The 125,231-nt window shown below is 32.7% G+C and overlaps 16 protein-coding genes across 29 annotated transcripts; 9 read left to right on the top strand and 7 right to left on the bottom strand.

Annotated features, from left to right (window-relative positions):
* Positions 1 to 4,430: 4,430 nt before the first annotated feature.
* LOC112751825 (silicon efflux transporter LSI2) lies at positions 4,431 to 7,869 on the top strand. The gene is made up of 4 exons (XM_025801102.3): positions 4,431 to 4,988; positions 5,287 to 6,529; positions 6,873 to 7,062; positions 7,138 to 7,869. Exons 2-4 carry the CDS (start codon positions 5,366 to 5,368, stop codon positions 7,398 to 7,400), a joined length of 1,617 nt encoding a protein of 538 aa, XP_025656887.1. The 5' UTR covers positions 4,431 to 4,988; positions 5,287 to 5,365; the 3' UTR covers positions 7,401 to 7,869.
* A 4,809-nt stretch (positions 7,870 to 12,678) lies between these two features.
* Positions 12,679 to 18,391, top strand: LOC112751824 (mitogen-activated protein kinase kinase kinase YODA). Of its 2 annotated transcripts, none has more exons than XM_025801098.3 (12): positions 12,679 to 13,024; positions 13,760 to 14,480; positions 14,619 to 15,353; positions 15,464 to 15,551; positions 15,684 to 15,746; positions 15,993 to 16,153; positions 16,263 to 16,338; positions 16,457 to 16,516; positions 16,602 to 16,709; positions 16,815 to 17,054; positions 17,167 to 17,258; positions 17,345 to 18,391. In XM_025801098.3, the coding sequence occupies exons 2-12, from the start codon at positions 13,933 to 13,935 to the stop codon at positions 17,766 to 17,768; spliced, it is 2,595 nt and encodes an 864-aa protein (XP_025656883.1). In that variant the 5' UTR covers positions 12,679 to 13,024; positions 13,760 to 13,932; the 3' UTR covers positions 17,769 to 18,391. The 2 variants fall into 2 exon arrangements, with proteins under 2 accessions (XP_025656883.1, XP_025656886.1); XM_025801101.3 differs by having other exon boundaries at positions 12,698 to 12,943.
* A 1,153-nt stretch (positions 18,392 to 19,544) lies between these two features.
* LOC112749431 (short-chain dehydrogenase TIC 32, chloroplastic-like) lies at positions 19,545 to 21,431 on the top strand. The gene is made up of 7 exons (XM_025797681.2): positions 19,545 to 19,583; positions 19,834 to 19,855; positions 20,041 to 20,197; positions 20,394 to 20,472; positions 20,642 to 20,726; positions 21,054 to 21,100; positions 21,186 to 21,431. The coding sequence occupies exons 1-7, from the start codon at positions 19,545 to 19,547 to the stop codon at positions 21,351 to 21,353; spliced, it is 597 nt and encodes a 198-aa protein (XP_025653466.1). The 3' UTR covers positions 21,354 to 21,431.
* A 2,252-nt stretch (positions 21,432 to 23,683) lies between these two features.
* LOC112749430 (F-box protein SKIP23-like) lies at positions 23,684 to 24,982 on the top strand. The gene has a single exon (XM_025797679.1). It carries the CDS (start codon positions 23,684 to 23,686, stop codon positions 24,980 to 24,982), a length of 1,299 nt encoding a protein of 432 aa, XP_025653464.1.
* A 4,932-nt stretch (positions 24,983 to 29,914) lies between these two features.
* On the bottom strand, positions 29,915 to 35,477 carry LOC112751823 (short-chain dehydrogenase TIC 32, chloroplastic). Its single transcript, XM_025801097.3, has 8 exons — positions 35,254 to 35,477; positions 33,415 to 33,646; positions 32,958 to 33,037; positions 32,558 to 32,711; positions 31,824 to 31,902; positions 31,180 to 31,273; positions 30,983 to 31,029; positions 29,915 to 30,278 (listed from the first exon to the last, which is right to left on the bottom strand). The coding sequence occupies exons 1-8, from the start codon at positions 35,339 to 35,341 to the stop codon at positions 30,117 to 30,119; spliced, it is 936 nt and encodes a 311-aa protein (XP_025656882.1). The 5' UTR covers positions 35,342 to 35,477; the 3' UTR covers positions 29,915 to 30,116.
* Positions 35,478 to 36,766: 1,289 nt separating this feature from the next.
* Positions 36,767 to 40,305, top strand: LOC112751819 (SKP1-like protein 21). 3 transcript variants are annotated; one of them, XM_029292719.2, is made up of 9 exons: positions 36,767 to 36,940; positions 37,296 to 37,563; positions 37,693 to 37,914; positions 38,049 to 38,240; positions 38,312 to 38,422; positions 38,593 to 38,659; positions 38,843 to 38,943; positions 39,122 to 39,303; positions 39,677 to 40,305. In XM_029292719.2, the coding sequence occupies exons 2-9, from the start codon at positions 37,528 to 37,530 to the stop codon at positions 39,816 to 39,818; spliced, it is 1,053 nt and encodes a 350-aa protein (XP_029148552.1). In that variant the 5' UTR covers positions 36,767 to 36,940; positions 37,296 to 37,527; the 3' UTR covers positions 39,819 to 40,305. The 3 variants fall into 3 exon arrangements, with proteins under 3 accessions (XP_029148552.1, XP_025656881.1, XP_072073460.1); XM_025801096.3 differs by having other exon boundaries at positions 38,593 to 38,671; XM_072217359.1 differs by lacking the exon at positions 36,767 to 36,940 and adding an exon at positions 37,028 to 37,080 and having other exon boundaries at positions 38,593 to 38,671.
* A 1,294-nt stretch (positions 40,306 to 41,599) lies between these two features.
* On the bottom strand, positions 41,600 to 47,109 carry LOC112751818 (uncharacterized). Of its 2 annotated transcripts, none has more exons than XM_025801092.3 (10): positions 46,756 to 47,109; positions 46,153 to 46,377; positions 45,448 to 45,584; positions 45,269 to 45,313; positions 45,144 to 45,197; positions 44,394 to 44,498; positions 44,083 to 44,286; positions 43,763 to 43,848; positions 42,191 to 43,179; positions 41,600 to 42,090 (listed from the first exon to the last, which is right to left on the bottom strand). In XM_025801092.3, exons 2-10 carry the CDS (start codon positions 46,367 to 46,369, stop codon positions 41,864 to 41,866), a joined length of 2,064 nt encoding a protein of 687 aa, XP_025656877.1. In that variant the 5' UTR covers positions 46,370 to 46,377; positions 46,756 to 47,109; the 3' UTR covers positions 41,600 to 41,863. The 2 variants fall into 2 exon arrangements, with proteins under 2 accessions (XP_025656877.1, XP_025656878.1); XM_025801093.3 differs by having other exon boundaries at positions 46,153 to 46,373; positions 46,756 to 47,030.
* A 290-nt stretch (positions 47,110 to 47,399) lies between these two features.
* Positions 47,400 to 52,491, bottom strand: LOC112751817 (kinesin-like protein KIN-10C). Its single transcript, XM_029292718.2, is given in 19 exon segments — positions 47,400 to 47,679; positions 47,791 to 47,829; positions 47,921 to 47,989; positions 48,077 to 48,098; positions 48,284 to 48,330; positions 48,416 to 48,702; positions 48,814 to 48,891; positions 48,980 to 49,052; positions 49,301 to 49,357; positions 49,473 to 49,529; positions 49,623 to 49,727; positions 50,178 to 50,223; positions 50,316 to 50,560; positions 50,671 to 50,705; positions 50,708 to 50,875; positions 50,997 to 51,186; positions 51,291 to 51,491; positions 51,622 to 51,778; positions 52,156 to 52,491. Coding segments are annotated over 19 exon segments (2,112 nt in total). The 5' UTR covers positions 52,347 to 52,491; the 3' UTR covers positions 47,400 to 47,634.
* Positions 52,492 to 53,157: 666 nt separating this feature from the next.
* Positions 53,158 to 55,806, bottom strand: LOC140179341 (probable prolyl 4-hydroxylase 12). Of its 4 annotated transcripts, none has more exons than XM_072218102.1 (7): positions 55,512 to 55,806; positions 55,258 to 55,409; positions 54,880 to 54,937; positions 54,691 to 54,765; positions 54,203 to 54,260; positions 53,931 to 54,103; positions 53,158 to 53,679 (listed from the first exon to the last, which is right to left on the bottom strand). In XM_072218102.1, the coding sequence occupies exons 2-7, from the start codon at positions 55,272 to 55,274 to the stop codon at positions 53,326 to 53,328; spliced, it is 735 nt and encodes a 244-aa protein (XP_072074203.1). In that variant the 5' UTR covers positions 55,275 to 55,409; positions 55,512 to 55,806; the 3' UTR covers positions 53,158 to 53,325. The 4 variants fall into 4 exon arrangements, with proteins under 4 accessions (XP_072074203.1, XP_072074201.1, XP_072074200.1 ...); XM_072218100.1 differs by having other exon boundaries at positions 55,263 to 55,406; positions 55,512 to 55,787; XM_072218099.1 differs by having other exon boundaries at positions 55,263 to 55,409; positions 55,512 to 55,761.
* Positions 55,807 to 56,481: 675 nt separating this feature from the next.
* On the top strand, positions 56,482 to 60,439 carry LOC112751814 (serine/threonine-protein phosphatase 7 long form homolog). Its single transcript, XM_025801085.2, has 4 exons — positions 56,482 to 56,944; positions 58,391 to 59,103; positions 59,192 to 59,282; positions 59,468 to 60,439. The coding sequence occupies exons 1-4, from the start codon at positions 56,720 to 56,722 to the stop codon at positions 60,104 to 60,106; spliced, it is 1,668 nt and encodes a 555-aa protein (XP_025656870.1). The 5' UTR covers positions 56,482 to 56,719; the 3' UTR covers positions 60,107 to 60,439.
* A 76-nt stretch (positions 60,440 to 60,515) lies between these two features.
* On the bottom strand, positions 60,516 to 63,632 carry LOC112751815 (uncharacterized). 2 transcript variants are annotated; one of them, XM_025801088.3, is made up of 6 exons: positions 63,353 to 63,576; positions 62,131 to 62,991; positions 61,813 to 61,871; positions 61,480 to 61,608; positions 61,218 to 61,353; positions 60,516 to 60,991 (listed from the first exon to the last, which is right to left on the bottom strand). In XM_025801088.3, exons 2-6 carry the CDS (start codon positions 62,833 to 62,835, stop codon positions 60,644 to 60,646), a joined length of 1,377 nt encoding a protein of 458 aa, XP_025656873.1. In that variant the 5' UTR covers positions 62,836 to 62,991; positions 63,353 to 63,576; the 3' UTR covers positions 60,516 to 60,643. The 2 variants fall into 2 exon arrangements, with proteins under 2 accessions (XP_025656873.1, XP_025656871.1); XM_025801086.3 differs by having other exon boundaries at positions 62,131 to 63,632.
* Positions 63,633 to 64,171: 539 nt separating this feature from the next.
* LOC112751813 (large ribosomal subunit protein eL36x) lies at positions 64,172 to 65,877 on the top strand. The gene is made up of 4 exons (XM_025801084.3): positions 64,172 to 64,442; positions 64,601 to 64,706; positions 65,347 to 65,546; positions 65,652 to 65,877. The coding sequence occupies exons 2-4, from the start codon at positions 64,605 to 64,607 to the stop codon at positions 65,680 to 65,682; spliced, it is 333 nt and encodes a 110-aa protein (XP_025656869.1). The 5' UTR covers positions 64,172 to 64,442; positions 64,601 to 64,604; the 3' UTR covers positions 65,683 to 65,877.
* A 667-nt stretch (positions 65,878 to 66,544) lies between these two features.
* LOC112751810 (uncharacterized) lies at positions 66,545 to 71,767 on the bottom strand. 6 transcript variants are annotated; one of them, XM_072218098.1, is made up of 12 exons: positions 71,406 to 71,767; positions 70,867 to 70,953; positions 70,614 to 70,745; positions 70,167 to 70,526; positions 69,763 to 70,076; positions 69,069 to 69,157; positions 68,814 to 68,917; positions 68,628 to 68,727; positions 68,351 to 68,426; positions 68,135 to 68,249; positions 67,461 to 67,992; positions 66,545 to 67,350 (listed from the first exon to the last, which is right to left on the bottom strand). In XM_072218098.1, the coding sequence occupies exons 1-12, from the start codon at positions 71,674 to 71,676 to the stop codon at positions 66,855 to 66,857; spliced, it is 2,676 nt and encodes an 891-aa protein (XP_072074199.1). In that variant the 5' UTR covers positions 71,677 to 71,767; the 3' UTR covers positions 66,545 to 66,854. The 6 variants fall into 6 exon arrangements, with proteins under 6 accessions (XP_072074199.1, XP_025656866.1, XP_025656863.1 ...); XM_025801081.3 differs by having other exon boundaries at positions 70,167 to 70,250; XM_025801078.3 differs by having other exon boundaries at positions 70,167 to 70,745.
* Positions 71,768 to 72,131: 364 nt separating this feature from the next.
* On the top strand, positions 72,132 to 78,294 carry LOC112751811 (cleavage and polyadenylation specificity factor subunit 2). The gene is made up of 18 exons (XM_025801083.2): positions 72,132 to 72,361; positions 72,648 to 72,816; positions 72,994 to 73,090; positions 73,305 to 73,431; positions 73,520 to 73,635; positions 73,757 to 73,851; positions 73,949 to 74,100; positions 74,216 to 74,273; positions 74,340 to 74,447; positions 74,938 to 75,190; positions 75,819 to 76,003; positions 76,152 to 76,244; positions 76,580 to 76,678; positions 76,884 to 77,015; positions 77,105 to 77,149; positions 77,254 to 77,421; positions 77,564 to 77,638; positions 77,782 to 78,294. Exons 1-18 carry the CDS (start codon positions 72,213 to 72,215, stop codon positions 77,881 to 77,883), a joined length of 2,223 nt encoding a protein of 740 aa, XP_025656868.1. The 5' UTR covers positions 72,132 to 72,212; the 3' UTR covers positions 77,884 to 78,294.
* Positions 78,295 to 78,494: 200 nt separating this feature from the next.
* LOC112751809 (protein NLP6) lies at positions 78,495 to 83,048 on the bottom strand. The gene is made up of 5 exons (XM_025801074.3): positions 82,508 to 83,048; positions 81,252 to 81,835; positions 80,903 to 80,950; positions 79,840 to 80,782; positions 78,495 to 79,748 (listed from the first exon to the last, which is right to left on the bottom strand). Exons 1-5 carry the CDS (start codon positions 82,749 to 82,751, stop codon positions 78,613 to 78,615), a joined length of 2,955 nt encoding a protein of 984 aa, XP_025656859.1. The 5' UTR covers positions 82,752 to 83,048; the 3' UTR covers positions 78,495 to 78,612.
* Positions 83,049 to 108,613: 25,565 nt separating this feature from the next.
* Positions 108,614 to 123,185, top strand: LOC112751808 (tripeptidyl-peptidase 2-like). Its single transcript, XM_072217358.1, is given in 35 exon segments — positions 108,614 to 109,186; positions 109,938 to 110,016; positions 110,126 to 110,199; positions 110,727 to 110,836; positions 110,940 to 111,020; positions 111,425 to 111,511; positions 111,854 to 111,996; positions 112,265 to 112,415; positions 112,499 to 112,621; positions 112,760 to 112,843; positions 112,932 to 113,119; positions 113,234 to 113,408; positions 113,507 to 113,628; positions 113,722 to 113,801; positions 114,434 to 114,492; positions 114,907 to 115,061; positions 115,736 to 115,914; positions 116,260 to 116,372; positions 116,441 to 116,611; positions 117,161 to 117,289; positions 117,407 to 117,507; positions 117,577 to 117,694; positions 118,088 to 118,167; positions 118,431 to 118,503; positions 119,165 to 119,250; positions 119,335 to 119,384; positions 119,457 to 119,590; positions 119,765 to 119,836; positions 120,405 to 120,497; positions 120,646 to 120,741; positions 121,042 to 121,137; positions 121,713 to 121,805; positions 122,430 to 122,651; positions 122,854 to 122,917; positions 122,920 to 123,185. Coding segments are annotated over 35 exon segments (3,954 nt in total). The 5' UTR covers positions 108,614 to 109,005; the 3' UTR covers positions 123,012 to 123,185.
* Positions 123,186 to 125,231: the final 2,046 nt, after the last annotated feature.

Here is a 125,231-nt window from a genome sequence, read left to right as displayed (position 1 = left end):
TCATCATTTGCTGGTGGGTTCAATTCAATTCGTTATCTTATTTCATTTCAATTACAAAATACAAGAAGAAAAAAAGGTGACATTATCCGGTGAGTCAGAGTAATCATGGTGGGACCTATAAAATAGTTGTTTGCAGTGCACTAATTAGTTGGGTTTGTCTGAGTTGTTTGGTTTGGCTTGTTGTCCTTCAGAGTCTCCCAATGGACAAAATATTTCGCTTTCATTGCATGGACTTTAATGATAGGTGGGTGCCAGTTTCATTCACCCACCTGCACGATTAAACTTTTCCTTTGACCCTGTCTCTCTACATTGCAAAATGCTTTTGATAAAATAGAAGATATTAATCTGGTGTACAACACAGAATAAATGAGGTTTTGTAGTAACATAAATTAGCAGGCAATGTTATGGCTTATGATTAAGAAATAATCAAAATCATGGTGACGTATGAATGAGTAGTCAATTAATTAATCCAATATTCATTGGCTCTGATAATGTAGAAAATACCAATAGAATTTCATCTTATCAAACACAGCCATAACAGAGTAGTTTGCGTTAATGAGCTGTAGTTCAAGTGATAATAATAAATAAATCACCCTCCTTGTTCCTGGGGTTGTGGGTTTGAGTTTTTTTTTTTTCTTTCTTTTTTTGGATGTGAGATTCATTACAGTACCCTCCAAAAACCAAAAACAAACAAGTAACTTAGTTTTAGGCCTTTAAATCTGCAATAATTGAATGGAGTTAGGTTCGTTCGGTCATTCCACTTGCACCGCTGAAAAATGACGAGGCTCTATCTATGATTCTATGTATAGTTGAATTGAAATTGAAATCATAATATATTACACGTGGTTCCCTTGATCTCTCTCTAACTCTCTAAGTTATGAAATGAAAAATGTTGACCAATAAAAAACTCACTTACGAAAATGACAACTCGTATATGTTAAAAATGATTTTCACACACAATATGCATAAGCAACTTTCCAAAATCTTCCAAAGCATATTCTTACTTTGTGGACTTTCTTGATTTACATGAGTTTAATTTTATACACTATATAAATGTGGTCACATACATAAAAATAGTTATTTTTTCAGGTTGACAAAAAAAAAATTGTTATGTCATTTTTACACCGAGCACTATCCTATTTCTATTTACATGACAGTGTTTAATTATATATTATTAACATATTTTTATATTGATAGTAATGCACAAAAATTAAAATCTCTACATGTGTAAAAAAATAATGAGTAAAAATATTATCTTTTAGGTTCTCTGCTTAACTGACCTTATTATTATCACATTAATATATATAACACAAGCGACAAAATCTGATATCACATAATTTGACATTTCTATTAGTATTTGAGAGGTTGAAAATAAATATTTAATATTATCATTATCTCCAGTTTTCATTCATGAAGTATATAGTATATAGTGTACAACTGGGTTGTTATGTAGACACGTTTCCTTGGAACTTATTATAGCGGTGGCTATATAGCTTATGGATTTTTTCATTCTAAAAAATAAAGTGTAATTTTTTATTATTTATTTTATAGGTGAGACTAAAAAAATATAAAAAATTTTAAAAATAAAAAATTATATTTTAAGTAAAAATTTAAAATTTAAAAAATTTAAATTCATAACTTATATATCGCGATTAAATTAGTTAAACAAAATTAATTATTGGTAGTGTAGCAATCTTTGAGACTGAATGGTATACCATTTTTTTTTATTATCACGTGATTAGGACGGGTTGATGTTAAATAGAGACTCCCTTCTGACCACATAACTGTAGCCAAACACATATGGTTGGCAAACTTGGAGTGCAAGAAGAAGCGGACCTATACTACCCTATTTGAATTCGGATCGGGTCAAATCGGATTGGATTGAAACATTTTACATTAACTCAAATTCATAAAACACTAATTTAGATTAATCGAATAGTCAGTTTATTCATTAACTTAAATAAATATTAGAATTTAAATTTTGTTTTATGTATATAACAAATTAATTGACCTATAAAAAAAACTCTTAAATAGAATTTAATTTCATAACAAATCTTATTGAACTGAAAAATACTGTAGAAAAACTTTTTAATAAATAAAAGATTCTCAAACTTATAAAATGTATTGCATATATCGATTAATTTTAGGGTTTGAATTCGGACATAAATTTAAAGTAATCTTTGTGGTCAACATTATTTAGAGAGAAAGAAATTAAATTGAATCAAAGCTAACATTGAGTGGGCAACACAATGATACGATTTATGTGTTTTTAGTGAAAATTCAGGTGCAGTCAACTTTATGTAAAGTTAATAGTTGAGAGTTGTTAAATGATTTAAATGATTTGACTAAATTTTTATTTAACGGCTCTCAACTATTAATTTCATGTAAAGTTAACTGCAGTTGAGTTTTCATCTTTTTTTTTAAACTATTAATCAGTGATTATAAAGAATTATGTGCAATTTTTTAAACTTAATAATTCGAGCATTTTATTTTAAACAAAGTAGAATCAATGGGCTGTCTGAATCACAATTTAAAAAATGAAATAATTGCACATTAGTCCTCGTTGAAGATTATGAATAAAACAAATAGTAAAGTATTTTTATTACATTGTTTATCATAAAAATATAAAATATTGTAATAGAGATAATCTAATTTGTTGGTCAGCAGTGGACAATATGTGCCTTCAAGATGGTGATTGGCCTGCCTCCAATCAAAGTTAATTAGACCCACCTTATCTAGCCAGAAACTATGTGATATAAACAAACTTATGTAGTCTATTTCTTTTTAAATAAACCGACAATTCGTCTAATTAATTTTATATTATCCTTTCGTTATTTGAAAATATTTAGTTTTAGGGGAACGTAGCACTCACTCAAATACACATTACTAGTTAATTATAAAGTATTTTTCCTACTAAAGGAAAAACATGCATGTAAAATAATTTACATATATTAGTTATATCTTAATTTATCATTCAAATAATGTTCTTTCCCTTACTCAATCTCCTTCAACAATTTCATAAATCTTCAAGTGTGACCACCATGTCATCTTCAATGCTATTTCATGTGTCTCAAGCCAATAATACAGCCCAATTCAATAAGGTTCTTTTCAAAAGGATTCACAAGATTTTGTTGTTACTTGCACTTTCTTATCTTCAAGTTGTACTTCAACTTTTATCCTTAATTTATTCTTAATATTAATTAATTAGGACTCACTCAAATAAAGACGCTTAAAATGTCTTTTTTTAAAAATATTTTTTCAGTAATTAAAATTTAACATATATAATTGATTGAATTATGTTATTTTTATCAAAATTAGGCTAAACAAATTGATTTAACCGAAAAAATGGTGAATCAAATCTTGAACTGGTCTAAATTAATATTATTTTTTTATAAAAAATAACTACAATATCCTTATTATAGAGAATGATTAAAATACTCTTATTATATATATATATTAATTTTATAAATTGTTTATATGTGTTAAACTTTAATTATTAAAAAACATCTTTATAAAAAAAACGTTTTTAACGTATTTATCTGAGTGACTTCCTAATTATTTTGTAGTTATTATAATAGAGATCAAGGTATCTCGTGTGTACAGGTGTAAAGTTTTGTTATTTTACACAATCAAATATTTTTTTTTATGCACAGAATTTTATTAATTTATTAATTACTAAATCACGTCATATTATTTTAATATTCGTATAATCAAATTTTCAAAAATTAAATATCACTAAGTATATAATCTAATAATTATATTCATTTATATTTTTAAAACTATAATATACATAAAAATAAGATATTATGATATGATACAAATGGTAGACTTAGAAACCGCCCAATAAACCTCACTTAATTCTAATAATAACATGTTATATTAGATAGTAGAGAAAATATACGAAATTAATTTTTAATTAGTCAATATTAATTAATTTTAAAATTTATAATTTATAATTTAATATTTAAAATTTAAGATAAACTACATAATTTAAAAAAAAATTGATAGATGTTGACTAAAAAAATTAGTTTTTTAATGGCATTATTTTAGATTCTATATTAAGTTCTTAATAGATTATCTATACATAAATTTCCCTTCGTCATTTTGATTAGGTTAATATAGAAATTTTCAATAGGATTTTGTCAAAGTGGTAAGTATACCAAACTATTGAAACTAATAAGTAAGTGATCTATGATGATGATAATTATTTTGAAACAATGCTAAAGATTTAAAAACTGGCATGAGATGATGACATATGTTATGAGTTGCATTTCTGTTATTATTGTCAAGTAGCTGTTGTTAATGCCCCATGTTCTTTCTGTTCGATGTAGGTATCAAAATTAATTTTATTTTTTATGACTATATTCAATTTTATGGCCCACAAATGTACACACACCATTAAATTAAAAAAGAAAAAATTGCACAAATTTGTCGTCATTTATGTTAGAATTTTGGCATTGGAAGTTGTTAGAGAATTGTCATCTACTGCTGTGTTTATGTGCATAATATTGTTTTTAATTTATTTTTAAGGTGTATTTTATGTTATTTTAATGATTAATTGATTTAATTTTTAGTATATATATATATATAGCATAATTAAGATATAAATAATGATCCATATATCATTCACCATGTGGCTATGACGTGTCTTCAAAAGTTTCAGGCTCAGAGTGATGCACCAAACTCCTCTCCAATTTTCACCACCACCATTTTTATTTTGGCATTTATTTATTTATTTTTCTCAATCTCAATCCACTCATAACCATAAAGGACACTCTTCCAAAAAGGTTGCTAGCTTTTCGTGAATATTTGATTGATACAAACCAATCCAAAGACAGCATATATGGGTTTTTTGAATTGAGCCATGAAACATACAAGAACTTGACTTGAGAAATTGACTTGAGAAAGAACGTAAACAATCAATCAAGAAGGATGTGGCCGTTCAGCAGGAAAGCAGCTTTTGGATTTTCACCATTTTCCCTTTTGAGGTAAGTACATACAAGATCAACTATCTAAGTTGTTTGTTGCATGTTGTTTTATTACATGTTTTGTGTAAGATTTTATGCATGTCTTCGCTTCTAATTTTGATACTATTATTCAATATTGACAGAGTTGAATAAGTTTGAATTCATGGAAAAAAAATGGTGTTATTATAATCTTTGAAAAACTCATACATAGATCTATGGTGTTTTTATCTAGGGTCAACAAAATCAGTTGACTTTGTATGAAAACAGTGAACTTGAGATATGTTCATGCAATCTAACTATTCAATTGCCTTTTCAACAGTTGAGGAAATTTGATCAAACCCCTTTTGGTTTTGGAATTGATTCTTACTTCTTTAGCCACAAAAAAAGAGAAGAAAAAAATGGCACTAGCTTCTATTCCAAAAGTTGTGTTAGGCTCACTAGCCTTTGCAATTTTCTGGGTATTAGCAGTGTTCCCAGCTGTTCCTTTTCTACCAATTGGAAGAACAGCAGGATCATTGCTTGGTGCAATGCTTATGGTCATATTTCGAGTTCTTTCGCCGGATCAAGCCTACGCCGCAATTGATCTTCCAATTCTTGGCCTTCTTTTTGGAACAATGGTTGTGAGTGTGTATCTTGAAAGAGCAGACATGTTCAAGTACTTGGGAAAATTGCTATCTTGGAAGAGTAAAGGCCCAAAAGATTTGCTTTGTAGAATCTGTTTGATTTCTGCAATTTCAAGTGCTCTTTTCACCAATGACACTTCTTGTGTTGTTTTGACTGAATTCATATTGAAAATTGCAAGGCAGCATAATTTGCCACCACACCCTTTTCTTCTTGCACTTGCTTCAAGTGCTAACATTGGTTCCTCAGCAACTCCAATTGGGAATCCTCAGAATCTTGTTATTGCTGTTCAGAGTAAGATTCCATTTGGAGAGTTTCTAGTTGGTGTTCTTCCAGCTATGCTTCTTGGGGTTGTGGTGAATGCTTCAATTCTTATATTGATGTATTGGAAGTTGTTGTCTGTTCACAAAGATGAGGAGGATCCAAAAGCAGAGGTTGTAGCAGAGGAGGAGGTTAATTCTCATCAGTTTTCGCCGGCTACAATGTCTCATTTTACTTCCATGAATTCACAAGAGTGGAATATGTGTCTGGACAATGTTAGCATTCAAAACTCTCCTCAAGTTCAGACCTTGAGAAACCGGGCATCTCCGAATGAAGGCGAAATTTACAGGGTTCCTAGTAGCATTGTGGATTCCTCGAGGAACTCGAATGCGTCGAAGGAGGCAGCGAATGAAGTGGCTGAGAAGACAAGGGAGGATCATAATCATGTCAAGGTTGTTGCAGCAGAATCAAATAGTTTTGTTATGCACTTTGCAGAAGGAAGAATGGACTTTTTGGATGAGAAGTGGAAAAGGGTTTTGTGGAAATGTTGTGTTTATATGATCACTTTAGGGATGTTGATTGCAATGCTTTTAGGTTTGAATATGTCTTGGACTGCAATCACAGCTGCACTAGCCCTGGTTGTTCTTGATTTCAAAGATGCTAGGCCATGCTTAGAGAAGGTAAAACCTATATAAACTATATAAACGATTTCACTGCGTTTGATTTGCATTCACATTTTTCATTTTCAATATTTTCCGTTTTCAAAATTTCGCAAACAGAAGACAAATCAAAAAGTAAAAAGAATATAAGATTTTACCGTTTTTAGTATTTTTCAAGTTTTTAATCCCGAACCGAGTTCGTGGCATGCTGATGTGTCACATAATATGACACATCAGTAAAACAGTAATGGTTGACTCATAGTTGACTTATCTAATTTGAACTTTTTATTCATTTTTTTTTATTATGTTTTCTGTGAGAACATTGTATGGTCTCTAAGAATGTTTTACTCTCTTGTTGGAACAGGTTTCCTATTCACTTTTGATATTCTTTTGTGGAATGTTTATCACAGTAGATGGGTTCAACAAAACTGGAATTCCAAGTGCTATGTGGGAATTGATGGAGCCATATTCCCATGTAGATCATGCCACTGGCATAGTAGTACTTGCACTTGTTATACTAGTCCTTTCAAATTTGGCTTCAAATGTTCCAACAGGTAATTAACTCATAATTCTATGACTCTTCTTCTAGCTAATTTCATAATAACTCTTCTTTTGATTGTTATATATAGTTCTGTTGCTTGGAGGGAGAGTAGCAGCATCAGCAGCAGCAATATCAGCAAAAGATGAGAAGAAAGCATGGCTGATATTGGCATGGGTAAGCACCATTGCAGGGAACCTCTCACTGTTGGGATCAGCTGCAAACTTGATAGTGTGTGAACAAGCTCGTAGAGCACCAAATCTTGCTTACACCTTAACCTTCTGGAACCATCTCAAGTTTGGTCTTCCTTCCACTCTCATTGTCACTGCTATTGGTTTGACTCTCATAAGATAGATTATCACCATCAATTATATATATATATATTCTCCATAGAATCAATCTTCTTGTAGACATTTATACAACAGTAAAATCACTTGTATACCCTATCCTTTTTCTTATTACGAGGTAAATACTAAATCGGTACTCGAAAGATTTTGATGTTGACAAAATGGTATTTGATCTTTATTATTGACAAAATGATCCCAAAAGATTTTAAAATTTGACAAAATGACTAATAGTTGATTGAGTTACCTGGAATTAAAATTTAGGAGTGACGTGTCAATAACAAAGATCAAGTACCATTTTGTTATCGTCATATTAAGAGTATGTGAAGAAAAAAAAGTAAGTCTTTAGAATGGTTTTTAAGATTGGGTGTATGTACTAAAATAGTGTCTGCAAATTTAAATTGTACCGAGCAAAAATGTACTATATTAATTTCGTAGTTTTTTTTCATCAAATAATTCATCACGTCATTAAGGAATAACATGGTGTATTCTTGTTTAATTTATGCCATCAAAATTTCAAAAATTATTTTAGTGCATACTATTAATATTATTTTGAGTCTTAACTCGAACAGAATATACATATGTTTGACTTTTCAGTTAAGATTATTGATCATGTCTAAAACTTGGCATGTGATGCATCATTGCAATGAAATCTCAAGTTTGAAGGGAAATGCTATATGCATAAAAGCTGATGATCACATTTTGCACTTGAAATCAGTTCATACCCTCTTCTTAGTTCTTACTTCTTATTATGCTTGAAACTTGACGGAAATTTAATTTAAATTCAATTGATTTTAACATTTTTATATATTTATTCCCTTTTTTTTATTTTATTTTACTCTTTTTTTTAATAAACCAAGATTGAGATTTGATTAGCAGTGTTTCTTATTTTGAAATTGTTTGAAAGGTTTTTTTTTTAAATAATTATCCATTTTCTATTTTTATTTTTCACTTTCACATAGTTGTGAAAACAAAAAATAATAAAAATAAGACAAATCAAGCTTATCATTCGATTTTTTTTCCTTCATGTAAAAGCATAAAAGCATTGTGTATATATTTAAATGAATCAAATTTTTTAATGGGAAAAATTTGATAAAATAAAAAGATAAATATTTAATTATTTTTAAATTAAAATAATAAATTTTATATATGATATAAATTATATATTAAATGATAATTAAAATTTTATTTTTCTGTTTTACTAATTTTTTTATTTTAGATTTTTTTAATTAGTAAGAAAAATGATAAGAGCAGTGATTTTTTTTTGGTCATTTTTTTTTGTCAAATGGGTTGAATAACTTTTAATTTTAAGCATTATAAATTCACTCATATCATATTCATACATGATACATATAATATTTAAAAATTTTATTCATTACTTGACATAGCTAAATTTTAAATCTCGATACACTTGTTGTAAAACATATCTTATAACCGCTTTTAAATGAAAGTTAAATTCTAAAGTGATCCCTAAGATTTACGAAATGCACTCATTTGATCCTTGACTTTTCAATTGTACTACTTATATTCTTGAGTTGAATAAAATGCATCTAGGTGGTTTCTTGCCTATTTTAGGTCTTGTCGTGCGAGAGTGATCTGGCACTGACTAGATACCCTGGAGTGTCTAACGGTTATATGAGGTAGCAATTGAAACTGTGTAATCTAATTTGGTTCCTTATTCCCTTTTTAACTTTAATTGCAGTAGTAGTCCCTTCAAATGAAGGTGACTGAAATTCTATTCAATCAATGACAAAGACGCCAAGTCAAAATAGACAAAAAAACCCTAACTAATAATCTAGTTTCAATGATTTTTCATCAACCTACACAAAATTTAAATGTAGAATCCACAATGATGCATACCACAACACCGTAAAAAATGAAAAAAAAAAATTATCTACTGCACACCTATTTCTGTGTCAGGAGTTTCTCGAAGAAGCCTTGCTCCTTCCTTCAATGATTTCGAGTCAATAACGACCAAGGTTTCGACGAACTCCAAATCGCTTCACCACAACAATTTTCATGATGATTCGCGAATGTCAAGATTTTGAGCAACGTGATTTATGTTTGAAGAAGATGAAAAAGACGAAATGACCTCTTTATTACTATGAGAATTTGAATGTTTTAACTCTCTCATAATTAAAATAATGTCGTTTTATTATGGATTTAGTGTCAAAATTAATAGGAGAATATTTTAAATTATTTACCGTGGCAATCATTTGTCATGTCACTCTCAGCGATAAACAATTTGATTGGAAAATAGACAAAAAAATCACATAGTTACATTTTATTTAATTTCAAAAATATAAGTAGTGCAATTAAAAAGTTAGAGACAAATCAATATATGTTGTAAATATCAGACACCACTTAGGATTTATCTCTTTAAATGACAAGGGACATTGAGTTTGGGCCTTAAAAGGTGACACGTGCATGGTTATGTGTAGGAAGCCGCATGTGGGACCATGGCACGTGCGACAATGGCCATGGCCATAATTGCTCCATTGATTCATCTCCCTTCACATTTGCAGCATCATAATATAAGATGCTCTTCCTATTATTTTGTTTTCCTTTTCACCGTCAAATTCTTCTTATCTAACCATATATAACTATGCCTTGCATCATCCTTGTTTAATGTTTATTATTATGTCTACAATCATTTTATCTTTTTTCCCCCCTTACTTCTTATCGATTATTTTTAATAACAAAAGTAAAAGACACAAAAAAAAGATGTACATTGCATAGATATAACATTATTTCATATTTCATCCACTATTATTATATGTTTCCCACCTTCCAAGCTCGCATGTCTCACCACCACATCATCTAACATCACCATGTCTTTCTATAACATTTTTTTAAAATCTAAATTGAATTGAAGTTCCAATGTTCTCTTCTAATTGTAAATCTCTTGAATTATTGCTCTACAATTTTCTTTGCTCTTTAGTATTTATTATCATAAGATATTGAGCGCTTTTGGCTGTTATGTTAAAGGAAGGAATTAATAAGTATAGTTAGGACGGTCAAACGGGTTAGTTTGGTCTATTTAGATCTGGTCTGTTAAACTCGTGGATTAAATGAGTTGGTCCGTTTAAGTCAATTTTATTTGCGGGCCAAATTTTTTTAGTCTATATCGTTTATGGTTATTCCGATAGGTTAAACGGGCCAGTCTGTTTATCATTTAATTTTATTTTTTGAAAAATATTTTGACAAAAAAATCACTTTTAAGTCAAAAATCTTTTAAAATAATATTTTTTTTAGTTGATGGGTCGGATTTCGGGTCGGAAGAAATATCAGCTAAAAGTACTGTTTTTTTTTTTAAATAAAAAAGAAAATAAACGGGTCATCCGTTTACCCCGCAAGTTAGTCCGTTTAACCCGTCATTTTTTTCGAATTAATCGGGTTCATCTCGTTTAGCCCAAAATTTAAACGGACTTAATTTTAGAGACAAAATCTACCCATTTAAATGAGTAAACAGGTTAGCCTAATAAATTTAGTCCATTTTGACTGCCCTAAGTATAGTTTATTTTACATCTAATATAGACATGAATTAATTTGACAGCTTCAATTGAAATGGAAGCAAACATGATGTAAGATAATATGATATGATATCATCATCATGTACTATGAGCATGTAAGATTGCTTGCACGCAAATATTGGAAACACAATAACCTTAAATGGATTATGGATGGAACACATTGTGATACTTTCTTGCATGATTTGCCCGCCACTTAATAGTGGCGCTATTATGGACCTATATATATACACACTCAATTTAATAATAAGTACCTTTCATTGATTGTGTAACATCCATATACACACTCAGAAATCATACCCCATTCATATACTTTGATTTCCGGAGCTTCTATTCAAATGTATAGTGCATGCATGTACGCAAGTTTTTCAAGCAAGCACTCTCAATTTACTTCTTGGAACGATAATTTTTTGAAGCTTCAAAAAATCCTTGAAATCATATATATATAGAGTTTGAGTTACGATTTTTAGGAAGCCAATTTTGTAGGAAATTAAGGTCAGGGTTTGCATAGTTTTTATATTCCTACGATAATAAAAGGATGAGGAAGTATATGGAGCCAATGAAATATCTGTACAATGTGTATAATGGGGTATAAAGATATTCGATTCAGTAAAATATCAGATGTTTATTATTTTTAGTACCTGAATGGTTATTCTGTATAGTATGTATGTATTGTGTTTGAGAAATTAGTAATATTTTATTCTGAATGTTCATTTTTAACTCATATTAGGTCAAATAAATAGTCTATTGTACACATTGTATAAATACTCCGTTAACTCCCTAGCAGAATTCTAAAAAGATATTTAATTTTATAGGCGGTTTAAAATTTCAAATAATTTCTTATGATGCATGTAAGATCGATATGTATAGTCTTTTTTATTATTATTATTATTATTATTATTATTATTATTATTATTATTATTTTTGAATATGATCTACAAATCATATACAAAGGACACGATATGATGCAAGATATATAAGTACACTAATTTTAATTTTTTCGTAAGATATGAGAATATATAAAGTATTTGTTAGACAAATTTAATAATATCTTTATATTTTTTTAAAGCACAAGTTATATTTTTAAATTTTTTAAATTTTTTTATTATTATATACATTATTTAAAATATTTTTTGAATTAGTAAATAATATAATTTATTTTTAAATTTATTTTAAAAATATAAATTAATAATAAAATTAGATATACTAACATATATATAATGATATTTAGATTGATAAATATATCTGGCAAATATTTTGTTCCAATTTTATCATAGTTGCATATAAAAAAGTAAAAAACTCAAGGTCCAAAATTGTGGTTAAAGTATAATTTTCTTTTTCTATGGTATTATTCTATGGGATGTCAAATAATGTTGACTTTGATGATTAAATTCATATTTGGACACATAATTTTTTTTGAAGGAGATGCTTTTGAACTAACTAATCTTAGTACTTACCGGCTAAATATTAATAATTCAACAATAGTTATTATAAATATTCAAATTTAGTACCTTTAACTGATATATATTTTTAAAAATTTTTAAACTATTAAATCATAATTATTTTTGTATTAATTGTTTTATATAAAAAATAAAAATGACCTGTTTAGATGCTAGTAGTCTAGTACAGATTAAAGTTGATGTAATGTAATAAACAAATTAAAGTAAAGAAAACTAGCATACTTTAAAATAAATTTTCAAATAAAATATATTTGAGGTGGGATGTAATAATTAGGGATTACTAAGAAAGGGGGAAAATGCAATAATTTGTTCCTCTTAATTAATCATTTCATTGTCACAAAAATTTTCTTTTTTTAATTAAGAATCAACGCTCGGAGACTCCATGTCTTAGCGAAGAGGAAAAAAAACACTCTCTTTCTCTCTCTCTCTTTTCCGTACGCGATCTCTTTCACTGTCTTCCAATTTCCGAAGTCTTCACTCTCCACAACAAAACCCTTTCTCCATTTTGGGTTTTGTGTGTTTTCTTCTTCTGGCTTCTATCTTCAACTGCTTCACAAACGCAGGTTTTTTTTTTTTTTGCAATTTTTTTTTCTGCTTACTCAGATTTGAGCTGAACATCATACAGTGGGGGTGAGCAATTTGAAGTAAGCTTCTACCTTTATGTCATTTTGGGTCTCTCTTTTTGTTTTTAATTTCGGTGAATGATCAACTAAGTTAGATGATTTAACTATTTTTGTCTCTGCTCAATGAAGTGTATTGGTGGATCTGTGTTCTGTTTGTGCTTAATGTTTTTAACAGTGTGGTTCTCAGAGAACTTTGGGTAGTTCAAGTGACTGAATTTGAAAGTTCTAGTTTTTAGTTTGGTTTGTTGGTTTTTTTTTTGGGGGGGAGGGGGAATGGGAATATGGGTATTGAAGTACATGCAAAATATGTGTGAAGATTAGTTTGATTGAGAGTTTGGTTTCTACTTTTGACATCTGAGTAAAATTTGTGTAGCCTTTAGTTTCTTCCATTTTTGTGATAGAACCTTTTTATTTTATTTTTATTTTCTTATTAAGTTGGCATGTGGAGAATTTTAACCGATGCAAAGTAGTCAATGCTTCTGACTTAATAGGTCTTCCATGTTTTGGGGTAATTTCAGAATCTACATCTAAGATTGAGATGGTAGGGGTTGACACACTTATTTAGGTTACACTTTATATGGATTAGCAAGGCTAGATGTTATGGATTAAGTCTCAGTGTATAAACACTGGACTGGTGTGGTTCTGATAACCTAGGACCAGTTATGCATGTATAGAATAATCAAGAACATGTTATTTAGTTTATGTTTTTTCCCCCTCTAGTAATTGGATTTTGAAATGCATGCTTATTTGCTGCAGGTTTCCTTGAATCTATTTGCAGTTGTTAATTCACTCTAAACTAAGCTTTTGGAACCTTCTATTGGGAAACTGTTATGGTAGGGGCATAAGATTCCTAACTTCATCTAATGATGTGACACAATAGACTTGCTTAAGAAACCTGTTTGCTACATTGCAACATACTAAGTAGAAATATGCCTTCATGGTGGAAGTCATCAAAAGAGACCAAGAAGAAAACAGGTAAGGAAAGTTTTATTGACTCATTACAACGAAAATTTAAATCCCCATCTGAAGGTAAACCAGGCTCTAGATCTGGAGGATCTCGTAAACATTGTGATGACTCCATCTCTGAAAAGGGGGGTCAGTCTCCTGTTGGATCAAGATCTCCTTCACCTTCAAAAGTCGGAAGATGCCAAAGTTTTGCTGAAAGGCCTCTTTCTCAGCCACTACCACTTCCTAGCTTGCATCCATCAAATGTTAGCCGGGCAGATTCTGAAATTAGCATATTATCAAAATCAAAAACAGAAAAGGGGTCCAAGCCATCATTGTTTCTGCCCCTACCAAAACCTGCATGCATGCGTCGTAGGCTGAACCTTGCAGATTTGGACGGAGATCTGGGGCCTGCTTCAGTCTCTAGTGAGAGCTCTGCTGATAGTGATGAACCAACAGACTCGCGAAATCGTAGTCCTCTAGCAACTGATTCTGAGACCGGGACTAGAACCGCTGCGGGCAGTCCTTCCAGGTATACTCCACAAGCATTCATTATATTGTGCTTCTAGTATTCATACTTTGCTACATATACATGCCTATGTTATTTTTTAATTATTGTCACTAGAAATAGCTTTTTACAGTCATTGTACATGCTGGTCTGTTTTTGAAGCCTGATGCTCAAGGATCAATCTACTGTTTGCCAAGTAAATTCAAAAGAAACCAAAACACCAGCAAACATTCTTGGTAATCATATGACTTCTACTTCACCAAAACGGAGGCCATTAAGCAACCATGTTCCAAATCTGCAGATTCCTCCTCACGGTGCTTTCTGTAGTGCTCCCGACAGTTCCAGGTCGAGTCCATCTAGAAGTCCATTGAGAGCATTTGCCACCGAACAGGTGTTGAACTCTGCTTTTTGGGCTGGAAAGACATGTTCAGATGTCAATTTCCTTGGATCGGGACACTGCTCCAGTCCAGGTTCTGGTCATAATTCTGGCCATAATTCAATGGGAGGGGACATGTCAGGACAGTTATTTTGGCAACCAAGTAGGGGTAGCCCTGAGTATTCACCCGTACCAAGTCCTAGAATGACTAGTCCAGGTCCAAGCTCAAGAGTTCAGAGTGGAGCCGTCACACCTATTCATCCCAGGGCTGGGGGAACACCCACTGAATCACAGTCTGGATGGGCTGATGATGGAAAACAACAGAGTCATCGTTTGCCCCTTCCTCCTTTATCAGTTACCAATTCCTCTCCTTTCTCTCATTCAAATTCTACTGCAACATCTCCATCTCTGCCTAGAAGTCCTGGAAGAGCAGATAATCCAGTTAGCCCTGGCTCACGTTGGAAAAAGGGGAAGCTAATAGGCAGAGGCACCTTCGGACATGTCTATGTTGGCTTCAATAAGTATGTCCTTTGTGCCAATGTTATTAATTTCATCTTAAACCAAATCATATATTTTTTGTTCCGTTCATGTGTAATAAAAATTGCATGATTATATTGTTTGGTCCTTGTAGGGAAAGTGGTGAAATGTGTGCAATGAAAGAGGTGACTCTATTTTCAGATGATGCCAAGTCTAAAGAAAGTGCTAAGCAATTAATGCAGGTAAACTAATTCCTCTTTAGATCTATCAAAATTCCATCCAAGGGAATAGTCCTTATTATCAATACAACTTTATACTATATCACATTCAAAATTTAATATATCTATCTAAATATAACTCCATCATTGTGGCAGGAAATTAATCTATTAAGCCGTTTACGGCATCCGAATATTGTACAGTATTATGGTTCTGAAACAGTAAGTATCAATTTCCTGTTTCTTTTAAATCATGAGTTTTATTCTAGCTTCCTGCAAATGATCATGGTTTATTTCGGAATTTGTCTGCAGAATATCTGTTTGTAATGTATGCACGATCATCTAGTTACAAGATTAATTTTCAATTGTGGTTTACCACTGTACCTGACAACGTAGTATTAGAAATTTGTTTGTAGTATTTATTTTTGTATTCTACTTATAAAAGCTACTATATCATCTATTAAACAGGTAGGTGACAAGCTTTACATATATCTGGAGTATGTATCAGGAGGCTCCATATATAAACTTCTTCAAGAGTATGGGCAATTCGGTGAACTAGCTATTCGAAGTTATACTCAACAAATTTTATCAGGGCTTGCTTATTTACATGCTACAAACACTGTCCACAGGTGAAATAAGTCACTTGTTCATTTTCTATGTTTAAGTTGTACTGCTGCTGCGTCTGCATAATGGTATTTTCTAAAACCCCAATCTTTCTGTTGTTGAATTTGCACAAAGGGACATTAAAGGAGCAAATATATTGGTAGATCCCAACGGCCGGGTCAAGTTGGCAGACTTTGGCATGGCAAAGCATGTAAGCTTATAGGCAATAACAGATCATTTTTTTTTCATTTATGCTATGTGAGGAAAATAGTTGCTATTTTGACAACCGGAGTTGCATGGTTTAACCTGTTCACTATTTCATTTCACAGATAACAGGGCAATCGTGTCCATTATCGTTCAAGGGAAGCCCTTATTGGATGGCGCCTGAGGTTGACGTTTTCTCCAAGCTTTAGTTATTTGTAGACTCAATTAGTCCTGTTTTTGAGTCGGTATCTTTGCTTTCTTATTATGCAGGTTATAAAGAACTCTAAAGGTTACAACCTTGCTGTGGATATATGGAGTCTTGGATGCACCGTTTTGGAAATGGCTACAACTAAGCCTCCCTGGAGTCAATATGAAGGGGTGAGTAACTGTATGTCAATATATTTGAACTTTTAGTAACTTTTCACTTTATTATTATATGTATGGTTGATTTTTTATTATTGTATTTGCTTGTTAACATAACAGGTTGCTGCTATGTTTAAGATTGGTAATAGCAAGGAACTTCCTACCATCCCTGATAATCTTTCGAGTGAAGGAAAGGATTTTGTCATCAAATGTCTTCAACGAAATCCTCACAATCGCCCTTCAGCCCGCGAATTATTGGGCCATCCTTTTGTAAAATGTGCTGCGCCTTTGGAAAGACCTATTCTCAGCCCTCCAGCTTCAGACCTTGATTCTGGGATTGCACAAGCAACAAAATCTCTGGTACAGTAGTTAATTCCCGCAATAATCATTATTATTATGTCCTATCCTCATCAAGCTTTTGTCTTTTGCCTTATGATCATGGAAATTTCATACATTTGTGATAACTCTTCAGGGTATTTGTCAAGGAAGGAATCTCTCTCCCTTGGATTCAGATAGACTTTCTGTTAATTCTTCTCGGGTTTTGAAAAATATTTCTCAAACAAGGTCTCTCTTTCTCTCTCTCTCTCTCTTATACACACACACACACAAGGCTGCTGATGATGGTATTAAATTATTTCATTGATTTTCAGTGACATCCATATTCCAAGAAATATATCTTGCCCTGTCTCTCCGATTGGAAGCCCACTTTTGAGGTCAAGGTCCCCACAGCCCATAAATGGAAGAATGTCTCCCTCTCCTATATCTAGCCCTCGGACTGCTTCTGGTGCATCGACCCCTCTTCATGGCGGTAGTGGTGCCCTTCCAGTTAGTAATCACTTAGTTTACTTTCAAGAGGGTCTTGGAAGCTTGCCCAAGTCCTCAAATGTTGACATTTTTCGAGGAATGCAAATGACATCACGCATTACATCTGAAGTGGTTCCCACTGAAAATGATGTTCAATCAGTCTTGGCGGCACGGGTTTGTCGGCAGCTGCTGGGGAATAATGGGAAGATGAATCCATCCTTTGATCTAAGTCCCAACTCCTCGATGATCGGCCGGCCGAATGGTTTATGACATTGGCATTTTCCAGAGCATACATAACAACTGAGCAATTGTTTTTGAGGTTTGTCATAATACCTTTTGGTTTCATGGGCCTATTCATTGTTCTAATTGCTGAGGAATCAATTGTACAAAAGGGAGCCAAAGCATAAGAGAACTAATCCAATAGATATGAGTTCGGGTGGCGACAAACCGCGGCGGCATGTTGGATTAAGATCCTTTCAAGTGCCAAACTAATCCTAAAAAAGCATGAAACTTTCTTTGATTTATCCATACCAAGTGAAGCAAATGCTGACTAAGTGGCAAAGAGGAGCTTGTAGTTTTTATGTAGAATGTTTTAGATGCAACTTCTATGATTTGGGAAATGGCAGTTTTATTGATATTGTATATTATCTCAGGGGATGAGTTTTGCTAATTATATGTATTAGTTCCTTCAGTTAAAGAATTCATGCAATGAGAATTGAGAAGTCTATAATTAAGAACATCATATTGAGGCTAAAAGAAGGAAAAAAAGGTTAACGATAGACTAAATATTATGGGAGGTCAGGTATTGAATTGTTGTACAGAAGATGGAAATTTGAAGATGGAATTTTGTAGTATGATTCTGCATTTATTGCTGGGATGACAGGGATTTGTTATACTTTATCTTTTTAAGTTGCTGTCTCTGATAGTCTGATGCATTGTGATTGAATACTCTGCATTTATTGTGTTAAAAAAACTAAAAAAGTGTATGATATTAGAGGAAAGGATAAATAAGTCTTTGATTTTTTATTTTTTCAAGACAAACAAATTTTTGATTAATTAAAAATATGAAAACATCTCTCAGTTTTTAAAAATTTGAGACATCTAAATTTTTTTGAAGACTAATTTATCTTTATATATTTTGAATGAAGAGATTTAAATGTTTTATATTTTAAAAAGTTAATGATGTTTTTATATTTTTAATTAGTCAAAAATTTATGTATCTTTAAATTAAAAAATTAGTGATTTATTTATCTTTTTCTCATCTTATTATATTCTTATGATCCTCACATCATATCTGTTGGGTTAATGAAAACTCTTCAATTAAAATTATGGACTTAAAAACATTTTTTTCCTTTTACCCAATTCACCAAATTGTAAAGAGTTCAAGGACTGTAGTTCTTATTTTCCCCATAATGTATTAGCATTTGTCAAATTGTAATTGTCACCAAATTGCGGAAAAAAGAATAATGGTCACATGGTTATAACTTATAACATGTTCGAAGTACTATTTTGATTTCGTCCGTATAATTTAACATTATCAAAATTTATAATTAAATATAAAGAGTAAATTATAAAAAATATCAAAATTTATAATTAAATATAAAGAGTAAATTATAAAAAATATCTTCAAACTAAATTGCTGACAAAAATATTTTAAAAATCTATTAACAAAAGTAGATTTTTTATATATTTTAAAACAGAATAAAAAATTTAGTAATTTTTTATTAAGTGATATTTTTTGGTTTCTTTTATCAATGATCACAAATTTTTAAGAAATAAAAAAGTAAGAACTTATATAGTTATTTTTATGTAAAATTAATAGTTAATAATTGATAAATAATAAATTAGTCGAATCTATCAAATCATTTATCTTATTAACTATTAACTTTAAATAAAAATAGATGAATGTGAATTTTTACCAAATAAAAAATATAAAAGTCAAATTTTAGTCCAAAGTTTTTACATGTAATTTCTAAATAATTATACTATTATTCTCACTAAATTTCGGATAAAAAACAGTTGTTAGGTGAATTTATTTGGTCAATAATGTTATATGTGTGTGTGAATCGTGGATTTGTGATTCATGTTTGTTGAATTCATATGATGCTCAATTTGTGTTAGTGCCGTCACCAATTCAAATTGTGCATTTGTATGTGATAGTAGTAGTTAGTGTGCAAGCCATGTTATTTTTCACCAGATATATAGTAGTAGTATATATTTAGGGAAAATAAGATGTACTCCCCTCGTACTCCCTTGTTACACTGAGATGAAAATAATTTACATAATTTAAGTGAAATCATGTGCTTCTAAAATAACATTGAACTACAATTTGTAGAAATTCGCGACAAACCATCTAGGTATGCATGTAGAACATTGAACTACAAATTTCCAGATCTTAGATATGTTTAGTACTACGATGTAGTTAAGAGTAATTGGTTAGAATTGATTAGTTACTTGGTTAGTATAAATAGAAGGAATAAGATATAGAGAAGTGTGTGTAGTCATTTTAATCCTGTTTGTTCATATTGACATAATTGAGCAGGTCATTTTCTGTTAACAAATCTTTTGTTGGATACAATGAAGAAAACTGTACATGAAAGTAAGAAAGAAGGAAGAATTATTAATGTCTCCTCGACTGGTCACCAATACTTTAGATATAGCGAAGGAATACGTTTTGATAAAATTAATGATCAATCAAGGTAAGATGCTGTCCAAAAAGAATTCATGATAAATTAGGCTGACAATTTGTTTTCAATAGAACAGTGGTGTTTAAGTTCATGATATTCATTTTACAAGCATAGGATGTCAAATTACTTTAATCTCATGTAGACCATTGTTGCATGTAGAATTAATAATAAAGGTTAAAGTTCATTATGGTTGCATTTTTTGGTTCAGTTACAAGAGTTGGATTGCATATGGACAATCAAAACTAGCTAACATTTTACACGCAAACGAACTTGCACGGCGTCTCAAGGTATGCTGACCTTTATTTAGTGATATATTAGTCACAATATTCAGCTGAAATAATTAATAGAATGCACTCCATAACTAAACCAGAATGCAAAATTATTTCTTATTATTGATGGCCATAATTAACATTAAACTAGTATTCTTTGTCCTTTTACCTGTGACATCTTGATCAGGAAGATGGGGTGAATATCACTGCAAATTCCGTTCATCCAGGAATAGTTGTCACCAATATTTTCCGTCATAACAACATAGTGAATGGTAACAATTACATTGCATATTCATTATTAATGTTGCAAGTGTGAGGAGTATTAAAGTTAGTCCCACATCAAAGAAAGCAAGGAAGAGTGAGGAGTTTATAAGATGAGAGACCCATTAAATTATTACCTTAAGGTTTTGAGTTGGATGTGGTGTCTTTTCATTTTATTATGGGGAGGATTCCACTTCCCATTTTCCTTAAACATTTGTCTTCTCCAAAAGCCTCTCACTCCTCTAATCCTAGTTTTTTAATCATTTATGCAATCACTTTTCATGCATATAATGTCACTTTCTAATTTTTAAGGACATGTTTCTGTTTGATTCATGCAGGTGTGATGAACATGCTCGCGAGATGCGGGCTTAAAAATGTTAAGCAGGTAAGATATTGGAACTTTGTTGTGTTATTTGAATCCAAGAAAGGATTAAAACAAATTAAACATGAACAAGGTTTTGATCTGTTAGGGAGCAGCAACAATATGTTATTTGGCATTGCATCCACAAGTGAGTGGAATAAGTGGAGAGTTTTTTATGGATGGTTATGTGGCCAAAGCAAGCTCACAGGGAAGGGATATTGATTTGGCCAAGAAACTCTGGGATTATAGCATGAATTTGACCGAGCAGAATACATAGTTTCTCAAGTCCAATTAACCAGATTCTTAAGCACAGCATTGTCTAAATATTGGTGGCAAAAGGCAAGAAAAAAAGAAAATAAACAGCAGAGGGAACTTCCAATGTTGGAGTTTATATCAAGGTGAGAATGCATTGCCGAAGAACTGAAGAAGAGAAGCATTTTCTTGTCTATGGTATTTTTATGACAAAGATATGGTGGACTCTATGTTTATCTATTTTGTGGATTTTTGTTACTGTGGATGCAATTTTTCGATATTTTTATTGGTGCTGTTGTGGATGCAATTTTTTGTTATTTTTGTGTAGTGATTTTGCTTTTCGATATGGTTATGTTGGTTTCTTTATTAGTATTTTATGATGGGTGATTGTTATGGTACCCTAAATATGATACCTAATTTGTTAAAAAAATAACAAATAGTTAATATTTAATAAGTTTTGAATATTTAATTTTTTACTCTATAAAATAAGTTTGGCAACTCAGGCACCAAAACATAAAAGTACCGTAGAATTAGTTTTTAAGATGGACATGATACTTTGATATGTATGGATAAGAAGTGTGATGTGATATTTTTTTTAGAAATAAATATCAAATTGGCATTTGAAAAATTTTAGGACCGACAAAATAGTATTGATTTTTGTTAAAATTTGACAACAATATTCAAACGTGAGAGCATCACATCAAATTAAACGAAAAACATTCTTCTAGTTCACATTAAACAAAAGCAGAAAAAGTAATTCCGCGTTGTACATGTAGTAATCTATTGGTCAACGACGACCCTTAAATAAAGCTTAAATCCGCAATGGATTAGTCGTTAACCTGCAGCACCATAGAAAACAAATAATAATAATAATAATAATAATAATAATAATAATAAGTTATAGTTAAAAAATAACACTACAATGCATCATAACTAAGTTGAAATGATAATTTATAAAATAATCATATATATTTTTTTAAAAAGATTGAAGTTAAGATATAATCATATCTCAAATCTATCACATTTTTTGAGTGTATAAAATACTTTACACAATTATCATATCATTATCATTTGTTTTAAAAAATTAATTTTAAATTCACTGATCTATAAGTATCTTAAAAAATTTGAAAGCATATTTCAAACTTTAATAAGATAAGATTTTCAATGATAAATCTGTAAATTTGCTTAAATCAAATTTTGTTAGATCAGGACATTTTAACTTTCTTTTAATAATGTCCTTAAAAAAGGGAAGAAATATTATCTTTCAGTGATAGATCAGATTTAATCCGATCTTATCAGATTTAATATTCATGTACGATTGATGAATGTAAAAATATCTTACACATATTTTATTACGTATTTTATATCATAAAAGTAATTATTTAAAAATTTAGATATAATTGAATGAGTATATTAAATATTTTATATATTCAATATTTCAAAAATTCACTAATATCAATTTTGTTATCTTGAAGAATAAACAAGAATTTTGAACCAGATTCAGTCTTCTTATATTCCCTCAAAATGAACATAGGATTTAATTTTCATATATAGGATCAATCAATGTCAAAATATTTTAAATATATTTAATTATATATTTTCATATTACCAAAAATAATTATTATTTTAAATTTATTATGTAATTCAAACCAACGAATATAATTAAATAAATATATAAAATATTGTATACAATCAGTTAAATAAAGTTAACTACAATAAATTTTGTTACCCGAAAAGCTAAATAAAAAATTTGAACAATAAATAATTAATGAAACGGATCCCAAATTTCCAATATCACATAGATAAGATAGATTCCAACTTCCAAGGTCATATTTGATTTTACAGTGTCGCCAAGAAAAACTAGTTATCTTTTCAATAAATTTTGAAATTCAAAGTCAAATAAAACGGGGCAGAGTCTACCCAAAATAAAAAGAAACAGAGATATGCAACAAACAAGGCACCGAGTTTCTTTAGGTATTATTCAATTATTAGAAAAAAAAATGTAATAATTTTTTTATTTTTAATATATTTAACAAAATTTTAGTAATAAAAATAAAAAAATATTTTTTAAAAAACTATAAATCATATTTTTTAAAATATTTTATCAATGAGTAATAGTTCAAATGACATTGTCTCTCCATACTCAATTAAGAAGTTGTTGGTTCGAAATAAAAAAAAATTAAAATATATTTTTATATCAGATATTTAAATATAAAATAATTTTTTTTAAAGATTAAAAATTATTTAAAAAAAGATATATTCGTAGAAACTCGAACAAATCCTATATATAGAGGTAACAAACACAGCTAACTGCAAACAAACCCTGGGTTCTGCAGTTTGCTTTTCACCTGAGATATGGGTGACATTGATGGATGGGCAAACATTCATTATGACATCTTGAAGGAAATTGCAGAGCACTTGTATTCTTACGATGATTTCATCCAACTTCGTTTAGTTTGCAAGCAATGGAACTTGAAACTTCCAGAGATCTCCAGCGAGATTTTGTGGCTGCTGTTACCTGAAGAATCTTCCAGTACTCATATTTATGAAGATGAGGAGATCTACCATCTCATGCAGTTACCTATTGCTGATGAAGTACCACTTGATATTCAGTCTCTTGATGAAGACAAGATCCACTATCTCAAGCTACCAGAGATGCAGACCAAATTGATCCGTGGTTCTTTTGGTGGATGGTTGATCGTCCTAGATATATACAAGGGTTCGATGTATATGTTAAATGCATTTACAAAGGTCCTTTTAGATCTTCCTCCAATATCAACTTTTCCGGATATAATTGACTACAATCCTAACAATCGTGGCTTTGAATATACTATTCGGGATTTCGGTGATGTCCGTATGGATGATTACGGGCCGCAGGAATATACTATTTGGGATTTGGGTGATGACGATAGGGATAATTACCGGGTCCCGAGCAGTATGATAAATAGGATCTGGGTTGGGAAGGTTATTATAAATTCATGTCCTAGCAATGACAATGAAGATTTTATGGCAGTTGCTATATATGGACTTCTTTGTACATTAGCCTTTTACAAACCAAATGATAAGAGATGGTTAGATCTTTCAACTAGAAAACAGGCGTTTGATGATGTCATATTTTTTGGAGAGAAGATATATGCAGTAGAAGGTTGTGGCCAGCTATACGAATTTGATATAAACACAAAGTCAGGGCCTGTAGGTGGTATTCATGAAGCCAAACCTCCCTCTGGTGCTGCGGTGGGTCCTTACCAGCTTAAATATTTGGTTGGGCGCGCTAATGGAAGTTTATTGATGCTGGTGAGACATTTTACCTATCGTCGTGGATTTTCTCGTACTTACAAATTTGATATCTATGAATTGAAGAAGAATGCAAAAGAATGGTGCAGACTACGTAGTTTGGAAAATTACGTAGTGATGATTGGATTCAACTCTTCTGTTCAAATGCTGCCTGCAAGTATTCAAACCAAAGGAAATCAAATCTACTTTACAGATAACCTACAAGATTGCAAAGAATGGGACGATGTCGAACATCAAGATATTGGCATCTTTGACTTGGACGATGGAAGTTGTCAAAGACTATTATCCGATGTAAAGTTCATGTGTCCTCCTGTTTGGTGTCATTCAAAATTTGTCTCAACAACTCAATTGGCTCTTTAAAGGGACACTTTACTGTACAGATTTGAGTAGTATAGAGAATATAATTCTTTTTATAGTTATTTTTTATTATTATTCAAAATGTGGATCCTACTTTTATTAATTTCTCTTTCATTCTATTAAAAGAAAAATTTGTAAACTTACATCTTTATCATATAATTCACTTTACAAAAAATATTAAACTTGTTTGAGTGAGCTTCTAAGAAAAGATCTTTTTTTAGTTATCTTTTTTTAAAAGATCTTATGGAAAAATAAAAATAATTTTATGTTTCGGTATCTCATGCAAAAAGATCTTTTTATCTATCAATTATGCTTTGGTATAACGATATAAAAGTACTTTTTTGTTTATTTATTAGATGAAAAATATCTTTTTTTAAGAAAAAAAAATCTTTTAAAAAAAATGTAAATTACAGCTTCTCAAAAAAGATCTTTTTTTTATTTTTCTAATACTTTTACTTTTACTATTAAAAATTTGTCAAACACGTTAAAAAATAAATAAAAAAAATCTTTTTTCATTATAAAAAAAGAATTTTTTTTATCAAAATAATGACGCCAAACAAACACATTAACTAGCTGCTTGTTCACTTAGTTTGTTGCAGCTAGATATTTAAGAGTTAGAGTTAATTAGCTTAACTTGAGTTAGAAGTTAACCAGAGTTTGCTAACCACAGTTAGATGTTAGTTGCTGATTTTAGTTCTGTATATAAACACCTTTGTGTAACTGAATCAGTTGAGGTTCATCATTAATTCCATTATTCTCTCGTCTTCTGATTTTTGCATGCCCTAACCGTTTCTCTCTCAACTCTCCTCTGCACTTAGAGCATGAGTTTTCAGTTACAGTGGATCTGGTTTATTTTGTTGGTGTTGTTGTGGATGCAATTTTTTTGTTATTGTGTGTAGTGATTTTGCTTTTCAATATGGATAGGTTGGTTTTTTTTATTAGATGGGTATGTAATTGTTATGGTACCCTAAACATTGTCTAATTTGTTAAAAAAATATTAAATAGTTAATATTTAATAAGTATTGAATATTTAATTTTTTTACCCTATAAAATAATTTTGGCAACTAAGGCACAAAAAATAAAAGACACTATAGAATTAGTCTTTATGATAAAAGTGTTATACATGAAATTTTGATATATATGGATAAAAAGTGTGATGTGTTATTTTTCTTCTTAAAATTACGAAATTATTTATATCATTAATAAAATTTGAAAACCAATTATATTTATGAGTGTAAGGACTGATAATATTATATAAAATTTGAAAATTTATTTGTGTATATTCATAAATAAATAAAAGAATTGAAAAATAAATTTATTTTTTTATTTGTCATTATTTGAGTATTTTATATAATAGTTATCTTTTATACTAAAAAATATCATAAAATGAAAGAAGTAGATCTATATATTCGTAAATCATTTCTTAATCAATATTTAGAAACACGTTATACAGTAGGTTTGTAGAAAATACATTAGAATATTTATGTATAATATAATATTTACTATGTATTTTAAAATTAGACTAAATAATTCTATCAAAAGAATTTTATTAAATGATTTTAAATTACTTAAATTTTTTAACTCCAAAGAATACTTTTATTTATATTATTGTATTTTTTGGAGCACCGCGCGAATTTAAATCTAATTATTAGTGATTGTTCACTTATTGTAAATCATTACATAAGGGAGATTGTAGATTTAACTCTCATTTCCTTCACTATATATCTAATTTTTATAAACTATGTGTGATATATAAAGTGCGAGTAAAATAAGGTAGGGTACACCCTAAACCCGTATCCTACCTTACCCATGGACATATTCGGACCATACTCTATCCTATTCGTAGCGAGTCGAGTAGCCTACCTTATCCGAATGAGTTGAACCGGATTGAATATCCGTGAATAGGGTATGAATTGTCAGCCGTGTTTAGAGTGCCTTCACTTTTTGTTAGAATGTAATGATAATATGATATATTGATCATATTCAATGGTATAACCACTCATAATGGGACACGTCATTCTACCAGTTATATATTTTATTAAGAAAAATATAGGGTACTAATATATTATTTGCCAACTTCTGTCAATTCTTATTTATAATTGTGTTTTATGAAAGTGTGTTTGTGGATGTGTCTAATAATTAATATATTTTAAATACATATATAAAGAGACACATCGAGAAAATATATCTATAAAGACACTTCTATTAAACATAGCTATAAAAAAGACATTTTTATTAGACACATCCACAAACACACTTCTATAAAATACAATTATAAATAAGAGTTGGCAGATATGTTGTTGGTAACGTAGCAGAACCGATTTTATTATTATATATTGTGTTGGCAGCAACATGAAAGTTGACTTGAGTTGAAAATTAGAAAAGAAGGATGTGGTTGATGAGCAGAAAAGGAGGATCTGGATTTTCATCATCTTCCACTGCAGAGCAAGTTACTCATGGCATTGATGCCACTGGCCCCACTACTATTGTCACAGGTTTCTGTTTTCCTTAACGTTTTTTGTTATGTTCTATATTTATTAGAGATATAATTATTTATTTGTTTAACTTAAATATTTGTCAAAAATTATATTCTGATATGATATTAAAATTTTTATGACTTAAAATTTAGAATTTGATTCTTATTTAAAGCAAATAATTAGAGAAAAAAAAAACTGCCTATACAACAATTCATGCCTACTCCTATCAGTATTATACTATTATATCATCAGATAATGACCTCAAATGTGCATTTTGGTTGCTGTTGGGCATTCTAATACAGGGGCAACCAGTGGTATTGGTGCTGAAACTGCTCGTCTTCTTGCTCTGCATGGCGTGCATGTGATTATGGGGTCAGAAATATGAATGCTGCCCAATATGTCAAAGAAGCAATACTTAAGGAGATTCCCTCAGGCAAGATCGATGTTATGGAGTTGGATCTTAGCTCAATGGAATTTGTTCGGAAATTCGCATCGGAGTTTAATTCCTCTGGTATATCCTAATGTAAGAAGAGTACTTTGTAATTTGGTATGAAAAATAATAGGATATTAATATATTATTTGTCAATTTATTATTAATAATAATTAATTATTATATTTTAATTACAATTAATATTGATATATATAAAAAGACACATTTATTAGACATAGTTATAAAAAGGATATTTTTATTAGACACATTTATAAAGATATTTTTATTAAAAACACAGTTATAAATAAGAGTTGATAGAAGGTGATAGAATCCTTATTAACTACGTAGCAAAATTGATTTGGTATTCATTGTCTTTGTCAATGCACTTATGACATGTTTCAATCTTTCAATTATATTTTCAGTTTAGTCACGCCTTTGTGGTTTGTTTGCTGCTTGTGTTTCTAAGAAACAGTGCAGGAATTCTTCCGACACCAGAGAATTTTGTTTGTGATGGATCGGAGTGTCCTGCTCTATAGAATCCATTCATGCATTGATCTTCTGCAGCATTTCCTGCAGCAAGCGACACAGGTTTTTGAATTGGTCAAATTGCGATTCCATCACATCTAATCTCCCTTTAAATCGGTGAAATTGTTTAAGGAAGGAGTGATAGAACACGAATTGTTTAAGGAATGAGTGGTGGAGTACGAATTGTTCTTGAACAATTACAGAAATATAAAAAAATATTTATTTAATATGAAAAAAAAACATCATAATGCATAACAAAAAAAATATCCAATTATATTTTGGCAAAAATAATTAGATATCTATAAAATTTAAAAAAAATTATAAATTTTTAAAGAAATAGAGACATTCACATTTGCAATACAAAAAAATTCGAAAAATATATAAAAGAACATTCATTTAGTATAAAAAAAATATTCTGATACTAGCAAAAAAAATTCATATATATTAACTTATTTTTATTAAGATGAGTTTTAAGGTCCAATCTATTAAAAAGTTAGCAGAAATTGGCTGAATCCTCTCTTAGTTCCCAACGGAATTGGTTAAAATATTATATTTTATGGAAATTTTTTTAAGACATTTATTGAGCCACTATATTATATATATAGCACATAATTTTTTTGGTATTATAGCAGTATTTAAATATACCATAAATACGAAACATTAGAAATATTTTTATAATCTACTATTGAAATTTGACTTTTACTATATTTTAAATAAAAAAAAGAAAAATAAAAAAATAGACATAAGAATAAGTTTCAAATATATCTAGCAATTTTTTAAAAGGAATGTTAAAAGATCAGTAGAATTTATTATTTTTTATCAGTAGTTAATTATCAATGTTTAAAAAAGTAGACTAAAAATATATTGTTAGATTACTAAATTAAAAGAAATAAATTAATAACTAAAAATGGTGGCCAAAAACAATAAATTCTGATGTTCTTTGAATATTTCTTATTCCTTAATTCAAAAGATAAAAGATGAATGGATAATCCAGCCATTTTATTAATAGGGGTGAACGCAGATAGGAACGGATATGGCCAAAATCTTGATCCGGTCCACACTAAAATTATTGGATCGGATTTAATATCTGCAACTTTTTAGTTTGGATCCGATCCGCACATGTGTGGATCGGATCAGATTTTGGATATATCTACAAAATATATAAATATTTTAAAAATTTTATTTTTATTTAAAAGATATCTTTTCTACTCTTTTAAACATGTTTACTCTTAAAATATTATTAAACATACTTTTCTTAAATAATAAAAATAAAATTATATATATATATATATATATATATATATATATATATGATCATTATTAATTGAAATAAAACATAAAAATAATATTTACTTATTTATTTTTACGGATCTGCAGATACCTACATAAAATTCGCAATCAAATTCAATATTCTTGCGGATTGGATCAATATCCGTAATTTTTAGTTTAGATTCAAATAAATACCACGAATTATGCGTATCATATTCGATCTATGAACACCACTATTTATTGATCACGCTAATTCTTTTCCTCACAAAAATTAGGTGAATTGAATTTTTGTGTTTTGTTTTCAGATGTAAACATTATTTTCCACATTATTTTCTTTTTAAATACTTCTAGAAAATAAAAAATTTTATTGAAAAATAAAGGATCCCACCTAAAACTCCTTGAAACTAAATTGGAGATAGGTACTCTACTGATGATCTCATTGATGAGTTAATTTCATGGATAAATCCCAGAGTTTCTTGGCCATAAGAGTGTCAGTTCCATGGGTGCTTGGCTTGGACACATTACAATCTGAGAAATATTGGCCACTAATTCCCCTCACTTGTGGATGCAATGCTACATAGCATGTTGTTGCTGCTCCCTACAATAACTCCCAAATCCAAGATTAATTAGATAATTAAGGTTTAATACTTGATGAAATTTATTTAAAAGAGAACTTAGCTTTAATTTTCTTAGAGAGTTAATTGACCATGTTGAAAATCTTGAGGAGTGCTAGGGGCAGCATTTTTGTTAAATTTTAGCCAACATTTAACCATCAAAAGAAAATTGAATGATTCTATACCATTAGATGCAATCTCACACCATTAAAAATATCATTGATGGCTAATTAATGACTAAAAACTATAAAATCTGCTGGCCCTTTAGACTTTCTCAAAAATCTTTTCACCAATTGTTAATAAAGTTTAGAGTGCCAAATAAAGTTGCATATTTAAAAATACTTAGTAGTCCATTTATTTTTGTTAATGTAGGACTGTAAATTAAAATTATAACCATGTTACGGGTACATCAAGATCAGTCATTAAAATCAATTACTAATATAAAATACATTTTGAAATACAAAATACATAAAAATAAGTTAAACAATATATGTATTTATACATAAATACATGATAACTAATTTTGGTAATTAATTTTTAATGTATAAATAGTATATTTGTTAAAATTAAAGGAATAAAATACAAGTAACTGTTTGTAAACTCTTATTTGTTTCTTGTTTTCTTCTACCCATATTGCCCCTGAACTTCATTTAGACCTTAATGGCTTAAATAATTAAATGTAACTTACTTGCTGGAGGGTTTTAATCTCATATTTCCCAAGAGAATTAATTAGCTCTGCATGAATCAAACAAAACATAGTAACATAAATTTTGCAATAATATAGGGTGTTGGATTATGTAGAATATTTCATTATTTAGGATCATAAATAATGCAATTTACAGAATTCTATGACAGAACACAAGCAATGTGGTAGTTAGTAGTTACCGGGTGGTATAGAGTCAACAAGATGAGGATCTAAAATATTGGTGACAATAGCTCCCGGATGAAGAGAATTAGCAGTTATATCTACCCCTTCTTCCTGATCAAGATGCAAAAATTGATATTAAATACATCAAACAAACACAGAGATATTAGAGTCTTTTCTATATTTTGCATAAAATTTGCATAGATTTTTTATGATAAAATTATTTATATAGATCAACAGAGATGGAATTTTACATTTTTCAATTATAAAAATTATAATATTACATCATAAAATTATTTATTTTAAATTAAATTTATAAAGAAAAAGACACGTAATTGTATTTTTAATATCGTATACCGACCGATACAGATCCATTGTATAGGTATGCATATTGTACAAAATGAAATGAATATACAAAATATTTCTTTCTATAAACCTAATAATATATTAAAAGAAATATTATAAGCTATCAGAATTTATTATTTTTTATTATTACTTAGTTATTAATTCAATTCTTTTAATTTAATTTTTTTCGTCTAATAATCTAACAATATACTTTATTCTATATCTTTAAATATTTATGACTAAATAATAACAAAAAATAATAAATTTTAATGATCCGTTAATATTTTTTATATATTAATTAATAATATAGCATATATACCTTAAGACGTGTTGCAAGCTCATTGGCATGTAATATGTTGGCAAGCTTTGATTGGCCATATGCATACCACATGTTGTAACTATAAAGAACAAATCAAGCATAAATGCATAATAATAATAATTAATGAAATTATATATGCGAGTTTTAATTTAGTCTCTGAAATTTTAATTGTCTTTATTTAATTTCTAAACTTTACAAATATGACTCACATTAGTCTTAGGATAATTTTCGGCACAAACACGTTGATGAAGTACTGATATGAACAACCAAATGCCATACTGAAACTTATAAAACGATATCGTTTTGGTTTTAGTTTTAGTGTTCAAATAATCCAAAAACAACACCAAATCACTTGCTTTAGAAGAAAAAGTTTTAATAAATATCATTTACAATTTTTTTTTACTATTTGAGTGCCAAAACAAAAATGATATCGTTTTATAGAGTCAAACGCGATATCTAGTTGTCCACTTTAATGTTTGGTTAATATTTGTGCGTCAAAAATTATTACAGTGACTAACATGAGTCACATTCTTTAAATTTAAAAATTAAATAAAGATAAATAAAATTTTAAAAATTAATTAATGCTCGTGTACAAATTAAGAGACCAAATTAAATATTATGTAGATTCTACGAAAATCTATAACTAACTATATCCATTAATTAAGTAAATTTGACAAACTCCACTATAATTTAACTTTGTAAATATATTTAGGCCAAATCTTATTATTAATTACCTTGATTTATCATTATTTGTATCAAATTGAATTCCTTCGGGATATGTGTATCGGTGACCGTCCGAGGAGATATTAATTATTCTTCCTTCTTTCTTACTTTCATAAGCTGTTTTCTTCATGGTATCTAACAAAAGATCTGTCAAAAGAAAATGACCTGCATAATTAAAAAGAAAAAAATGTTAAAGATCATTCGTAATCCTAATTTACCAAATATAAAAAACATTCAATCCAGTTATAATTGAGATTTTACGTAAAACTAAAAACTTAAAATATGAATCATAAAATCGTCCTCTCTTCTAATAAAAATGATTAGAATCACTTGACTTAAATAAAATCATATCAAACTATTTTAAGAGTTGAATTGAGACTTTTAATTATGATGAATATATTTTACACGCACCTATATGGTTTGTGGCAAATTGTAGTTCAATGTTGTCTTTGGACAGAGTAAAAGGAGTTGCCAGAATTGCTGCATTGTTTCTAAGAATTACAACAAACAAATTAAGTAAAAAAAAGACAAATATTATTAAATTATTTTTCTATTTTAGCACATGACAACAATAAAAAAGTCTCACGACTCACAAATTCAATTCAACATAATACATAAATTCAGTTTTAATTTTAGCCTTATCATCTTATCTTATCTTTATCTTTATGTTATTTTCTTATCTTATCTTTACTTTTATCTTTCATAGACAATACTCTATATATATTTAATTTTATTTTTATAATTCAATCAATTAATAATCAATAAAATTTCTTCATCTTTTTCTTTTCTTATTCTTTCACAATTCTATCCTTACTCATATGAAACAGTTATATATGTGAATCCAATGTTATGATGTTAGTGTTCATACATTAGGATGTTGAGTGGGAGACCAGAGGAATTGAAATCTGACACAAATTTGCGGACAGATTCCATTGAACTAAGGTCTAATTCCATGGCATCAACCTTAGCTGTTGGAATCTCCTTAAGAATTGCTTCTTTCACATCTTTTGCAGCGTTCGTGTTTCTCACCGCCATTATCACGTGCACACCACGCAGAGCAAGAACTCTTGCAGTCTCTACGCCAATGCCTCTTGTTGTTCCTGTTTTTACAATTATCATTTGAATCCAAAAAAAAAATTATGAAAACTCACCTACAGTTGTTTTAATCTAAAATTACTAGCTAAGAGTCAGATAATTTAATATATTTAATTAAATATTTATTTAAAAATTTTTAATTATCAACTTCACATTAATTATCAATTTTATATAGGTTTAATTATTCTGTTGGTCCATATAGTTTTGTGAAATTTTCAATTAGGTTCTTATACTTTTTTTTAATTGGGTCTTGTACCAATTTTTTTCAATTAAATCTCTCTTAGTAGTAATTGGCTTAATTTTATAGGGACTCAACAAAAAAAAAAAAATTGGTACAAGGACCTAAATAAAAAGAAAAAAAGTGTAGGGACCAATTAAAACAAAAGTTTTGGTGCAAAAACTCAATTAAAAGAAAAAAAAATATAGAGATCTAATTAAAAATTTTACAAAACTATAGGGATTAATAGAGTAATTAAACCTTTTATATAAAAACTGCATGTAAGTCTTTACTAAAAAAAATTGCAACAAAATTTGGAGAGGAGATTAAGAGAGTTTATTAGTGTTAACGGTTAACAATTAAAATACAAATTACTCTAGTCAACTTGGATGATATCAATATTACACATCATAATATTTTTCAATTTGTAAAATTATTGATTAATAGTCAAATTAATTTTAAAAGATTACATATGAATTAATTTAATTTAATTTAAGATTTTAATTTAATTCTTAAAAAATGATAATGTGGATTAATTTAGTCTTTTTGTTAATATTTTGCGGACAAATTGACTTATACATCGTTTTTTCAAAATTCATTTTAAATATTGACCCATAAAACTACAAACTAATATCCCATAAAGTGTGACAACTATTATTTATATTCAATATCTTTATCTTGAAAAATAATTAGAAATTCTAATTCATTTTTAATTAATTTTTAACTTTTAAATAAAAAGATTTTGAATTTTTTTTTGATATTTTTAAAAATAAAATATATATTTAAATTTTTACTATTAAAAATTTAAGAAAATGTATTAATTAAGACTTTTAATCATTACTGATATTTTAAGGTAGCCTTAGCCCTTAGGTATAGCAAATAAAAAAGTTTTAGATATAATATATTAATATCACATTATTTTTAAGAAAAGTCAAAATTAGACAATAGGGGCAGGGTAATAAGCTAACCTAAGCTATCCTAGCTTAGGGAGACAAAATCTTTTGACCCAAAAGTGAAAATATGAAAACTTTAATATATTCAGGAAGAAATTAAAGAAGAAAAGAATGGAAGTCACAATTTGACATTAGAAATAAGAGAAGTTAAAGAATAAATGACCATTTGTATCCATAAAAGATGAAAACACTAATATATGTATTTACACTAAATCGAAACTAAACTTATATTCACGCAAGATGCCTTTTGTGTGATAAAAGTACACTGTCTTTAGAGGGTTGGAGTGCCACGTCGGGTACTTTTGTCACACGGAAGACATCTTACGTGGGTACAAATTTAGTTTTGATATAATATGGGTACATACGTCAGTGTTTTCATCTTTTATGGATACAAATGATCATTTATTCGAAGTTAAATAATAAATTAAGTATATACATAAACCTGTGACAATAGCAGTGAGGCCAACCCCATCGATTCCATGAGTAACTTCTTCAGCAGTTGAAGAAGCTGAGAATCCAGAAGAACACATTATATTTAATTTGATGAGTAACTCTTTCACTCACTCTCTGACTGTGGTTGATACTTTTGATAGTGTGTGTTGGGAGTGATGCATGTTATATATCACTTTCTCACATGCCGTCTTTGGATACCATCCTTAAATCATTGCTCTTAGTCTATCATTTTAATTATATTCTTTAGCCGGCTAAATTAAACCATACACTTTATGGTCAATATTTGAGATTAATACTTAATAAGATTATTAATGGGATCCTAAAATATTAACTTTTTGTTCTCCAATGAGTGTGTATAGAGTGTTACTAAACAAAATTTCAGATGTGGACTTATCAACTATGTTTTTGTTGTCTCTACTCATTTGAACATATTACAACAAGCATCACAAATAATTGGTCATACACACACACGCAAGCAAGTGCTTATTTAGGGTAGTACCATATACCCCTAAGTTCTATTTTTTTTCAATTTTGTTCCAAAATTTTTTGATTTACATCAAATATACACCCGGAGGTTAAATTTTCAAAAAATTTAAGACCAATATAACAATAATGCATGAAAATTATGCTTGATTTGCTTGTGTTGAGGAGTTGTTCTTATGAAATTGTTGTTGAATCGATCTTAAATTTTTTGAAAAATTAGTCGTCAGGGGTATATTTAATACAAATCGAAACTTCTGGGACAAAATTGAAACAAAATAAAACTTAGGGATATTTTAAAATTTTTGTCAAACTTTAAGAACAAAAAATATACTTTATCCTATTTATAAATGATTATTTTAGTGTTTTAATTTGCAAAATTAGATATTATAAAAACTAATCATGTTATATTTACATCGAAAATAACTACCTGTGTAGTCACCAAAAAAAAAAGAAAATAACTACCTGTGTATATATATTGAAATAAAAAATACACATTAAAAATAAATTAAATAATACATATATTTATATAGGAATACATAATGATTAATAAATAATTTGATAACTAATTTTTATGTACACATAATATTTTTATTTTAAAAATTATTATTATATTTTATATATATAGGTACATATATTATTTAATTTATTTTTAATGTATATTTTATATTTTAATATATATTTTATATGAATAACTGATTTGATGGCCGATTTTTAGTATACCCATAACATAATTAAAAAATATTTTGGACAGTAATTCAAGGTATTACTCTTTTTTCTTTTTATTTTCTTAATTATTTGAGATGCAAAATGATGAATCATGTTTAATTGTTTACATTACTCTTATATTTAATTATTTACACAAAAAGAATCATGTAGACACAAAAGAAACACCAAAATTATATTTACATTCATGAGAAAAAAAAGACAGGTGAATAAAAAAACCCAAGTAATTTGGTAAGGAGAGCCCATCAGGCCCAAACGTAACTACCTATGCACGTGCGAGGTCACCGTTGTTGGATAAAGTCACGTGACTGAACTCCATGGATTCAACCGCATCTAAATTCGAAGATCCAGCTGAAACAAAAGACAAACCCTACCCTAACATACCTACTTAGCTTCAGCTTCAGTGTTCTTCGATCTTCTTCCCTCTTTGTGCAGTGCATGCTTCCCATCATTTTCTCCTTTCATTCAAGGTACTTCATGTTCGTACCTCCGATTTTGCTTTCTCGCTGTAATTCCAGAGAATTTCTCGTTTCAAATGGATTACTTTAATTACTTCAATTCAGAGCCATGGAAATGAAGCACTGATATCTATGTTTATTATAGAACCAAGGTCAATATGAGATAGAATCTGATTTTGAGATAAGGCTTCATTTCGTTACATACTGAGATTGCATTTACTACTTCAATTGTTGATTTATGAATGTGATTATGTGATAATAAATACTTTACGATCCAATGTAGCTATGCTTGCAAGATATTTCTCATTATATGGTAAATTATTTTTGGTTATGTTTGGGCTGAAGTTCACATGGTTTTGTGTGTTAGGAGAGGACTTGTGGAAGCTTTTCTCATAACAATGCCACTACAACACTTGTTAGAATCAGAGTCTAGAACTGTTGCAATTCGTGGAGAATACTTCAAGAGTCTCTACTTATTTTCCAAACCCAAGTTTTTGAACAAGTGTGAAGTTTTCTTTCTGTTGTAGTTACTCTGATACTGAACTGGGATAATTTGTGTTGCCGAAACCCTAGTACATACGAGCTGTGCCATTTCTCAAATGTCTGAAGCTGCTATGGCAGTCATGAAACCTGAGGTACATATGTAGTTTCGTTCTATCTGTTTAGGAGCTAAAATGGGGGTCTACTCGTTATGATATTGTAAAGGCTATATTGTTTCCTGAGCAGTTCATTTGCTGATTTCAATTTTCATTTGGCGTTCTTAGATGAAATCTTATATATGGCTTAAAACTGTGGATGGTTCTATTCAACAAGTAGAGCAAGATGTAGCCATGTTTTGCCCCATGATTTTCCAGGAAATACTTAAGACAGGCATGGGATCTTCCAAAACTTATGCCATATCTCTTCCACAACGTGTCAATCCTTCAATCTTGGGTTTAATACTTGACTACTGTCGTTTCCACCAAGTGCCAGGCCACTCTAATAAGGTCAGCAGTAATTCCAGCTTTATGTATGTGATTCCCTATGTATGCATGCATGCATGTGTATATGATAAAGATACTAGAAATGAGGCACAGTTTATATGTCAATTAATGTTTGCACGGGATTGCTTCTAATGCAGGAGCGGAAAACCTTTGATGAAAAGTTTATTAGGATGGACACAAAGAAGTTATGTGAATTGACATCTGCTGCTGATAGCCTCCAATTGAAGCCTTTGGTTGACCTGACCAGCCGAGCACTTGCTCGGATTATAGAAGGAAAAACACCAGAGGAGATTCGTGAAACATTTCATTTGCCTGATGACCTCACTGAGGTGTGTGATGATAGCCAAGAGTGACACTCATGTCTGCAATAAATTTCTTATTTATATTTGGTTTTTGACAGGAGGAGAAACTCGAGCCTCTTAGAAATGTAACTGATGATCCACGTATTCGACTTCTAAACAGATTATATGCTAGAAAAAGGAAAGAGTTGAAAGAAAAGAAGAAACTAAAGGTATTTGCTAATTGCTAACACCTTTCCTTTTAAATATTCTTGTGGTTTGCATATTGAATGTTAATAATGTTGCTTTAAATTTGTTTACATTATCATTATTAAGAAAATGATGCTTTAAAGTTTGTGTCAGCCAATGTTGCAACCAAACTGAAAAGCTCCATGTGTTTCAGAATGTTGACATTGAAGAGGAGCCTAAAGATGAGCGCTCAGTTGATGACCTTCTTTCATTTATTAATGGTGCAGATGGGGGTGTGTTATGTCTTCCACCCTCACCCCTTTTCTAATTTTCATTTGTTATTACCTTCCTTTCCTTTTTTACCTTCCTTCTGTTTCCCTTGTGGGTGAATATAATAACTTGAATGCATGCTGTCTTGTCTTTCCTTTAAATCACTTCTCTTAAGAATATATATGATTTGGCAGATATAAAGGAAATGAGTGCAAATAAGAATAAAAAGAAGAATAGGAGAAGGAAAGGCCATGCAAAAGATCTTTCTTTGGAAAATGTCAATGAAAACAAAAGGGTTAGACTCTCAGTCTTTGCCACTCTCTTATCTTTCTGAAATCACCAGTTGAATGATGTGCATGCTGTGAACTCTTATTCTCCTGGCTTAGATGAATACATTTGTTGTCTTGGCATCCCCCCGGGGAAGTTCTGCAAAGAGTATGCTTCACATTAAATTTCCCTTTTATATGTCTTAGGAGTTGGATTCTGTTCCCTTTGCATGTCACAATCGCAATGTTGACAATGCCTTAAAGGCCTCTCCAAGCAAACACTCACAGACGCAAGATTTACCTCCCATGAGTTTTTCTCCAAAGCTCGAGTTTATTAATGGTGATCTTGATGATGAATTAGATCCTGCAATGAAGGAGGAACTTGACAGGTTAGGGATGTGTTTGTGGTAGTTATTTATTTATTTTTTGTAAGAGAATGAGTTCATCGTTTTCCCTTTGAGTAAGTGTGAGTTCAAAGTGTGTTCTCAGGCTATTCATTACTTTCTTCTTCTATCGGGCAAGGACATCCTCCCCCAACCCACCAAAGAAGGAGCAATCAAAGTCCACTGGATATAAAATAGTTCCCCCTGTTCAGTCATTTAATCCGGTTAAAATGATTGGATTTAACATAGAGGATTCTTGTTTAATTTCAATTGGCTTTTATTTTTGCTCCAGTTAGTCTTTCAGCTAATTGCTGAGTGATTATTTTTTTCTTTTGTTTTATATTTCATTTTTCGTAATTTACTTTGTTTCTTTTCATAGGGAAGTGGAAGATTTTGCTCGAAGATTAAATTCAGATTGGCCCGAAAGGATGCAAATTTTATCTTTGGGCCAAGACAGAAGACTAGTTCCAATTTCTATGAATAGCAATGTTTCCACACGCATCTTCACAGGTATGGGTTAAAGTTGAAGAGATCTGGAAAGCTAGCAGCTTAGGTTTTGCTGTTCTCTGCATCTTGGATGGCAAGTACCATGAGTGACTTATGGCCAAAATGTAGTTTCTTGTTTCACCTGGATCACTTTGAAGATGGGATCTGTGCCGACCCTGTTTTCTTGTACTTATTCTGGGTCTTAATAATATTGGTCAGCTAAAAGTGATTTCATTGTCATTTTTTGTTTTCTTTTCCTTTATTTTATTTGACTTATAGAAATGCTGTATTATACCTTTAGACACCATTTGCCAGTTGTTCACTTAAACACTTTGGTCATTGTGATTATGGTTGAGTTGTAATTTACATTTTTTGGTGTTGTGTCTGGATATCAAAGTTAAGTTTTGTTTAGATAAAATCAGTTTTTAGGCAATTGGCCATTTGATTTGTACTCTGCAATATTGTGAGTTGACTTGAGTGTAGAATAGATATGAAACGAACTATAGCCATTTCTATCTTAAATTTGTCTTGGTGTACATGAATATAGTAATACGTATTATGATGAGAATCATCTGGTCCCTGGTCCCTAAAGCTGCGTTTGTTTCTGAGAACTAAGACAAGACACTAAGAACAATATATAAAGAATAGAGATACATAATTTAGTATTTTTGTATTCTGTTTGATAATAAAGTAGAACAAATTATGAAAATTTAATATATTCTAATTTTTTTCATTTAAAAAATTTGAGAAGAAAAATATAATGATAAAAAGTATAATTATAAAAAATTAATAAGAATAATAAAAAAAACAAAAAATAAGTTGTGTTATTTGTTAGTGTCTCTGTGTCTGTTTTGTCAGACTAGATAAAAAATACACTAACAGAATGGATACAAAATACACTAATTCAATATCTCTGTATACAATGTCTCTATTCATGTTTCATCTATCAAATATGATTTGTGTTTTTGTTTCAGTATTCCGTCCCTGTAAACAAACGCAGCCTAAGTTCTTACCTGTATTCTTCTCTCTTTATTACTTTCCCAAATGATAAAAAGCTTTGCTATGTCGCGCGTAGTCGACCAGCTATTTCTTCATACATATGGAAATGGCTTACACGAGAAATTAATTTTAGAACAGCAACCACGTAGATAAATGATGAACGATTTGAAATTGTGAGAAAATATCAGGTTAGTGATATAATAAGTTTTATTACAGACTTTGGCCAACAGCAATTGCGATTTGCGAACGTATTACGTATAAGAAAGTTTGAGTAGCGAATTGATATGTAATTTTTGCGTCGATTTCTTGAACTAAATTACAACTTTGCATATAAATTATAGAATTCCATTTAGATAGCCAACAGCTCATTCTAACAAATTTTCACATGAAATTCACGGCTATAACTTACAAAAACGCAAATTCGTACATAAAGACATTGATAGCTCTATATAGCTCCAATAAAATGCCTACATATAATAGGAAACACGAACACGAATATGAGGCAGCTCACTAGTTGATGTTAATGCATCATTGTCTTTAATTACTTACAAGTTTGTGCCAAACAATTTAAATACTTTCAAGTTAAAAGTAGCTAAGTAAATTTTTTCCATGAGCATTTAAATCTTGTACAATTTTTTCCAATATTCGTGCAGCTATAAGTCTATATGTTTTCTTCTACACTCCATAGTTACCCCAAGATAATGTATACACAAAAAGATTATTTTTTTTTACCTTTACACGCTAAAGTGATAAGGCACAAAATTTAGTCAGTTATTTCAAAATAAGGGGGAAAAAATCTGCGTTAGTACAGAAAACATTCAAAACAAGTAAACAAATTTATTCAAAAATCTTAGCAATAATACCACCAAGAAAAAGAACCTGACTACCTAATCCCCTATGACATCATTTGAACGAAAAGGGCAGAAAAAGACTGGCAAAACCTTATCTACCTTCCATATTGTGACAGAAGACCATCGGGTAAAACTGGAACTTCTGCCAAACAACAAATTAATTGGCAATAAGTCAAACTATGCATATCTGTATAACCAAATTAATTCAATTTCTTCTTTCCTTCTTCCTATTAGGCAGCTGTCTTTTGTTTGGGAATATATTTTATCTTGGTTCCCTTTTCAGGCTTCATTCTGTGATTGGATTGAGGAACCTTCGGGGCTGCGGCTAACCGCTTAACTCTAACCTCAGAAGATTGACATACTGCCATTCTAGAATCCTGTATTTCCTGGCATCCAGGAGGTTCATAGTCGGAAACAATCAATTGCAGATGATTTGATGACATAGCTTCTTTCCATCCTGCATGAGAATTGTTTTTATCATTATAGTAAATAAGAAAAGGACCGCCGGATAATAAAAATTATAAACCATGACAAATGTATGAAGTAGCATAAGTTACTTTGTTCAAGAAAAACTTTTGCGGCATGGCTGGATAATAACTGTAAGCTTCCTGGATCCATTATCCCCTCTGTATTGGAAACATTAATCTCGAAACCGACATCACTACCGTCTGTACTGCACGACCTTAAACAACTTGGATCTGACTGGTTCTGACAATCTCCATTTTCATGAATTGTACTCACTTCTGTCTCACCACTTTGAACTGGAAGTGGATTTTTAGTTTCGTGCCGGCTAACTGGCCTCCAAAGCTTAGTGGCCATATTGTTGCTATTCTGGAAAAAATCAGGATTCAATGGCTTATTCTGAGAACTATTCTGGTTGGCCAGATTGTCAACATTGCAGTCTGCTCGAGATGCCACTGCATTACGCTCTGATTGGCTGCAATTCCCTAGAGTAATTGATATAGATCCTATCAAAACTTCATGATCCTTATCTTGGTCTGGTTCTTTATCTACTCTAGCTTCTGGAACCATCCTATCAATTTCTGGTTTTGACTTTGGACTCCAAACTCTACAACCATTAGCTACTGTAGCTACCCTATGATCACGATGGGTTCCATATTTCTGAATGACTTCAATCTTTGAAAGTGTTGAGTTCTGGCTTGTATGAGAATCATTCGCTACAGCCCATTGTGATTTTTGCGGACCCTTCTGTCTGGAAACTGCTGTGAGTCTACGATTGGGTCGACGTGCCGACCGTCTTTCAATATACTGATCACTGCCAAGATTGTAACTAGATTGAACGCCATCTAGTCCTACATTTGTGTCAGGGCATTGAAAAGGATCATATGAAGGAGCGCTATCTATGAATGTTTCCAGATTATGTGCTTCAGAATCATAAGTAGCCAAAGATGCTTCTGCTGCTGATAAATCATCTTCTGCGCTCCCAATGTGCTCTTCAATTTCTGCCTCATGCCTTTGTTCCCTTGCCTTCTGGTCTTTTTGTCTAAGCTTCTTCTGGCGTCTCCTCTCCAATATCTCAGCTTGTCTACAAATATAGAGCACATTGTCAAATAAAGACTAACGAGTCATATTATAGACACGTCAACAGTTTTCAAGAGTATGATTTCTGCTCCATCTATAGCAACTTTTGCTAACCTCATTGCGTAGGCATCATATGATCCTGAGTCAATTTAAGCACATCCTGGAAGTACTCATAAAACTAGTAGCAGGTAAACTAATTGAAAAGTTGCATTACGAAGTTCCATTGCACAGGTGGAACGGATAAGTTTACTAAATCTATGCATTAGAGTTTTGTGCTATTCAATTATGTCCTTACTTTTCATTGAACCCATTATTCGAGTTGACCAATCAAGATATAATTCTCTCATAATGCAAGGGACTAGCACTCATTGTAGCAGTGGGTTATTTGTGTTGGGTTGTTATCTGTATTGATCTATCATTTTATAAGATCTCTTATTTTAAAAATTAATAAAAGGATTTTGTTAAAGCTCCATTCCTGAATTTCATTCAATTATGATAACATCCCCATAAAAGACAAGAGATCAAGAGACCTTTGTTTTTTTTCCACACTTAAAATCGCTATTTATTGCTCAAATGCAACCTGCTACCTTTTTTGAGCAGCTTCTTCCTCCTCCACCAGCTGCCTGTGGCACCTCAAGGCTTCAGCATCCTTGTCAGCAAGCCATGCCTTCACCTAAATTAAAGAAAAGTTATAAACTATGATGACCGACTCAAAGAAGAAAATTGTAAAATCTACACACAAGAAAACATCTATGCAAAATTTAACAATATTTCATTTTATGAATATCCAAGTGTCCTGGTCAGCTGGTCTACCTTAACATTCTAGAAGAAGCAGAGCTTTTGAAACCAAATATAAAAATATAAATATATTTAAAAGGGATATGTTTTAGAAAAAGATAACACTCACCAACTTCTGTTCTAGCAAGAAACATGTGCAAGCAACTAAATTTCTTGGTTCAAGACCAATTTTTCCAGCCTCTCCATCAAAAATATATCTTTGCATTGACACTGCAGTCCCACATAAACATGTTTTTTCACTAGCATCATCAAGGATAGTGAACAACTCCTGGGAAGATAAGGGAAAGCAGGAAGACTGAGAGTGAACAATATCCTGCAAACAATTTAGATATATACTGCATGAATGAACCATATATGTGTATTTAACTGTGTTTTAAAATCTGCTTAAATAATAATGGATCAAACCATTGTGTTGCTTACCAAAAGGGCAGCACCAGCCCTCAGATAATACTGTGGTAATGAAGAAAATCCTGGCTTTTGTAGAAGGGCTGTCAGAGCTTCTAAAATTGAAGATGCTGGAACTTCCTATTAAGAATTAGAAGAAGACATTTAGACTAATTTATGGAGGAAGGAAAAAAAAGGGGGAGGGGAGGACAAAAGAGATGTGGTTCTGGATCAAATATTTAGTTTCTTAAGTATTCATATCTTTCCATAGCATAGCATAGTATTCCATTTTATACAAAGCTAAAAGATTAAGCAGATGCTGGAAAACTAAGATTCACATCTGAGAAGCAACAAATACAAATCTCTACAAACACACATGGAATTTCCATAGCCAAATGCAAATAGAAAGAAGTCTAACAGAATATAGCTCATAAAACTATTCCATAAATGAAAGGTGCGAAAGTAGTATGCCCTTGGAAGTACTAAATATACAAAAAAGAAGGCAAGACAAAGAAAAAAGAAGCATACACTAGAATTTCAAGACTTCCAAAGCCTTAATCTATAACAAGCAACTGAGCACTTGCCTTAGTTAAGATGAGTGTGTGAATTGGATTGGAGAACCAAAGTTAACTTTAATTCTTTTCCCCCACATTTCATCTCTTACAATCACAACCTATTTTTTTTATCTCATATATCAACACTTACCAGCACTTAAGCAAAGTGATTAACAGTTAAGTAACTTGAAGAATATATAAATCATTCATGCAAGAAGAAAGCAGATTTTACCTCCAGCATCACATTCTCAAACGATACAACTTCCTTTGCCTCTTCTATAGAGAGCTACAAAAATGATTATGAATAAGACAACAAATTAGAACAAGTTGCATTCCTTGTAAGATGATGAAAGTTACCTTATCCCAATATGCTCCTAAAAGGTCCCTATTTTTTGTAGAATCCTGTATATGCAAACAGCATCAGCAAAAAATCGAGGTGTACTAGGAAAAGGAACAAGCAGACTGTTATCTAGAGCATTAAGTAATTGCAAAACTATGATATATACTTAATTATATCTATCAAATCTATATAAAACCTTATCAAGCTTTTTCAATCGATGGTGTGCACGTATATGTCTTCTATAATTAATGGTGGAGCAAAACTCTCGAGAACATTTGTCACACTTCTGCAACTGAACCTTTACAGGATAGAGCAATGGCCACCCTGGAAGTTCTGCCAAATGAATGAAAAAGTTATTATAGAATAGAAGGCCCTATAATGAAATAAATCTCTCTGTTAAATGTTCGAAAGTTGCCCATGATACATTTTGCATATAACTTTGTTAGCCTTGAAAATAGGCTAGGCCAGGCCAGCACAAAAGCACAGTAGTACAAAGGTTTTGTGCAGCTGCATTATTTCTTCTTGTTAGAGACGCATAGCGGACACAAGGGCACTCAGATTCTGTTACGCTCGAGAATTGACAGCTGACATTTACTTATATAACAACTGATTCTAAGTTTGTCATGCTATCAAGATTTCTGGTATATATCTACATAACTTTAGAAATTTAATTAAATGACACATGAATATTCACTTCTATCTCTCCGAAACTCCCTCAACATTCCTTTCTTACTTTCTTTGGTTTTTCTCTCAGTTACTCTCCAGTGCCAGAATCTATAGTTCCCTTTTCATTCTCTTTAAAGGCCGGCTTGTCACACGGTTAAACACACACTTATCAATCCAAATGCACATAAAATTTGACAAGAACATTGAAGAAAGAAAGAAATCTAAGTTTCTGAACCTGGAAAAGAATTGCTAACACCCTGCTGATCCAAGGCATGAAGTAACTGAATCCACTGAACAGGGGTGTCAGTGGCCCTTGGAAAAGTGAAAAAAGGTTCCCTGCCAATCGCTTGTCTGATTATTGTATCTATTCTATCTTCCGTTTTCACCACTTCCATACTCCCATCATAGCCCTTCGCTTTTGCTTTTGCTTTTTCTTTTGCAGAAACTGCCATCTATCTACCTATTCATAACACACAGGATTATCAAGCAAATTTCCAATACTCTCTCTCTCTCTCTCTCTCTCTGCATATAATTATACATTCATAGAACGCATTCGAATAAGAGAAATGAGATAGGTGTCAACACACAACTAGAGAAAAACCCGAAGAAACAACACGATCGTTCAGCAACGAAAAGATAATAAAAATTAAATTAAATTGAAAAAAATATATATATTACACATTCGAGCTACGCTTTCAACGTATACGATAGAAACAATGAAACCTTACATTTACTTTGTGTGAACAAAAAATAATCGAGAAAGAGGATTAGGAAAATGTGATCCGTGAAAGTGTGTAGGTGAAAAAGTCAGTACAGAGTGATCGGGAAATAACGTTACCGGTGTTGACGATCGGAGAATGAAGGAGCTGGTATGCGAGTCGGAGAGGAAGAAGACGAAGAAGAAGAGTGTGCGTTTGGCGGGAAGGAAAATCGGCGAGAAAACACGAGAAAGCGATCGGCGTGAGAGTGAGTGTGAGAGTGAGAAATATAAATATGAAAATGAAAAAATAAATGTTTGATAAAAAGAGGGAAAAGAAAAAATAAAAAAGAAAATGCATGCGATTGGAATTGGGAGAGAGGAGAGTGATCTCTGAGCTGTAAAAATATTGTAACAAGCTGGCTTGTCCCTCTTACATTCATTGATAAAAGAAGATAACAAAAAGTTGTAATTTTATTTTATCTTTTTAATTCTAGAAATAACAAATTTTTACTTGAATATAAAATTCTAACTAGCGTATATTTTTGTATCTGTACGGAATAATATATAAAAATATATAAAAAATTTTATTAAAAAATTTATATATATATATATACTTAAATTATCACTATAAACAATATCTTTTGTTTCATATTCATTGTTAGTTAAGAATGTTAATGGATACTTATGAAAATATGACCGACTGTTTTTTTGCCCCTTACTCTCTTTATTAAAAATCAATGTTTTTTTTATCCTCTTTTATTAACTTGTGATTTATGATTAAATGAAGAGAAAACATATTTACCTAGATTTCCTCTTAAAACATACTTTTGTTTTGTCTCCAACATCAGAATTTCATATAGCAATGAAACTATCAAACGCAATTACCAATGCCCACAAAGTCAAGGTTACAACATTACATAGAGCAACTTCAGGTTGCCATTCATATAATTTTCTCTGGATACAAACGTAGTACAAGGTTACTGCAGTACTGCACAGACAAACATATTCACTTTTCAGCTAGTTGAAAAGCTCTCCAACTTCTTTTTTCATAATTCCCTTGATCTGTATAAACATTATAGCTTAGGTTATATGCCATGAGATATTGATATTTTTTTTCATAGTAAAAATGAAAATGAAAATGAAAATGACAAACTGTAACAGAAGAATGGATACCTGCTTTGCTGAAAGTCCAATATCCCTTAAATCATCAAGCTGTTGCCAAAAATTTGGTTTGGAGTCGGTTATTAATATATCTCACTTGTAAGAAACTATCAACTCGGGAAGAATTTTACTATGAACTTACACTTTTGAAAGGCTCGGGAGATTCTTCGCGAAGCTCAAGTATGTAGGTTGCTCTCTTCTCTCCAATTCCCTGTAACAAAAGTTCTACCAGTTCCATAAGGTATAAAATGAAAAGGGAAAAAAATTATCAAAGCAATGAAAGGTGGAGCATTCTAACCTTCAATTTTTTTAATTCTTCCCTGTAAGTATTTAGAAAAAACATAGTGAAGAAAAGCAAACAAAGTAAGCTAATTATCTCAAAGGAGCTATGAATTATACATAGAGCTATTCAAAGGTTGTAACAGTTATGATAATCACATAATCATTAAATGCATTGGGAATGACTATGCGCTTTCTGTTCATAATAATTGGCAATGTGACTTACTTGTTAGCTGAGTTTAAAAATCTTAGATATTCTTCAACAAGAGAATTCTGCAATTAAGAGAAACTACGAGTTAATAACCTGAAGGTACACATTTCAACATAGTCATTTGGCAATACTATAAATAGAACAGACCTTCATGCCAGAACCATGCACACTAAATGTTTCCCATGGACTTTTGGGATTCATTATATCCCGTCTATCATTAAGGCTCGTAGTTTGTTCAACTACAGGAGTTTTGGGTTCCATGATATCTACAGAAGTGCTATCAAGTGAAATGCATTCCTTTTCTGATATCTGCCATGGTGTTGACGAATAGAGCCATTTAAAACGGTTAGAAAGATCACGCAATTGAGAACTGATTGGTGTAGAACCACCTTCATATGCCATTGAACTGTTGTTCTCTTTGTTTATGTTTTGACCTGTGATGGCAAAATAAATAAATAAATAAATAAAAATAAACACAAATTGGCATTCATCATAATATGATTAGTCTAACAACTTTGCTTCAAAACTTATTTGCTCACATCTACCTTCTTGAACCATTGCCAATGCTTGTTGTCCTTGTTCAATTATCATTAAACTGTTGTTCTCCTTGTTCATGTTAAGGTCTGTTATGACAATAAAAAGAAGCCATTTTGATATTTCATCATATACAAACATGATAAGTCAAACAATCTCATTTGTGTAAACCTCTACCTTCGTGAACTAATTCCACCGCCTCATAGAAATTACTGGCATCTTGATGATTCTCTCCATTGAGAGAAATTCCCTACATAAGCACATTAACAACATCAGTTTCATGTTTTTCATACTTAAATAATAACATCGCCTAGGTTGCAATACTTTCCATTCTTACAGACATTGACAAGGGAGAGCCTTACTGAAAATAATCCAAAAAAAATTTTCTGCTATGAACCAGTTTCTTTCAATAAGAATGTTTTGATAGGTTTTATGGAGGCCAAATTGAGGGGAGAAACTGATAATAAGCTGAAGGATTAGTAACATTAATAAAATTACCTTTTCCTCTATAGGGTAGATTTCCACTTCACTGCTAGTATTCAAAGACGAATCACCCTGCATTGAGTATGCTTATAAGTATTCTATATGAAAAAATGTCAAGTATCAACTATGTAAATGTTTTCAACGTCTTGCTCAAATTTAAATCAATTATATGAGATCAGATAATTACATTTTCCACCATCAGATTGCCTTTCACATTCTTACTAGCATCTGGCAGTGAATTATCCTGCATAAAACAATATCCAAGCTGTTATCAACAATGAGAACATAGTTGTGCCAAGGTTTTGATCGATAAGATAGAAGGTAAATTATTTGTTACCTTTACCACTTTAGTGTTGGATTCAACATGATTTCCAGTAATGTCTAGTGAATTGTCCTGGTTTACCAATAGAGTCTCAGATGAATTTTGTACCATGGAAATTTCCTGCCCAAGGTAAATTATCCATTAATATTACACCTCACTCTGTAGTTCTAAATTCTACAAATTTTGTCTTTGCAAGTCAAATATCATAATTTATTGTTACAAAACTCGATTCCTCTACAAAATAAATTATCCATTAATAACAACTTAACTCCATATATATCCAATTTATCATTATTGTGAAGCTAAATTCTTAAAACCTTCATCTCTTCCAGTAGTGAAGTTTAAAGGTTAAGCCTATAGCTGAAAAGGACTTTGTTGAATGCACTTGGTAAAATTTCTGGTACAAAATTAGCTAGACTAGTAATGGTCCAATTGGAATATACATTTTCTTGCAAAGCCCTCCTTTAAGGCGAGGCAAATGTAAAGAATTGTAATTAATATAGTTGAAAAGGATAGTACATATAAGTATATTGGGGAAAAAATAAAAAAGAAAAGAAAAGAAACCAGTACCTTTTTAGCTCTAGCAGCAGAATTGCTTGCTTCATCAAATAATTTCCTTCAATTAAATTTGAAACAAAAAAAAGTTAATATCCACAAAATGGAAACAATAGCCTAATAAAATATGGGGAAAAAAAAATCAATATGCACCTTGCTTTGATTGCAGACTTCGGTGCAGCAACAACCTTCTTTTCCGAGTGATATGATACAGAGGCAGGTATTTTCCTAGCGGATTTCAAAACACTCTTGGTCATCTGCCTCTTCTGATAAGTCTTAATCTGGCTTGCTGAACTTGAAATTTTCTTTGTTGAATCTAAGAATGTTCGTTGAATTGATTGACATGATCGTGATGCTAAGCTTACCATGTAAATAGTATCTTGACAAAATGATGGGTTCTACGTTCACAGTACAGAAAAGAAAAAGGATCAAAATCAGAATTATAATAATGATACAAATAATTTGAAGAATAAGAAAACAAATATCTAAAAAGCAAAGTCATGATTACCAAACAGGCAACTATCAAAATTCTGCCAGTCCCCTCAACGAATCTTGCAACATGCGTGTAAGTTTGCTTTCTCGATAGGGAACTCGGCTTTCATTGGTGCTCAAAGCATGAGAAACATTCATTAAGGCATAAATGGACTTGTTAATTTTGTTAGTCTCAGCAAGGCAAATGGTGTCACTGCTTTTCTTTCTAGCATCTTCATAACCTGATGATAAAAGTACAGAACTGTTAGTAGTATTTTTTATATATCACATTGATAATATATATATATATGTGTGTGTGTGTGTGTGTGTGAAAAAGATTAAATTATGGTTCATTTTTAACACCTGCCAAATCAACGAAACTCATTTTGCTCACAAGACCATTTTCTACACTTGCATTTTGAGAAAAGACATTCACAATTAATCCCATGTGACTTCTACGAGCATGTTCAAAGCCCTTTCTTGTAATAGTCTTTTGCGCAGAACATGCAGCAAAGTAGAAGTTCTGAAATTCGGCAACGGATTTCACAGGAATCTGCAATAAAAAAAACACAGCATAGCCTTTTATTAGATGTCAATTTTTCATGTTGGAAAAATCATTTTTCTAGATTAGAAGATGGCAAGTAGAATAGACTTTACTTGACTTAGTCCTTTAAACTGAATTCTACCACGATCTTCATAAACCAAAATTGGTGGGTGTCCTGGATTTAATAAATCAACAGCATGATCCTGGTGATCAACTTCATAGAAAGAAATGGATATCCACTTCCCATTTTTCTCAGCCAAGGAGGTGAACTCAGCAATTGCAAGCATTGCCAGACCCGGTTTTTCAGCAGAACCCTTGAAAAACACAGAAATTATTAGCCTACTACGCACATGATTCTACTACAAAAACTAACAATCAAAATTTTTCCCAAACACACAAAGAAAAGCGCAAAGAAAGACTCTAGCATGACCAACTGAGTCAAACCTGAATTAGGTGGGTCTTGCCACTGCCTCTAGCTCCACACGCAATAACGGTGCTATTATGACCTTCAAACACTGCTGAAACAAGAGGTTTAACCTCTCTTGAATATATCAACTCATTCTCCTCATGTTCCTCATAGCAATAATGCATCCAATACCGACTGCACAACAGATGAAATCAACAAAGTGTCATGAAAACTTGAAATTCATCAATGAAGCCCTAAAGCTCCATGTCAAATGGAGCCTATACGAAAATTAAATCAAATTCATCAACAATTATAGACCGAAAAGGAGCTGAAATTTCAATTTGTACAATTCACGATAATACACCCTAACTTAATCACCATTTTTGTCTTCTCAAATTAAAATGACGGACTCATGAGATTTACTACAGCTGCTACGACTTGTTAAAATCTCCAATTATGACATAACTTCACACAATGCAAAATCGCACCCTCAGAATTTTGAATTATTTCACGTCAATTGCACAAACCTGAAACTGCAACTACTTCGGAAAAAAAATGAGGCATATGCATACCTAGAAGATTGTTCTCCAAAGGATAAAGTAACGCTCTCAAAATTCTCCCCTTGTGGCTTATTCACCGAGATCCATGAATTGAGCTTAGGCTCGGAATCAGGCTCCTGACGCAAACTGCCTCGGAGTTTGGCCACAACCCGAACCTTGCGGGCGGGAGTAGATCCTGCGTTGTCGTGGTGCGTTGAAGCCATTTGAAAATGCGAAATTGAGATGCGAACTGTGTTACCTGTTAGCGTTGATTTTGATGGGAGAGAAAGTGAGAAGTGAGAAGTGAGAAGTGAGATGATAAGAATAAGAGAGAAAGGAACCAGCAGAATTTGGAAGTAGCCGTTATCGTGCGAGATTTTAAAATCATTCTCTCGCGCTCCAATCGACGACGTTTATATTTTATTTTTGTTTGGGACACTTCCTTCATACGCTTTGCACTAACCACAAATGATAATAAGGCGCTAAAATAAATGTCATGTCACTAAATAAGTATTTATTTAAAATATTCAATAATATTAATTATATATTTTAATTTAATTTAATTTATATGACAAGTTATAACCGAACATTAATTTAGAACAAAAGACTGAGAATATTATACATGTCTTAGAATCTTATAAAAGGTAACCAATTCTTTTCTCCATTTTGTAATTAAGAAGATGTTTGGAAATCTAAAGCATTTTTATTTATAATTTTATATATTTTAATTTACTAATTAATTTTGCTTCTAGTTATACACCTCCAATTAGAAAGAGAAACGGATGAGAGAAAGTATGCAAAATGAAAAAAAAAGAAGTGATGATTAAAAAATAAAATTTTATAAAAATATATAAAAATTTAGACTTAAAAAAATATAATTTAAATAAAATACGTAACTTTTGGTTTTATTCTCCAATTTCTTTTCTATTTTGGTAACAAAAAGTTAGGTTTTTCTTAGGTAGTCCTAAGTTTTTTGGTTTTTATTATGGCAAATTCTCTTGTGCCTTTGAGTTTGGTGCCAAATTTGCAAATAAGTTTTCATGAACCGTACATTAAATTGAAGGTTTCCAAAACATTATAGTACCCGATTCTAAGACAATATTGAGCACCATAAGATGTGGAATACCTACCACTATCATTTTTACAAAGGAATTCATATTTCCAACAAAATGGAATAAGTTTGTATTAGCAGTGTGTGCAAAATCAACATAAATGACAACTTTTCCTACATGTACCATAATAATCTTGGGAACCAATCATGAACACAGGATTTCGTTGACATTCTCCCATGGCCGCCCAAGCAGCGCAATTGTCATCCTCATCAATACAATCACCACCATCTGATACGGTTGGGACCTTACTCTCACCAATTGGTTTTGCATATAAGTATTTAATTGCAGACCACATATCCCCCTTAAGGATAGGGCATCTAGAATGTATACTCCTCTTGTCATGAGTTGCACTTAGGTGGAGGGAGAAGAACAGAACTGCATTCCCTTTTACTGGCTGGAGAAACTTGTTACTTTCTCCACAATCCGACATGCCGCTACTCTTCGGCTGAGAGTATATTTAACATGATTAAATGGTAAACACAGGTCCAATACCAGGCAAGATATTGAGCATTTAGTTTTGATACGCTAACAATGTTACATTCATCAATTATGTTATGTAACCACACTGAAGGTATTGAAAAAATCACACACAGTGAAGACAGTATATAACAGTTTACAATGGCAGTGTATCAAAGTTGGTCTCCAAAAAACAAATAAACACATTGGAAGGAAAATCTCTGGAGTGGCCTCACTCACCTCTGATTCGGGAAAGAGAATTTGACCCCCTTGTGTAGAATTTGAGAGATATAAAATAACGGTTGCTATTAGAGGTCCATTTGATTCCAATTTGGTCTTGTTTGTAAAATAATCTAAGTTCTGGCCATCCTGTTCAAGCTCATAATGCTTGACCTGCAAAGGCTTGCTGTTCTCTAGTAAAAATGATTAACAAACGAGACAACCGTTATATTAGAGTGTGTAATACAGAACACAGGCAGACAAATACAGGCCTGAACATAACAATTGGATACCTTTAGGAAGGAAAGTCCAAAGCGAAATTCTTTCTTCAATCTTTGCAACAATATCATCCTAAATCAATTTAGAACATCATCATAATAATGTCCACAAGGTTGGTAATGAGCTAAATGTGGTCAAGCAGCAAGGTTAAAACAACAAGCAGGTATACATTGGCTGCAGCAGTCTCATGCATATACAATTTCTCTCTGTTTTCAAGTTCCGTATGAACATTAAGGATCACAATCGAAGAACTGCATGCAATGAGTCCTTAGAAGTATACATGAATATTAAGAAACACCTCATTGATTTGCCTTAATTTAAGGTACACATAAACAAACAAAAATACAAAATTTCACCATGCAATAATAGAGAACATGAAAATGAACCAAAATTGAAGGAAGAAAAACACAGTCAAAGCTAAAACTAGTCATCACAGTATAACCTAATAATTTGCCAGAGCCTAAACCATGCAACTAGGTATGGAAAAACTTAAAAGACTCACTTCGATATCCAATGAAGTTTCGGATGCAAGTCTCCCATTGGCCGCATCAAAGGATTTTTCGTTCACATCATACGCCTTAGTACCCAAAATTTAAAAAAGAAAAAGGAAAAAAGAAAAGGAAAGAATCAACAACTTGACTGAATGACAATAAAAAGCAAAAAATAAAAAGAAATGAAAAAAGAACCATACCAAAGAAATAAGGTAGTCACACTCCTTGGCAGACAAGAACTCTCTATATAGAAAGACTCTGTAGTAACAGATACAATATCATCAAAGTTTAATAATCAAACGAATTAGAGCACATAATAAAATGAGTTTAGTTTCTATGCATTAGCATTCAATCAAGAGCTGTCATTAGACAAAAGAAACCACTTCAATCTACATACCAGCACCCAAATGGATATAGTGCATACTGCATAGAAATTAAATTATAACATAATAGATCATTCAAATGCATTTAAAACAATAACAAAAAAGAAAAAAAGCAAAGAGATTAACTGAATACCTAAGTCATGAAAAAATGAGAATGCTTCAAGTGGAGAAAAAGTTGTAGAGAGTAGAAAGTACCTGACCTTGGTTGCCATGAGATCTGGACAACACGTGTTGGATCAATGCTGTTTGGATTCACTGAGTGGCCTAACCCTAACATATAATGTGATGATGCATTTTCCTTCTTCAACAACAACAACCCCTCCTTCTCCCTTAGTTCTTTCCTGCTGCTAATAAAAATTCACAGCACCAATAATAATAATTGAGTTTAGACCCTAATTCAACCAAATCAGAGAATTGGGGAAAAAGTGAGGGCGAACTTGTAAATTTACCTGTCGGAAAACGAGGGTGAAAGAAGCAGCGAAAGCGTGTAGAGAGTGAGAAGAAGCGAAGCAGAGGCCATTGGAGATCAACATAGAAAGAAAAACAGTGATAATGCAAAACGAGAGTTCCCTTTATGGAGCTATACATTGGTCTCTGGTAAATGGTAATAAATCATTAAATTAAATTTTATCATGAAATCCGTGGCTAAATCTTTTTACAATGGAGGAAAATCGTGTGCAATCCAGACATATTGATGATGTTGGTGTTTTTCTTGTGGTACGGATATTTGTAATCGGTTAGTCCGATTGCTTTGTAATAGAATTTTTTTAAATATTGTAATAAATATGAGGGTTTGATTTTTTTAATTCATAAATCGAATAGTCCAAATTTTGTTTTTAAAAATCGATTTGTTCTTTAAAAATTGGATGTCTAATCTTTATATTTTGAATTTATATGTAGGATTAACACTTTTATTGTTTATGATTTTAAAAATTAGATATATTCTTCACTTTTTATTTCGAAAATAAATAAATTTTTGATGAATTAAAAATATATTTTTTTATTTTTAACTCTTTTTAAAAAATTTGTTTATTATTATATATTTTAAATGAAAAAATTTAAATATTTTTTATTTTAAAAAATAAAAAATATCTTTATATTTTTAATTAATAAACTTCGAATTAAAAGTCAAAATTTATTTTTTTTTAAAAATATCATTTTTATTTTAATATAAAAAATAAAAATAAAGTATATTTTTTTCAAAGATTTGTAACTTTTTTTTAAATATTTTTAATATTTAATTTTAGTCTTAACTTTTTTTATTTATACAATTTTATTTTTAATGTTTTCGATTTGTTTTAAAACTATCCCTAAATGTTATTAATTTTACGCCTAATGTTTCAAATAAAATTAACATCCAAAATAATTTTGTTATAAACTAAAAATATTAGAAACAAAATTAAATAAAATCAAATGTTAGAGATATTTTTTTAAAAAAATCACAATATTAGAGACAAAAAAAATTATGCTTTATCTAAAAAATCATTTACGAAAATGCTTTTGTGAATAAAATTACGCAAATTAATTTTGAATTTTGTATGATTGCAGATTTTTATGAAATACACTGATATACGGGTAATTTCGGTATTTCACATATGTAGATGGCCTGGGAAATCGGGAATGGCGATTTCCGTGTTGCCCCCGACACGTGTAAAGCATGCAGGAGTGGCAGTGCGCCCGTGACTCTCCTCACTCCTTTAAAGTAGGTCACTGCACTTCACTTCACTCACTTTTCATTTCAAACAACTATTTCCGAGAGTTAGAGAAATCAGAGAGCAAGAAAAACGGTGAAGGAGAGAAGAAGAAGAAGAGGAGGAAGATGGTTAGAGATATTACTCGTTCCGAAGATCATATTATTGAATATCTTGCCCATCCTACATATGTAAGTTTTTTTATTTCTTTTATTAGTAATAATATTTTTTTATAATGTTGAAGAGAAATTTTTTAGGTTGATAATATAATAGTGTTATAGTACAGTGTGTAAAGTGTTTAGTCTAAACGAGTTTTAAATTATTAAGGGGTGAAAGTAACTAGATTCACAACAGGTTTTATTTTTTGTTGAATAGAATTTTTATGTTGTTAATATTGAATGTTGTGTTTAGTGAAAACTGAAAAGTAGTTTTTATTTCTGATACTGTTTAAGAATGAGTAAATGTCCTTTTCGGTCCCTAACTATTTGCTCGATGGACTTTCCACTCCTTAAAAAATCTAAACACTCAAATTAGTCCCTATCTACTTTGATATATGTACGTTCCAGTCCTTATTTACTTTGAGTAAATGGCCTTTCCGGTCCCTAACCAGGGATTGGAACAAAGTAGATAGGGACCAATTTAGCTGTTTAGATTTCTTAGGAGGTGGGAAGTTCATCGGACAAATAGTTAGGGATCAGAAAAAACATTTACTCTTATTTTTATGAATAAAAGTAGTATGCAGTGGTAATACTCCCAGAGTCCAAGATAATTTTTGGTATACGAAGGATAATATTAAATATTTTAGGGAAAAAAATGAAGTCAAGTATTTGTTAGGAAAATTTATTTTTAATTATTTTTTAGGAAGAAAATGTTGATAACTATTCTTTTGGTTAGTATAATAAATCTTTTGGCTAGTAATTTTGTTAATTATGGTAAGATATTATGTGAAATTAGTCAGTTTTCAAAATAATTTAATTAATTATAATAATATAATACAAAAATTAGAGATTTATTTAGGTTAATTTTATTAATTATAGTAAGATGTTAATAAAAGTTAGTAATTTTTTATGTTAATTTTATTAATAATAAATTTATAATAAGATGTTTAGGTAATTATTAGTTTTTCAGATTATTTTATTAATTATATTAACATTTTAATGAAGATTAGTAATTTTTTATATCAATTTTGTTAGTTATAATAAGACCTTAAGGGAAATTAGTAACTTTTCAGATTATTTTATCAATTATAGTAAGTTATTATGTGCAATGATGAGTAGTTTTTTTTAGATCAATTTTATTAATTCGAAGGAGATGTTAAGAAAGGTTAGTAATTTTTTAGATCAATTTTATTATTTCAGCAAGATTTTAGAGTAGTTTAATTTAATTTTTATTTACTATGTAAAAAAAATAGTATTCATCACAAAGGATGGATGCATTATCAAAATATTAGGATATTAAATTCATATGTATTAAATTATTATCAGGTTGTCATAACTTACATTATGATTATGGAAGATACTGTGGGAAACCAATCATTATGTTATCATAGTTAAATTGATCAATATTAGACTTTATTATGTTATTGTGAAATTTATGATTAGTTGTGCTAATATTTTTTTTTTTTTTTTTTTTTGTAGGGTTCACGAATATTGGAGTGTCGGCACTTAAACCCACCAGATACCTTTGATGCCAGTGTTGAAGAGCTTTTAAGAGAGACCGGGTTTTACCACATCTCTCACGTTGGAAGAATACAAAGTCACTCAGTTATGGTGACAGCACTGGTCGAAAGGTGGCGGCCTGAGACTCACACATTTCATCTACCAATTGGTGAATGCACTATTACCTTAGAAGATGTTGCAATGATTCTTGGTCTCCCAACAAATGGTCTACCAGTTACAGGACCAACAGATAGTAGTAGCAGTGGTCTAGAAAGTGAATGCATGTGGCATTTTGGAGTTGCACCTGGAATAAGGGATCATAGAGGAAGTTTTATTAAGTTGACGTGGCTTCGCAGTCTTAAACGTCGCTTACAGTTGAATGATCAACTTTCTAGAGAAAGATATGTCAAGTGTCACATTATGGCCCTATTTGGTACAACGTTATTTTGTGACAAGTCTGGAGCTGGGGTGCATTGGAAATTTCTACCTTTGCTTCGAAATGTTTCAGAGATCAAGACTTACAGTTGGGGAGCGGCATGCCTAGCCCACCTATACAGATCATTGTGTCGGGCATCACGTTATGATTGTAAGGATATGGATGGTCCCCTGACACTCTTGCATGTATGGGCTTGGGAACGGATGCCATTCCTTGCACCAATTCCTATTGAGCCACGTTTTCCGCTTGCTCGAAGGTAACATGACATAGTAAATATGATACTAATATATATTAAATAGATTATTTTTATTGGATTTTATTAATAGAAAGCAAAAATTTGTCAGGTGGAATGATTGGGAATTTCCCTCATCTCAATACAGACATTGGACAACCAATCACGTGAGGAAGTTATTGGATTTGATTCAACCAGACAGGGTACGTATTTAGAAAACTGTCTAAATTGATTTAGATAGATTTTTTATTTGTAAATTGATGTATTAATCTATCAAAAACCAATAGTTATTCACAAGTTATTTTAATAGTTGTTTAGTCATATTTTTACTAAATTGATTCAGGACTATAATAGTTGTCTTCAATTTTTTTGAATCTTATTCATGCAGTTTGTGTGGGACGTCTACAGTCATGATCGTATTGCGCCCCATTTAGTTCCAGATGACATCCGTGAGCATGAGGTGATATGGAATGCAATGACGCCACTCATATCGTTTGAGTGCATTGAGTGGCATCCCGCTGACAGAGTCAAGAGACAGTTTGGTTTACAACAGGACATTCCAGGTCAACCAAAGAGTCTTGGTAATGCACATGGCAATGTCTTGACTGGTCCAAAAAATTTGAACTGGGCTGTCGCACATTCTGAGTGGATAACGATTTGGACCAACCGATATTCTCACATCCTTGGTGGAGATCCTGTCAAGACCTGTCAGGCATCCGAGATTTACATGAGTTGGTACAACGCAACATATGGCAATCACTTGCAGCTGTCCTTTCGTTTGGATCAGCCACTGCCACTACGAGTGGTTCCGAGTCAAATGTCCTTAGATTCGAGACTTCAATGTCCTACCACTTCTAGCCAATCTAGGGGAACAATGTCTTTTGATTCTGGTAGATGTGACCAAGATCGAGGGATTGATTATCACCACAACACAGGCACTAGTGGGAACATACCTCATTACGACCTTAACGTTGTTGCACCACCAATTCAGGAGCACGAGGATGATGATGATGATGATGTTGCATAGGATTACTTGGTGGATGTAGCCGGTAACAATGAGGATGATATTGGTGATGATGATGAGTCTAGTCTCGGTGTGACAGGTAATCTAGTTGTCTTTATTTTAAAGTTTTACTCTACCCAGTACTGTATATTATTTGGGATGATTTCTTGTTGTAATTGCCCATGATGATTAAGGTTGATGGTGTAGTTTGGATTAGAGCTGATTTTGTTGTTAATATTGGATATTGGTTTATTTCTTGTTGTTGTTAGTATTGGATATTATTAGAATTGATTGAAATTGTTGTTATTGTAGCTGAACATTATGATTGAGCAAGAGTTGATGATATTGTTTGGATTAGAGTTGATTTTGTTGTTAGTATTGAATGTTTTTACTTGGTTGATTTCTTCTTGTTAGAATTGTCCATGCTCAAATATTTCAAAATAAATTCATCAACCTTCATTTCTAGTTCCATCTTTCAGCTAAAATTATACATAAAGAGAGAAAAATCACAAAAGAATGAACTAATTTGGCTCTCAATAGAATGATACATAAAATTTACCGTTATTTCTTCAGCACCATGTGGCCATGCTCATCCTTATCAAAAAGGCGTTCAATTAACTCATCCCAGCTTTCACTAGCATTATTGGTTTTATTAGGAGTTGAACCAAAAGAAGAAGAACCACCCTTTAATCTTCTTCTTGAGCTCTTTTCTTCTTCTTCTTCTTCTTCTTTCTCATCATCAAAAGTGCCATATTCTGATGGTGGTGTATAAGCATGAGGAACATCTAATGTCTTAGCCCTCTGTAGTGCTGCTCTGTGTTCTTCTTTGTGCCTAGTTAATGTTTCTTGACGCACCATCTTTTGTTTCTCAGGGATTTCCATGGCATCATGGTCTTTCTCTATTATTAACTGCAGTACATAGAAAACACAAGGAACTTGATTCAAGGGAGATATTTAGAGGGTGAAAACTCAGGTGCAGTTAACTTCATGTGAAGTTGATAGCTCAGAGTCATTCGATGAAGTTAACTGCACATGAAGTTAACTGCAGCTGAGTTTATATGATAATTTTAGGGGTTCAAAAATCTATCTGTTCCGCATATCACATAAAACAGTTTACAAAGGTTGATAGACTTACATCTAGAGCCTTTTGTGCTTCTTTCTCTATCCAAATTATGGCATGATCAGACGTGGCGTTACATGAAAGGATTATATGCTCGAATCTTCCGTCGACAGGCACCGCCGTCCTTACAACCGGGGGAAACCTTCCCATTCTGCAAACAAGGTTGTTAAACATCTTTCTTATTACAATTAGGTTAACATATTTTACCATGAAAAGATGGTTGGAGTGGAGTTTCAAAAATATAGTTAGAATTTAGCATAAGGTTCTTTAAACATACCTAAAGGGCTTTCTCTCAACAATGTGATAAAGGCGACCAGGGGCATAGAGTCTCCTTGGATCTTTGAGCAGCTTCTCCTCAGATATGCATGTATCTCTCATGCACCTCAAACACAATAGGCATGGCAAACTGCCAGCCATAGAAAATATCTTTGTAACTATGATTTTCTGTAATTAATGAATCATTTTCGTCTACGAGTATTCAATTTAACTACGCTATTGTTGCAAACTGAACTATTATCTCAGTCACTCGTATAGAATACATGTCAGAATATAAAATATACGACATAATACATGTAAGAGAGATTTTGTTATAGAGGTCCTTATGACATACCAGAAAACAGATTTGAATATATCTTCCAATGGGGTGGCTGTCCTTGGTAAGAAGTCATCCTAATCAGTGTATAAAGAGCATTTAACATCAAATTTAAGTTAGCATGCTAAGCTTGTGATTAGCCTTTAGTTTAATAGTTTTAAGTATAGGCATAATAGTTATTGAACAAGATAAGGACATTACCTAAATGTACTTGACCAAATATTGACAAAAAGAAACTCAAGATAAAATGCCTCAAGATTTTGCAAGGGAATTCATGAAGAACTTACATAGATGCTGCAACCAAGCAAGTAAAACATTTGAGATTCTGATACTTGCCTGCAACACAACAGAGTTGATGACATCTGCATATCGCACCGCCAAATTTAGCGACATACACCTAGCCGGCGCGATGGCATAGCACCTGACTCTCTTCCTGTCAATATCTCCAAGCTTATCGCGATTCTGCACCACCACCATGGTCAACATAGCTGCAACTCCTGATCCAAGTGAATGTCCAGCAAAAGTAAGTCTGTAATCTGGATATGTTTCCACCAACTCCCTCAGAACCTCGCATTCTGTGTCCAAAATCCATCCAGCAGCTTTCAATAGCCCATTGTGAACATACCCTCCATCAAATTTCCTCTTCCCCAATCTATTATCCAAAAGAACTGCATAGTCACTCTCTTTTGCCAAGTTTAGGCCCCTGATGGCAAGAACTATATCAGCATGATCATGATCAATATACAATATATAGGGTGGAGCGCATCCGCGAGTATCTTCGTATGTCTTCTTGTGTATTAGCCAATCTGGGTTGATTCCATAACCACCAGGAGGTGCCCAAAGGGGGTGTCTAAGATCATCTTCATACACAGCTAGGATGTATCTGCAAAGGCGAGGCACCGGCTCGAACTCTTCGGCGTTGGCAAATCCCCAATTCTCACTGTCATGGCCTGCATTGTGAAGACATCTTTTCCAAGCCCAGCGAGCGCAAGCGAGACAATACACACACTCAAGAAGAGGAAGGCCACAGAGGATTGACATTGTTCATGCTAAGTAGGCCAAACACTAGTATATAGGTTTTGCACAAATCTCCTTTAGGCAATGATTTTCTTATACAGAAACAATCATGAACACCAAAATTGGAAGCTTAACTATAAACTTTAATTTCCTCCTTGATCTTCCAAGCTGAACTATAAACTAAAATTGTGGAACTAATAATGATCAGAAACCATAATCTTGTATAGCAGCAGATGCAGAAACTAAAAGCTTTTCTCAATTATGGAGAGATAGGTAAGTTGGTTTGATGGTTCCAACTTTCAATTATACAATTCAGTGACGAAAAATAGAGGTAATAAACAACTTGTGATAAGTTCTTTATTAACAACAGATACAAATAGAAACTATAGAACAGAACAAGGAGAATTTAGTAAACTTAGCTGAAATTTCTATGAAGGGTTGTATTCTTAGGAAAACCGAAACTCAAACGTGGCAAATGATGAAGAAACGAAGACTCAACAAGAGCAACTAGAAATGAAAAAAATGGGAAAAGATGAGATACCCTTCACCAAATCTGAACGTTGAGTCGTTGACCAGTTATTAGAGAAGCCTGGAACTTCAAAAAAGAACTTTCTTTGAAATACAGAAACTTTGACAGTTTCATAGGTTGCATCATCATTGTTTGAACACACCACCTCGGAGAAGCTTCAAAGTTCAAAGGTATTGATGAAAGAGAACAAAATTGTTTTGGTCTTCTATATAAAAAAATTTAAAAAATAAAAGAATGAAAAATGGTTTTCGAGTTATAGTACATTTTTAAAGGAAAATCCAAAAGCAGAGCCAATAGCCACTCATGCAACCAAACCAATGATGAAAGTGAAGTGGGCTGGGACCATTTCTCCCATGTTTTTCTTCTTCTTTTGTTAATTGTTTCTGCCATGATTTTATTGATTTGACTAAATTTTCATCTAACGGTTCTCAAATATCAACTTAACGCGAAGTTGACTTCATCCGAGTTTTCACCGTTTTTAAATACTGTTAAAGTAGTTCTACTTTTCTTAATTGAATAATGAATTTTATAAGAGTTGTACTTCCGTATACAAATATTTGATGAATGACTTTTTGTATTTATAAATATTTTTGTTCGATATTATATTTTTTATCTGAAGTTGACTAAATATTTGGTTGTTATTAGGTGTGAAAGTGAGCCAAATTGTCAAGTCGATCAAATTTTATTCACAAAAATTGAGCTCTTTTTTATTTATTTCATTAGCAAATAATATGAACATAATTTGTACAAATTATAAACTTATATTTCCATTCATCAACCATACAACCATTGTATTATGATTTAAATATGACATTTTATTTTCATATGTTTAATCAAAAATGTAAAATAAGTATATCATTTATTTGGTAAGGATAAAATAAGTATATCCTAACAGGTGATGAAAATAAAAGCCCAAACCATCAAAAAAGCAAAAACTTTATTGGGCCTATACCTCAGACCAAAAAACACAGAACGTAATCGGGACCCGACCCGATACGAATCAGGTGGAGTAGCTTCTTTCTCTTTGTAGCTGCTTTAAAAGGCGAAGCAGTATTACTCAAAAAACCCTAGTTCTTTCTACCACTAGCATAACCCTCGTCAGGTAATCTTTTACTCTTCTTCTCTCACTTTCAATCAATACAATGTTTGATTCGATCATAACAAAGTCTACTCTTTGATTCTGATTTCATCATTGGTGAAAACGGTTGCGTGTGTTTTCTAAATTGAGCGTTTCTTCTTGTTGTTGTTTGTTTGGATCAGGAAAATGGCTCCGAAGGCACCGAGTACGGGTCTTTTCGTTGGAATGAACAAGGGTCATATCGTCACCAAGAAGGAGCTGCCTCCCCGCCCCAGAGATCGCAAAGGGGTAAGTTTTTTTTTTATTAAGGGAATTAGCATTCATCCACCTGTATTAGATTTTAATTTTACTTTATTACGTTCGATTATACTCGTGATTATTGTTGTGTGCATATATTATGTTTTATATTTGAATTTTGCTGAACGGATGTAAGATATAGCTGAGTTTATGTTAATGCATTATTCTTGATGCTGTTGTTTTGAATTAGTATAGGAACAACATTAGCCAACTTTTTTTCTTTATTGTAAAATTATTTTTTATCTCATTTTTATTTTAGAAGATTTAGGATTTAGAATTTGTGGTTTCGGGGTTTAAAATTTAGAGTTTAGGGTAAAAGAGCAATTTCAAAAAGTTGGCTGAAAGAGGTTTGCTTCATGCTTGAACTTTATTGTTATTTATGCTGCACGTACTAGCTCAATCTTGGCATAGGGTTAATGTTTGGTGATAGTTGGAATTCTGAAGCATACTATTCTCTGTACTTGAATGTCTTACATAGTGCTGAATGATGGATATGTAAAATATAGGGAAGGATGAAATTGTTCAAGGGATCAACCACTGTTGAATTACCCGGAGAAATGATACTAGTTATAGTTTTTGATGTCTTGAGCTTATCTTAAATGTGGTTTCTAAAGGGACATGTATTGAACAGAAAACAAGCAAGAGGGTGCACTTTGTGAGGAATCTCATTCGTGAGGTTGCTGGTTTTGCGCCGTATGAAAAGCGTATAACTGAGTTGCTGAAGGTTGGAAAGGATAAGAGGGCATTGAAGGTTGCCAAGAGGAAGCTCGGTACCCATAAACGCGCCAAGAAGAAGAGAGAGGAGATGTCCAATGTCCTCAGAAAGATGAGGTTCACACTTAATTCTTTTGTGTTTTGTTTTGACTTGTTAGTAATGTCATCTGGTTATTAATTCATGAAGGTAGATTTCTCATGCTACTTATTAATTTTGTGCAGGGCTGGTGGAGGCGGTGACAAGAAGAAGTAAGTGTTTACTTTGGTTCATTCTAGTGTTCTGGGGGATCAGTGTTTTTGAAGGACAAGCTATCTTAGTTTTGTTTGGTTCAATTTATCAGTGTAATCTTTTACTTTTAGATATGTTATATTTTGAATATGTGATTTTTGGAAAATACCATTGGATTATTTTCAGTCTTAACATGAGATTAAAACCTTTTCAACCCAATGTTGTCTCATTTGAACAGGTTCCTAGTAAAATTGATCCCACCTACCATATCTAATCACGAGTATATGTATATTTTTATAGCAGGCAAACGTAACACTTTAGTCTCCAAGTTAATGTAGTTGGTTGATCCTTGTTTGTTTTCCCTTTTAGTTTGGTATAATTTTCGCAGAGCAAATATTAAGATCATTTATGTAGTATATTTTTCTAGTCAAGAAATAGAAGTGCCCATAGAAGATGATGGGATAAAATTATGTATATATAAAGAACAAAAATTTAACTCTAAATACTAAATAGAAATCAGAGTGCTCGCAAAATTATTCGTTGTGTAAATTTGCCACAACAAAAACTTTTTTGGTACTACGGTTGATTTTGTCGAACGAATTAATCTCGAGTATAACTAAAGTAGTTAATATTTTGAATATATTGGTAAATTGTTTGCCAAATTGTTAATATTCTATTTTCATTGATAATTTTGTTGACAACATAATCTTCTATTAAGCACGGTTATTTTTAGATTTAATTTTGTACAAAAATCAATTGATTATATTTAAAAGTACTTTAAAAATAACAGAAACAGAAAATAAGGAGTTTTTCTATGTTTCCCGAGACTGAGAAGTAAAAGTACAAAGAAATTGTTAACCAAAGTGAAAAACAAAAACAATGCACATGTCAAAATTTGGCCTTTGGTTTAATTCCTTTATTTTCACATATAAGTGGAATGCACTGCACATGTTGAACACGAAAGGCAAAATGTTGAGTTGCAACCCATTATTTCTCAACTAAAATTCCTACAAGTCTCACTTATACAATCATGGATTCACATGAATATGTTGTGATCTTTGGAAGGCATTTTTATCTGCAGCTGGTAAACCATCTCTGATGAAGCATTGGAAAAAGAAAAACCAAAGAAAACTACAACCTTGCCCAATAAGTAACTCTATGCTTGGAAAACTTTGGAGATGCAAAGAAGGGAAGGGTCAGGTCTTGATGAACTTTTGAGTGAGTTTCTCAACTCCTTCTCTACAATCGCCAGCAACTCGCTTTGCACCTTCTTTGACAGCATATCCAAATTCGACGGCACCTTGCTGCAGCTCTTGAGCTGACTTACCTGCCTTTGATATGGTGGCTTCTCCTAATTCTTCAGCCTGTTTTCGAGTTTTGCATGCCCATTCCCTCAAGTTTGATATGAATACAGAAATCACGTTGATGATCTTATCAATTGTTTCTCTAGATTTTCCTCTGACATCTGCTGCCATTTTTTTGAGCTTGTCCAATAAGCTACCAGCCCTGTTGACTGTTCCTTGAACGGAGAACTGTTCTCCGGCGTTGAGCCATGTAACTCCAGGAGATGCTTCCTCACGAAGATCATTGTCGACCACCACTTTGATTCCATGCCTCTCCCAACGGTCTCTAGCCTCCTCTAAAGCTTTTGCTTGTTCTCTAACTCGTTTCGCCTCATCCTCTGCCCAAGCCCTGAGTTCAAGATTTACATACATTTAAAACCAAATATTCAACTTGTAATAAGCTTAGAAAAATGGATTTATGACGAGCAGAATAAGATTATCCAAATTTGAAGATTCTACCTGGCCATGGACAAGGCTTTTCTTTCAACCTCTAGCTCATACTGTAAACGGGCAATCTCTTTGTTTTCGACTTCAGCTTCCTCTCGAAGCTTGTTGATCCTCTCTTTTTCATAAGCTATTTCAACTTTGTTATTCATAAGGCTTTGTAATTGATCCTCAACCTCGCGCCTTAACCTTGAAAAGACCTCCATTTCTGATTCAATAGCAGCACGTTCCTTCAACAAAGCAATATTTTCGTTTTCTCTCTCGGCTCTTAGCCTTTCCAACTCTAGTTTTGCCTCCTCGGCCATTTTTTCAACATTGTTGATCTTTTCCCTCTCTATTAAAAGCTCCTGCTCAAAATTTGCATTGATATCCCTCTCAACCTGAGCTACCAAAGCACTATGTGCAGCAACAGCGTTTTCAGCCATAGACTCTGCTTCAATGCGTGCAAGCTCTTCACTGACTACGTCAGAAGCATCTCCGGTAGCAAGGGCAACAGCCGCTTGGGCATTGGTTACTGGTTTCTCTGGCTGAAACAATCGTGTATAACCTTGAGTACCCCCACCCCACCCCCCAAAAATGAAAAACGAATGAAAATTGGAAACCAAAAGTAAATAAGAAACAACTAAGAGGGGGAAAAGGAGTAACAAGTAGGCAAAATCAAATCAAATTTAATTTGAAATACGACATACCAAATGCAAGAGCTATAATACCCTGTTCACCAGCAGAGAGGTCAGCTACTAGTGCAGGACAAGCATTAGGGTGTATCTTTTCAGTGTCGATAAACCCGGAAAGTTTGTACAGTGTCTGCACATCAATCATTCAGTTTGATGAACGCAAACAGATCAGTTCAATGTAACTTGAATCAAGAGTATAGTTGAGCATATCAAAGTAACAAGTTAAGCAACCTTTCTGTCAGCTTCAGGAAGCTGTCTCTTCTCCAGGGCCATTTTCCAACTTACAAGATCTTGGCGTGATAAAGGGCTGTAGAAATGAATGTAGGAGAGAAGGGAGATCATCATTATATCCAATGCTATCGAAAATTCCACATTCAGACAGAGGGCAATAAATAAGATGAATATTGCGAGTCTTAAAAGAAAATATATATTTTGGAGTATTGCATTAACTCTGATTTTGGAATGGTAATGCATTACCAAAGACAGATAGGTAGCCATAAATGCATACCTTTCAGGAGAGAAGTAAAATGGGCCACCGTCTTCATCTGCAGACAACTGTATATCACGTCTTGAAAGCTTGCTTTCAATAAGTCCAGCTTCTGCCAAACCTGTGACATCAATATTGTTTAGACATGATACTCTTGTACAAATAGGTGAGTTGTTAAATATATGTATTAAAGTGTCCTATTCTAACCTTGAATAGAAGAAAAATCAGGGTCTTCAGGGGTGATATCATCAAATGCAAGCTCAGTAACATTGTCTATGTACATGGCAGGATACACTTTCGAAATTGTATTCCTAACAAAACCAGAAAGGCATATAGAAAGCCATATATTACATGCCTGATGAACAGTTAGCTTTGTTTACATCTCACTATTATTATGAGAAAGAAAGAGAGAAAAATAATGAGGAAGAGGAAGAGGAAGACGAAGAGAAGATAAACCACTACCTTGATAGAGCACTGCTAGCAGTCACCAACCACCGAGCATATTCACGACGTGTGCATAAGTGACTAGGTTGAACATCAGGCTCAATAACCTGAGGATGTAACATTTTTCCAGTGAACAAAAGATATCTTTTCTGAAGTCACCAAATATCTAAACTAAATCAGGGATATAATTTTTGGGGGAACAATCGGTGTTATTTTATGAACAAACTAATTTCATGAGTATCTTTCAGTAGTTCTTTAACTCTGAATCTTCTTTGCAAACATAATGCTTGACCTATTGTCCCTTGAATGAAAGAAAGCATAAAGCTAAATGAAATCTTCAATTTCAGTTGTTTTCTAATTTATTCGACAGTACCAGCAAATCTTCAATAGTAAGAGTATGATTTAGGACACATTGTAGAGAGCCAATAAAGCTCAAGCCTAGGTCAGTAAGTTAGTGCTAAATTTGGGGATTTTGGATAATTATGTATCTTTTGCACTTAAGTTCTTTATGCAATTCTATCTCTGCCTTGATAAAATTCAATAAAATAAAAATATCTATGGTTGTTTTGACCATATATGTATCAGTGTGCGTAATTATTTTGAATAACTTTCAAAACAAGCAATGACCCAAAGTTCTAAATAAAGAAAATAGAATTGAAGGCAGAAAATACTTAAGTCACCTTGCAGAAAGTGAGTTTTAACAAATAACTACCTTTAAAACTTGCAATGCAGCTAGTGCTTGCCCCTGAACCTGATCAACAGCTGCAGGAACCAAAACCTTTCCTGGAAGCATTTGTGAAGCTGCAGAAACCACTGTTGGAGCAGGAATACCTGGAGCAGAGAAAAGGGATCTAGCACGGACTTCATCGTTATCATTTCTACGCACATCATTTCCAGGAATGCCCTTCTCTTCCAAGGATGACTTATTTCCATCAGCTGAGTCTTGTGTTTTTTTCAGATCGATGTTTTCTTTTGCTGAAGTTGATAGAGCATTCTCTTGATCATCACGAGGAGAAAACTCAGGAACTGAAACAATGCTATTTGACTCAGGATTGACTGTAACACTTACAGTTTCAGTCTCATTATCAGCAACAGATTTATTCGAAATAGAAGAACCTCTACTGCCACTTGGGTTGGTTATTTCATCCTGCTGCTCAGTATTAAGATGAAGCCACTTAGCATCATCATCAAGTGTGTTTCCTGGTTCAACATTGAATTGGTTCTCCTTAACTTCAATAATGGTTTCAGCTGAGTCTACAACAGGTTTGCTATCTATAGATTCATAAGTATTAATAGCAGCAAAAGTACTTTCAGATTCAGAAAAGTTAAGTGGTGTTGCATTTTCACTGGGAATATCTAGCTTGTCATCATAAGATGACTCTTGCTCTAAATCTTCTAGAACAGATATAGGCTTAGTGGCATCATCAGCATCAATACCATCGGAGGTGTTTCTAGTATTCTCTACCAATTGCGATCCTATATCCAAATCATCAACAGTACTATAGTCATTGAGAGTATTATCAGACTCGAGAGACGGGTAATCCCTAGATATATCAACCTGACCTTCTGTGTTACCGTTTCCCTGCTCCACCTTGATGCTAGCATTAACTTGTTCGGTAATTTCATCATTACGGTCATCTGAAGATAAAAGTGTCTCCTGGTGTGCAGTGAGGGGCTTCATTTGTTGCTCTGGTCCTGTATCCAGCCACACACATTCCAGCAAGTAACTTACTCCACTCAAATGCAGAAAAATCCTATTTACACCCAACACAACTTCATTGTTACCACACAAGATAGAAAATAAACAATTACTTACTTGAACCGACTCGTTTGTTAAGAGATAACGCAGCGAAGGTAAGCCCTGTAAGAAGAAGGACCCCAGCCACTCCTACTCCCACAACTCCTGAAAGCAAGCTACTTCAAAAGTGTTAGTAAGTAGTGTGGCATTGATAACACCAACAAGTACAATAGAATAGTTTTTCACTAACTCCAATCCTGACATCCTGTATCTCAATTCTCAGATTTTTAGATTCCCAACCATATTTGTTAATGCCTAACATCAGGCAATCGAATCAAATAAACCAACCGAAATCAATTCCAGCCCCGAATAAAAGGTCCTCCATGCATCAAAGATCAAACTTTCCTCAGCAAATAACTACCATAATTGTAATAACAAATAACTTGCTATGATAGAATAAGATTACACACACAATTGAGCTACTCCAAGTTATTTCTTTTGTTCTGTCTAAATCACCAATATCCAGATTTCACTACAACGAACTAATCTAGCTAGAGATAAACAATTAAGTTAAATTAACACTGCTTAATTCATTCTGAAAGCATTTCTGCACTCACCTCCAAATGATTTCTTCTTATCGGGCTGGTCCGCGGCATCAGAGTCGGACCAACCGGAAAAGCCGTCGCCTTTGGGGTCGGAGCCGGTCCACGAGGCCTTGTCAGAACCATTTCCAGTCTCGGCGACACAGAAAAGGCGAAGACGAGGGTTGAAATTGAGGGTCCGGAAACGAAGAGTGAAGGGGAATCTCCTGCAATTGGCGGCATTGAAGGCCAATCGAAGCTGGAGTGAGCTCGGAGAAGAGCTCGTTGCAGTCACCATAGCCATCATCAAACGAAAAACCGTGATTGAAGAGAGAGAAAGAGAGAATATAATAGAATGGTATAATTTAAAGGGTAGTTAGTAGAAGAAGTAGCAGAATTCGTTGGTATTAAAGAGGGGAAGGAATGTTATTGTTCTCTTCTTTCTTTCTTCCTTCGTTTGTGGTCTGTGGCTTCTAGTCGTAACACACTACTACTGGGTTGGTTGGTGTAGCGTTGAAAATCTCAAAATATATGTTGCTATCTTCTAATTTATTTATTTATTTTTTGAGAATCTGATTGTGCCAAATGCCAATGTCAATTGGCAAAGAATGAGTTTTTGTAAATAAAAATATTTACTAGGGTTTATCAATAAAAATAACTTTTTTAACATTTTCACTATCGATTAATTATTACATGATTTACTCTCTTGCTGGTTCTTTATTAACTCTCTCTCTCTCTCTCTCTCTCTCTCTCTCTCTCCCTCAAGTTTAAACCCCATGAGGTTGCAGTGTTTGGGGTCGTAGCTCAAGGTAGCAGCAGAAAGCGCATAGCGTAGCAGAAAAGATGGGAACTTCGGTGCAGGTAACGCCACTGTGTGGAGTGTACAACGAGAACCCTCTCTCCTATTTGGTCTCCATCGATGGCTTCAACTTCCTCGTCGACTGTGGCTGGAATGACCATTTTGACCCTTCCCTCCTTCATCCCCTCTCCAAGTAACTCCCTCTCATTCACTCACTCGCTATTCTACTTCTTTTTACCTCATAAAATTATCAACTTTTTTTTTTCATCTAAGTATCTTTCATGTCATTAATTTATGATGCTATTTTCAGCTCTCCTAATTGTTGATTAGTACTGGCATACTGAATTTATTGTTAATGGGAATTGGGAAATGCAATGTTTATGGTGACAATGGCATTGGTGTTTGAGCATGCTTGTGTTTTTGTTATATTGGATTCATCATTAAGGTTGTGTTGTGGCTGGCAATTTAATGTAATGTAGGGTAGCACCAACTATTGATGCTGTGTTGCTTTCACATCCGGATACCCTTCACCTTGGTGCCCTCCCATATGCCATGAAGCAGCTCGGACTTGCTGCTCCGGTATTTTCGACTGAGCCTGTCTATAGATTGGGCCTTCTCACCATGTATGACCAGTTCCTCTCAAGAAAGGTGAAATTTCATCTAGGTTAATAGGGTTTTAGGGTATTCTTTTTTATTTGTAGGCTTTTGGATTGGACCTCTTTTGTTTTATGTTGGAGCTTTATTTTTCAGTAAGCAGCATTCGGAAAATGTGCATGTTATAACCAAATAGTTAGATTCAGATGTATCTCATTTTTTTTTTTGCAGCAAGTATCAGAGTTCGATCTGTTCACACTTGATGATATTGATTCTGCATTCCAAAGTGTAACAAAGCTAACATACTCTCAAAATCATCATTTCTCAGGTTACCTTCTTATGCTCTCCTTTTCTCCTTTCTCCCTACTTCCTTTTCTAATTGTCTGTATGCGTAAACACTATAAGTTAGTTTCTGAACCCCCTAATCCTATGCAACGGCAACACCAATGACCATAACGAAATTCCCTGTCTATGGTAAAATTTCTTTGAAGTCCATCTGAAAATCCAAAATTTACATGTTGCATAACTTAAACAACTGCTAGGCAAGGGAGAGGGAATTGTGATTGCACCTCACGTTGCTGGACATTTGTTGGGAGGCACTATATGGAAAATTACAAAGGATGGTGAGGATGTGATATATGCTGTTGATTTTAATCATCGGAGGGAAAGGTAAAAAATATTTTAGCTTTCAATGTTATATTTCATCTCATATTTATATAGCAAAAAGAAAGGTACTTATCAATCTAATTTTTATTAGGCATTTGAATGGAACTGTTCTAGGTTCTTTTGTGAGACCAGCTGTTCTAATAACAGATGCTTACAATGCTTTGAACAATCAGCCTTACAGACGTCAAAAGGATAAAGAATTTGGTGGTATGTGACTTTATCTCTTATCTATTAAGAGCAAACAAATATGTTTGTTTGTGACATGAATTATACATTTATGGATTCATGTGCATTGGTTATTCTTATCGTATATCTGCTTGATTTTTAGATATCTTAAAGAAGACTCTGAGGGCAGGTGGCAATGTATTACTTCCTATTGACACTGCTGGACGGGTGTTGGAACTTATTTTGATTTTAGAATCGGTCAGTGCAGATATTGTGCTTTTACAGTTTCACTCTCCTTTTTCATTTTTATTCCTGAATTTATGTGTCAGTTGACACTAGGTATTTCTGATTGCAGTACTGGGCTGACGAAAACTTGACCTATCCTATATACTTTCTGACTTATGTTGCATCCAGCACAATAGATTATGTGAAGAGTTTCCTTGAGTGGATGAGTGATTCCATAGCAAAGTCCTTTGAACAAACTCGGGAGAATATATTTCTTCTGAAGTAAGCAGTCTCTTAAGTTTGGAGTAATATTTGTATTCACTCCTTTTTTATTCCTCTGAGATGTTTTCTGTGTGTGGTTATTTAATCTTGTTTTTCTTGTGTTTTGTACTTGCAGGTATGTCACACTTCTGATTAACAAGGCCGAGCTTGACAATGCTCCAGATGGTCCAAAGGTTGAATTTGAATGCTTGTTTTTAGTCACGTCAACCTCCTTACTGACTCTGATGTGTCTTCCATAGGTTGTCCTGGCCTCCATGGCCAGCTTGGAAACTGGTTTTTCTCATGATATATTTGTTGAGTGGGCCAGCGACATGAAAAATCTTGTGCTTTTTACTGAAAGAGGCCAGGTATTTATTTAGATTGTAGATTTTGTTCCCCTTTTGGGCCTTTTCTATCATGTTTTAGTGTTAGATTTGAAACAAAATAAGGTAGGGTTTACCTATTTCACATCTGAGGCATCTAGTGCAAGTGATTATATAAAGAATTTAGTTGTATGTGGCAGCAAACTGAAATAGTGTTGTTATTATACCATGCGATTTTCTCAGCAGCAATGTTCTCTTGACACAATTTTTTAGCCCCACACACATATAAGTATCGTGTGAATTTTAGCATGTTAGATATTTTCTCTTAGCCCTGTAGAATATACTTCCAAATTGATTTTTGAAGAATTCTAGAGGTTTTTTCTTCATTGATTTCTTTGTTATTGTGGTGCAATGAGAATGGCAAAAGGATCATTGATCATGTAAACTTACTTTTATCTATAATTCATATTAAGCACTTACAATTGGTTTCTGCCATCACATGTTTTGGGTCGATCCTTATGTGTTGGATACATAGTATGCAACACTAGCTCGTATGCTTCAGGCTGATCCACCTCCAAAAGCCGTCAAAGTCACTGTGTCAAAGCGGGTTCCTTTAGTTGGGGACGAACTAATTGCCTATGAAGAAGAGCAAAATAGAATAAAGAAAGAAGAAGCTTTAAAAGCTAGTCTTATGAAAGAAGAAGAATTGAAAGCATCTCAGGGGCCTGATAATAATGTTAGTGATCCAATGGTTGTTGATGCTAGCAATGATCATCTATCAGCTGAAGGTAAGGAGTTTTACAAATTGTTTTGGAGCTATTTTTTTTTCCCACGCAAGTAGAAGATATGGCATAAACCTGGTGCTATTTTGTGGTTTTTCGATTAAATGTTTGGATTAGATTAGATATTTAGATTTATCTAGCTCATGTTTCTGTAAGCATAACCATTCTGCTTTGACTATTTCATATTCATCAGTAGTATGTTTAAAATTTTCTAAAATTGTAGAAATGCATTTGTTTGTCTTCAATTGGTTTTGAGCCTTAGGATACCTTGCATTTAAATGTTAAATTAGAAGAACAATGACATTTTACCTTATCCTACAAAATAACCATTTCAATAAATTAGACAAACTGAATCAAATTGTCAGATTCAACACCTTTCAAATATTTATTATCATTTTATGAACTTTTAACATGAGCATGCCCCAATTAACTTTAATAAATACGAGGTATATATATTTCTCAGTTATTTTGGGTCTCCTGAAAAGTTTTGTTATGCATCTCGAGAGTTTCTTGCACAAGTTTTTTATGTTGTGTTAGCTTTTACCCTTTTCTTTTTTTTTTCTTTTTGGTCATGGAGCTTTTCTTTTTCAAATGTCTAAAACCTTACCATAAGTAATTTGAACTGCACTTCCAGCTGCTGGTCCACGAGGTGGAGGATACAGGGACATATTAATAGATGGGTTTGTTCCACCTTCAACAAGCGTTGCCCCAATGTTTCCCTGTTATGAGAATACATCAGAGTGGGATGATTTCGGTGAAGTCATAAATCCAGATGATTATGTAATAAAGGATGAAGACATGGATCAGGGAGCAATGCATGTAAGTCTCATAGCATATACCCCTCATTTCTTCTAAATTCTAAAATAATTGTTACAACCTGATATTACGAATGAAAATTTTTCTTGTATATGCAACCATATATTATCAAAAATACTTGTTGTTTATAGCTTTTCCTTTTTTTTTTCAGGCAGGAGGTGATATAAATGGAAAACTAGATGAAGGTGCTGCAAGTTTGATACTTGATACAAAGCCATCAAAAGTCATATCTGATGAAAGGACTGTAAGCAGCAATATATTTTTTTGTTTCTGCTTCTTATAAATTGAAAATTTATATACATGCATTTGAATGTTAACTGTTGTGCTGAGAATCAATTGACTGGATGAACTAAGTTGAATCCCTTTACTCTTTTTTTCGTGTTTGCACATTCAATGTCATTAAACTTATTACTTCCACAGATGTACAAAGCTTTCTAAGATGCTGCTAATTCTGTTTTTCAGACAGTCATCCAATAGCTCAATTTAATTTTTCTTCAGCACGCTTTTCAGGTGTAAATTTATCTCAAAGGCCATCTTTTATGAATATTAAATCTGCCAAATTACATTGCTTTTATTCAGGTACAAGTCAGATGTTCATTAGTGTATATGGACTTCGAAGGCCGGTCAGATGGAAGATCCATTAAAAATATTCTTTCCCATGTGGCTCCCCTAAAGCTTGTAAGATTCTCTTCGGTGCTTTGATGCATAATTACTTAATTCATAATTACATAAGAACGAGCTTTGAGTACTTAATTACTTAATTCATCATTAGATAAGAACTTGCTTCAAATACATAACAATTACTGCCCCTAAAGGTAGTAAGACTCTCTTGGCTTTCTCATTTTTTGTCATAAATGATGACTAGTCATAATTCTCTTGGAAGGTTTTGGTGCATGGATCAGCTGAAGCTACAGAACATCTGAAGCAGCACTGCCTGAAGCATGTTTGTCCTCACGTCTATGCTCCACAAATTGAAGAGACAATTGATGTTACCTCTGATTTATGTGCTTACAAGGTATAATAACTTCTAATTTTGGGATGTTTTCTGGATCAGATTTCAAGGTGTAAAAAATTAATCATGTCATGTTTGTTCATGGTATATAGGTTCAACTATCTGAGAAGTTGATGAGTAATGTACTCTTCAAAAAGGTAAATAATAGACATTTCTGAAACTGTACATGTTTGTTGTCGAGCATTTTCCTGCATGATGGGGAATTCATTGTCTTGAATAATGAATATAAGTTCAACTGCAGCTGGGAGAATATGAAATAGCTTGGGTTGATGCTGAAGTTGAGAAAACAGAAAATGAAATGCTTGCACTAGTCCCTGTCTCTTCACAAGTTCCTCCCCATAAATCTGTTCTTGTTGGTGATTTGAAATTGGCAGATTTCAAGCAGTTCCTCTCAAGCAAGGGTGTTCAGGTGATTCTTCAGTTCCCTCGTGAAAAACTGATCATGTTTAAAATGTTAGTTGCAACACATTTTCCAACCCAAATTTGAGTGAAAAGAATTGGTGGGATTTGCTTCATAAAAATGTGTATCATGACATGAAAACCATTTACAGGTGGAATTTTCTGGTGGGGCTTTGCGATGTGGAGAATATGTAACTCTCCGAAAGGTTGGCGATACAACTCAGAAGGCAAGTGCTTCTCCTGAACATTTGTCAATTTTGCACCCTTTTATTAGTAAATTGATCATTTCGAAACGCCGGTACAAACGGCGCTGATAAATTCCTAAATCAAGGTTCTGATCTTTCTTATTTTATTTTTTTTATGTAAATAGGGTGGAAGTTCTGGTACTCAGCAAATTGTTATTGAAGGTCCTTTGTGCGAGGATTATTATAAAATTCGTGAATATCTTTATTCACAATTTTATCTGCTTTAGATTTGGCTGGACGCCAATGATGAAGTTCTTTTCTTCTCTCCTTCTCTGCCCCTTGATGTCCTATATACAACGTCGGAGTGATTGAGATTCTGATGAAAAGAGAGAATACAAAGTTGCCGCAGGTCTCCCTAAAAGGCAAAACAAGAATGGAGATCCAAGAACAGGGTGATGACTGTTGCAAAGTAGGTTCATTTGTGTTTCCACTTGAGCAAGATTCATAGGGGCTCACTTACATTCCTTGTTGTTAAAATCATACTGATTCATCTTTGAATCTCTTTGTACCTTGAATTTACTAACCATCTAGGAGCATCTGTTGGGATGGTTTCACACTTGACTGAATATTGAAGCTTTTTTAGTTCATCTGCCCTTTTTATATAGTTTTAGAAATGAAGATGTAATTTGTTCAGCTTACATAGATTCCATCCATTTTCAGATCCTTAAAAGGTATAACAAAACGTGTAGGGATTATCTTAATTTGATTCTCACTAATCATTTTTAGTGTAATTAGAACAGACTTGCAGAAAACTAGTAGTTGATTTTTAGTGGGTACATACATTTTTGAATCACATAATCTTAAAGAATTGGAAACTGTCATGCTATGCAATTTGAACTGATCCGAAACCACAATCCTTTAAAAAATTTTGGGGGAAAAAACTATCCTTGCATAAGTACAACAATCTAAATAATTGAGTACAAGCTTAGGAACTATATATACAAGCCTATTTATCCTCAGTTCCCAGAGCTCTCACATGAGCTTCCAAGAATGGAAACTGTGTCATGCACCACAAGCCTTATCATGTTGCTTCCTGATGAAGTTAAAACATCCATGCACTCCTGAAGATCTGCATCACATGATATCAAAACCCATTCATTATCATCGTCCAGATACTTTATATCAAATGCTCCAATTTCTAGTTTCAATCTCTTTGAAATTTCTTCCTGCAGTTCAACAATGCCACAGTTCAAAGACACCCTAAACCTTATGATATCTTCTTTATATGTTGCCTTAATTGTCACACTCTTCATCTCTTTCTTAGTTGCAAAAGGTATCATAGTGTTGTTGCTATTAAGGGTAATATCCATCATGCATTGCTTGGGAGCCAAGTCATGACATGGTGGATTAACCCCACAAGCTTCTAAAGCTTGATCCTCCAAAGGGCACAAATTTCTCAAGTCTTTAGAACTACCAACACCCTCAAGTAGCATTCTGCCAAATGGTTCTTGAGGTTCTGTTCTCTCGACGTTAAGCGCAGTATATGCATTTGCATAATTCAGTGCATTAGTTGGCTGCATTGTTGACTCTGCGGAAACTCTTAACGGAACAGATTTCTCTTTGTTGAATGGTCTAAATATATTTGCAGGTGAAATTTCATTTGGGGGACTACCATGACATGAATCGTGAGAATGGGGATTTGCGCTATCTTCACTTGAACCACTAAGATTTCTAAACTTCTCTGGATCTTTAGTGCCAACTTCTTGAGTAGACCAACCTTCTTCGTGGATCACCTTCTCAGGACTCTGTTCTCCTTCAAGGAATTGATCTTGCATCCTCACCTGTCGGTTTGTCTCTGACACTCTCGAAGTATCCAAATCATTTTCATTGATCTGAGTCTTGGATGGCTGGATGCTCAACGAGGCATTCCGGTTGAACATTTTTGAAGTACAAGGCTCGGTAAAGGAACCGGCAGCAATGGGAAGTGGGTCTTTATTTACAGAATTCAAAGCAAATGCTCCTTCTGCACCTTGGACTGATTCAATGACACACTTGAGCTTCGACAAGGAACGGTTAACCTTGTTGATCTTTCTTGACGGCCAACGAGATATTCCATGCTGCCTACAGATACGCTTCATAGTCGTCGGGCAAACTGTACAAACAAGACCAAGAATAACACATTCGAGCTCAGAGAAAACAAGACAAGAAACATTGCTTGTAACTAAATCAAAGTATGAACATACCACCAAGGCTCTTTGCAGCATCCTTCAGACTTCCACTGAAGTAACGTTGCAAAACTTCAAGACTAATCATTTTCTCGGCTTTTCCACGTTTTCTTTCAGAGGGTTTCTTCTTGATTTTAGCCTCTAAGGAAGTCATCAGATTCGTGCTTCCACCTGCATTATCACCAAGATTCCCTCCATCATTTATATCATCCAACCATGCCGGCATTTGCTGTTCTAGCGGACCTTGTGGCACTCCATCATCCTTATTTAGCGAGGCATTGAGCGTAGGTTGTGGTGATTTAGCAGATTGAGCAACTGGAACAGATTCAAGGCTCAAATGAATTCTTTCATTTATTGGTTCTACAACTTCAATTGTACAACCCTCCTCGAGTTCCACACCGGCAGCAACCTTAAGACTCTGGAAATTCTGCTTCATTGTTGCCAATATAGATCCCAACAAATCCTTTTGTTCATAAAAGTTTGTGATGCTAGGTGGCAGAAAAAACTCCAACACATAATCATCACTTCCGGTATGAGAACTTTGTAAACAGATTGCGAAGCAGCTGGTTAACCCAAACATGAGAGCATAATGAACTAGAGGATAATCAGTTTTGCAGAATTGAGTTATGTTTCCACAGAAGCTCATGTTATGGGATAAAAATGCCCTGCCAGCAACACCTTGACCTTGTTGTAAGTGATGCTCAGCGCAAGCATCATGGAAACCCCATGTATGAGCATCAATGACATAGAATGCTACATCGGAGGCAGACATGCAAACTCGCCCCATGCAGTGGCCATCAAAACTAGAACAGCTTTTCTTAAGACCACCGCCGTTTGCCAAAACACTCCGATGCCTACAGGGAACCCATGTTTGTGCAAGAGGTAAATTATGAGTTTCACATACCACTGTCAATATCTCCAAAATCTCTGCTAACGCATTCTGGCGACCTTCGTTGCAAATCTAGTGTAAAAGAATTACCAAACTATGAGAAGATAGAGGAAATATTCCTTCATAAAATCCTAAACACTGAAAATACTAAGAATCAAGACAGAAACCAAATAGTCCATAATATGCAATCACCTGAGCAAATGGATGTTCCAGAATTTCTGAACTCCTCAAATTCACTGCCTGCAAGGAAACTGACAGCAGGTAACTCAGGAATCTTAAAATTGTGTGTAATAATACATTGCCAAATCAATCTTGAAGGATATATGAATTACATCCTCTGTCCAATAATAATGATCACATTAACAAATCTGATACAGCACAAAGATAGTGTATCAGACACATTAAATTTGGATGTACCAATTTTGTCAATGTAATTATTGGACAGAAGGAATACATAGTAGCCATCACATGATATTCGCCAAAGATGGGCAAGGTGATGCACATCTTAAAATAAATAGCAGAGTTGAAAAGAAACACCAACCTCAAGGGCTTTGCAGACTTTATCAACCTCAGGAGCATAATTAACCTTCTCTGAAGTCATTATCAGCTCCAATACACCAACACATGACTGCCCTGGTGATTCAAACACGGGCAAAGCCAACGTTCCGCGGACATTGTAATGTTGTGCATGGTTTCTCCGAGAGTATTCTCTACTTGTATAATACTGAACATTGGGAGTCCATTCTGGCAATTTCTGCTGAAAAACTCGACCGGGAAGTCCCAAGATTTCATCATTCTCCCCATCAACAGGAAACATATACATCAGGGAAACTGTTCTGTACTGATGTAGTCCATTACTATGTGGATCAAGAACAAATGGTTGACCTGAAGTTGTGAGTGCATAACGGTTGCCATTCCTCACAGGTGCCCAAACCTGAGCCAGAAAATTCTGTTCAGTCAACTGTTTGAAGTGGCGAAGTGCTTGTGTCATTCTTTCCTTAATTAGACAATAACCATCTGGAATTTTTATAGGTGGAAGAGGCACAAAGGGGGGTGACACTATTTTTTTGTTGTCATCATTTTCAACCGGATTTTCAGTTTCAATTGCTGTATTTGTATTATCACCTGAAAGCAGTAGCTTCAGTTAGAAGAACTGCAGGTGACAGCAAAAACACAAAAAAGACTACAAAATGGTAATAACATGTTTGAGTGAATCCCACATCTTATAATATCAAGAGCTTACTTCAAGAACAAGAAATTCACTTTTTACATACACATGCTATAGTCAAAATTCCAATAAATCAAGAATTCTAGGGAGAGGAAAAAAAGCTTTGCTGTAAGTATGACATAGCTTGAAAGTTAAGGAATTGAAAGATGTAAAGACAACAATCATGGGAAGCCATGAAGTTTAGCTATTGAAAGTATCAAATTGAAAGGAGAGAAATGAAAAGGTATTTCAGCATTAAACCCAGATAGCAGATATATGTAGCAAAGCTTACTTAAGTATTTTTTTTTTCTTTTTTATTAAACAAAAATAATACTACCTCAATATACATATATTCTAAGATATGAAGTATACAACTAAAATTCCAAATAACAGAAAATTATAGTGAAATATATAATTCAAGACCCTCTTAAATTTCCCAATCAATTAAAGCAAGTTTAGTGAGAGGTGTTCAAGTTACAGTCAACTATGAATCAAGCAAGTACAAAAATTTGAACCATTGAATAAAATTCACAAAACCAAAAAATAACATGAAACAAGAGATGAATCTATGGCCTCAGAGAAAGCTGAACCTGCAACAACCCTGACATGCCTGTGATCATCTTCAACATCAGAGAAAGCCCAGAGAGGAGAAAAAGGTTGTTCAGAGGAGGTTGTTATGATGAAAGGAGACATGGGGTTGGAAGCAGAAGGGGTGTGATCCATGGGCCATGATGAACTTTCAAGGTATATATCAAAATCCATGGGAAAACCATGTTCTTCTTGTGGCTTTGACTTGGAAGGAAGTTCAGATTTTTCTTCACAGGAGTCTGGCATTCTCAAAGAAGAGAAAAGGGATTGTTTTGAAGGAGAATTTGGAGTTGCAGAGTGATAAAGATTAGAACTTTGTGATTATGGTGAAGAGAGAGAGAGAGAGAGAAGGGGTGGGAACAGCAAAATACAGAGAAATATGGCTATATGAAAACTTCAGAAGAAGACAGAGAAATTGGAATATGTATCAGAATTTTTTTTTTTTCACCATTGCTATGCCATTTGTTTGCATTCATGGTAGAAAAAAAAATATTTTTTTATAATTACTTAAAAATAATTATCTAAATAAAACAGATGTGATTCAAGTATTGTAAAAAATTTTACATTGTTAATGCCTTAATCTCATGATTAAATGATAATTTGTACTATTTTTTCTTTTATCTTTTTTCTTAAATTCAATGAATATTTCATATAATAATATTAATTAGGTGTGTGAATGGTATTATCTAATTCTATGCTATTTTAATAATAAAGTAATATAACTAACTCATTCATTAACATTAAAGTATATAGAGAGAGCTGAATTTTAATATCCTAATAGTCATTTACAAAATTATTCAACTATAAAATATTATTTAATAATAAATAAAAAATTAATTATTTTTACTAATTTCTTTATAATAATAGTGCATTAAAATTAAATTGGATATATTCTTAGTTTAAGATTTTAGTACTGGAGTCAAGTACAAGTAGAACTGTCAAAATTAATTTTTGGAATTTAATCGAACTGAATATTAATAAAAATTTCTAGAATTTTCTTGAAATTTTAGAGAGAAAAAAAAATATTAGTAATAACAACAAGAGTCAAAGAGAATTCCATTGTTGCCACAAATTGCTGCCAAAGAGTTTGGTCCTCAGTACTTGTCTTTTATGTGCCAATAAACAAAGGGACTTGTCTTTTTCTCTTTATTATTTTCATTATTTACAAATTACAATGACCAAAGTGCCAATTTTTTTCATTATTATATAATTGTTTTCTTTTTCATGCTATAATAATTAGACGATCATGGTTCTAAAAGCCACTGCTATGAGTTATATGTGAGATGTGACAAGGAGAAACTTATGCAAGATATTACTGAATAGACACTGAAATAAAGAAAATGACATTATTGTATCATGTTGCTGTATAACTTAGAAGAAGTTATTTGTATGTCTTGTGTATAAAGTAAGAATTTATTTTGATATATGTTATTAGCATAAATAATGAGTTACAGTGATTTTTGAGATTGGTGTCATACATTAAATTGTTTGTGAGATTGTAATTACACTAATTGCATTTTGGACACGTGGTACAACCGTCTAGGTTAGTATGTTAGTATGTCACGTGTCATTGATCAATACATTATCATACCATTATACGTGGTCAAACTATAAAGTAACACGTGTCACTAACGGTCTACGTCATCAAACCATATTATTACGCCGTTAATAGAAAAGGAAAAAGCTCTACATCCATGTAAAAATCACATAGATGGTATCCAAGTAACTTTCACTCTACGCCCTAACCATTTGTTTTACACGCGCCTCTTATAACCTATATAACGAATCCTTATTTTGCGTTATCAACGTTTCTCAACGTAAACTTTTTCATACAATGTAAACTTCTTTTGCGTTCTTCTTCTTCTTCTTCTTCAACCTAATTAAATTCGATGTTCTCCTCTTTCGCGTTTTTCTTCTCTACATTATGAATCTGGATTGATTCAATGCAATTATCTTCGTCGTTTATCTTCTTCTTCGTTTTTTTCTTCGATATGCACTTTTGAATTGAAACAATGAATGAATCAACTTCAAATCAGTTGAATGAGTGCGATTTTGATGATTCTTCTCAAACGCATCAATTTGATGATGTTTGGATTATTGAATTCTGAATCGAATTTAATGGAATGAAATTTTTAATTTTATTTGAAGTGAATTGAATGGACTGATGTGATCTACATCTGAATTAAATTCAATTGAATTGATAATATGTAACTGTGAGTAATTGTTAGTGTCAGTAATTGTGAGTAACTCTGAGTAAATGTGAGTAACTTTTCGGTTCGGTAAGTACTAAAGAGGTGGTTCATCACTTTCATGTTTTCAGTTCGGTCCGCAGAAAGGAATCTAACAAAAATTAGACCAATATGTTATGTTTTCTTCCCTAAGCACTATATAATTGTTTCACCGTAATTAAGATTTCGGTTCACCATAACTAAGATTTCGGTTCACCATGAGTACTGTGTTCGGTTCATTCTGCACTATTCAAAACTCTTCTTCCTCACCTTCTACTGCTTCTTTACCATAGAGAGAAGGAGGAAAATACAAAAAAATACAGCAGCAACAACAACAAAAGAATGACGATAGGATTTCAGGGTTTAGGATTTTAGGGTTTAGGGTTTATGGGTTCAGGGTTCAGTGTACAGGGGTTCAGTGTGTTTCAAACTTTCGGTTCGCCCCCTGTATTAATTTCGGTTCACCGTGTTCATGATTGAGGGTTTAGGGTTTAGGGGTCTAGGGTTTAGGGTTCAGGGTTCAGGGTTCAGGGTTTTAGGGATTTAGGGTTTACAGTAGGGTTCAAGGTTTAGGGTTTAGGGTTTAGCATTTAGGGTTCAGAGTTCAGTGTTCAGGGTTTAGGATTTAGCGTTCAGGGTTCAGAGTTAAGAGTTCAGGGTTCGGGTTCAGGGTTTAGGGTTTAGGGTTTAGGTTTTAGGTTTTAGGGTGTAGGATTTAGGGTTTAGGTTTTAGGGATTTAGGGTTTATGGGTTCAGGGTTCAATGTTTAGGGTTCTGGTTTTAGTGTTTAGGGGTTCATAATTTTTTGGTAAACAGGAGAGCGATTTGGATTACTCTTCTGAAACGAATCAAACTGACAAAGTTTGGATTATTCAATTTTGAATTGAATTGAAAGGAATGCGATTGCTAATTTGAATTGAATTAAATTGACGGAGGTGTACTGAATTGAATTGAATTGAATTGATAATATGTAAATTGTAGGCAGAGTTATTTGAATTTAATTTTATATAATGGATTATGTTTCGTTCACTCAGTACTATACAATTGTATTGTTTTCGGTTCACCATGAGTACTATGTTCGGTTCACCATGAGTACTGTGTTCGGTTCACCATGAGTACTGTGTTTGGTTCATTCTGCAGAAAGCTGTTTGAATTTGATTTTATATAATAGATTATGTTTCGTTTACTCATGATCAGTACTATACAATTGTATTATTTTCAGTTTACCATGAGTACTATGTTCGGTTCACCATGAGTACTGTGTTCGGTTCATTCTACACTATTCAAAACTCTTCTTCCTCACCTTCTACTGTTTCTTCACCAGAGAGAGAAGGAGAAAAAGACAAAAAAATACAACAGCAACAACAACAAAAGAATGACGATAAAGAGAAAACACGTGAAGAAGAAGGAACGCGAAAAAGGAGGAGAAAGAGGAGAAGGAGGAACGCAAAGAAGAAGGCGAAGAAGAAGAAGATGCTCCGTGCGTAAACAAGCGTGAGAAGAAGAAGAAGAAGAAGAAGAAGAAGAAGAAGAAGAAGAAGAAGAAGAAGAAGAAGAAGAAGAAGAAGAAGAAGAAGAAGAAGAAGAAGAAGAAGAAGAGAAGCGTGGGGGAGAAGAAGCGTTGGACGATTTCGTGTGTATTGGGCGCGTGTATTTCACGTTTCATTTAATAGTATTGGATTTTTTTTGTGTTGGGTCAATTTAGTTATATGATTACATAGAAGTGTAACATCCCCGAGTAGACAATAGGTCAGAGATTAACATAATGTCCTTTTATTAATCTCAGTAACATAATTGATGCAATTAAAATCTCAATAATAATTTTAATAAAAGAACCATTTTAGAGCTTAACTCTATAAATAATGTCTTTTATTCAAATATCTAATCATAATATATATACTATCATTACTTTAATAAAGATTCTTTGTTGCTCTTATTATATTGAAGATAATATTTCAAAATTCTCAAATATAAATAGCATGCATTTTAGATTAGATGTTATTGGTGTAAAGTAAAACACTTTACGACTAAGAATATGTTAAAAAGTAGTCTAGACCATAAAAACAAGGGGAATTATATGGTAAAGATATAAGTTCATAGATCTTTCCTTTTATGGAATGAGAAAGAGATTGAAAAAGTTAGGACCCACATTTTGAACAATAAAATAATCAAAAATAACTATAAAAAGAATTTATATTCTCTTTCTATACAATTTTAATCTGTATAGTAGAGTGTCCTAAAAACAAATGCATGTGCATTTCCTTTAATTTGGCTAGGAGATAGATGTATATGGTAGATCTTTATTAGAATATAATCTGCTACAATATTATTTATAAATCATAAATCATTTTCAATAGAAGAATATGTGTATAATGACACAAATTGAACCCTAAGCCTTTGGAAAAAGATTCTTGAATCTTGCCACTAATTAGTAGATTATTATTCCCTTGTTACTGGCAACCATATTTTCTCATCATTTCTTTTCCAACTATGTTTTTTTTAATTTATTTAATTTTTGACTTGTGAGACTCAAGCTAGGAAATTCGACACATACATTCATTCTCTTATATTTTTCTTTTAGTCTATGTCATGTGAGAAGAAATTTTTTTTCATATAATTTAAGGTAAACCGAATGCTATGATGCCTAAGACATGGTGTCTAACTTACTAAAAAAAAGATAAAAAAAATAATATTTAATAAATTTTAAATATTTTATTTTTATTTTATACATTTTATTTTTTTATTTATAAAAGTAAATTAAGTAATTTAGGCACCATAAAATCTACCATAATTCAATTAGGAAGCCGATTCTTTCGGTTAATATAAGTCAAATTAAAAAAAAAACATTTAAATTTTAATTAAAAAAATTAAATTCTAAACTTTAAATTATAAACTCTGAATTTTAAATTCTCAAAATAAAGTGGGAGTTAAAAAAATCTATGATAAAAAGTTGACTAATATTAATTAATTAAAAGTTAATTCTCTATACTTATTCTTTTCTAAAATCTAAAGTGTATAGCATATTATAATATTAAATAATTATATATTAAGCATTCAGACTCATTTATAAATTCTCATATTAATTTTATCCCTAAGCAAAAAACAAGAATGATTATTGGTAAGGAATGAAACTTTTTCTTCTAAGGAATCTCACTGTTATAAAGGAGTGGTTATGCACTATGCACCTTGTAAAATTTTAAGCTTGAATTGGAGTATAAATAAAGTATAAACCATTGCATATATGGACCTTAGGGTAAAGCACAAAAATAGGTACTCCACTACTGCTTTAGTGGATAACTATTCCTCAATTGCCATATATGAATAGTTTGTGGATTTTGAACTTTCAAGGCTTAGATTATATTCTGGAATATATCTATGATCAATCATCAATTTGGCTGGCCCTCATAAAATTTCAACTTTTCTCACTTTTATTATTGGCCCTCTTGGTAAAAGAGGTACCATTCTTAATAATCCATTAATTATTTGGTTTACCTTTTTTCTTTAGTTTACCCTTAAGTGGAATCCATTTAGTTATCTCTCTTCATTTAATTTCCACTGCTTAATTATTACACTTTAATAATGTTCCATACAATTATTAATTAGTGCTTAGTGATAATTTCTTGATTGTTGTAATTAATAATTTTGGAGTTAGATTCTCTACAAACAGACAAATACAACCAAAGTTGACAACAATGAAAAAATATACATAAGATTTTTTAAGGTTTAATTAGTTATTGGTCCTATAATTTTGCAAAATTTTTAATTAGATCCTTATACTTTTTTTTTTTAATCGGGTCTCTGCACCAAATTTTTTTTCAATTCGGTTCCTCTTAACAGTAATTGGTTTAATTATATAGGAATCCAATTAAGAAAAAAAATTGGTGCAGGGACCTAAATAAAAGGAAAAAAAAAGTATAGGACCTAATTAAAAATAAAATTTGGTACAAAGACTCAATTATAAAGAAAAAAAGTATAGGGACCTAATTGAAAATTTTGTAAAACTATAGGACCAACAGAATAATTAAACTATTTTTTAATACAATGAAAATTAAATTAAAATAAGAATAAGTCTAAGAAAGTATGCGATATATATAGGTCAATGAGATACATACTGAATCAAACAATAATTAATGAATCCAAATATAGTCTTCTTTAAAATATAGTTTGTTTTCAATAGAGGAACAGAAGTAAGAAGAAGAGAGAGATGTAGGTTTAATTTATTATTAAGATATACAAATGTTAATTAAGTGTTAGTTGGATAATCATTCACAAAAAAGGAACATTTGTTATGTGTTAATGGGTCTCATTAGTACTGACGCTAATCATCTATATGATACAAATATGTCGCAATTAAGCAATTTAATTAATTAATTATTCTTAATTCTTAAATAAGCAATTGCGTGCTGTTCTCAGCAAAAGCACTTAGCTAGACAACGATGCGTTTGAGAGTTTCTAAATAAAAAAATAATGATAAAGCAATTTCTAAATAAAAAGTCAAGTTCAAATAGATATATACTAATAGTGAATTGGCCGAATGATAATACATTTATTATCTTTCAGTAGTTTTAAATTCGAATTTATTTTGAGAATAAAAGAAAAAATATAAACTATAAAAAAATACTTAAAAGATTTAATTATTGACAAAAATTATTTTAATAAATATAAATAATAAAAAATTCTAAAATATAGTATTAATTTGACAAAAAAATCAGGGGTGGAGCTATATTGTAAGAAAAGGAAGTAACGGTGTTTTATAATTTTAATTTTTTACATATAAATTATATGTAAATTTCAGTTTAATTTTTTTTTTAATTTTATTTTAATTTTATTTTATTGTATAAATATTTTTGATTTTCTCAAATATTTTATCTAACTTCGCCCCTATCCAAATATAAATAAGGTGAGTTTTATGGTAGTTTTGTTATGATGCCTAAATTATTTTTTAAAATAAAAAATAAAATATTTAAAATAAAAATAAATTATATAAAATTTATTAAATATTATTTATTTATTCTTTTTAGTAAGTTAGGTACAATGTAATAGGCACCATAATATTCACTTATAAAGAAATAAGTGCACTGCAAATATGATTAGATACAGAGTATCATGAATATTCTAAAAAATTCGTATCCCAGTAAACGAGACAGCATAGATTTTGACATTAATTAATTTAACTTAATTAGTAGTTTCATGCATGGGGCCAACCCCATATATTTTTTCTTTCCACAAAGAGAACATAAAAGAGGCAGTGATATCATTGTGTAAGCTGAGAAGGACAAGCAATATTCAAATGCAAATGGCACCCCTGTATTGATAATAATGTACATTATTATGATTAAAAAATAGTTAATTGTCATTCAAAAAATCACGTAATGGAACCAAAAGGAACTAATTAGGGTTAATTCGTGTCAACTCTAGTTTACCGTACACTTGTGGCGCTAATATGTGTTGAACTTTCGAGAAGATTGATCTTATTATTTAACGGTTAAGAATGTTTTAATTTTTCTTCTTCTTAAAAAAATACAGAAATGAAATTCTCCAACATAATAAGAAAAGGAAATAAAATTATATTATATATATTAATATAATTATGCTTGAGGAGGGTTTGATTCATAAACTTTTAACACTTTACATATTGTTCAATCCATAAATTAATAATATAACTAACTATGTTTAGGTACGTATTAAAATATGCATAGATTAAATATTTTTTTATTCCTATCGTCTTAAGTCAAAATTAAAATCGTCTGAAATATTTTTTTTATTAATATCATCTTTAACGTTAAAAATCGTTTTAAAATCATTCTTTTTTAGTTTTTGAACTAAACTACCCTGGTAAAAAAAATTAAAAAACCTCTTTTATTTTTCACCCTCATCCCATCCTTTTTTATCCTAACTCACCCACACGAAGAAAACAACAAACAGAGAGAGAATAGGAACACGAGGAAGAGAAGGATAGAAAAGAAACGGTGGAGTCGTCGCCGCTGTTGAGCTAGTCGAGAAGAAGAGTGGTAGAGTAGAGAGAGGAGATCGAATCAGAGAGAAATTTCGAAGAGAAAGAATTCGTAGATAAGGAGAGCTCGCTGGCGTAGATGCAGCGCTAGCCTTCGTTCAATCTCTTTGCAGTGCTGCGCCTCCAATCTTCCTTCTCGTCGTGCCGTACCGTGTCTCCTAATTCTGCCTCCTCGCAGCGCCAACTTGCGTTCTTCCTCCTTGCAGCATCGAACTTCCGTTCTGCCTCTTGTAGTGTCGCGCCTTTATTCTGCCTTCTCGTCGTACTGTGTCTATTTTTTATCTCCATTCTGCTATTCTCCTTTTTCGTTGAATTTTTGGTTGATTTGAAAAAACAGGGTTCAGGTGCAAAGAAAAGGGTTGGAAGTAGTGGGAGGGGTGGTAGTGATTTAGGATAATAAATTGGTAATAGAAAGAAAGGTGTGATGGTTATAGTGGTAATGGTGATGGCGATAAAAAAGAGAGGGGAAGGAGGAGAGCGCATGTGCGTAACGATAGTGTTGATGATGTAAAGGTTAGTGGTAAGGGTGGGGAGGTTTTTTTTTATTTAATGGTAAAATTATCCGAAAAATATTGTTTATGGATAAAAAGATGATTTTATAATATTTTGTAATGTTGAGGATGATTTTAATAAAAAAAAAGATTAAAAACGATTTTGATTTTGATCTAAAATTTTAAAGATAAAAAAAATACTTAACTCTTAAGATATTAATGTACAAAAATTATCCAAATGAAGAATATTTTATATCAATATTACTAGAAAACTGTGTTCACAAACACTCACAAAGCAAAAAAAAATAGAAGAAAAGAAAATAATTGAAAAAGAAAAGCAGGAAAAAGAAATGTATAAAATTAAAAGAGGTGTTGGTTGATAGTGTTTACATATTTTATTCTACTGTGTTTACAATCAATGCATCATTTATGTACCAATTGGCATTATATTTGATTTTAAATATGTGAGATTGATGTTTGATATTTTCGGACTATATATTCTAGCAAACCACCAACCTATAATCATCATACTATAAATAGTAGAACAAGAATAGAAAAATATGTTGAGAAAAAAAAATGATGATAAAACACACTACAAGAAATATATAACAGCTCCTCGCAAATTTGCCGTGAAAACCGCCACTAAATTAACATATAGTGACTATTTTTAAAGTTGTTTTTAAAAAGATGACACTATTTAGTAGGATAAAGCCAGTCAAATTTGTTCATGAACCAACTTGAATTCGACTTAATAAATTGAACTGAGTTGATGAGTCGAATTTAAGTTTAAAATTAATAAATTAAATAAGTCAAGTTTAAATTTGGATAAACTCAGTTCATTAGCTCATTATGAACTGTTTCGATTATATATATATGGGCAATTTACCATAATAAATAAAGTGGCTTCCAATATTACCAATATATACAATTTGCAAAACGGATACCAAAATGCATTTTTTCCATAAATTATGTAAATCGCGATAGGGCACCCGCGGTTAACAAATACACGTAAACCGCTACAGGGGAGTCACGGTTTATGTTCTAGGCCAAAATTAACATAATCTGCGATAGGGGTGTCGCGGTTTATGTGTAAATGAGTAGTGTGCATAAACCGCGACAGGGGTCCAGCGGTTTATGAGTTAGTATAAATACGCTTTAGGGTATTGCGGAAGAAAGGAATTCAAATATTGATTTCTCAAAAAGTGCAGTAAATAAAACAGAGAGATCTCAGGGTGGGATTGAAACAGAATTCCTCCAATTCTCCAACACCCAAGATTCAAACAAAGTGTAAATGAAATTGAAAATAAGAAAACTAAGAGGAAGAGAATTCAATTCTCCTTCCCCAAGACTCAGAATCTCAAAATAACTCCCAACCAAAAGCTCTCCAAAACTACTCAGCAAAAACTAAAAGGAAAGCTCCCCGAAAAACTTAAATTCTAAGCTATTTATACACTCTCTTCAAATGATCTTCAAGCCTTAAATTGGGCCCTTGCTCTTGACGGAATTGGGTTGACAAAAGTCTCTGTTGATTGCTCTTGTAGTTGGAAAGAAACCCACTTGTGAACCGGGCCATGAACCATTAAAGCTTGAGTCAAAGTTTGAGGCAAACTTTGACTCAAGCTTTTTGTAGCAGCTTGCCTCCCGTGCTGTCATCCACGTTTGGCTCAAAGTTTGAGGTCAAACTTGAGCTCAAACGTGGATCCTCCCTTGCATATCTTTTGGCCAACGTTTGGCCCAACGTTTGAGGCAAACGTTGGCGCAAACGTGGCTCAATTAAACCTTCAATCAGGGACTCTCTTCATACTCAAATGGCGCCAACGTTTGACTCAAAGTTTGAGGCAAACATTGGCGCAAGCTTTTTGCTCCCTGGGTGTTCTTGTTGTGGCGCCAACGTTTGACTCAAAGTTTGAGGCAAACGTTGGCGCAAGCTTTTTGCTCCCTGGGTGTTCTTGTTGTGGCGCCAACGTTTGACTCAAAGTTTGAGGCAAACGTTGGCGCAAGCTTTTTGCTCCCTGGGTCTTTCTTCTTTTGCTCTGAGGGTGCCAACGTTTGACCTCAAGTTTGAGACAAACGTTGGCGCAAACTTTTGATGCCTCCAAGGTGAAGTCAAGCTCTTCCTCACGTTTGAGCTAAAGTTTGAGGCAAACTTTGGCTCAAACTTTTTGTTCTTTCTTGCTCTTTGCCATTCCTTCTTTCTTCAACCTTCTTCAAAGCTCTTTTCACCTATCATCAATCAATCAAAAACATCAAAGCTATGCTCAAAATCATGAGATTGTTTCTCTTTCATAATATATGACAATTATAGCACAAGATCTCATGAAAATGCATTAATTTATCCATGGTTGATTGAATCAAAGGAAACATGAAATTCTACCCAATTGGCTTACTTATGGCTCAAGAAAGTGCATAAAATCAATTGAAAACAAAAGAAAAAGACTAGTGAAACTAGGCTAAGATGACTTGTCATCACAACACCAAACTTAAAGCTTGCTTGTCCCCAAGCAAGAAAAAAATTATTGAGAAGAATTTATTGCTTGTCCCCAAGCCTAGAAAGCCTCCTCCAAGCATCAAGCAACACACTGCTATAACCTCTCATTATTCCTTTGTCCTTGATTATTATTTTTTTTATAAGCTTTAGTTCAGTGTCATGTGTAACAAGCTCTTTTCTTTCTTCATGCTTGACACATTATTCACTATAGACACTTGGCTCACATTCCTTCTTAGAACATTGATGCCCAGCACCTCTTTGGGTTACTAAATGCCTTGTAGTTAGGTTGCTCTTGATAGTGGACTTTCAGTTGATGATCCCGGGTTAGTTAACCCAAGTCACCAAGTGTTGATGCACTCCAAAGAACTTAATAATCCAAGCAGATCCTAGTACAAAGACACCACAGGCATATATTCTAAGGTTCAAGCTATTGGTGTCTAGCTTTGTTTCTTTTTTCTTTTGTTCCATTGCCACCTTTGGCTTTTTCTTTTCTCTTTTTGTTTTTCTTTTTAACCAAGGACTTTTATTTGATTGAGATTCATAGACAGTGAGCTACTTTTTACTTAGAAGGAGACAGTTTAGTTCTTTTATTCACTAAAAGTGAGCTATCATACAATCACACATACATACCACCACTTACTATTATTATACTCCCAGCTACCAAAGAACTATCTCACTTCACATTCCAAACATTTCTTTTATTGAATTAAAGATGCAGGGGACAAAGTATGCATTTAGTTAAGTGAAAGTAAACATACAAGCACACACTTAGACTAGCTTACTTATTCTAATAAAAACAAACATAATACAAAGACTATTAACTAAAATGACTACTAAAGATGCAAAGACTACTTTAAACAGATAGGATGCATGCTTTTTCTTTGTAGTGATGAACAAGGAGCAGGTCCACCTTTTATTTATCATGCTTTTTCTTTCTTCTTTCATTTGCTTGGGTGTTGGTGTTCCCTGTGTCCATGTCTAAGGTTATCTAGGGTTATCTAGGGTTATCTAAGGATTTTCTAGCGTTATCTAGGGTTTTTTAGGATTTTCTATGGTTATCTATAGTTTTCTAGGGTTTTTTAGGTTTTCTAGGGGTTTCTAGGGATATCTTGGGTTCTTTAGGGTTTTCTAGGGTTTTCTAGGATTATCTAGGATTTTCTAGGATTATCTAGGGTTTTCTAGGGTCATCTAGGACTTTCTAGGATTATCTAAGGTTTTCTAGAGTTATCAAGGATTTTCTAGGGTTATCTAAGGTTTTATAGGATTTTTAGTGATTTCTAGGGTTTTCTAGGGTTATCTAGGGTTTTCTAGGATTTTCTAGGGTTATCTAAGGTTATCTAGGGTTATCTAGGGTTTTCTAGGGTTTTCTCGGGTTATCTTGGATTCTTTAGGATTTTCTAGGGTTATCTAGGATTTTCTATGGTTTTCAAGCATTTTCTAGGCTTTCTAGAGTTTTCTAGGGTTATCTGGGATTTTCTAGGATTTTCTAGGGTTATTAGGGTTTTCTAGGGTTTTCAAGGGTTATCTAGGTTCTAGGATTATCTAGGTTTTTCAAGCGTTACCTAGGATTTTTTAGGGTTATCTAAGGTTTTAAAGGGTTTTTAGGGTTTTCTAGGGTTATCTAGGGTTATCTAGGGCTTTTTAGGATTTTTTAGGATTTTCTAAGACTTTCTAGGGTTATCTAGGGTTTTCTAGGGTTATCTAGGGTTTTCTAGGGCTTTCTAGGATTTTCTAGGGTTTTCAAGGGTTTTCTAGGTTTTCTAGAGTTTTTTAAGGTTATCTAGGGTTTTCTAGGATTTTCTAGGGTTATTAGGATTTTCTATGGATATTAGGATTTTCTAGGGTTTTCTAGGGTTATCTAGGGTGTTCTAGGGTTATCTAGAGTTTTCTAGGGTTATCTAAAGTTTTCTAGGGTTATCTAGGGTTTTTTAGGATTTTTTAGTGTTTTCTAGGGCTTTCTAGGGTTTTCTAGGGTTATATAGGGTTATCTAGGATTTTCTAGGGTTATCTAGGGTTTTCTAGGGTAATCTAGAATTTTCTAGGGTTATCTGGGGTTATCTAGGGTTTTCTAGGGTTTTCTAGGGTTATCTAGGGTTTTCTAGGGTTTTCTAGGGTTATCTAGGGTTATCTAGGATTTTCTAGGGTTATCTAGGGTTATCTAGGGTTTTCTAGGATTATCTAGGGTTTTCTTGGGTTATCTTGGGTTTTCTAGGGTTATCTAGGGTTATCTAGGGTTTTCTCGGGTTATCTAGGGTTTTTAGGGTTTTCTAGGGTTATTTAGGGTTTTTAGGATTTTTTAGGTTTTCTTGGATTTTCTAGGGTTATCTTGGGTTCTTTAGTATTTTTTAGGGTTTTCTAGGGTATATAGGAATTTCTAGGGTTTTCTAGGGTTATCTAGGATTTTCTAAGGTTATCTAGGATTTTCTAGGGTTATCTAGGGTTTTCTAGGATTATCTAGGGTTTTCTAGGGTTATCTAAGTTTTTATAGGATTTTTAGGGTTTTCTAGGGTTTCCTAGTGTTATCTAGGGTTTTCTAGGATTATCTAGGGTTATCTAGGCTTTTCTAGGTTTTCTAGGATTTTTTAGGATTATCTAGGGTTCTTTAGGGTTTTCTAGCCTTTTCTAGGTTTTCTAGGGTTATCTAGGATTTTCTAGGGTTATCTAGGCTTTTCTAGGTTTCTAGGATTTTCTAGGATTATCTAGGGTTCTTTAGGGTTTTCTAGGGTTTTTACGAATTCCTAGGATTTTCTAGGGTTAATTAGGATTTTCTAGGTTTATCTAGGGTTTTCTAGGGTTATCTAGGATTTTCTAGGCTTATCTAGGGTTTTCAAGGGTTTTCTAGGTTTTTTAGGGATTTCTAGGGTTATCTAGAGTTTTCTAGGGTTTTCTAGGGTTTTCTAGGATTATCTAGGATTTTCTAGGGTTTTTTAGGTTTTCTAGGGCTTTCTAGGGTTATTTATGATTTTCTAGGATTATCTAGGGTTTTCTATGGTTATCTAGGGTTTTTTAGGGTTTTCAAGGATTTTTTAGGTTTTCTAGAGTTTTCTAGGGTTATCTAGGATTTTCTAGGATTTTCTAGGGTTTCTAGGGTTATCTAGGGTTTTCTAGGTGTTTCTAGGGTTATCTAGGGTTTTCTAGGGTTTTCTAAGGTTTTCAAGAGTTTTCTAGGTTTTCTAGTATTTTCTAAGGTTTTCAAGAGTTTTCTAGGGTTTTCTAGTGTTATCTAGAATTTTCTAGGGTTATCTAGGTTTTTCTAGGGTTATCTAGGGTTTTTTAGGGTTATCTATGGTTTTAAAGGGTTTTTTAGGGTTTTCAAAGGTTTTCTAGGGTTATCTAGGGTTTTCTAGGGTTATCTAAGGTTTTATTGGATTTTTAGGGTTTTCTATGGTTTTCTAAGGTTTTCTAGCATTTTCTAGGATTTTCTAGGGTTATCTAGGGTGTTCTAGGGTTATCTAGGGTTATCTAGGTTTTTCTAGGTTTTCTAGGGTTTTCTATGGTTATCTAGGATTCTTGAGGGTTTTCTAGGGTTTTCTAGGGTTTTCTAGGTTTATCTAGGGTTATTTAGGGTTATCTAGGGTTTTCTAGGTTTTCTAGAGTTTTCTAGGATTATCTAGGGTTCTTTAATGTTTTCTAGGGTTTTTAGTAATTCCTAGGGCTTTCTAGGGTTAATTAAAATTTTCTAGGGTTATCTAGGGTTTTCTAGGGTTATCTAGGATTTTCTAGGGTTATCTTGGATTTTCTAAGATTTTCAAGAGTTTTTTTAGGTTTTTTAGGGTTATCTTGGATTTTCTATGGTTTTCTAGGGTTATCTAAAGTTTTCTAGGGTTTTTTAGGTTTTCTAGGGCTTTCTAGGGTTATTTAGGATTTTCTAGAGTTTTCAAGAGTTTTCTAGGTTTTCTAGGGTTTTCTAGGGTTATCTAGGGTTTTCTAGGATTTTCTAGGGCTTTCTAGGGTTATCTAGGGTTATCTATGGTTTTCTAGTGTTATCTAAGGTTATCTAGGGTTTTTTAAGGTTTTCTAGGGTTATCTAGGATTTTCTAGGTTTTCTTGGGTTTTCTAGCGGTATCTAAGGTTCTTTAGGGTTTTCTAGCGTTATTAGGAATTTCTAGGGCTTTCTAGGGTTATCTAGGATTTTCTAGGGTTATCTAGGGTTTGTTAGGGTTATAAGGATTTTCTAGGGTTTTCTAGGTTTTCTAGGGTTATCTAGGATATTCTAGGGCTTTCTAGGGTTATCTAGGATTTTCTAGGTTTTCTAGGGTTATCTAGGGTTTTCTTTTGTTTTTTAAGGCTTTCTAGGGTTTTCTAGGTTTTCTAGGGTTTTCAAGGGTTTTCTAGGTTTTCTATGGTTTTCTAGGATTATCTAGGGTTTTCTAGGGTTTTTATAGTTTTCTTGGGTTTTCTAGGGTTATCTAGGATTTTCTACGGTTATTTAGGGTTTTCTAGAGTTATCTAGGTTTTTCTAGCGTTATCTAAGGTTTTATAGGGTTTTCTAGGGTTCTCTAGGGTTAACTAGGGTTTTCTAGGGTTTTCTAGGGTTATCTAGGGTTATCTAGGATTTTCTAGAGTTATCTAGGGTTATCTAGGGTTTTCTAGGATTATCTAGGGTTTTCTAGGGTTATCTAGGGTTTTCTAGGGTTATCTAGGGTTATCTAGGATTTTCTCGGGTTATCTAGAGTTTTTAGGGTTTTCTAGGGTTATCTAGGGTTTTTAGGATTTTTTAGGTTTTCTTGGGTTTTCTAGGGTTATCTTGGGTTCTTTAGTGTTTTTTAGTGTTTTCTAGGGTATATAGGAATTTCTAGGGTTTTCTAGGATTATCTAGGATTTTCTAGGGTTATCTAGGGTTTTCTAGGGTTATCTAGGATTTTCTAGGGTTATCTAGGATTTTCTAGGATTATCTAGGGTTTTCTAGGGTTATCTAAGGTTTTATAGGATTTTTAGAGTTTTCTAGGGTTTCCTAGGGTTATCTAGGGTTTTTAGGATTTTCTAGGGTTATCTAGGGTTCTCTAGAGTTATCTAGGGTTATCTAGGGTTATCTAGGCTTTTCTAGGGTTATCTAGGCTTTTCTAGGTTTTCTAGGGTTTTATAGGATTATCTAGGGTTCTTTAGGGTTTTCTAGGCATTTCTAGGTTTTCTAGGGTTATCCAGGGTTTTTTAGGATTATCTAGGGTTATCTAGGCTTTTCTAGATTTTCTAGGGTATTCTAGAATTATCTAGGGTTCTTTAGGGTTTTCTAGGGTTTTCTAGGGTTTTTAGGAATGCCTAGGATTTTCTAGGGTTAATTAGGATTTTCTAGGTTTATCTAGGGTTTTCTAGGGTTATCTAGGATTTTCTAGGGTTATCTAGGGTTTTCTAGGGTTTTCAAGGGTTTTCTAGGTTTTTTAGGGATTTCTAGGGTTATCTAGGGTTTTCTAGGGTTTTCTAGGATTATCTAGAGTTTTTTAGGGTTTTTTAGGTTTTCTGGGGCTTTCTAGGGTTATTTATGATTTTCTAGGATTATCTAGTGTTTTCTAGGGTTATCTAGGGTTTTTTTAGGGTTTTCAAGGGTTTTTTAGGTTTTCTAGGGTTTTCTAGGTTTATCTAGGATTTTCTAGGATTTTCTAGGGCTTTCTAGGGTTATCTAGGGTTTTCTAGGGGTTTCTAGGGTTATCTAAGGTTATCTAGGGTTTTCTAGGGTTTTCTAGGATTTTCTAGGGTTTTCAAGAGTTTTCTAGGTTTTCTAGGGTTTTCTAAGGTTATCTATGATTTTCTAGGGTTTTCTAGTGTTATCTTGAATTTTCTAAGGTTATCTAGGTTTTTCAAGGGTTATCTAGGGTTTTTTAGGGTTATCAAAGGTTTTAAAGGGTTTTTTAGGGTTTTCAAGGGTTTTCTAGGGTTATCTAGGGTTATCTAAGGTTTTATAGTATTTTTAGGGTTTTCTAGGGTTATCTAGCGTTTTCTAGATTTCCTAGGGTTATCTAGGGTGTTCTAGGGTTATCTAGGGTTATCTAGGTTTTTCTAGGTTTTCTAGGGTTTTCTAGTGTTATCTAGGGTTCTTTAGGATTTTCTACTGTTTTCTAGTATTTTCTAGGGTTGTCTAGGGTTATCTAGGTTTTTCTAGGGTTATCTAGGGCTATCTAGGGTTATATAGGATTTTCTAGGTTTTCTAGAGTTTTCTAGGATTATCTAGGGTTCTTTAGGGTTTTCTAGGGTTTTTAGGAAATCCTAGGGCTTTCTAGGGTTAATTAAGATTTTCTAGGGTTATCTAGGATTTTCTAGGGTTATCTAGGTTTTTCTAAGATTTTCAAGGGATTTTTAGGTTTTTTAGGATTTTCTAGGGTTATCTAGGGTTTTCTAAGTTTTTCTAGGGTTATCTAGGGTTTTCTAGGATTTTTTAGGTTTCCTAGGGCTTTCTAGGGTTATTTAGGATTTTCTAGGGTTATCTATTGTTTTCTAGGGTTATCTAGGGTTTTCTATGGTTATCTAGGATTTTCTAGAGTTTTTAAGGTTTTCTAGGTTTTCTAGGGTTTTCTAGGGTTATCTAGGGTTTTCTAGGATTTTCTAGGGCTTTCTAGGGTTATCTAGGGTTATCTATGGTTTTCTAGGGTTATCTACAGTTATCTAGGGTTTTCTAGGGTTTTCTAGGATTTTCTAGGTTTTCTTGGGTTTTTTAGCGGTATCTAGGGTTCTTTAGCGTTTTCTAGGGTTATTAGGAATTTCTAGGGCTTTCTAGGGCTATCTAGGATTTTCTAGGATTATCTAAGGTTTGTTAGGGTTATAAGGATTTTCTAGGGTTTTCTAGGTTTTCTAGGTTTTCTAGGGTTATCTAGGATATTATAGGGCTTTCTAGGGTTATCTAGGATTTTCTCGGGTTTTCTAGGTTTTCTAGGGTTTTCTAGGGTTATGTAGGGTTTTCTTTGGTTTTCTAAGGCTTCCTAGGGTTTTCTAGGTTTTCTAGAGTTTTCAAGGGTTTTTTAGGTTTTCTAGGGTTTTCTAGGGTTTTTATAGTTTTCTTGGGTTTTCTAGGGTTATCTAGGATTTTCTACGATTATGTAGGGTTTTCTAGGGTTATCTAGATTTTTCTAGGGTTATCTAAGGTTTTATAGGATTTTCTAGGGTTCTCTAGGGTTAACTAAGGTTTTCTAGGGTTTTCTAGGGTTATCTAGGGTTATCTAGGATTTTCTAGGGTTATCTAGGGTTATCTAGGGTTTTCTAGGATTATCTAGGGTTTTCTAGGGTTATCTTGGGTTTTCTACGGTTATCTAGGGTTATCTACGATTTTCTCGGGTTATCTACGGTTTTTAGGGTTTTCTAGGGTTTTTAGAGTTTTTTAGGCTTTCTTGAATTTTCTAGGGTTATCTTGGGTTCTTTAGTGTTTTTTAGGGTTTTCTAGGGTATATAGGAATTTCTAGGGTTTTCTAGGGTTACCTCGGATTATCTAGGGTTTTCTAGGGTTATCTATGATTTTCTAGGGTTATCTAGGGTTTTCTATGATTATCTAGTGTTTTCTAGGATTTTTAGGGTTTTCTAGGGTTTCCTAGGGTTATCTAGGGTTTTTAGGATTTTCTAGGGTTATCTAGGGTTCTCTAGGGTTATCTAGGGTTATTTAGGGTTATCTAGGATTATCTAGGGTTTTCTAGGGTTATCTAGGGTTATCTAGGGTTATCTAGTCTTTTCTAGGTTTTCTAGGATTTTCTAGGATTATCTAAGGTTCTTTATAGGTTTCTAGGATTTTCTAGGGTTTTTAGGAATCCCTAGGGTTTTCTACGGTTAATTAGGATTTTCTAGGGTTATCTATGATTTTCTAGGGTTATCTAGGATTTTCTAGGGTTATCTAGGGTTTTCTAGGGTTTTCAAGGGTTTTCTAGGTTTTTTAGGAATTTCTATGGTTATTTAGGGTTTTCTAGGGTTATCTAGGATTTTCTAGGGTTTTTTTGGTTTTTAGGGATTTCTAGGGTTATTTATGATTTTCTAGGGTTATCTAGGGTTTTCTAGGGTTATCTAGGGTTTTTTAGGGTTCTCAAGAGTTTTTTAGGTTTTCTAGGGTTTTCTAGGGTTATCTAGGATTTTATAGGATTTTCTAGGGCTTTCTAGGGTTATCTAGGATTTTTTTACGGTTTTCAAGAGTTTTTTAGATTTTCCAGGGTTTTCTAGGGTTTTCTAGGGTTTTCTAGTGTTATCTAGAATTTTCTAGGGTTATCTAGATTTTTCTAGGGTTATCTAGGGTTTTCTAGGGTTATCTAGCGTTTTCTAGGATTTTCTAGGGTTATCTAGGGTGTTCTAGGGTTATCTAGGGTTATCTAGGTTTTCTAGGGGTTTCTAGGGTTATCTAGGGGTTCTTTAGGGTTTTCTAGGGTTTTCTAGGGTTTTTTAGGGTTATCTAGGGTTATCTAGGGTTATCTAGGGCTATCTAGGATTATCCAGGGTTTTCTAGGTTTTCTAGGGTTTTCTAGGATTATCTAGGGTTCTTTAGGATTTTCTAGGGTTTTTAGGAATTCCTAGGGCTTTCTAGGGTTATCTAGGATTTTCTAGGGTTATCTAGGATTTTCTAGGGTTATCTAGGGTTTTCTAAGATTTTCAAGGGTTTTTTAGGTTTTCTAGGGTTATCTTGGGTTTTCTAAGGTTTTCTAGGATTATCTAGGGTTTTCTAGGATTTTTTAGGTTTCCTAGGGCTTTCTAGGGTTATTTAGGATTTTCTAGGGTTATCTATGGTTTTCTAGGGTTATCTAGGGTTTTCTAGGGTTATCTAGGATTTTCTAGAGTTTTCAAGGATTTTCTTGGTTTTCTAGGGTTTTCTAGGGTTATCTAGGGTTTTCTAGGATTTTCTAGGACTTTCTAGGGTTATCTAGGGTTATCTATGGTTTTCTAGGGTTATCTGTGGTTTTATAGGATTTTTAGGGTTTTCTATGGTTTTTAGGGTAATCTAGGGTGTTCTAGAATTTTCTAGGGTTATCTAGGTTTTCCTAGGATTATTTAGTGTTATCTAGGATTATCTAGGGTTTTTTAGGGTTATCTAGGATTATTTAGGGTTATCTACGGTTTTCTAGGGTTTTCTAGGGTTATCTAGGGTTCTTTAGGGTTTTCTGGGGTTTTCTAAGGTTTTTAGGAATTTCTAGGGCTTTCTAGGATTATCTAGGATTTTCAAGGGTTATCTAGGGTTTTCTATGGTTATCTCGGATTTTCTAGGGTTATCTAGAGTTTTCTAAGATTTTCAAGGGTTTTCTAGGTTTTCTAGGATTTCTTAGGGTTATCTAGGGTTTTCTATGGTTTTCTAGGGCTTTTTAGGGTTTTCTAGGATTTCCTAGGGTTTTCAAGGATTTTCTAGGTTTTCTAGGGTTTTCTAGGGTTATCTAGGATTTTTTAGGGTTTTTAGGGTTTTCTAGGTTTATCTAGGATTTTCTAGGGTTATGTAGGGTTTTTTAGGATTTTCTAGGGTTTTCTAGTGTTATCTAAGGTTTTATAAGATTTTTAAGGGTTTTCTACAGTTTTCTAGGGCTAACTAGGGTTATCCAGGGTTATCTAGGTTTATCTAGGGTTATCTATGGTTATATAGTGTTATCTAGGATTTTTTAGGGTTATCTAGGGTTTTCTAGGATTATCTAGGGTTATCTAGAGTTTTCTAGGATTTTCTAGGGTTATCTTGGGTTTTCTAGGGTTTTATAAGTTTTCTAGGGCTTTCTAGAGTTATTTAGGATTTTTTAGGGTTATCTAGGGTTTTCTAGGGTTATCTAGGGTGTTCTAGGATTATCTAGGATTTTCTAGGATTTTCAAGGTTTTTGAGGGTTTTCTAAGGTTATCTAGGATATTCTAGGATTTTCTAGGGCTTTCTAGGGTTATCTGGGATTTTCTAGGGGTTTCTAGGGTTATCTAGGATTTTCTATGTTCTCTAGAGTTTTCTAGCAGTATCTAGGATTCTTTAGGGTTTTCTAGGGTTTTTAGGAATTTCTAGGGCTTTCTAGGGTTATCTAGGATTTTCTAGGGTTTTCTAGGGTTATCTAGGGTTATCTAGGGTTTTCTAGGATTTTCTAGGGTTATTAGGATTTTCTAGGGTTTTATAGGGTTATCTAGGATTTTCTAGGGTTATCTAGGTTTTTCTAGGGTTATCTAGAGTTTTTTGGGTTATCTAAGGTTTAAAGGGTTTTTTAGGGTTTTCAAGGGGTTTCTAGGGTTACCTAGGGTTTTCTAGGGTTATCTAGGGTTTTTTAGGATTTTTTAGGATTTTCTAGGGTTATCTAGGGTTTTTTAGGGTTATATAGGGTTATCTAGGGTTTTCTAGGGTTATCTAGGATTTTCTAGGGTTATCTAGTTTTATCTAGGGTTTTCTAGGATTTTCTAGTGTTATTTAAGATTTTCTAGGGTTTTTAGATTTTTTAGGGCTTTCTAGAGTTATTTAGGATTTTTTAGGGTTATCTAGAGTTTTCTAGGGTTATCTAGGGTTTTCTAGGATTTTCAAGGGTTTTCTCTAGAGTTTTCTAGGGTTATCTAGGGTTTTCTATGATTTTCTAGTGCTTTCTAGGGTTATCTAGGGTTATCTAGGATTTTCTAGGGTTATCTAGGAATTTCTTGGGTTATCTAAGGTTTTATAGGATTTTTAGGGTTTTCTAGAATTTTTTAGGGTAATCTAGGATTTTCTAGGGTTATCTAGGGTTTTCTACGGTTATCTAGGGTTATCTAGGGTTATCTACGGATATCAAGTGTTTTCTAAGTTTACTCGGGGTTTCTAGGGTTATCTAGGGTTCTTTAGGGTTTTCTAGGGTTTTTAGGAATTTCTAGGGCTTTCTAGGGTTATCTAGGGTTTTCTATGGTTATCTCGGATTTTCTAGGGTTATCTAGAGTTTTCTAGGGTTTTCAAGGGTTTTCTAGGTTTTCTAGGATTTCCTAGGGTTATCTAGGGTTTTTTATGGTTTTCTAGGGCTTTTTAGGGTTTGCTAGAATTTTCTTGGGTTTTCAAGGATTTTCTCTAGGGTTTTCTAGGGTTATCTAGGGTTTTCTATGATTTTCTAGGGCTTTCTAGGGTTATCTAGGGTTATCTAGGGTTTTCTAGGGTTATCTAAGATTTTCTAGGGTTGTCTAATATTTTATAGGATTTTTAGGGTTTTCTAGGATTTTTTAGGGTTATCTAGGATTTTCTAGGGTTTCTAGGGTTATCTAGGATTTTCTAGGGTTGTCTAATGTTTTATAGGATTTTTAGGGTTTTCTAGGATTTTTTAGGGTTATCTAGGATTTTCTAGGGTTTTCTAGGGTTATCTAAGTTTTTATAGGGTTTTTTAGGGTTATCTAGGTTTTTCTAGGGTTATCTAGGGTTATCTAGGATTTTCTAGGGTTATCTAGGGTTATCTAGTATTTTCTAGGGTTATGTAGGATTTTTTAGGATTATCTAGGGTTTTCTAGTGTTTTCTACAATTTTCTAGGGTTAAATAGGGTTTTCTAGGGTTTTTTAGGGTTATCTAGGGTTATCTAGGTTTATCTAGGGTTATCTACGGTTATATAGGGTTATCTAGAGTTTTCTAGGGTTATCTAGGGTTTTCTAGGGTTATCTAGGGTTATCTAGAGTTTTCTAGGATTTTCTAGGGTTATCTAGGGTTTTCTAGGGTTTTTTAAGTTTTCAAGGGCTTTCTAGGGTTATTTAGGATTTTTTAGGGTTATCTAGGGTTTTCTAGGGTTATCTAGGGTGTTCTAGAGTTATCTAGGGTTTTCTATGGTTTTCAAGGTTTTTGAGGGTTTTCTAGGGTTATCTAGGATATTCTAGGATTTTCTAGGGCTTTCTTGGGTTATCTAGGGTTTTCTAGGGATTTCTAAGATTATCTAGGGTTTTCTAGGATTTTCTAGGGTTATCTAGGATTTCCTAGGTTTTCTAGTATTTTCTAGCAGTATCTAGGATTCTTTAGGGTTTTCTAGGGTTTTTAGGAATTTCTACGGCTTTCTAGGGTTATATAGAATTTTCTAGGGTTATCTAGGATTTTCTCGGGTTTTTTAGGTGTCCTAGGGCTTTTTAGGGTTATTTAAGATTTTCTAGGGTTATCTATGGTTTTCTAGGGTTATCTAAGATTTTCTAGGGTTATCTAGGATTTTCTAGAGTTTTTAAGGATTTTCTAGGTTTTCTAGGGTTTTCTAGGGTTATCTAGGGTTCTCTAGGGTTATCTAGAGTTATCTAGGGTTTTCTAGGGTTATCTAGGGTTATCTAGGCTTTTCTAGGTTTTCTATGGTTTTTTAGGATTATCTATGGTTTTCTAGGGTTATCTAGGATTTTCTAGGGTTATCTAGGATTTTCTAGGGTTTTCAAGGGTTTTCTAGGTTTTCTAGGTTTTTTAGGGATTTCTAGGGTTTTCTAGGGTTTTCTAGGGTTATCTAGGATTTTTAGGATTTTCTAGGGTTATCTAGGGTTCTCTAAGGTTATCTAGGGTTATCTAGGGTTATCTAGGGTTATCTAGGGCTTTCTAGGGTTATCTAGGGTTATCTAGGGTTATCTAGACTTTTTTAGGTTTTTTAGGATTTTCTACGATTATCTAGGGTTCTTTAGGGTTTTCTAGGGTTATCTAGGGTTTTCTAGGATTTTCTAGGGTTATCTAGAGTTTTCTAAGATTTTCAAGGGTTTTCTAGGTTTCCTAGGATTTCCTAGGGTTATCTAGGGTTTTCTATGGTTTTCTAGGGCTTTTTAGGATTTTCTAGGATTTTCTAGGTTTTTCAAGGGTTTTCTAGGTTTTCTAGGGTTTTCTAGGGTTATCTAGGATTTTTTAGGGTTTTCTAGGGTTTTTAGGATTTTCTAGGGTTTTCTAGGTTTATCTAGGATTTTCTAGGGTTATGTAGGGTTTTTTAGGATTATCTAGGGTTTTCTAGTTTTATCTAAGGTTTTATTGGATTTTTAAGGGTTTTCTACAGTTTTCTAGGATTAACTAGGGTTTTCTAGGATTTTCTAGGGTTATCTAGGTTTATCTAGGGTTATCTATCGTTATATAGGGTTATCTAGGATTTTCTAGGGTTATCTAGGGTTTTCTAGGGTTATCTAGGGTTATCTAGAGTTTTCTAGGGTTTTCTAGGGTTATCTAGGATTTTCTAGAGTTTTTTAAGTTTTTTAGGGTTATTTAGGATTTTTTAGGGTTATCTAGGGTTTTCTAGGGTTATCTAGGGTGTTCTAGGGTTATCTAGGGTTTTCAAGGTTTTTGAGGGTTTTCTAGGGTTATCTAGGATATTCTAGGATTTTCTAGGGCTTTCTAGGATTATCTAGGGGTTTCTAGAGTTATCTAGGGTATTCTAGGATTTTCTAGGGTTATCTAGGATTTTCTAGGTTTTCTAGTGTTTTCTAGCAGTATCTAGGATTTTCTAGGGTTATCTAGGTTTTTCTAGGGTTATCTAGAGTTTTTTAGGGTTATCTAAGGTTTAAAGGGTTTTTTAGGGTTTTCAAGGGGTTTCTAGGGTTATCTAGGGTTTTTTAGGATCTTTTAGGGTTTTCTAGGGTTATCTAGGGTGTTCTATGGTTATCTAGGATTATCTAGGGTTTTCTAGGCTTATCTAGGATTTTCTAGTGTTATCTAGGATTTTCTAGGGTTATCTAGTTTTATCTAGGGTTTTCTAGGGTTTTCTAGTGTTATTTAGGATTTTCTAGGGTTTTTTAGGGCTTTCTAGGGTTATTTAGGATTTTTTAGGGTTATCTAGGATTTTCTAGGGTTATCTAGGGTTTTCTAGGGTTTTCTAGGTTTTTCTAGGGTTTTCTAGGGTTATCTAGGTTTTTAGGATTTTCTAGGTTTTTCTAGGGTTTATTTTAGGGTTATCTAGGTTTTCTAGGGTTATCTAGGGAGGGTTTTCTAGGGTTTATCTAGGGTTTTCTATTTTTTTTTTTTTTTTTTTTTTTTTTTTTTTTTTTTTTTAGGTTTTATAGGATTTTTAGGGTTTTCTAGGATTTTTTAGGGTAATCTATGATTTTCTAGGGTTATCTAGGGTTTTCTAGGGTTATCTAGGGTTATCTACGGATATCTAGGGTTTTCTAAGTTTTCTAGGGGTTTCTAGGGTTATCTAGGGTTCTTTAGGATTTTCTAGGGTTTTCTAGGGTTTTTAGGAATTTCTAGGGCTTTCTAGGGTTATCTAGGGTTTTCTATGGTTATCTCGGATTTTCTAGGGGTATAAATAATTTAGGGGTATCAACATTAATTTTAACTTTTGTGATAGGTGATCTCTTTTAATTTTTAGTGCTTGTAGCTCCAAGAGGTGAATCTACGATTTCATTTAAATTGAACGTATGAACTTTGATGTAATTTTCATGATTTTTTCTTGCTAATCTTCATGATGTTAACCTAATTTCATAGTAAATATATGAGGATTTGGGAAAACAATAGGGGTGGCTGCAGACTTATATAGGGACTAAGCTACGGTTCATTTTGTTTTTTTTTTTTCTTAAATTCTGGAGTCTGAGATTATTTTGCTTTTGTTTATATTTTTGTATGTTCAAGACTTTGGTGCTAGTAATAGAAGTGACATTTGAGATATCTGGTTTGATTATTGATTTTGATTACATGTTGTCATGTTGACTTCTAAACTTAATTAATTTTGTAATAATTTCTTTTGAGAATGAGTATATATGACATTTCATTACCAATTAAGTTATTTTAGTAACTAAATTAAATCAAATTAGTTTAATAATTTATTAAATAACCAAAAAATGTAATTAAAAAAAAGAGAAAATACATAAAAAGAAAAAAAATTAATTATATTTAATTACAAAAATAATTTATTCATCTCACATTTCTCTTTCACTGGAGCCAAAATTTTAAAAATAAAGAAAGTCAATGTTTAATTGTTTACAAATGATTTATTATTAATGACTCTCTTGTCATAATTATTTAACATTTTCACATAAAATTTTAATAAAAACAAGAGTAATGATCTTTAAATTCTGCTTGTGAAAGGAGTGGACAATTGGACATGATGAATCAATGAATAAGAATGAAAATTGATTTTAGAATTTAGATTGTTGGTTAGTGGAATACGTGGCACGTCTGAGGCCACGTCGTATATATATGGTGATTACGTGTCGTAACACAGCACGTAAACCAAAGTCCACGTCACATGCACATGAACGAATTCAGATTCAGATTCCCCAGAAATTGAGAGTCATAACACGTGATCCTCACTTTCTTGTCTCTCGATTATTGTTACTAGTTACTACCAACTACCTCATCATCGTAATCATAACCATTAATCTTCACACACTGCAACAGACACCACACTCACTGAAGAGTGAGGAAGCTACACACTCTTGTGATTTGATTAATTAGGGATTGGATTTCAGAGAGAGAGAAAAGCTAAGCCAATGCCTTGTTCTTCAATAATCACTCCTCAACATAACGATGATGATGATGCTTCCTCCGATTTCAAGCTGAACGAGTCAACCTTCTTGGCCTCACTCATGCCTAAGAAGGAGATTGCCGTCGATCGATTCCTCCAAGATCATCCTAACTACGATGGCCGCGGTGTTCTCATCGCCATCTTCGGTATTCTCTTCCTCCGCGTTGACCTTATTCTCATTCTCACTTTCTTCAACTTTTTCTCTTTTTGTTAATTTTCAAATTAATTAAGTGTATAGCACTTTGTTTTGCTCCACTACTACTAAGAGTTATTGAGCTTGCATGAGTAGTTAGTTGTTAATGGTAGATAGTGTTAGTGATGTGGTAGTTAGCTCTGTTTGCAGCATTTGTTGAGCTATGCTATAAATGAAAGCTGAATACATACAGCAATGATATTGAAATAAAGGGAGAGAAACAGAGTATTTTATTTCGTTTAGTGCTTTTAAAAAAGGAACATTTCATTTCTTATTAGTATTTCTAATTACTAAAACTCGATGTTGTTGTTGTGTTGCGTTGTGTCAATAACTCAATATACACATATATGTGATGAATGTATCATATACTTGCTTTCCGTGCTGTGTACTTCATGAGCCATGCTACAGTGCACTATTAAGCTTGCATTACTATTGCTCTTCTTCTTTTTCCTGTTGTCTTCATGATCAGATTCATCTATCCTGTTTCCTTATATTAAATGATGAATTTTACATACTAGTAATAATGTAAAGTTGTTTTGGTGGCAATCTAATTTTCAGCTACTGGATCTGTGGGATCTAGTTTTCCAGTTTTAAAATGCATTTTGGTGTGCATGTTCTGGTGTACTTGTATGTTCTGGTGTTATTTGTTACAGTTTCATATGATAGTGCAAGTTTGTTCAATTATTCGATCTGCATGTTTACAGATTCTGGTGTAGACCCGGCCGCTGCTGGATTGCAGGTTACCTCAGATGGGAAACCCAAAATTCTTGATGTCATTGATTGGTACAAAGAAAACCTTTTGTTGTTGTTGTTGTTGTTGTTTCTCAGCTGATAACTTTTGAGTTTATATTAGTTTTTAAAATAAATGTATGTTGCTTTTTTGTATCTTCAGTTCTGGCAGTGGAGATGTTGATACCTCAAAGGTGGTGAAGGCTGATGCTGATGGTTGTATTTGCGGTGCATCAGGTTAGTGGTTTGGAGTATGAAATACCTTTATATACAAGTTATGATGGTCTGACATTCTTCAACTAGTGAGGCTATATACCATTTTTATAGCCTTTATATGCAAGTTATGATGGTCTGACATTCTTCAAATAACGAGGCTGTATACAATTTTAATTTTTTATCACAAGATATCAATTTAAAACTTATTAACAATGCTCTTGTTCATATTTTCAGAACACATTTGTTCTATCATGTTTTAATATTAAAGATCAGAAAATACTCTTTCAAACAGTTTTGGTGATTCTTTATTCTTTGTTATAACAAGAAGCCCTTTAAGTTTTCCTCCTCCAAATTGTTTGCGTTCTTTCTTTCTCCATTCTGTTTTCCCTCTTTGTCACTTTGTGTGCTTGCATGCAATTGTCTTTTTTTTTTTTTGCACAACTTTTTTCTTCATGCTTTCCCTTTTTTCTTGTTAGTCAATGAACTTAAACTGTTCAATTATTAAGCTGTTGTCTGAGGTTAGAGTTCCATGAGAAAATGTTGAACAGGGGCATCTTTGATCATCAATACTTCATGGAAAAATCCTTCTGGTGAATGGCATATTGGTTACAAATTTGTTTATGAGCTTTTTACAGAAGAATTGACTTCTCGTTTGAAGGTAGAATCACAATCTTGAGAAATATTGAGTCTTCTTTTTAGTTTCTTACCCTTGGTAAATGAATCTAATTTCCCTTTTCTTCTTATGAAATGTTCACTGGCAGAAAGAAAGAAAGAAAAAGTGGGACGAGAAAAACCAGGAGGAAATTGCTAAGGCTGTAAAACAGCTTCAAGATTTTGATCAGGTTAATCTTCTTACACATGCTAGAATGGTGGAATCTGAATTAGATATGATCTACTCATACCCAGCATTGGGTTTAGTGGGTATCACAGGAATGCAGTTCATGAGTTGTGTGAAGATTTTCTTATTTCATTTTATTAGTTTAATATATTTTTCTTGAATTCCATTGTATTTGGATTTTGGAAAATATAAAGTGGTAATTCTTACCTTTATTCTTTCCACATTTTAGCCTGCTATAGTAACCAGTGTTTCTTAAGGAGAAGAAAAAATAAAGAAAAAGAGAGGAACGAAACCAATGAATATAAACAAGCACTACAGACTGCACGATAACTTTCTTCCTACTACTTTTTTTTTTTTTACATTTTACGTTACTATTCCATGTAACTCAAAATGTTATGCATTTTCTAGCAACATATCAAGGTGGAGGATGCACAACTTAAAAGGGCTCGGGAAGATCTCCAGAATAGGCTTGATCTTCTGAAAAGGCAATCTGAGGTGTGTGTTCAGCATGTTGCATTACTTCATCACTCTTTGGGCATTTCTGCTCATTACAGTCCTCAAAAACTGGGAATGTGCTATTTATTTCAGTTCATACTCTGTTATAGGACACTAGGAAGCATTAAAATGATGATATTGGTAGAATGGTATATGGTAGTCACTATATGAAATGATTTTAGAAGTGCTTTATTTTCACAGAAGCATGGAAGTCATATTTCTTTTCTTTATCTTGAAGGCTCAAACTATAAGATACTTTTATTTTTTTGTTCCCCCACCAAAATGTTGTCATATAATATTAAAATTCTTCTCTGACTTTGAAAAGTTAATGCTATTTTTCAGAGCTACGATGATAAAGGACCTGTTGTAGATGCTGTTGTATGGCATGATGGAGAGGTCTGGAGGGTTGCTCTTGACACACACAGTCTTGAGGATGATCCAGACTGTGGGAAGCTTTCTAACTTTGTACCCTTAACTAATTATAGGTACATTTTGTTGCTGGTGTTATTTAAAATAGTAGCCTCTGTTGACGGATAACAATTATTTTCAAGAAAAGGATCAACATGATAATTTTATTGGGAAGAGTTCAGTATGTCCCCATCTTTATTATAGATGAGATGGTCACAAATTAGTTTAGCTAACTACTGCTTAAGAAATAAGATTGTTGTTTGTTTGGCTATTATTATTTTTTTAAATGAGATTAAAATGTTAAATATGTAAAAAATCACTAACTATGACAACGTATTCTTTCAGGATTGAGAGGAAGTATGGTGTCTTCAGCAAATTGGATGCTTGTACATTTGTTGTTAACGTCTATAACAATGGAAATGTGTTAAGTATTGTAACAGACTGCTCATCCCATGCCACCCATGTAGCTGGTATTGCTTCTGCTTTCCACCCAAAGGTACTGATGTATAATATTATTACCCATAAAATGGAACTCCTACGCATAACAGGATAACTGTTGATATATGGTGTTGTTTTCAGGAGCCCTTGTTAAATGGAGTTGCACCCGGTGCACAATTAATATCTTGTAAAATTGGGGATTCTCGCTTAGGTTCAATGGAAACTGGCACAGGTTTGATTCGAGCATTGATAGCTGCTGTTGAGGTGCTACGAATGTCCTCTTTTTTTGATTATCCTGGATATTCTGATAATTAAAATGTGATTTTTCTTTAACATTTTGTTTTTTAAAAATAACCATTGTTTAAGGCTTTAAGTGAGGACCATTTGACATTTCATTTTCAGCACAAGTGTGATCTTATCAACATGAGTTATGGTGAACCAACATTACTGCCTGATTATGGACGCTTTGTTGACCTTGTGAATGAAGTATTCTTCTACACTTGCATTTAAAGTACGCCTGTCATGTATTTTCTTTGCCTTTTCATATTCTCTAAGTTATAAATGTTTTGGTTAGGTGGTGAACAAGCATCGTCTGATATTTGTGAGCAGTGCTGGTAATAGTGGGCCAGGTCTGAGCACTGTTGGTGCACCTGGTGGTACATCTTCAAGTATCATAGGTATTGGTGCATATGTTTCTCCTGCAATGGCTGCAGGTGCCCATTGTCTTGTCGAACCTCCATCTGAGGGGCTTGAATACACTTGGTACATTTGCTTCTCTAAAAATCTTCTAACTGGATAAACTTCTATACCCTTCTATTTTTAATTTTGTTCTTCTGGTCTTGCATCGTTGCATGATTTATGGAGATAACTTTGCAGGTCTAGCCGAGGGCCAACAGCTGATGGAGACCTTGGGGTGTGTGTGAGCGCCCCTGGTGGTGCTGTTGCTCCTGTTCCTACTTGGACTCTTCAACGACGTATGCTCATGAATGGGACATCAATGGCATCTCCGTCAGCTTGTGGAGGAACTGCATTGCTCATAAGTGCAATGAAGGTTATTTGATATGGTCATTTTGTAGCTTATCTTATTTAGTTGTTGCTACTTTGCACAAATGTATATATAGTTTTATGATGTGTTGGCTCTGCATGCAGGCTGAGGGAATTTCTGTGAGTCCATATACCGTTAGGAGAGCCCTTGAGAACACAGCTGTTCCCATAGGTGATCTACCTGAGGATAAGTTATCCACTGGACAAGGCCTTATGCAAGTTGACAAGTTAGATAACTCCCAATATTTACTTTTATGAAATTATAGTAAGTTGTAATTTTATAAGATCTGTGCTGACTTAAATGATTTACTCAACGACAGGGCTTTTGAATATATAAAGAAGTGTCAAAACTTTCCGTGTGTTAGATATCAAATAAATATCCAGCAAAGTGGAAAAACATGTAAGTGTAGAGTCTACAGGGACATTTCACCTTCCCTTTTTTTTGTTACAAAGAACGGTATTATCTTTTTGGCTTTCCTTTATTTATGGTTGTAGAAAATGCAGTATGTTATTGACTAGAGGTGATTATGTTTTCCGGAGAAAATATATGTTCCAGGACCTTATGTTACATGCGGTGAAGGTTGTCAAAAAAGAATGTGAATTTCCACATAGCTTGCATGAAACGAACTTTTTCTTGCCTAGAATTGAGTCAGAACTTCCTTTATTTCACTCTATAATTAGTTATAAAGTTAACTGCTATGAATATGAAAAACATGAAAAATTATTTGGCAGAATTAAGAAAGAAAAAATTAAATGGTTAGAGTAATCAAGGCCTAAAAATCTCATGTTTGTTAAATGTTGCATGGTTAAAAAATTACTAGCAATCACCGTTAAGCAGTTCAAGATTTCTTTCATCTTTGAATGATTGGTGCATTGACCATGTACATGTAGTGTCACGTGACTAATATGAATTGATGCACAATCAAGGTTAAGGGAAAGATAAAATTTAAGATAGTTTATGTGTAACTGTCTTGGAGTTAAATGAAGGGCACGTGTTAAATAATGGAAAATTTGTATGATTACTGGTGGCAGATCCTTCATCACGGGGCATCTATCTTCGGGAGGCTAGTGTTTGCCGACAATCTACAGAGGTGCGACATTAATAGATTGAATATTTTTTAGTCGTGTTCTTTAAACTTTTTAAATGTGGTGAAACCAAGTACTGGTGACCTATAATTGGATACAAAATTGGGTCAACTTGTCCATATTTCATGCAAGTGTAGTAGTCTACCTTGCTTGCAAAGATGACAACTAAAGGCAAAAGAGAAAGTGTACGTAGGAATCTTTTGTGGAGTTAATGAAATTTTATTAACTCCTTTGCATTGATTGATATTGAAACTTGGTATAAAAAATATGTAATTAGTATACTACTCGTGCATTAGTATAATACTTGCTGTTTAATAAGTATATTGTATATTGTTCAGTAAATTTGAGCACGAGGCATTTGCGATTTCAACTGGTAATTGATTTATTTATTTTCTAACTTTTGTTGTACTTATTGACAGTGGATAGTTCAACTTGATGCAAAATTTCATGAAGATGCCAGCAACTTTGAGGATTTGGTTCCATTTGAGGAGTGTATTGAATTGCGTTCTACTGAACCAGCAGTTGTGAAGGTCCCTGACTATTTGCTGCTCATTCATAATGGCCGTACCTTCAAGTTAGTTGTTATACTACATATATTGGCACAATTTACAATTAAAGTGTTGCTAAAATTATCTGAAATTACTTACATACTTTGATTGCTGTTACATTTTTGCAACTTAGAAGCAGCTGTTTGACAAATTAATAATTATTCATGATGGAATATCTTACATTATGCATGGCTCTTTTGGGAGTGGAAATTGTGAGGTGTCAGCTGTGGTTAAAATGCTAATCTCTCTTGCTCGAGTGAAACAATGTTACCATTGTAATCTTTTCGGCGTAGTTAATCAGTTCATATTATCATATTTATAATTTTATAAGTCATCCTCACCTGAATATAAAAGGTATAAATAAGACATGAAAAGCATAGCTATGTAACATCCCTACTGAAACCAAAGAAATTATCTCATCCCTACTGAAATCAACTGTTGGAAAGGAATGATTAAGAATCCTGGAATTCCTTTCAATTCATATGCACCAGAGCACTGTAAAAAATTGCGGATTCCCATATAATCTTTGCTTTTTTTTACGTGATCCAAAACCTTTAAACTGTGTAAGGAAAAAGTGAGGTAAATCCATAGAACAAAATTTTTTCGTTTGTTTTCTGTTCTTCTATTTCAACTTTCTGCTGAATTATGCAACTTTGTAATTTGTTATGATTACTTACAAGTTAATTATTTTCTCTTCCAGTGTAGTTGTTGATCCTTCCAATCTAGGTGATGGTCTTCATTATTATGAGGTCTATGGTATTGACTGCAAAGCACCATGGCGTGGTCCTATTTTTAGAATACCAATTACCATAACCAAGCCCCATGCTGTAACTAGTCAGCCTCCAAGAGTTTCATTTTCGAAGATGATATTCCAGCCAGGTGTGAATTAGTCTATTAAATAAATCAGCCTTTGCATAATGCATTCCAACCAAAATATCTTCCCAGTATATCTGATGCTTTTGGAAACTGTAGTGTCTTAGATTGTTTATCACAGCATTCACAATTTTGGCCTAGTTTCTAGATTTTTTAATCGAAGAATTATACTTATTCTCAGTGCATGTGTGTGAGAGATTTGTAACGGGATATAGACGTAGCAGGAGTGTAATACAAGTTTTATAATTCATACCCATAAGCCGAATCCATATATTAATCTTATCCCAAATAGACAAGCACATTTACAGTACATTGTCTAACACTCGTTTGGTTTATTTTGTTTGTCATTAGGCCATATTGAAAGAAGATATGTAGAAGTGCCGCACGGTGCTTCTTGGGTTGAAGCAACAATGAAAACTTCTGGTTTCGATACGGCTCGAAAATTTTATGTGGACGCTGTTCAGGTACAGCATGCAACTTGAAAACAAGGTCAAATTATGGTGATCTTCTTTGACATGTTTTCAATGTCCAGATATGCCCACTTCAAAGACCTCTGTCATGGGAAAAAGTGGTATCCTTTCCTTCTCCTGCCACCAAGACCTTTGCGTTTAAGGTTGTAAGCGGTCAAACATTGGAACTAGTCATTTCTCAATTTTGGTCAAGTGGGATAGGGAGTGATGAGACTGCCATTGTGGATTTCGAGGTAACACAATTATTATTTCTAAGAATATGTTTTCCCCTCACAGTATTAGGACAGATTTTACTCTTCCTTTTAATAAATTAAAAAATCTGCATTTCTTTTAAAGAAAAAATTTTCCCAAGGAACTTAATTATGTTCATATTTCTTGCAGAAAATGATCTTGATGATGAATCTTAATTACTTTTTATTACGGTGGTTGCGTGTACTGTGTAATAATGCTTGACAATTTGAAAACTTTCATCTGTATAATTCTAAAATTCTTCATGGAATTAAAATAGTAAATATTGAAAAGGTTCAACAGTAAGGGTATAGCAACGTTTCGTGAAGAAGAATGAAACACACACATATTGGACTCCATTGGCATGGCCAAACAATTCATATTCTTTCATATGTTGCACACTCCAGAAAGAATGAATGTTTTATTCATCTGCAAATGGAATTTTCTTGGGCAATTTGTGATCTTTGTTAAAGAAAGAATTAAAACCAAGATTATGATGTGTTGTACTTGTATTATTCTTCATTGAGCATCTTGTTGCTTTCATAAATTTCCAGGTTGTATTTCACGGTATAAAAGTCAACAAAGAAGAAGTCACACTTGATGGTAGTGAAGGACCACTAAGAATTGATGCTGAAACATTATTGGCATCAGAGGAACTTACACCAACAGCAGCTTTAAATAAGGTTATATTTTTCAAGCTCGATTCTTTTTTTTTTTTTTTTGGCTGTTTTTTCTTTGTGCTGGTGGTTTTAGATGCCAATGAGGTTATCTTATACTCCTAATATATGTTAAACTTGCAGATTAGGGTTCCATATCGACCAGTGGATTCTAAGATTAGTGCACTTTCAACAGACCGTGACAAACTCCCCTCTGGAAAGCAGATACTGGCACTGATTTTGACGTGAGTTATGAATTACCTGTATATCACTTAGATGGCCTTCTCTCAGTATTTGGAATTCTAATTCTGCAGCTACAAGATCAAATTGGAAGATGGAGCTGAAGTAAAACCTCATATACCATTGCTCAATGGCCGGATATATGATAATAAATTTGAGTCACAATTTTATGTCATTTCTGATTTGAACAAGGTACTTTAGAGTTTATTTTCTTTTTCCTTTAAAAAATGAATGGGATTTTTTCCATTTTAGACTTTTGTTGTTTCTTTTTCACATCAATGACAAATTGAGCATAGTTTGTGCTCATATTTTCACATTCTTATTTTTTCTTGCTTATTATGTTAAATTACCATTTTGAGAAACAGTAATGATTATTAGTCAGTGACAAGTTGTGAGATATATAACCTATGTATGCTAAAATGATGTTGTTCTTTTTATTTCTATATATTTGGAATTTTCTTTTGGTTTACATATATTTGTCATTTATTTGGGGGATTCAACATCTTTTCCATCTTGGTAGCCTCTTTTGTCCTTTCTTTTTTACTTATATTTATCTCTGTTGCTTTTTATCTGTTTGGATTGTAGCGTGTATATTCAACTGGTGATGTCTATCCAAGCTCTTCAAAGCTTCCCAAGGGAGAATACAATTTACAGCTATATTTGAGGTACATGATTTTTCTTTAGTATATTTGGTGGGTGAGTAGAGAGGCCCGCATCCCCCTTGTTGGTGAAGGGTTCTGGAAGTTGTTATGTAACTAAATCGTCCATTTTGAATTGTAAGGTAGCTATTAGAAAACTAATCGTGACCAAGCATCATGTCAAGGAGTTGTAGAAACTAGCAGTTGTATTAGAACTAGTGTATTTGTAGGTTCCTCAACAGATTTATACTTACGGTACATTCTACGTTGATGATAATTTATGGTTCCAGGCATGACAATGTGCAAATTCTGGAAAAGATAAGGAATTTGGAGTTATTCATTGAGCAAAATTTGGGAGACAAGGTTGTTTTTATTTAGCAATTCATTTTTTCCCGCAAGTTATTAATTGTTGTTAAGTCTATCAAGCTTCTCCACTCTTGACTTTTAACTAGCATATGATTATATGACACTTAATAAACTCGGGTAACAATGAGCCATTCCAAGTTAAGGGGATAGTTTATTGAAAATATTTACCTGAATATTTACAATTTGGTGATGTCAATGACATATCCAATCATGCAAATGGGATAGTTATACATAAATTGGAGAAGGTTCTTTAAAAATCTAAGAGTAGGGGATTTCTCTAGTATCCTTAAATTTTTTTAAGGGTTAAATTTATTTATTTTTTCTTAAGAAAAGTTTTAAAGTTATGGGATAATGGCGTAATGCTTAAAGAATAGTCACTCATTTATTAAAACATATTGATATTTGATACCCTTAAAATTGTCATGCATATCAAAGGAATCACCTTAAAAAAGTGGAATTAAAAATTTCTCAATACGTATTCGCATATTTAAAAATGGTATGTAATTTTGAGTATTGAATATGCCTCCATATAAGCATATTAGTCATCTTTGGTTGTATCATAACACCAGGTGAGGTTAAAGATTTAATACACAGTATTCAAATTCAGATTATACAAACTCCTAGTAGTCATTTATTTTTTTCTTGTCTCTGTTTCCAGGAAATCATTCAGCTATCCTTTTTCTCTCAACCTGATGGCCCAGTGATTGGAAATGGCTCCTTTAAATCGTCATTCTTATTTCCAGGGTATGAATGGGTTTCTATTCCTTCATAACTGCCTACATTTGTATGTTTTCTTTTGTTGTCATGTTGACTTTTGTTTATTGATAGTATAAAAGAAGGATTTTATCTGGGTCCACCACCGAAAGATAAGCTTCCAAGGTATATTCTCCTTTGTTAACCTTTTGGATATTGCCACTGATAATATATAATCCTGTTTGTAATATTTGTGCAGAATTCTACACAAGGTTCTGTATTGTTAGGGGCAATTTCGTATGGGAAACTGTCATTTTCTGAGGGGGAGAATAAAAATCCAGAAAAGCACCCTGCATCATATCAACTATCTTACGTAGTGCCCCCAAATAAGGTTACTCTCTCTACCTTTTGAAACTATCTTCCTTAACGTCTGTTTTCTTTGTGGTTGTGCTTCACATGCACATAAGTTCTGGTTTGAATTAGCAACAAGCTGTGCTGTAGTCAATTTATATATATGAGTTAGCTTAATATCTAATAATACTTTCCTATTGTCTTTTGTTAAAAGATTGAAGAAGACAAGGGAAAAGGTTCTTCCAAATCTTCCAAGAAGACTGTTTCTGAACGTTTGACAGAAGAGGTATCAAGCAAAGAGACCCTTCTTTTCATCTCGTTTTTCCCCTTATTTAATCCAATCAATTGCATTGTTATCCACATTTTGGAATGTTATATTCAAACTTTGCATCGCATGAAGTAATATTACTTGCTCGCAAATATATTAAACAAGGACAACTCAAGGAGTCACGTTTAAGTATGTAGAGATGGAATTTGGCAAGTACTTCTTACACAATTATTTTATTGAGTTGCTGACTATTTGATGTTAAGTCAACGGGATTATTTAGTGCAAATTCTATATGTTGATGCCATTATTGAAAACAGCTACTTCTGAATGTTGCAGTATTTTGAATGGTGTTGTATGCATGCATCTTTGTCTTTAAGTATGGTGCATTTACTATGAAACTAAATGTGGCAAATATCTTCTTGCTCAATAATGTATAGTACTATTCCATTTCTTTATACAGGGACCTCCGTAGTCAACATTTCCCTATATTTCTTGGTTATCATAATGTTGATTTTATCCTGTATGTTACAGATATTTTTTTGTCTTCTTTAGTAATACTTTAATTTTTCCTTGACCTGCCTATCAGGTAAGAGAGGCAAAAATACATGTGCTAGGAAGCCTTAAGCAAGAAACTGATGAAGAGCGCTCACAGTGGGAAGAGCTAGCTGCCTCTCTTAAAGTCAGTAAAGAAACTAGTCTGTTTTTATTTTTATTTTGGTGGTAATCAAATTTGTTTTTTGCCTTCTATTTTATGCTAAAGCTATTGAGTTCTCTGTTCTCTGTATTCAGATTAAACAAATTAGTTTTGTGTGTATATTTGGTTGCAGTCAGAATATCCAAAATACACTCCACTGCTTGCAAAGATTTTGGAAGGTTTAGTTTCTAGGACTGATGTCGAGGACAAAATTGGTCATGACGAAAAGGTAATTTTTGTTGGAGTTAATGTTTAATATGAATTACCTTCCCTCCCATCTCCCAAACTCAAGGTTAATTTTTTTATTAAAAAGAAGACATCTTTACTCAATAGTTTCCAATATTAAGATGTAATACCATCTTATTGAATATTAGAGGAATAAAGCTAATTATAATTAATTTGGAAGCATGATTTAGCTATTGTGAAATTTCGATGCCAGTCCAACTGTTATTTTCATAAGAATTTATCCTATAGGAGTTTTTGCTGGTGTTTACATAATAACTATGGATATCGTTATTACATTTTGCAGGTGATTGATGCAGCAAATGAGGTGATTGACAGTATAGACAGGGAAGAATTAGCAAAATTTTTTGCACTGAAAAATGATCCAGAAGATGAAGCAGAGGTGATCAATTCTATCCCAGTATTTTTAGTTATTCCCATAACCAAGTTTTACAGATGTTACAAAGAAACGTAATGTTAGGAAAAGATAGTATGATGATACACATATGTAATCTGTTGTTTACATAGAACCCAGATTTGAACTGGTGACACAAGGATTTTCAGTCCTCTGCTCTACCAGCTGAGAAGTACAGTAAAATGATGGAGCAAGTCAGAGACTAATCACAACTAATCGGTCTTAAAACAGTTAATGGCTACATATTTAACAATTAACATATTCTAAATCTATCAGTTCTTACACCTTATTTTGTATAAAATGCAAGATTATGGTGACAACAAAGCCTGGTTGTTATTGGTTTATGAAACTCTCCACTAACCTTAAAAATATAGCACCAGGGATTTAACTACAAATTATTTTAATGTAAAAGTTGGGTGAAAAATATTGTTACCATTTTGTTATGTTGATGGCATCAAATATTGCTTGATTGTTTGTCATTCACGTCCCCTATATGCTGAGAAATGAAATTTCTACTCTCACAAGTCACAGCGTATAATGATATTCCAATCTCTCTTCTGTAGGATATCAGGAAAAAGATGGAAACAACCCGTGACCAGTTAGCAGAGGCATTGTATCAGAAGGGGCTTGCGCTGGCAGAAATAGAGTCTTTAAAGGTAAGAGTTGCTTCATTCTTATTCTGATCATGTTTTCTTAAGCAATTACTATACAGTTTCAACTTTCAACATTTCTATCATGCATACTTAACAAAGTGAAGAACCATGCTTATGATTGTTTCATTTCGTTGATTAACGACTTAAAGGTTAACTCTTGGTGTAAACAGTACCACATATCATGCATGCAGATGGTTTTGCATATGTCTGCGTAATCTGTTGCATTGGGTTAAAGCAGTAGTGCTGCATGGCAATTAGCTCCAAGAAGTGAGAGATCCCTGTAAAGCGTGTCAAATTAACTTCATTTCTTATACATGGCCCGTAGATATCATATGGTGTATGCCATAAGTGCTACTTTTCATTTAACCTAAAGATTCAAATAATGTCTTACATAACTATAATTGTTATGATCAATTGATGATCATGACGATTAACAACATAGTTTCTTCTTTCTTTTGTCTGCTATGCTGCTATAAAACTTTCTCTTATGTAGTCTGCTATGGTTAGTTTCAGTCATCTGCATTATTGTTCTGATGAAAATGTTAAAGTGATTCATTGGCCTGAAACAAGTCACTTTTCCATTATGGTAGTGATGACATTTATTTATTTTTTTTTATAAAATAAAAGTTGGCAGACTTGACGACTTGGTGTATATTGTCAAAGGAGGGAGATACAGAAGGTGCAAAGAAAGACGAGGACAAGAGTGGTGACCAATCTACACATGATCCAGACTTGTTTGAAGAGAATTTTAGAGAATTGAAGAAATGGGTTGATGTCAAGACCCCAAAATATGGAATCCTGTTAGTAACACGCGAGAAGCGTGCTCAAAGGCTTGGTACAGCATTGAAGGTATCCTCTCCTTCCTTGTAATGACCACTGATTAAGTTTAAAACACACAACTTGTGCTGAGATAGATCATTCTTCAGAGAATCTATGCTCATGAAGCAACTCTCTTGTCTATTTTCCAAGCCATTGTCCTCCTTATTTTGGAATATGGTTGTTATAAATCACTAGGGATCCTATTTGAACATTTTTCTCATCTTGATTTCAGGCACTCTTGGACCTAATTCACGATGATCCAGAGCCTGCTAAGAAGAAATTCTATGAACTGAAGCTGTCTTGGTTGAAGAGATTGGATGGACACATTGGGCAACATATGAAAGAGAGTGGATGCTTGTGCGTTTCCCTCCAACCTTGCCCCTCTTCTAACTTCTACAACCCTCTAACTCTGGGGTGTATTGTATTTTAGACAGCAATACTGTCCATTTTCATCAATAATTGTCTGTATTTGTGAGAATAGAATAATTCATGTAATATTATACGTTTGTACGTGTGTGTATGTAACATCATTTTCATTTTGTAATAAAATTAGCTTCCCCTACCATATAAGGTTTTCTCCTTAACTCCTAGGGTTTTGTTTTCCCTTCATATTTAGACATCTTATATATGTGCAATTTCTCAATTTGGAACTCCAGTTTAGATATAAATATTTAAAAGTAATGTTACACATCCAAATTTTTTTATGAACTAAGTTCAATTAAGTTAAACAATAAAATTTGGAATAATGCTAGTCACAACTGATTTTTATTATGTTAGATCAATTTGGTTGGAGTAGTTAACAAAAAGACTTAATTATATAACATTATTTATATAAATATTAGAACAAACTAAGAATATATCTTCATTCTTGAACAAGCTTAGAATTTAACTATGTTGTGTATATGAATGATAACTTGATAAGTCGATATTAACTACTTTGTACAGAGGTATACGGAATGTAACCAATTTGGATATAAATTTATAGATAATGTAGTTAAATTAAATTTATCATTATAATGAAATATATAATATCATATCATATCTAATAAAATCAGCTAATTATTTATAATAAAATAAAAAATCTTACAATTATGAGATGTGATATGTATTGTATACGCATAATACATATTTTTGTATCGATGATTAATTGGTTAGTGATTTTTTTATTTTTAAAAAGACATTTTTGAAGAAATTAACGTCAAGGAAGGATAGAAAGAAAGTGGCTAGTACTTGCTTCCTGTTTCCCACACGGCCACACAGATAGCATAGCTTACTTTACTAATCAATTAACCTTTTCAAATCAAAGGTTTGCATCTTATAATTAATGACTTGACATGGTATTAAAATCTAATTTTGTCTCGGGTACATGATATATTATATAAATGAATTCGCGTTAATTAATATATACGTACATATACATAAAAGACTAGAGACCATATCATGTGAGAAACATGGAAGTAGTATCCATTTTTAATGGTGAAAACTCAAGTGCAGTCGACTTCACGTGAAGTTGATAATTGAGAGTCATTAAATGATTTGACTGATTTGACTAAATTTTCATCTAACGGCTTTCAATTATCAACTTCACGTGAAGTCGACTGCACCTGAGTTTTCACCATTTTTAATATATAAAAATAGATGGAATTTACCCACATTACTTTTAAGAAATTTTTCTCCTCCTACTAATACCATGTCAACAGTATTGCTTATTTGGCAAAATTTTAGAATCAACATTCATTTTTTACCAAATTAACTATTATTTCCAAATCAGCAAAAATATAAACAAATCTTGGCTCATTTTTTTGTTATTGGAGGCATGTATGTGATATGCTGTGTTATGGAGGTATAGTAGTGCTAGACCAAGATGTAAAGGCAGCCTTTTTTAACTTGTGCTTTAACAAGTCGGACCATGCGAGTTGTTTTGGAAAGAAGATATCATAGTCAAATCGGATGGTTCGATTTGCAAGAAAAAAATTTTGAATTTTGGAAGAAGCAAATTGGATCGTCATGTTGTACAAAAAATTTTTTTTTTAATAAAACGAAGATCGGACCGTCCGATTTCTCTGGGAGCACTCACTGTCCGATTTGTAGCTCCTGACACCACACGCCTGTAAAACACGCTGCTTCTCCATGTTGCTGTTCTACACCATTACCTTCTCTATAATAAAATTAAAAGCGACAAATCTTAAATATATAAAAATAAATAATAATTTTTAATTAGAGACATTTTTAACAGATCATTTACTCAGTATTTTGACCGATGATTCTAGCATTGGTACAATTAAACAATAATTGGAAACATGTTCACCATACAGGAGAATGGTACGGTTAGAATTGGAAGAACTAATATTCAAGGATATCTAACAAATAGTCTAAACAAATTAAAAGACTTGAAATATGAAAAGATAAAGTACACTGAAAAAGCTTAAAGGAGTATGAATTAGGGTAACAACCAAACAGGAGACAAAAGAACTTCACTTCTAACAATACTCTCTGGAAATTTCCATGGTCCAAGTCGAAGATGCGATATCTTGAGGACAGGATCGTAAAATGATGATTGCATCGCTTTTGTTTCTGTAAACCAATCTATTTTTGCTTAGAAAACCAAGA

This window comes from Arachis hypogaea, chromosome 15 (genome assembly GCF_003086295.3).
Source record: "Arachis hypogaea cultivar Tifrunner chromosome 15, arahy.Tifrunner.gnm2.J5K5, whole genome shotgun sequence".
NCBI classification, from domain to species: domain Eukaryota; kingdom Viridiplantae; phylum Streptophyta; class Magnoliopsida; order Fabales; family Fabaceae; genus Arachis; species Arachis hypogaea.
Note: the sequence above shows the minus strand (reverse complement) of the source record. Positions and strands in the feature narration are given on the sequence as shown.

Bases quoted from the DNA above. Each gene is read 5' to 3' on its own strand.
- LOC112751825 (XM_025801102.3), top strand. From the start codon at position 5,366: ATGGCACTAGCTTCTATTCCAAAAGTTGTGTTAGGCTCACTAGCCTTT. The intron at 6,530-6,872 runs GTAAAACCTATA...TTGTTGGAACAG, and splicing joins CTAGGCCATGCTTAGAGAAG to GTTTCCTATTCACTTTTGAT. The intron at 7,063-7,137 runs GTAATTAACTCA...TGTTATATATAG, and splicing joins GGCTTCAAATGTTCCAACAG to TTCTGTTGCTTGGAGGGAGA.
- LOC112751824 (XM_025801098.3), top strand. From the start codon at position 13,933: ATGCCTTCATGGTGGAAGTCATCAAAAGAGACCAAGAAGAAAACAGGT. The intron at 17,055-17,166 runs GTACAGTAGTTA...ATAACTCTTCAG, and splicing joins CACAAGCAACAAAATCTCTG to GGTATTTGTCAAGGAAGGAA. The intron at 17,259-17,344 runs GTCTCTCTTTCT...ATTGATTTTCAG, and splicing joins AAAAATATTTCTCAAACAAG to TGACATCCATATTCCAAGAA.
- LOC112749431 (XM_025797681.2), top strand. From the start codon at position 19,545: ATGTTATATGTGTGTGTGAATCGTGGATTTGTGATTCAT. The intron at 19,584-19,833 runs GTTTGTTGAATT...TACAATTTGTAG, and splicing joins ATCGTGGATTTGTGATTCAT to AAATTCGCGACAAACCATCT. The intron at 19,856-20,040 runs GTATGCATGTAG...ATAATTGAGCAG, and splicing joins ATTCGCGACAAACCATCTAG to GTCATTTTCTGTTAACAAAT.
- LOC112749430 (XM_025797679.1), top strand. From the start codon at position 23,684: ATGGGTGACATTGATGGATGGGCAAACATTCATTATGACATCTTGAAG.
- LOC112751823 (XM_025801097.3), bottom strand. From the start codon at position 35,341: ATGTGTTCTTCTGGATTCTCAGCTTCTTCAACTGCTGAAGAAGTTACT. The intron at 31,903-32,557 runs GTAATTAATAAT...TGTTCTTTATAG, and splicing joins ACAAATAATGATAAATCAAG to TTACAACATGTGGTATGCAT. The intron at 31,030-31,179 runs GTAACTACTAAC...TGATTCATGCAG, and splicing joins TGTTGACTCTATACCACCCG to AGCTAATTAATTCTCTTGGG.
- LOC112751819 (XM_025801096.3), top strand. From the start codon at position 37,528: ATGTCTGAAGCTGCTATGGCAGTCATGAAACCTGAG. The intron at 37,564-37,692 runs GTACATATGTAG...TGGCGTTCTTAG, and splicing joins TGGCAGTCATGAAACCTGAG to ATGAAATCTTATATATGGCT. The intron at 38,241-38,311 runs GTGTGTGATGAT...GGTTTTTGACAG, and splicing joins TGCCTGATGACCTCACTGAG to GAGGAGAAACTCGAGCCTCT.
- LOC112751818 (XM_025801092.3), bottom strand. From the start codon at position 46,369: ATGGCAGTTTCTGCAAAAGAAAAAGCAAAAGCAAAAGCGAAGGGCTAT. The intron at 44,499-45,143 runs GTAAAATCTGCT...AATTCTTAATAG, and splicing joins TTGAGAATGTGATGCTGGAG to GAAGTTCCAGCATCTTCAAT. The intron at 43,180-43,762 runs GTAGCAGGTTGC...CTATATTTGTAG, and splicing joins GAAGAAGCTGCTCAAAAAAG to ACAAGCTGAGATATTGGAGA.
- LOC140179341 (XM_072218099.1), bottom strand. From the start codon at position 55,582: ATGGCCTCTGCTTCGCTTCTTCTCACTCTCTACACGCTTTCGCTGCTT. The intron at 54,261-54,690 runs GTGAGTCTTTTA...AAATTGATTTAG, and splicing joins AAACTTCATTGGATATCGAA to GATGATATTGTTGCAAAGAT. The intron at 53,680-53,930 runs GTGAGTGAGGCC...ATATACTCTCAG, and splicing joins TTCTCTTTCCCGAATCAGAG to CCGAAGAGTAGCGGCATGTC.
- LOC112751814 (XM_025801085.2), top strand. From the start codon at position 56,720: ATGCAGGAGTGGCAGTGCGCCCGTGACTCTCCTCACTCCTTTAAAGTA. The intron at 56,945-58,390 runs GTAAGTTTTTTT...TTTTTTTTGTAG, and splicing joins ATCTTGCCCATCCTACATAT to GGTTCACGAATATTGGAGTG. The intron at 59,104-59,191 runs GTAACATGACAT...AAAATTTGTCAG, and splicing joins CGTTTTCCGCTTGCTCGAAG to GTGGAATGATTGGGAATTTC.
- LOC112751815 (XM_025801086.3), bottom strand. From the start codon at position 62,835: ATGTCAATCCTCTGTGGCCTTCCTCTTCTTGAGTGTGTGTATTGTCTC. The intron at 61,354-61,479 runs GTATGTTTAAAG...CCTTGTTTGCAG, and splicing joins GTTGAGAGAAAGCCCTTTAG to AATGGGAAGGTTTCCCCCGG. The intron at 60,992-61,217 runs GTAAGTCTATCA...TATGTACTGCAG, and splicing joins AAGCACAAAAGGCTCTAGAT to TTAATAATAGAGAAAGACCA.
- LOC112751813 (XM_025801084.3), top strand. From the start codon at position 64,605: ATGGCTCCGAAGGCACCGAGTACGGGTCTTTTCGTTGGAATGAACAAG. The intron at 64,707-65,346 runs GTAAGTTTTTTT...TGTATTGAACAG, and splicing joins GCCCCAGAGATCGCAAAGGG to AAAACAAGCAAGAGGGTGCA. The intron at 65,547-65,651 runs GTTCACACTTAA...AATTTTGTGCAG, and splicing joins AATGTCCTCAGAAAGATGAG to GGCTGGTGGAGGCGGTGACA.
- LOC112751810 (XM_025801076.3), bottom strand. From the start codon at position 71,676: ATGATGGCTATGGTGACTGCAACGAGCTCTTCTCCGAGCTCACTCCAG. The intron at 70,954-71,405 runs GTGAGTGCAGAA...GCTTGCTTTCAG, and splicing joins TAAGAAGAAATCATTTGGAG to GAGTTGTGGGAGTAGGAGTG. The intron at 67,993-68,134 runs GTATGTCGTATT...GGGGTACTCAAG, and splicing joins TATTATAGCTCTTGCATTTG to GTTATACACGATTGTTTCAG.
- LOC112751811 (XM_025801083.2), top strand. From the start codon at position 72,213: ATGGGAACTTCGGTGCAGGTAACGCCACTGTGTGGAGTGTACAACGAG. The intron at 76,679-76,883 runs GTAAGATTCTCT...TTCTCTTGGAAG, and splicing joins ATGTGGCTCCCCTAAAGCTT to GTTTTGGTGCATGGATCAGC. The intron at 77,422-77,563 runs GTGATTCTTCAG...AACCATTTACAG, and splicing joins TCTCAAGCAAGGGTGTTCAG to GTGGAATTTTCTGGTGGGGC.
- LOC112751809 (XM_025801074.3), bottom strand. From the start codon at position 82,751: ATGCCAGACTCCTGTGAAGAAAAATCTGAACTTCCTTCCAAGTCAAAG. The intron at 81,836-82,507 runs GTTCAGCTTTCT...TACTGCTTTCAG, and splicing joins GCATGTCAGGGTTGTTGCAG to GTGATAATACAAATACAGCA. The intron at 80,783-80,902 runs GTGATTGCATAT...CTTTTACACTAG, and splicing joins TGGAACATCCATTTGCTCAG to ATTTGCAACGAAGGTCGCCA.